The sequence below is a fragment of the Electrophorus electricus genome, chromosome 17 (assembly GCF_013358815.1).
Source record: "Electrophorus electricus isolate fEleEle1 chromosome 17, fEleEle1.pri, whole genome shotgun sequence".
Lineage (NCBI taxonomy): Eukaryota > Metazoa > Chordata > Actinopteri > Gymnotiformes > Gymnotidae > Electrophorus > Electrophorus electricus.
Window position 1 is genome coordinate 9,588,567 of NC_049551.1, and position 144,179 is coordinate 9,732,745.

At 39.5% G+C, this 144,179-nt stretch overlaps 1 protein-coding gene across 1 annotated transcript; it reads right to left on the reverse strand.

Moving 5' to 3' along the window:
• Positions 1-36,128: 36,128 nt before the first annotated feature.
• LOC113577616 (ephrin type-A receptor 5) lies at positions 36,129-88,115 on the reverse strand. The gene is made up of 17 exons (XM_027010368.2): positions 87,876-88,115; positions 84,662-84,726; positions 75,807-76,470; positions 62,107-62,262; positions 61,482-61,817; positions 54,111-54,235; positions 53,107-53,266; positions 52,334-52,436; positions 48,736-48,803; positions 47,909-48,034; positions 47,388-47,573; positions 46,725-46,786; positions 46,275-46,484; positions 45,300-45,449; positions 41,851-42,044; positions 40,591-40,746; positions 36,129-39,423 (listed from the first exon to the last, which is right to left on the reverse strand). The coding sequence occupies exons 1-17, from the start codon at positions 87,982-87,984 to the stop codon at positions 39,318-39,320; spliced, it is 2,976 nt and encodes a 991-aa protein (XP_026866169.2). The 5' UTR covers positions 87,985-88,115; the 3' UTR covers positions 36,129-39,317.
• Positions 88,116-144,179: the final 56,064 nt, after the last annotated feature.

Sequence of the window (144,179 nt, forward strand, 5' to 3'; positions counted from 1 at the left end):
AAAAGAAAGATTGTGTGTGTATAGATAATTTCCAGTTCTGTAGTCCAGGGACTCCCACAGGTGGAGAAAGGCCATAATGAGCTTGTTAGGTGGCGAGAGACAGAACACCATGACCCATATCCAGCAGCTTTTAAGGCCTGTGATGTCCATTGGAGACTTGCTCAAGGGCTGGTGCAAATGATCAAATAAGAGCCCTTGTCTCTTTATCATATATGCTGCATCCACTGCTGTGATCTATCATGTGGGCTCTCAACACTGCAAGCTCAAACGGATGTGGGAGGTCACTCACAATCTGTTACAGTGATGCAATAACAACATGAGCAGCCAAAGGCAAGTGTCGTTGCTCTCTTAAGTGGTGATGTTGAAACTGGCCACTGTGTGTGTGTTTCTATGTTTATTAAAATACATCTGCTTTGTCATAGCAGTAGAAGGCTGTTTGGAAAGTTATTCTTTAGCCTAGATTTTGTATTGCTCTGTATCTTATCTAAGTTAAGGCTGCCTGGACTGTGATTGGCACCTCACAGTGTGGTGGAATGCAGGCCATCACTGAAAGTGGACATGCTGCATGACCTTTTTGTTTTTCTTTCTTCAAAAGGTCTTTCAGAAAGCAAACTCCTGCTATGTCAGGGTTCCCACAGAAGCACTTGGCCACTCAATCCATCTCTATAACAGCTGTTGGTTATTGGGGTGGGGTGGTCAGTAATCACATTTTCACTGGGTGTTAGCAATGCCTCATCGTGGGTGTGTCCTTGAGGTCATGGGGAGCAGCAGTTGTCTTTGAAGCCAATCAGAACCGTCAGGATTACTGTCATGTCAGGTCACTAAGATTCCAAGGAATTTGGAGGCTAATGCCTTCCATATAGGAATGAGTAAACTGGAATGCCACAGCATCAACCGTGCTCTTGCTCTGATAGCATCTCTTCTTTTCAGAAGAGGAAGAGAAGAAAGAAGAGTCTTCAAAGTAGTGTTTTCAAAGGCTTCAGTGATCTGCTCCATATTACCTCAAATATTTATATGGTTTTGATCCACAAGCCAATTCAGGAGACAAGGAAACAGGTGCTGTACAGTCCTCCAATAAAATCTATCTGTCTGTCTGTGTGTCTATTGAGGTGTGTATTTTGGTATTTGAGCAGCTTCTGGTCATTGCTTTAAAATTAAAGTTTGAGACTAATGTGAAAACAGCCAGTACTGAATTTCTCAATACTCTCTCTGTCTTACATATGGAAAATCACTCAGCCTGCAATTCCAGGCCAAATCTTTCAGGTCTACCAGCTACTGAAAATGGAAAAGAACTGCTTCTTCTTTCAGGCAAGAAGAGTCTTTACAAATAACCTACCTTAACTCCAGTGTAGCTTGTTGCCAACTGTTTTTTAGAGTTAAAGGCAAAGAAAATTACCAAAGGACAAAAGAGTCAGAAGAAAATGTTCATCTATGGCTAAACCTGTGAATTGATTTGGCAATTGTTATTTATTTTATGTTGTAAGAGCAGGTTTTGATTTTCCTGTTTAGCCAACAGGAGATGGGGGGGGGGGGGGGTTATAATGAAAGGACAGAAAATTGACCCAGTGATCAAAAATACGTCTCAGAGTTAGCTGCTCCCCCCACCCCCCATGAGTGCAAATGGAAAAGCCATTATTTGAAAGAAAAAAGGCACCATTATTTAGAGATGAGTGCAGCTTGCCATAAGGAACCAATTAGATTCCTTTCTTTCCCAACCCCCTGTGTACCCCCACCTCTCTTAGCCACCCTGGAGAGTGTGAGTGGGCATACCATCAAACTCTAAGCACTGGTGTTCTCACATTATATTCTGATGAACTCCATATTGGAGCTCTTTCTGTGTGTCCTTTTAATAGATAAGTGGGTTCAGAATGTCTCTTGTCTTATCTAATTTTTATTAATAACAAAACTACAAACTAAACTTACTAAAATATAAAACTAACACGGAAAAGCTGTCCACATAAATGCATTTCTTATTGCTTTTGCTCATGTTTAATAGTCTATAGTTTTCAACTGGACAAAAATGATTAGGTGGAATAGAATGCTTTCTGGAATACAGTGATTGGTGGATGAGGCAATCATTTTTCTTGGGCATTAAATTTAGATAAATAACTTCTCCTTTATCTGTTTGTGGACACTACCCTGAAATCACAATAATGTATTGCAGGCCAGTTGTCATCTCAGCCTTTATTTATTTTTTAAAACTTTATGTATTTCTTTTCTACCTAATTTGACTGTTTCCACCACTACACCTTATATTTAATTTTAGGTCTGCCCCCTTAATCTTGTGCTGGTAGCAGTGTGAGATAGTGATGCCTGGCCACACTCTGACACTTGTAAAATCTCCTAAATCAAACTGCTACCAATCCACCAATGCATGCACACAATAGAGAATGCTCACATGACTGTACTCACAATACTGAGTCACAAGTGAATTACATGTCAGATGACCATTACTGACCTATCCTGCCAATTAGCGATGTGGCTAATTGCATTGTCCAAGAACAAAGGGCCTCAGGTGGCACAGCTGGAACTTCTTGGACAAGCCCAATGTTGCACAAGCTAACCCTACATGTAATGCAAAAGTCCTGGTTTTGACACACCACATTCCAGACACACTACATACACACATGCTTCTGCAAATAGTCATACTAGCGGCGCCTGATCAAAGCATGGCTAATTAGCAAAGGGTCCATGATTTGACCCAGCCTTTACATCCTGGAGTAGGACAAGAGGTTTGGCTTGAAGGAAATCTGCTTGCTCCTTGACCTACTCTGCTGAACTTTGTTTTTCTGTGACTTACATTTTAAGACACATAGTGAGTGAGCAACATGTATAAATATGAAAATAAGTGTTTCTGTATATGTGTGAATGTATATGCATGCATGTACATATTCTAGTAACATTTGGAGTAACATGCAAGCTCCTAATCTCTGGACATGTGCAACGCAGATGGCCAGGTACAAAGTACACCTTCTTTTGTAAAGTGAATATGGAGAAAGAGAGATGGAGAAAGATTGGCAAGGGAGGAGAGGCGTCTTATATGAGACCTAAATGTGTTCCTCATGGGCTTGAAGTGTCACAGGCTCAATTGCCTGATGGGATTGAAGTTAGCCAAAATGGTTGAGTGCCATTCTCATTTTGGCTTCTGGTTGCTTCTATCAATCACAAATCACTTTCAAAAATTACAGCCCTTGGTAACTGCACGTCATCCCACCCTTGTTCAAATGTCTGTGGTTAGCCTCATATGCTCACAGGCTAGCACACACACACCAGTTATAACTACACAGTGTGGGGATCTTAAAAATTCAGCACTATTAAGGGGATCAAAATGTAGTGCTCATTAAACTGTTAACATATATTAACATACAATTTTTGCTTCTACACTTTTGCTTTTAGCTTAGTAAATGTGATTTCATTATGTAATTACCTAATTGTATATCCTCAGTTATTTTGCCAGGCAACATTACCACAAAATGTAATGTGTGCGACCTTTAGCATAGGGTAAAAAAATTAATACTACCCTCCCACCCTCTCAATACCAGAGGTGGTAAATTATATAAAAGTAGTTGGGTGCTGGGTGGACAGTTTTATCTCTGAACAGCTGAAATACAGGCCAGCAAACTCACTGCAGAGTTGATCTACTGCTTGTGTGATCCCAGGAATGAGAAGCCTGATGTGCGACCTGTCTTCACGCTCCACCACAATGTGAAGCGGACATTGGGTGATATCTGGGTGATATCAGTTTCTCCTCATTAATTTGGCTCGGCTTCTAATTAAGACTTGTAGAATATCTCTTTCCCCCTACTATGTTTCAGAAGAGATGCTCTGTAATATATAAAACACAGATAAAAAATTAGAGATGGGGGGTTGGACAGTAGGACATATTATTTGGAGGGGAAGCAGGGATTAGGGGAGAGGGGTGTGTGTAGTGAAGGATCTGTCTATGACTGGGGACCTCAGATCCTGGGTGGGCTGCTGCATCTGCATTGTGGTACAAGGCAGAGTTAGCTTCTGATGCAGTCAACGCTTACGGAGGTAGAAGCCTTGTTTTCCTTGGCATATGCATGCATGTCCATATGCATGCATGTCCAACAGGGACTGTTACACCCAGTAACACAAGACACATGCACCCACACCCACACTAACACATACACAATTACTCTCAGACACTCACACACACTTAAAAATTCGTGATTTCTCCACTTTTCAATCTCAATTTGCCCCACTGCCCACTGACATTAATAGTCTACTACATGTCACTGACAATTTTCCCAAATCCCCAGAATTCCCTTAAGCACAGTTCTTCAAGCAAAGGCTTAATTCAATAGCTGGATATGAAGGCATTAGTCACCACAGTAACAACAGCATGAGCACTGAACCACTACTCTTTGCTGATCTGAAGAGAGTGAAGGGGGTTCATATATCTCTCTTGCAAAAAGGCTTGTTTGTTTTGTGACTCTTGGGAGATGGGGAAAGGGAAGGATACAACCAACCACCCATTGTGATGCAATGCTGACTAAGTTGGCTGCAGTCTACCCTGAGCTATAAAACCATTGCACATGTGTGAAGAGAGGTGTGGGGTGCATGAAGGGTGGGGGCTCAGAAGTTCAGAGGGGCAGGGTTCCAGCCGCTTTTGCAACCCATATGTGACTCTCCTTTAAATTTATTCCAGCATCACTACAGGAAGGTCCTCTTTTCTCTGCTGCGATCGGATGTCATGGATCTATAAAATCTTTAGTATTCTTTAGTATCTTTAGATTACTCATAACCACAAATAAAATGAAGATCTAAAGAAAAACAGAAGTGACTATCCTCCTGTGCCTGTTTGGCAATGAGAGAACGCACCGTGTGTTCGTTTGGAGGTCCGCAGGGCTGCAGGGCTCCAGTTCTGTCGGCCTTGTGTATGAGATGCGGTCATTATCTGTAGAACATCATCTCCCCCGCATTCCTCTATGTTCTCAGAGAGGAGGAACAGCTAGTGTCCCGCCGCACTTGGCTCTGTGGCATGCTCACTCCCCCTGTGTGCTAAGGTGTCCTGCGTTAACCTCTCTCAAATTCTGCAATTCTCTGTGATATAAATCTAGGGTGCATTGCTTGGTCCTGGTGGCCTTCACACTCCTAAGAAGGGCTGCAAGACTGATGATTTTCATCTTATTTGAGAATGCAAGTGCCCTTTCTGTTACTGCCCCTTGCTTTCTGTCAGTCACTCTGTTTAACTGTGTAACTCTCTTTTTTGCCCATCTCATACTTGGTCTGTCTCCACCCATCCACCCCCTCAACCTTCATGCACTTGCTTGTTTTCTCTGCTCCTGCTTTGACCAGCCTCAGTGACCCCTACCCACCCCCAACACCACCTCCACCCCCTGTCTGGCCAGTGGAGGGTATATTTGATTTATTGTGGAGATGCAAAGGGACTCAGCTCGTGGCTTCGAAGTCAGGACTGGCTGTGGGACCCTTGGCTTGCATGAGCTCCTCAAACACAAGCCAGACGAGAGCAAGAGAAAGGCTGCCCTTGTTGTGCTGCTGCAAGCTCAGGACTGAGATCGGGCTTTTAGCTTGAAATTGTGCTTTTGGCAGGCTGGGGTTTTTTAAAAGTCAGCACGTTCCACTGATGTGGACATCACAGGGATTAAATTAATCAGTGGGGTGAAAGTTAGGTTTAGAATGCTAAGGCTGAGGGCAGATACACAGAGGAATGTTTTTAAGTGAAGAAAGGGCTTCACAGAATGGTGCAAGTACTGTCATTTGTGTGTGTGTCTGGAACATTTTATTGAGATTTGCCTATTTCCAAATATTATCCAATATGCCAATATATGAAAAAAAAGATTTACTCCCTGAGATGTCATAAAGCCACTACTAAAGGTTTTGAATGCTTTTAAACCCACAGTGAAAGTATTTTAGGTAATCGTCAATTCCATTTGCAGTGTAGATCCAGCTCCACAATGTCTGTGGCTGTGCGAGGTGTCACAGGAGGCCATTATCAGATCCCCTCGACCCCAGGGTTGTTGTTTTGACATCAAAAGCCTCCCACTTAGCACCCACGCTCTAATAAGACACTGCTGTGTGTGTGAATGACTGAACCATCTGTGGCGTGTGTGTCACACTGGGAAGTTTTACAGGGACAAAGATCAATGAACAAGGCTCATTTTACTAAAAATCTGACCCCTGCACAGACCTATTCAACACAAATCAGTCTCTCTGCCTCTTTCTTTCTCTGTTGTTCTTTCTCTGACTAATGATGCATCGTTCCATTGTCAGGACATGTGATTAATGTTTATATCCTAAAGATTTTTTAAAATCCCTGCAGCTAATAATACTACTACAGAAAACAAACTACAAATCTATACAGGAAATCACAAGCAGATGCAATTGCTTATTGATATATGAAAAAGCTTGAAAATGTCTACATGCCATAAGAAGCATCCTATCTAAACCACTTTCTTGTCTTCAAGGCAAATAAATGTGAGAAATGCTTTTCCTTTTCATATTTCTTGCCAGAAGTAACAATATGCTCTATAGTCCATGTAGATAAAGAAGTAGAGTTGTTGTTTTTTTTGTTTTTTTTTGAAAGCAACTTCTGAAAGTACCTAATTCCTTTGTGACTTCATGGCATATTAAATGTGAATTCTAGAAGTTGTAAGGTTCTCAGCCAAAGAATCAGAATATGCTGTATGGATCTCGCTCTGTGTTCTCATAGAGAGCATTTCTCTACAGGAAGGTGAGCTGTCATTTCTAAAACTGACACAAGGCTGCTTCATGCCCAAGCACCTACAGCCAAGCACCCAACTGCCAAATATAATGCGGCGCGGAAAGAAACCCATAGACACCTTAGATGGAGCACAAAGACTCTGTAATTATAGCGGTGACTCAGTGCAGAGACGTGGAGATGACAGGACAGGCGCGCACAGGGCTGTGGCTGTCTCCCTTGGTTGTGCGTAGTGTTCCAAGCTCGCCTTCACACAGCTGGAAAGTCCTCCTTTTCCGCCACATGCATCAGCCAACACAGAACCTGGCACCATGTGGTCTGTGGAGGAGGCTGACTACAACCCTGTGACGGCTGCATTGTAGGCACTGATAACAGAAGCAGTCACTGATTTACATAGGTACATTTAAAACTGGCCAGGTCCTTTTGAGCTTTAGTGGATTGTGGCATATACAGAATGTTATTTAATGACTGCATATGACTGATAAAGCATATGGATGTTTAGTTTTTTGTCTTTCTTCCCAAGAGTCAGTAATAGCACACTCAGGTTATCTTGGTCCAACACAGTGTTTGAATGGGTTTATTACCTTCTTATTCAAGAGTGTTTTCCTTGCATCCATCTGCTATGCTGTTTGCTTTGTCCTTCACAACAGTGATTATTTGGTATCCTTCCTGGACAGTCTAGACTGTGCCAGTGTGCATTTTTTCTTCTTTCCTGATTCAGGATGTCAGTTTTTGACAAGAATCTAGGGGGTATGAGAAAAAACCTCTTTGGCTTATCAATTATTTTGACACTGCTCATGTATTTTAGGCACACATTCTTGACCAGCACACAGTGTAAAAAATAAGTGAAATATTAGGATCACTTTAATAAATTGGTAAAAGTATCTATTTTTGGACATTTTGTGTGTCTTCTACTGTAAACTCATTTTGACTGTTTGCTCTGTGGTGAAGAGACTATGCAGGAGAGGCTCTATCTGCTTACAGAGTCCTCACAAAGAGACTGGGTGACGTCAGGGTGTGTGTGAGTGTGTGAGTGTGTTTACCTCCTCTTCGCCTCTCATCCTCCCCAGATTCAAGTTCAAGTTTGGTTTATTTGTCACATACATAGTCATACACTATGTATGTGATTCTAGACATTGATTTCATTTCCAAAGCCCCAGTGTTTTCTCCCTTTCCCCATTATGCATCCTCCAGTGAGACCTCAGTAAATCCCTTTGACTTCACCCTCCTTCTCTGAGGGCTCCAGGCATCTGGAGTTCCTCTCAGAGACACAGCAAATACTTCAGGATGACGTGCAATGCACAAATGGCCACTGGAGTTAAAACATAAGCACCTTGATGATCTTCCCTCATTTGTGTTTGGCCTAAGTGAAGTGGGCATATCTCTCTCTTTTCAGGACACCTGCACGGCACATTCATACGATGTGATCACTGCAGACAGCTTTGTCCTTCCTCTTGTACTGTCTAAAACAAACTATGCTGCATCACTGTTCCTGAGCCAACATCTAAGCAACCTCAAGAACAAACCATATACTTGAAACAGCACACCATATAGCCAAGGACAACAAATGCCAGCAGTAAAGGGTGTGTGTGTGCATCTCTGTGTGTGTGTGTGTGTGTGTGTGTGTGTGTGTGTGTGTGTGTGTGTGTGTTTGTGTGTGTGTGTGTGTTTGTGTGTGTGGGTGTGTTTGAGTGTTTGTGTGTTTGTGTGTGTGTGTGTGTTCTTTCATGATGTCCAAGTCCCAGGCTTAGGGATTTAGCCTATTGTTGTCCAGTGGATCCCGACATTCTAATGGTTAGAACAATGGTTAGCTGCGTAATGAATACTAAAAAACTGTTGTGTCACTTATTTGTGCTTAAAATGGGTGAGAGGAGGTCTGCGAGCTACAGAGTGATTTGGTCGTTTTCCCTCATGTTTCCACAAAGAGGCCTGAGATGGTAAGTTTTTCAGCACTGAATTTAAAAATGCATTGTTTCATTGTTTCAAATTCAATGAGCCTACATAAAGAGCACATTGCAAACAAGACAAAGTTTCCACTATGGAAGTTAATCATCAACAAAATCCTACAAGGCATTAAAAGGTAATGCCTATTTTGTGGTTCCTTTTAACTTACATTTTACTTCAGTATTTTGTAGCACGAACTTCGATATATACTACTTAAGTGTTACGCAGGCCTGTAAACAAAATAGCACTTAGGAACAAAACTGTATACTGTACTACTATGATTCAGTGGATGAGGAACTCCTATTTTGTAGGAGTGGAGCTGAGCAGATCGTTGGGCAGGCTTTGACTGTGGAAAAAACACAAACCCTCAGTAAATCACCATCTGGAACTTCAAAGACGGAACTGCTGACCGCATCATTTTCAGACATATATCCTTTCTCTTCACCACTGTTTTCTATTATGTTTTTATGCTCTTGGTGTTGTTCATGCTTTGTCTACTCCAGTGTCTAATTGGGAAAGAAAGAATCTTTCTTAGCACTGCCCTTTTCTGTCTGAGAACTCGTCTGTGAAGCCAGTCACAGCAGGCTCGAGATGTAGGCTACATCTGGAAACAACTAGGAGACTAAATTCTTTTCCGTGCACAGGCTGTAGTGGGGGATGGGCAGCCAGGTAAAGAGTAGAAAAGAGCCCAGGAAAATGCAGGATACCGAAAATGAGTGGGCAGTGCACACGTAGCTGTTTTTGGATACAAAATAAGGAAAAAATATTAAAGCTAGTATTGCAGCAGTACCACTTTATCCCCCAAGCAATGTGCTGACATTTAAAATTACTGCTGCTTTTCACACCATTGGGACAGGAACCTAAATCACTAAGATGGGCATGAAACTGAGCTACTAATGATAATTACTGAAAATATGCCGAAGGAAGGAATGAAGCCTGCTAAGGTTTGGGGGATCTGAAATAAGAGTGCGATAGCAAAGATGGCTCTAAGAAAGACATTCTGCTTATGGGAAGAAGGGATTTTAGACAGTGTTCTCTTTTTTTCGCATTTCCTGTGGAAAAAGTGAGGTAATGTGACTCCTGTGTCTAACAAGTCTTTTGAATGCATCATTTCATCAAATGTGCTCTGGATTTGTACTGGTGGAGGAGTGTTTGGGCTGGATGGCTTTGTTCAGCCAGCTCTCTCATGCCACGACAAATCCTCCTCTTAGAGCAAGATAAACACTAAAGATTCTGTGTATGGTGGTTAGAGTGGGTTAATGCTATTAAAGCACTCATAAAAGCAATGGTTTGACCAAACCTCAGTGCAGAAAGTGGGCCTATTTTTGTTACTAGGAGATAAAGTGGGTTACAGATTCAGACACACATGCACACACACACACACACACACACACACACACACACACACACAAACAAAAACAAAAAAATGCCAGCTAGTTAACTGGACTGCATCTCAAATAACATTTAGTCTAGCTTACACAGTACAGTGAGAAATGCATAGCTCATCTCATGCTGTCCTAAGCCTTTTAGGGATGTTTCAAAGAACATAGGCCAGAGGTCAGGGTGGATTGTTGTTGTAGATTAAATGAGGCATCATTAAGCCACAACTCTCCAAGAAACATTTGAAAATGAAAGTGTAAATAATAGTAACAAGACCGTATAAAAAATCTAAACTTTCTTAGGTGGAAACATCAGGACCCTTAATGTATTTCAACTGGGTCATGGTACAAAATTAACTTGAAGACCCATAAAGAGACCCCTCTGAGAACTGACAAGGCACACATTTTGGTCTTTTGGTCTTTTGTTGGATAGGTTACTATCCAGTAAGAAAATCTGACAACCACCAAGGCATCCCATTTCTTTCCACACTGCAGGGTAATGCAGTTTACCAGAGTAGAGGTCTGTATCTGAGGTCTTTGCTATCCTTGTGACGAGCAATAACCTTGTGGTTTTGCACAAATTTGTTTGTCTGTTATCTAAATATAAGGCTCCACCAGCCCCACATTGCATTTTTAATATTCCCTCACCACTTTTGACTCACCACTAAGAAGTGTCAGGTGCATGTCTCACAAGAGGCTCAAAGGATTATATATTTTTGATGTATTAAGCACAATAATGTATTTTATTGCTGCAGGCATTGACACTTATAAACAGCTTTGTCTGCCATTGTTGTTGGGGGATTGAAAGGAAACTGCTTCAGATAACGTCATTTTCCAGGCATATTCTGGTGACATCACCACTTCTGTTGAGACTGTTTCTTTCTCCTCCAAGGGTGATCTAGCATAATTCACTTCAGCTAATAAACCTGCAGATCGGCCCTTAAAATGGCATCAGGGCATCACCTCCTGAAGGGAATACCATCACAATCAACTGTTGCATCCTTTGAGTCCATTAATGTCTTTGTTTTCTAGCCCAGGGAATTGGAACAAATTAATGCAAATTTTTCTATTTTGTTGTTAGTAGAGTACTCTTTTAGTGAGAGATGCAGTTTTACATAGAGCTCTGCCCAAGGGTTTGTGATGCAAGTACATGGCAATGTATGCAACCTGTACTGCAAACAAACAGGAACATCTAATTTAGAAGTGTTAAACCACAGGGCATTGCAAACCAAAATATTCTTAAGTTAGCCATGATGTCATGAATGCAGTTTCTTTCTCAGCTACAGTGTATGACTTACTAGAGTCAGAAAGGCCACTAACAGTGATGCTATAGACATCACGACTGATTCCAGCTGCCAAAAAATAAATACATTCAGTCCATATGGTATCATTGGTGAAATTTATGCTGTGGATACTGGGGACATGTCCCCAACACTTTTTAAAGAGTACTCTAAAAAGATTAGTGGTTCCTCTACAAGCTGTCTTTATTTCATTTATTCAATAATTTGATTAATAATATGCTTGTTTTATTCAATAAAGCTAAATGGAATGTTCCTCATTATAGAATCCGAAAATGTTCAAGTCATATATGTAGAATTAATATATTCCCTAGGTTTTTTATTTAAAAGTTATAAAAGTCATGGACATTAAACTGCATGTGTATGTATGTATACCACATCCATCCAGTTTGGGTGAGCTGATGGCTTTACTTTTAGCTTTGTTGCTGATTTTCTGTTGGTGAAAACAGGGTTGGTGGAAACAGAGGATATCTATTGGCTTGCTTGTAGCAGTTCATGCTCGTAGAAGTTCATGTTTACAAATCCTAATCAGCAAACATTTTTACTTTCAAAGTGGGCAAAGTGGAACATAATTAACAAAAATTACAGGAAGCTTAATCCTTAGTGCCACTCTATCATGTCAAAATAATCATTCTTGGATTATAATCCAATCCTGAACTACTTATTTTTACAAATGTAACTGATGGGAGAACAACGATCACTATTCACAGGCAACAAAGTAATTATTGCTGTCCTCACTGGGAACTACTTTTTGTGCACCACAAACTTCACTCTACTGCACAGATGAGAACCCTCACTTGTGTGAGCTTCCACAAGTAGGACCCTGTCCATCGGTCAGGCAATGTGTGAAAATGCCTCTAACTGCCTCAGACATCCAATGCTGTTTTTCCACTTTACTGCAAAAAAAAAAAGTATAGACTTATAAATGTTTTCCATTTGAGCATTTTCCCTCTTTGTTCTCCTTGCACAAGACTTTCTACTGTATGCCAATCAGTGTGGTAGGTGTGTTGTACGTCATTTACATGACCTTTGTTTCACATGGTGGGTTAATGCAAGCACTGCCAGGCAGTTGCCATGCTTAATACCTCCAATAAAAACAAGGTGCTGGTTTTTAATACCTGTTCCTTGCTTTGTTCTTGTAACGTCTAGAGCATGTGCAGAGATGGAGTTGCTCGGAGTAAGGCGAATACAGCTTTATTAGACAACAAGGGAATTCCACAGACGTAATCCAAAGTACTTGCCAGGGTCAAAATCCAGAAATCAACTCAACCAAGCAACAAAACAGACATGGAACATGCAAAGAGTGTAATCAAAAAGAAAATTCTGAAATCCAAACAACCAGGGAAACAGACACAATAAATGCTCAGAAACATAACCAAGTTGACATGACTTTGCAAGGACAAACTGAACACATGGGGCAGAGAGCAACAAGGACAAACAAGATACAGGTGATTACAATAACTGGTAGGTAATAGAACTAACTAAGGGGCGGAACCAAAAGAAACCAAAACAAGGTAACAGGAGGAAACCAAATCTAGGAAGTAAATAAACAGAGGCATTGTCATGGGATCCGCATTGCCAGGGAGGGGCGAACGTGAAAGAACCCCCCAAATGCATGGCTCCCAACGTGCAAAACAGAAAACTAGCAAAACCTAAGCAACAAGAAACTAGAGCAACCAAGACTAGATGTGTTCAGACACAGGAAACATGGTCAAAACAGGACGCTGAACCATGGAACGGAATATAGATTGCACAAATGACACCAGGACTGGAACAAAGACAGACATGGGTATTTGAACAGATACAGTCAATTGCGTAGAGACAAAAACAGAGGCAGACAATGGGACTGACATAGGTATACCAACAGGAACTGGGACTTGAATCACAACAGACATTAACAGGTGATGGGAAGAAAGAGTAGTCACAGGTGCTAACTTGGCAACCACAGACGGTACAGGAAACGTTGGGGTCTGAGAAGCCAATAAAGAGGCCTCATGGGTCATTGGCCAGCTGCAGGATGTGGCCTCAGGAGTCATGAGCGTCACAAGAGGCCCATGCGAAACAGCCAGTAGGGGCACAGGAGAGCCTCGAGGTGCTGCCATTGGGACTGGCCAGGTATGAGGCATGGGGACAGGCTGAGCGGCATCCACTATGATTGGAACAGGAACAGAAGCAGACTGAGTGACTTCTTCCATGCCAGGAACAGGAACATGCTGGCTGGCGTTCTTCATGCCAGGAGACTGACCGTTGCACTCTACGCCAGGGCCTGTAGCACAGGGCGCATCTGCAGATGGTGAAGCCCCTGTGCTGTATCTCAGGCCTCTAGTCCTCTCCACATGTTCCATGGGGCAGGCCTGCTTGGCCTGGAGGGCACATAGAGAGGGTACATAGAGTCCCCCACCAAAAAAAATACATGGAAACCTCCACCTTGGAGGTCAAGGTCTTGAGCTGAGGGACAGGATCAGGCTGTGACTCCCTTAGGGAGACAGAGGAAACCTCCAACAGTTGAACAGACTCAGGTTGGCTCTTAGATTTTTTCTTTTTCTTTTTAAGATTAGAATTAGGCTTAACATCTACGGTGTCTGGGGCTGGTAAGTTGAATGGAGGCTGGTAAGTCGATTCCACTGCAGATCATACTTCGCGAACCATTAGCCGTGATATAGCAAATCCAGCTCTCTCCCGACCCGGAAGTATTGCATTCATAGAGTCAGTCAAGCGTGTCGGCCAGTCTATGTGCTGCCAACCTCCACAGACGTGTTTGGGAAGCATGACAAAGTCAGACAGTTCCTTGATAAGGTCCTCAAAATTTCTAAGATGCATACTTATGTCTTGAATATGATAACAGCCGTCTCCAATTTCATTGAAGTTTTCTGTAACGTTTAGAGCACGTGCAGAGACGGAGTTGCCTGCCAGCTTTATTAAAGAACAAGGGAATTCCACAGATGTAGTCTAAAGTACTTGCCAGGGTCAAAATCCAGAAATCAGTCAACCAAAAAAACAAACAGACAGGGACTAGGCAAAGAGGGTAATCAAAAAATAAATAAATAAATAAAAATGCAGAAATACAAATTACCAGGGAATCAGAAACAATAATAACTGCTCAAAAACGTAACCAAGTTGACATGACTTCGTAAAGACAAACTGAACACAAAGACAAACTGGCTTATATACAGAGAGTAACAAGAACAAACAAGATACAATAACTGGTAGGTAATAGAACTAACTAGGGGGCGCAACCAAAATAAACCAAAACAAGGAAACAAGGGGGACAAACCTGACAGTTAGCAACCATATAAAACAAAACAGCAGGTGTACCTGCATTCTCTCTAACTGTCTGGAGAGGATATCACCAAGAATCCCCAATTTTATTTATACCAGACAAGCATGGCTTGAACTGTAGTGCTCAAACATTAGTGGATAACGTATTTTATGACAAATCTTATTTTTGTGATTATTTATGGTTATTTCTGTGGAAAACCTCAAAGGGCACATTTCCTGAATTCATAAAAGAATCCTGTGAGCAAGAGGAATCTTGCTGTTAGTCCAGTCCAGAAGCCGGATGGGGCCACAGCCAGTGTCATTCAACTCAGAAGGCCTAAAGGTTTTCCTTTTAGCTGGGCTGAAAAAAAGCACTACATTGTTGGTCTATATTTTGAGAGGAAGGGATGGATTTTTGGACCGCACCTTTGGCACCTAGAGTCAAGACCACACAGGTGCATTGGAAACTTGAGGGTTTAAAAACCCTCTCTGGAGCTATAGAGACAGCTCATGATTGAATAACCTCTTGACCACTCAGAGCAGTACTTAGGGACCACAGGTGAATTGGATTCTTTACAATTTCTTCTCTTTGCACATTAAATGGGTGTAGTGTTTCAACATGCTTGTTCTGACCATGGGTTAAATGATCAGCAGACGGTTTAAAAAGATTTTGCTTCATTTTCTTCATGAAACATTAAATCTTTTTGAATCCCTTCCAAATCCTAAAAGAGTTAAAAATAAAATGGAACACACAAAAGTTGGACCTTCTTGCTTATAGCTGTGTTTGATAAAGTGATGAACATGTGGAACATCATTGCACACACTGTGAATTTGCTGCCATTACAACACAATGCATGTCATCTCAAGTCACAGCAACAGTTTGTTTTTTTACGGGTAGAAGACATCTGCAACAAAACATGTGTAAACATCAGTACAGTGCTTACTGTATGTGGCTCTCAGTCAAGTTCAACTCAAAGTTTGTTCACATTATTTGTCATAAATTCGCAGTGAAATCGCAATCTGGTGAAAATGCAAGGGGAAAGTAAAGGCAAGAGGAAGCATGGTAATGATCTGCTGAGAAGCCGAGTTCCATTTTATCCTCCCCTGACAGTAGGAGTTCCCCTACATCTAAGGTTCATTTTCCATGAAGCTTCTCTCTTTGGCAGGAGAAGTCCACACTGGCTGTTTCCCCCCTGTGCATGGTGCCGTCAGTGGGGTAGAGAGAGAGGCCACGAGGGGTGTCGTCTGGCTTGAAGCTTTACTACTGAACTGGTTTAAATGGCTCCAAACAAGTTGGAGTCTTGTGGCTTTTAAATGATTAAGAGTAAACTTACTGTTTGTCAACATTTGCTGTGAAAGTCAACTGCATAAAGCTGTCTTTACACCCTGCTAGATATAAAAAATAAAAAGGTCTTGATGAACTTTCTGGGCTCTTTACTTTTTTGGAGGGAGGGGCTTTGAAGAAAAGTTTGGATGGAGGGTATGGGATTGAAGAGCAAACAATTTAGAATCACAGCAGCTTTAAATATGATACTTTCCTGATATTTACTTTTTAATTTTTGGTTTGACCGTGGGCCTTGTCTGCTTGTTACTGACTTTCAATCAGCATTCATCCTGCAACCTTCTGTTATGACACCCAATTTATTTGATGGAATTTGGTTCTTTTGATGTGGCTTTGATTGGGTTCTTTTAGGGCCATTAACAAACTATAAAAAAGTTATTTTCAATACATAAGTTAATATTTTGAAATTCAATGAATTCCCTCCTCATTTCATAACAAATGTCCTATTGATTTATCATTATTAATCTACCTAGGGGATAAGTGAGAGTGCATAATCAAATATCATAGAAATATATTGCACCATAATCCAAAAATATTGAGAGAGCTCTAGATGCTACTAAGAATTAAATTTAATACACTTCCAACATATACTGTAGTGCAGTATTTCATTGGATTTTTATATTCTTAGTCAAAATGTCTTATTCTGTGATGCCGATGATCAGTGAATGTGTTTATAGTGGTTATATGTTCTACTGCCTGTTTGCATTTTGTTTTGTTTTTTTCACTTAACAAAAAAATCCTCCAGATTTGTTAAGAAAGAGTTTATTCTACAAAACTTACTCCAGCTGAAAATTTAACAAACATGTGTTTTATACACATGCATGTTGGTTCTTATACAGGGAAGAGCAGGCAAGTCCTAATGACAAACGCAGCTGGAGGAGCAGGGCTCCTGCAGTCTTCACTGCAGGGTGGTAAGCGGCTGTTTGACATGTTTCCAATAAAGCAAAACAATTGGTTGCAGTGGAAAGAGCTTCTACTTTGAGGTAAAACCACATGTACCATTGCACCACATGCCAGCCTCACAGCGTCAAAGCACTCAAAGCATGTTAATCCTTTGCCTGGGAAGGTTCGCACAAGCTTTCCTGTTGCCCTTTAAAACACTTGTGATCCTTGTTTTGGTATTCTAAGTCTTAGCTTTTTCTGTAATTCTGTAATACAGCCAGATATTCTCCAGATAACTGCTGTGCCATGGTAAAGTTGCTTGTACAGGCACGATAGCAAAATCTGGATTGAGTCACATACTTTCCAACAACAAAAAGGCTTCATGAAACAAGCAAAGCAAAAACTTCAAAAGCAGGAGCTCAAAATACTTTATAAGAATACTGAACATGTGGGCACAAAGTAGGATTGTTCTATCCCTGGGTGTTAGCTTACTGGGCAGGAAGTGCATGTTAGGGTCACTTGGGAATGATGGTCTACAAGCCTGCCCACATCTGTTAAAATAAGAAAGAACTCAGACTTTGAGAGGAAGTCAAAGAAAGAAAAAATGTCTATTCACAGAGCAAGCTGTGTGTACACTGGCCTGATAGGCACTTTCCAAGAAAAAGGGAGAAAGACAATAACGAATGAATAAAGAGAATTAATTTCCACTGCTATCATGCTGAAGGTCATAAATATCTGATGTTTTGCAATTAAGATGGTTAAAGGTATGATAATTTGAGACAAATTCCCCATGACATTACATGGCCAATGCTAGCTAATTACATGGCTTTATGTGAATCAATACCTTGAATCATATTAATAAATTAATTAATTCATTTTCTAAACCGCTTAATCAAATTCATGGTCATAGGGATATTCATAAAAAATATTACTAATTTAATGAAAAATTATGTGCTTTTTGTTATCAGAATTTTTTTTTTAATTACATCAACAAAAATGGGGGAGGGAAGGGGGAAATGCAACAGACAAACGTTATGACAAACAAAGAATGGAAGAATTTTTCACCTTATTCCAGTTAAAATGGAATGTATTTGAGGTCGTTGCGTGTGTGTGTGTGTGTGTGTGTGTGTGTGTGTGTGTGTGTGTGTGTTTTAAGTGAACCCATGGAACTCCAGTTCAGGAGCTGGACAGAACTCAAACCTACCCAATGGAAGGACTTGCCTCAGATGGGAAAGATGTAGCATGTCTTGGTTGAGCATCCACCTCTTCTCCTGTGATGCTTAGGCTGAAACAGATGCTCCTAGCACGGCTCGCGTGCTCTGAGGAGGTCTCACCCGCTGAGTTGAGTTCAGTATTTATTGAGGCAGATGTGACACATGCATACAGAGGCCTGGTATGAAGTGAACTGCATCCATGTCTCACGAAGCTCATGAGGTCAGTGATTGCCAGTCGCTGCACTTATTATTTTTACATGAAACACTAAAAGCTGAAGATGGAGCAAAAATGGTGTAATAATAATGTTTTGCACACATATGCTTGATACATGAAATGACAATATGAAATATGTCTGGCCACTTACTTATGTAAAATTCTATGTAAACAAAAAAATCCCACACTTTCCTAAAGCTTATTAGTTTGATAAGAATAATTTACTAGGTGTTAAAGTGTGATACGTAAAGTGACACTTTGCTGTTCTTTTCCTAATGTTTTATGTTTTTCAGTCTTCTTTAAAAGGGTAAAAGCTAATAATGTCAAAAACATTTATTGTTATTATTATTATTATTATACAACCAAACTGTATACATTCCAAGGAAACAGTATGATAATGTATATGAACACTCATCCAAAGTTTTGAAGTTTTTGGGCTTTTGGGAAATCTCACCCTGAAAGAACCTTTATCCCACCAAAGTTGGGGTCTGAATCCACAATGGTGTGTTATCTGCCAAGTGTAGGATAAAATATGCCAAGTGTCAATCAGTTAAAGCTGCAGAATAATTCACCATTACTTTACACCTGCTCTTGTGGAATCCTAAGAGCTGAACATGACTTCCTCTCCAGCACAATCAGTTAGTCAGAGCCAGAACATGTGCCTATAGACTTCCCACGCCAAGGCAATGGTCTGTACATGCAATTTGGGTACAAAGAGTCAACAGGCAACCTTTTCCACAAGAGTGTAAAAAAGCAGAAATAAGGATCTATGGTGATACAGCGAAAGATATAAAAGAGTTCTACAAATGATATGTTTTCCAAAGTCTTTCTCCTCCCCAATTATTGTTTACAAGCTAATCCATCACTATTGGGTCTTTGAGTGCCACTGTAAATAAAACACCCGGTCTTACAACTGACTGCGACAACTGACAAAGTTAACTGTGAGAAGGTTCAAATAATAGATTTAACTGCACTGTTTTCAGTACTTGTAAGGGGAACCATATGAACAGACTAAACAGGAAACATAATAAGGACAAGATATGTGAACCACCAGATTACTGTGATGAGATGAACTAGAGGGCTGGAGCTGTGGACAAATCAGTTCATATAAAAACTATTTTTTCTTCAAGACAGTCTGCCTCAAGTAGAGTACACCAAGAGACCCCAACATACAATAATATGTTGTACACATACATACTCACACACTCTCCACTTTATCACAGCCATATTGTCTCACTGCTGCCGTCTGGCATATCGGCGACACCGCCAGGCATGCAAGCTGCATCTCAGGTCATCTGGGAAGACTGCGTGGCCTGATAGCTACCAGCTGCCCTTGCCGTAAGGAACCCGGATGTGTCAAAGAACATCCAGTCAGAAGTGACATCTGCTTTGCACGCAACTCCAGCTCTTGTTACCAGCACGGCACACCTACTTATCCCTAGCCTGAAAAAAAAGCCCACAAAGTGCAGAGAATCGTTTGGGTCCAAAGTCCATTAGCTGTTGCTCTTTCAGGATTTATACACATTGTAAATGAAGCTTCATGAGAGCATGCCTGAAGCAGCTGACTTTTGGAACAACCGCCATCTCAACACCCATGAAGAGACTCTGAACTGTAAAGCTGCCTTGGGGAGAGCCTCTGGAGTACTCTGCGTACTGTCCCTAAAGTCTTCACACCCCCATTTCATTAGCTGTTTCACAAGAAGTAAATGCTACTCTGCTTAATAACACAGTCTGTTTATGGCACAAGTAAATGCCATTCCCTTAAAAACAAGTTGAGGCAAAACTGTACTGAACAGTACATAAATAACCCTGCACTTCTACTCCTTTTTTTCCAGAACAGATTTGTGCATGATGGAATTGTGCTTAGGCTGTTTGCAGAATAATTTCCAAATTAAATGAACTGACTGTTTTGCAACAACTTTCAGCCTAATGTGCAATAACATTTGGTTTGGTCAAGCTAGTAAATAAGTCATGTTTGTTTACTGACCACAGTTGCAGCCTGTCAATGGGATATCTATTTGGTCTTTGTGTTATAAATGGCATGACCTTTTAATATTCACAGGACCTGTAAATAAGCAGCTCAGTGTTTCCTGTAGCCAGCACAGCTTTAAACAACGGTGAGACCTACAAGCTGTGGGACTGAGCCTTTGTGGGTTCCTGCCTTTTTTATTCCATCCTACGTGGCTGGATAATCACTTAACCAGGGGAGAGAAGGAAGGTATAGTGGATGACCTCTCTCGTGTGGCTGTGGTCACGTGGCTGTCCGAACAGAGCAGTGTATCAGTGCCCTGTGGTGTATCATGGCACATGTGCCTGAAAAAGGCATTTAATAGCAAAGTAAGTCAACATGCCAGATATAACTGTCTGCTAACAACTTCACACATGAAAAATAGAGCAACACAGGATTAGCTCTAAAACACTTCCTCATGGAACTCTTAATGTAAAGAAAAGAACGAGTAGGCTATGTTATCACAGGAAGCAGAACCCTGTAATACACATCATCATGAACAGTCTAAGTGACTACAGATTTTCAGCACGTGCATGCTCTCCATCATCTTCTGCTGTATAATGGAGCGGGACAGCCGAGGGTCACAGATCACGTGACACAAAGTTCACCATGTATTGGCTCTTGTGCTCCATCTAGTGGACTACAAAGTAGAACAGCGGCAACTGGATTTTATTTTATACCTTTCCTTCTCATTCTCATATTAATAGAAATGTACCAAATCAGACTCCAAAAAATCAATAGCTAATAAAATGTCTTAACTTGTTATTTCATGTTGCTAATCACCAATTCAGTTAACATTCTACAATCACTAACTGATATAACTGGCATTACAAATTAAAATAACAGCTCAACATTTTTTTTTAATTCATTGATAATTAACAATAGCTGTTCATTACAAAGCATCATATAAAGCAACTCCAACTGACTGAATTCCAGCTGCCTTAAATGAATATTCCAGTATTAACTCTAAACATGTTTTTTTTTTAAGTAGTTTTAAATGGTTTTAAGATGTTTGAGGTTTTTTTTCATATATAGTTTCATGTGTGGATGTGTGATTTTACAGTTACAGAGTTACAGACAGGGACAAAAAAACTACTGTAGACTTCCACAAGACATACTTCTAGAAATCATCTGAAACTCTTAAACAAACCATTTAACAAAAACACCCTGAAGCCACTTTAAACTACTCTGAATGCTGAATAAAATATGTTTTTTCTGAGATTTAAAGCTGAAGAATTTCTTTTACATTATCAGTGTGTGCATTTAAAATAGGAAAGCCAATAAATTGTAACACATACTCCAATAACCACCAGTTTCACAATATTAGAAAGTCTTAAATTAGTTTAAGATGTGGTGAGGGTCATTTTAAATGCATGAGAGTTGAATTAACTCACTTGCTTTATTCGAAGATGTTCCCTGTAACAGTGCTGGATCATAAACATATAAACATACAAATAGGAAGCAACACAGAAATGTCTGGAGACTTGGCAGATCTAAACACAACATATTTTAACTTCAAGTGAATGAGTGTTCATATCTTAATTCTCAACTGAGTGGTTTTTGTTTTCAGACTTGCTAAATACTTTTTTCACTCCTTTGAGGAATCTCTTTGTAAATGTACATGACTTGACACTGCAAATATACATGGGAATATGGTGACTCTTTAGGTATTAAATTGTTTTAATACCACCCAGGCTCATTAAAACCATTCACCGTATGCTGTGGGTGGCTTTTGGTGAGTGCAAATCCCAGTGATCTGGGGGTGGGGGTGAAGGGTTGTATGTGTTTTTGGCATCACTATTACCTGAAGAAGCAGTGAATATTTCTCAAAAATAAAAAAAGCTCCAATGCAACATATTTTGTTGCAGACATTTCTACTTATGATGAACTTTCAAAACTGGGGAGAAAATGAAGGTACACTATCCTAGTCATTGTTCAACCAAGCTCAGCCTCCATTTTTTTTACATTTGAAATAAATATTTAATTTTAATGGCTGTTCGTCTTATGACTGAGAGTGAAAGAGTAAAAGATTTGAACCACACTGACTCCACGGGTTGCTTATCATTTTGTGGCTATTCCCTTCAGCACTGGCCTGTCATCTATTAATTGGTTATGCATCGCCCTTTAACGCAAGCGCCGACTCGATTAAGTTGTTGCTCCACTTTAGCGCCACGAGACACAAGGAAAATTTTGAGGCGAGCAAGGCGAGAAGCGACGGTAAGTACGAGCTGAAAGGAGTGGTAGAAAGGGGGAAAGGAGCTCAGAGAGAGAAAGAATGATGATTTGAAGGTTATACGGTTCAACCCACAGCTTACACTTCCTAATTAAGTCAGCTGGGACTGCCAAGCTGAGCATATCCATTTTTTTCTAGGTCAGACAGAATGACGAAAGATTATTACTTTACGCCAAGATTCTTAACCAAATTCTAAATGTTTCATATCTGTGTGCCATCAATTTGGGCACTTTAAAGTGTATCCTTAGCAATTGTATTTCCCTGCTCAATGAGTGAGGCAGAAAGGTATTGGAATGTTGGATCTGACAAATTTCAAATCACTAACCACAGTGTAGTCAATCTGACAATGAGCATTATGACTCAGGGCATTTTCTGCTTTTGGCTGAGCTCCCCACTGCTCAGCCATGACACACCGTGGAAAGATTTTCTTTTTCCATGTTGTTTTACATTATTTTTTTTTTATTTTTGACTGTTCTGCATGTAAGATTTGAATGCTCCCCTACTTAGATGTCCTCTGAGACAATACTTTTTAGTACAATAAAGTTTGTTAAACCTGCCATGACTTGCATGACAGCTATATTCCCTTTCTGATATTCATAAAAAGTGAGGCAACACCTTTACTTACCTTACACCTATTCACTTTAAACTCATACTAAACCTTTGGTATATCACCAGGTAAATCATTCTGTACCTACTTACTGTCATACATATTCCACTATCAGCAGCCACATTTTAATCAACTTTGTTAAGCAGCAATCAAAACAAATATTACTATACAAAAAATAACAAATGAAAATAATTTTAAAAAACACCCCCTCTCCACACCACTGTTAATGTGTTACCTTTAAGTCTTTTTCTCAGTCATACAGGACTTCCAAAATGATGACTCCATGACTGACAGAATAAGATGCAGAAAGAGAAGCAAGAGTTTCATACAGAAGCAGCCCTGACAAGTATGGCAAACTCACCACTGTCAAGCACTTGTCCAGTAGGGGGTGGTATTAGCAGTGACCCTTAGATGGAAAAAAAAGAGAGAGAGTTGTGCGTGAGTGAAAGAGAGAGCATGCAAAAGAACAACCTATGTGCAGGAGACTAAGCAGTTTTAGTGGGGCACTGTGGTGTTTGTTTATGGCAGTGAAATGGAAGTGTAATTAAATGGATAAGTTACACCATGCTCTCATCACTATCGATCCAGCACTCCTTCCTGACTCCAGCCAGCAGGGGAATGGGGTTTAGGTTCCTTCCAAATCTGCAGCAGGTTTTTATGTATAATGGACACATCTAAAGCTGCTACATACAATCACAGCAGAGGGAGTGCCCTGCCAAGGAGTGGTGCAAGGAGTGGTGGGGGTGCCAGCCAAGGCATGAAAGACCACCCAAAATATTCTCCCCATATCAGCCCATCACTGCGTATTGGTGAACATTGCACAGATTTCATTAATAAAAGTTGCCAGGCCACTGTAATGGGCAGCAACATGTAATTTGAGAAATGCACAACCATGTTAAGAGGATAAAATCATTTATTATTTGTCTGATGGAGCTGGCAGGGGCTGTGGGTAGTTTAGAGGGCAAAGAAGGTAAATAGAGACATGCAAAACAATTTAGATTTCACTTTCACTTCCAGGACCAAGAGAAAGGCAATGATAATAGGAGCCAGATGTTAAATTATCTCTGCAAAATGGCCAGGCTGTTTTCCTATGGTCTTATTTATGGCTGTATATTTGGCGCCCAATTATAAACACATAAGCATTAAGAGCATTGTACATTTTTGGTAGCTAATATAACAGACAGCCTTCAGCCACAAACAAAAAGTTCACACTTAATTTGTACCTTGCTCCAAATTATATATATATATATAAAATTAAATAAATACTTAGTTTAATTGTCTTTTTACGTTAGCCCATTAATGTAACTCCACAGCCCTGTACACCTGCCCTATGGTATAGATTTACTAGGGCATGGAATGATCAACTTCTATTGATATTTCATTTACACAGAAAATTGAATGCTTTATGCATAGCTTTATTTAAATTAAAACGTATTTCCCAATATAAATTAATGTATTTCATGTTATCATGCCACAACTGTGTCAAAATGATGATTAAAATGTTATTCACCTAATATGCATTTGACTACAGCATGCTAAGTAGAACAGGTGACTTTTTTGAAACATGGTGCCTGAAGAACTCATTAGAATAGTTGCAGAGTAGCAGATGACTTGTAGGAGAGTGGTAATAGCGACTTCACGGTCACACTTGATCGCTGAACAAGTTGAAAGTTGAAAGAATCTCAGCCTTATCAGGCACTGACATAAGTATTGTTATTGCCAAATGGAGAGCCATAGCAGAACATCTCTGTGCCTCAACCTAGGGGAGTAGAGAGACTTGCCATACAAATTCTATCAGATGCTATGGAAGGATATCTCCTTTTTTCAGCTTGAAAATAAACAACATTGCAACTTTGTACAAATAGGTTGTACAGCATACCTCTGTAGAGTATATCTAAATCCATTCTTCAGCATACACATTATAGTGCTTGGACTGACTCCATACAAAGTTGTATACATCCAAAAATCCTAGACTAATACATAACAGTCTTGACCGATTAATATTTATGTCCCCAATTTGTCACCAACCCACATTCATTAATCTACACAGCTGAAACTTCAACCGTTTGCACAGAATGAAATGTGCACAATGAAATAATGACAACAGAACAAAGGTAATGGTTGATGTTCATATTTAACAGGATCATACAGTCATATTTTGAACGAATGAATGAATGAATGAACAAGCATACTGTTAGGTAATCACCTTTGGTACACACTTTTGGAAGTAATAAACTGCTCTGTGTTCTGAGAAATCTAGCTACTGCTTTCAAAAACTCTGCTTTCACGCAACTGTTAAGGCCTACTTAGTGCACTGAAAAGGTTAGGGAAAGTAACAAAAATCAAATTGATTTGTTTTCCTGATTTATATTTTTCATGTGAGTAAACCAAACATTTTTGCCTTTGCCATTCATATCAACAATCATTTAGCATCATTATACCTGCTTCATCAAAAATAATGTTTTATTTAAAACTCAGAATATAATATGGCACTTAAATGCACAAAATTATGTTTGGTTTTGACAGCTACTGCATGCAATTTAAGCAATAAAAATGTAGATTTTTCTAAAACAGAAACCAATTAGTGGTTAATTATAAAACACCTATCTTATATTCTCTTTTGAATACATTCTATTGCTCTTTAATAAAACAAAAGTATTTCTTAACTGATTATTCAATTAATCCATGGATTGATCAATAGATTGATACTCGATTACTAAAATAATCTATTACTGCAGACCTACATGGAGGTTCATTCATATTTTCCTGCTTATCTCATTCAAAGAATTAGCCTGTGTTGTCTCATATATATATATATATATATATATATATATATATATATATATATATATATATATATATATATATATATATATATATATAATGTGTGTGTCCGTGTGTGTGTGTGTGTGTGTGTGTGTGTGTGTGTGTGTGTGTGTGTGTGTGTGTCAGTCCCTTTGTCAGGCAAATTTCTAATTTATGCTGCATCAACAAGACATAACTCAGAAACTAGCTAACTAGTTCAGTTGTTTAAAAATTTCCTATAGCTAGCCAACTTGCTACTTGCAGCTAACTCACTCCTTCTAGCAAAATTTAACTTCTTCACCACTGTAGTGGAAATGACTGTCATTTGATAAGCCTCTAGTCAATCTGTTAATCAGTTTTGTTTGAGGGCTAAAATACCCTCTGATGTAGGCTCAATCATATACAATTAAATTTCTAAATGCTTGTTGGTTCAACTTTCATAGTTAGCAACTGATTTGGACCAATTAATTCTGTGCGCTCAATCATGATACCTTGTCATAAACCAACCAATCAGAATAGAGAAGATTAAATATTCATGAGCCCACAAAAAAGGGTTGTAAAAAAACAGCTTGTTTCATTCTAGGGCCAAATCATAGGGTTGTAAATGAACATGTAAAATTGTATCTGGCTTTTTTCGCCTTGACCAATGACCATCTATATAGACATCAGAGAATAATGTTAAAATGCTGAATAAATGCATTCCAGGGCACCTTTAATTTATAAAATAACCTTTAGATTTTAAATATCATGTATATTAGTTAAGTTTAGTTATCCTATGTGTACTGAGTCCAGCCTAGTCTCTGTATGGGTATAATTTCTGCTAATTAGTCTGCACATTCGTTAATGCTGAAATTATACCCCATAATACTTCAATAAATGTTCCTTTGACCTGATTTAGTAGAATCCTATCTTTTCCCCTGTATGATATTCTCATCTCCCCTCAGGTCATGAATATATCCTTAGACCAAGCATCGAACATAAGCATCCTCATTGCCCAGCCTCAGCCTTTTCTCATTTTGTTACCCTTCTTCTACATTCATGAGGTTGCATCCTGACCTGACAGCTATTGGCAGCACTCAGGATGCAAATGAGTTAGCCAATGTGTGATGGATGTGGACCTTGTGCTGCTGTAGTGTCACCTGCTGTAGGGCATGCTCCATAATATCTCACTATGGCCATTTCTGATGATAGTTCATATTTGTAGGCTATTCTTTGTCAGTTTTGTGTGTGCAGGACACAGACATATCTAATGTCATATCTATAACGATGTGTATCTAATATCATGCTGTAGTCTATGTTCTCTATATTTTTCCATTGTCTATTCTCATATACTTTTTTAAAACTAGGACAAGGGGAGTTTACCTCTTCACTGCAAATTAATAATGTAGAGTGTCCCCAGGATGTGCTCTGTTAAGTTGGTAAAGGACAGATTCTGTACTTTTTGTGTGTGACATGATGGGCCTCAGAAAAGTGAGCCTCATTTCAGTGATTCTGTATTGACTATTTACTATGTCTACAATGGAAGTTAATTTTCCACAAGTTTTAAAAGGTTCATTTCCTCACAAGTTCCATTCTCTCCTGAAATGGCAAAGTTTAATTTAAAGATACATATTTTAAGAAGCTATCCTTATTAATAGAATTTCAATGAATAACAAGTGGGCAACGTTAGTCTTTGTGGCATTAAAGTTAGTGTACTGTCTCCATCTTACCAACTTATGATCTTTGAATCATGATGCTGTGGGAAGCTGGTGATTCATGTCATGAGAAAGTGGACAGATGCTATCTCTTGAATGGAAATAGACTTCAACTAAAATGAAATGCAAATTCTGAAACATCTATCTTCTGTAGAAACTATTGCACAATCTATAATATTGTACATGCATAATGTACAAGACAATCATTATCTTAGACTAAGAATGTCATTTTAATTTAATTTTGCATTTAATTTCAGTTTTCCATTTATTGTTTCCATTTACTATTATTTGTTTTTGTGTACACTGTACAGTACTATCCAGTATTGCCAAAAGGAGAATGGGTTCCTTTTAAAGTCTGGTCCTCCCAAGGGTTTTTCAAAAATGCTAGAGGTGTTTTTTTTGTTGCTACTGATGCCTTTTGGCTTGCTCATTACGTGTCTAGATCTGGTGAGTCTAAAGCTGCTTTGAGACAATATATGTTGTTAAAATCCCGGTATAAATACATTTGAATTTTCAAATCAGATAACAAAGCCAATGGAACAATGTTAATATTTCCTTTTGTAGTCTTCATGTGATTCACTGACTCTCCTAGTTAAGATGATGTTAATATTATGTTGCTGTTTGAGATACAGTGACAAGGACTTCAGAAAGTTGACACTGCTGCTGTTTGTAAGGCATATTAAAAGTTCTGCTTGCTCTTCACATGCACAATTTGAAATGATCTGGATCTGCGGTGATCGAACTTAATAAAAAATTAATTGCATCAGTCTTTTTATTTTTGCCAGAGAAACAGTTCATTTACAGCTGGTCATTCCTCCACCGCTGAGGCCTCGTTCTGCTTCGCATGCCAATGATACACACACACACACACACACACACACACTCATACTTTCTCTCTTTCAGGCATTCTCACAACAACTCAGGAATAAATACTTCAGAAAAGTGCTTGACATTTGCCCAGCCTCGCCCTGGTGAGGAGCATCTCACGGCATTAACAATAGTAACAAGAGGAGAGGGGAGGGGAGGGTGGTGGTAGGGCCAAGCGATTTGGGGGTCAATACGACCCGTGCTCTGAGAATCCTGTGGAGACACCTCTCAATATAGTAAAGGCACCAGTGGGGAGTAGGGAGCTTAATGCCAAGCATAAGGTTGAAATACACAGCAGGAGGTGGCAGACGTGTGAGACATGAGCGAGGGGTGGAACATGCTAGTGGAGTACTGCCACAGCCATGTTAGCAGGTTATCCAGTGCTAGCAAGTGGAAAGTCACTTAAAGTGTGAATAAGTCCAAATATAGGATAAAAAAAAAACAGGACTTTTTAGATATATGTCAAAGGGGGGGTTTACAAGAGCAATACTTTCTTGTTGTAACACCTCCAGGTTTTGATCTTTGCAAAAAAAAATTAAAAATTGCCTATACTGTCATGTTCTATATTATGTAAAGCATTGATATAATCTCATACAAGGCTGCAGGAGTAAAAAAGGAATAATGGGAACCAGAACTTCCAGCAAGCACTCAGCAGCATCCACACAGCCTGCCAGGCCAAAGTCTTCTCCTCAGTTCAACTCCAGACGTCCAGCTGCCACTCTGCTAACCGTTTATCCCAATCTGACTCATCCTCCACCACACAGGCACCCTGGCTGGCCATGCAGGCCCAGCCGAGGCTCCAGGTGTTGGGCATACTGTAGAATCTGCCACTGCTTTGGCTGGAGGACTGTGTTTGATCCCCCGTGTGGCAGCAGATGGTGGAGCTTTTGTGCAGCGGTGGCTGTTATTAGCCATGACTCCCATCCATATGTTTGAATGGAAGGGCAGGTGGCCAGGGAGATTAATTTTTTAAGCAGATATGATATGACTCTATCTGCAGAAAGCACTCTTAGAATAGATTCTGTCAGGGTCTGTATGCCCTGTTTGACAGGTCTATTGGTAAAATCTTTGAGAACTTTCTATTGATCCTTAACTCAGGTTTTTTCTTTTTTCTTTTTTTTTTTTTTTTTTAATAGTGTCATTGTGAGCCCATGATTTCCTGTTCAGAGGGTGCTTCTTTAACTGTCCTTGAGCTGAGCTGAAGAGTTTGGCTGCAGGATCTGCACAGCCCCTTGACATTCCAGCACTGGCAGGTTCTTGCCTGCATATGTTATTGCTCTGTGTCCAAAAAAATACTGACATGTGTCACAGTCCTCTAGGTGTAATGGATGTATAGTACATTTACAACAGACTAAATGTGAGAACAAGCCAGGGAGAATAACACAATTCTGCCATCATTTATTTAGTGTTGATCTATGTTAAAGAAAATTAGTAGTAATAGTAATAGAAAGTAATTAATAATAATAATAATTATTAAAATATTAATATAAAATTAATAGTAATAATTATCATACAATGAATAAATTAATAGAATTATTCTAAAATGTAAATTCTTTTACCAGTTTTTTGAAGTTCAGATCATAAGATAAGAGTGCATTCTAAGTGCACTCCAAATATTCATTATAGTTATAGTTGCCAAATGTAAGTACATAAAGATGGATTCTGATTAACTGATTGCATGATTGGAATTTGCAAACAAAAAGGCTCTTTCATCTGTTATTTTTGAAAAGATGGATAGAATAAAGCTTTTTGAATTATTTTATTTTTGTCAGCAGTCATCAATAACTGCCTCTAATGGATGTGTGTGTGTGTGTGTGTGTGTGTGTGTGTGTGTGTGTGTGTGTGTGTGTGCATGTAGTTGTAGGGGAGCTGGTTTTGGAGGGGTAGGAGAATTGGTAATAGATCTGTCAAGAGCCTGATGGCAATTGCTGATTTCACTTTAGAAATTGACACTTTTGTCAACCGATTGTGGAGGCCCTCTGTCTGCAGAGCCAGGGCCCATAGGTCTGTGCCAAGCACTCTACACCCCACCCAACCAAACTCGCAGAGCCAAATTCTTCCAGAGACAGGTCTTCTCCTTTGATACCTGCCACTGCCCTGCCTACCCTAACCAGACAGCAAGGCAAAGCCATTTAGCATCAGAGACTCAGATGAAAATTGTTATAAAGAAGCAGCAAGAAAATTGGATGGACCACTCGAGTGCACACTTGAGTATAACTGCTGCCACTGTAAGATGAAAAGAACCAGAAAGACCTTTTAGAGGAAGTACAGGACGGAGCTGATCTGTCAGTGTGATGACAAAGTCGTCAGGAGGAGATCACAGTTCACATTCAGCTCCTATTTGTGTATGATACCTACGATGGAGTGTTGGTGTATTTGTCAGCAGCTATTTTTGTGTCTCAGGGTCACCATGCACTAATATTGAGCTTCTTAAATCTCTAACAGGACGCTGGCCACATAACATGGAAGCATTTTCACACTTGGGCATTTTGTCTGTGTGTGTGACTGCACGATACTTATTTTTCTATTTTGGGGATGCTTATTTAAAATGCATTAGCCTGTGAAAGGCATATAAAATATGCAACCATTGGACTTTTCACCTTTTTGGAATTTATGTATAAATCAAAGGGAAATTGAGTCTTTTATGGGGGAAAACTCATCCATGTTTCATGAGGTGCCAGAAGCAAGACCTAGATAATAGAATCCCTATAACAGGTGCTCCATGTTCCAGCGCAACTTCCCCCAGATTCCATTACATCGCACACTTTAATAGGCAAAGTACATTACCAAAGGCTTTATGTGTCACAGAGGAACCACTGAATGATCCACTAAGCATTTGTTTCAAAGTTTAAAGATCAACCTAGTTAGTGTCCTCAAAATTGCATAAGAACATTGTATAAGGAAAACGCTAAGCTAAACCTATTTATGAAGGGAATGAAAAGCTTTCCGCACTCCATATATTAATCTTTCCACACTGAGGAACTGGAAAGGGAATGTACTGAACCTAAAAGAGTTTGAGTGAAGACCCCAAAGCATTGCACAAAGGAGATTAAAAACAAAAAATACACCACCCCCCAAAACCCCATCAGCACTCATCTTAATAGCAGCTACTACTTTCGATAAAGTATCCCTTTACTGAATGTCCAGTGCAAATTAATCACAAAAAGGCTATTAGTCCTTTGATAGTGAAAATTTATGAGTTTGGTTGTGGTCATAATCAGAAATAAAAAAATTATTAGATCGGAATATTGTAACGCGGGGTGGCCCGAGTCCCGAAGGGCGAGGGGCAGGACGCAAAGGCTCCAGCGACGTGGACAGACATTTATTAATATATATATATGTTATATTTTTGTAATCTCATTATAAACAAATGTCAGAAGTCTTGTTGTTTTTATTCATTTGCTTAGCCATATAATTAAGAAAACAAACAAAAAAAATGTATAAATGTATTTTTGAATGACTTGATATTTAATTTATTTTGGCTCTTTTTAACATTAAAAGGGAACTGATGACTTCTAAGGATGTAATGTGATTGAGTTTTCCCAGCACAGTTACCCAAGGTTTTTGTGGCAGGTTTACTATTTGATGATCGATTATGGTCATTAGAGACTCTGCTGTAGAACTGAGCAAATACAAAGCGTGATGAAAGGTATCGGGCAGTAGCATACTCGCCACATTTCTCACTGTCACCCAATTTGAATTAGGTAGAAGTTCATAGATAAAGTGCTGACAAACAATCATAGAGAAAGTGTTTATTAAATGCCATGTCACATTCTTTGAAACTGAGATTTCAACTGCCTGCTGGAAATTTTAAATGTGAAAATTTGGAACTTTGAAGAAAAATGTTTTGATTGAGAGTGTTCTATGAAATCAGACTCTTGTTTGAATCTTGGCACAATGTAAATGTTCTTCTTCACAGTGGGTGCTGGCTTACCAAAACATGCATCAGTGACTAGTGATGGGTGGTTCATCCATTATAGAACTGGTGAATCTTTCATTGTTTCACAAATGAAACATCTCTATGCTGTTTTGTGGATTTCAAATCCATCTGAAAAATTGTGATAGGATCACACAGTCTGTTTCATTTTTAAATGTGTATTTCCTGAAAGGTAATCCATCATCAGACCAATGGAAGTATACTCTGTTAGTTAGTTTACACTCTACTTGCTAGCATGCATATTTTCATAAACAGTGTACATATATATGAGAGGAATGTAGCTGTTATATTGTATATGTATCATCATTCTTCTGAAATATGGTTTGCTTAAATAAAATGGTGAGGTCATACATGTACAGTCCTTATGCATGAGCTCATGATACAATGTCATCTGGACAAGATTCAGCTGAGCAGCCAATTTACCTCATGTCTTTATATACTTCATTGCGATCTTATCAAGAGTTCATAAGAACTACACTGACCAAGGCAGGTGTCAATAGATTCTCTACGAATGAAGTTGCAAGAAATGATACAGTGATTAAAGCCAGTATTGGTCCTAAACTTAACCATTCATACCTTTCCATACAAGTTGAGAAGTGGGATAGTTAAAGTCTTAAGCATTTGCAATAATGAGGTCATGTTGCTTTACTTAGCTGAATATAAAGGATCAGTTATGTTTCAACCTGCTTTTAGAACATCTAGACTGCAATTTTGGTCAAAATAGCATAATGTGGATTCATATGGCATGTAAGGCTTCTTTTTCCAGCCAGATATAGTCTAGTATTGAACTAAATTATATTTTTCAAACTAACACACTTTTTTTGTTTTTTTAAATCCAAGAATATTTACATCATTATTGATTGAACCATGGGATCATGAACATTTTAGTGACTACACAGTCTCTCCATATTCAACAGGGTTAAATTTTTCATTACCAAAATGGTCTATTAAAATCTTTTTTTTATTAATACACTAGATTGTAAACAAAACAACAACAGTGTTCCTCTGCTGGATTGTTTTATACACTGCATTATTTGTGCTCCAGCACATTGGCTATGAAATAAAATAACTATTAAATTAAAATGTATAATGCTTTAAGGTTTGCTTATACTGATATTAATAATAATAATAAAAATAATAATAATAATAATAATGCTTTGTCCTCAACAGTGTCCTTATATTTACTGTCCAAACTTGATTTAGGCTTGAGGCTTTTAATAGCCTACACTCCTAGGTACCTCAAATTAATGACATGCAATTGAAAACCAATTAGGTAACCATCATAAATCATTCAGTGCTTGGAAATATGGATTACAGTAGTACACTTCTTTTTTTATCGCATATTAAAGCATAAATGTGATTCATCGTTGACGAATATCGCATTTTGTATGTCGCTGATTACTGTGGAAAGCACTCCCTTGTCGAGAACGCAACTAGATGACAGAGCGGCCATGAGCAGGGGTGGGTCTTGAACGGTCCCCGTGCTCATCAGCATAATGAGGATGATCACTTCTGAACAGCGCTGTGCCTCGCTGCCACCAGTACACCTCTCCCGCACCTCTCCCCTTCAGTCCAATCCTACTGCAGTCAACCGCCCACAAGCCCCAAGGAAGCACAAAAAGCTGGAGGAGTCTTACTTCAGAGTGAGTGTTATGTCATATGAACAATAACAATTTTATAAGCTATAGGGTTTTTCCTTGAACAGGGATTCAATTTCAATAGACAGGGTGGAGGATTGTCTTGGGGAAAAAAAAACCTAGATTAAGTTGTCTAATGTACAGCTGTGTGCCTACATGCATAAATATACTTAAGATCTAACTTTGTAATTCAGTACAGCAGACAAGAAAGAGTCAACATTTTTACGTAGAGTCTAGCATTATGAGTTGTAGACCTACATATTTTTAAGGAGAGACAAGCAACACTAGCTCTACCTACAGACATGACAGTGCTCATTAGAAAGAAATAATAGCAAGCCGTACATGCAATGGCCATTATTAATATGCCTTTGCTTTGGGATGTCACAGGTTAACTACTATTTCATTTCACCTTGAACAACCTCCAGAAAAACATACCTAATAATATTGTCAGCTCCCCTGCTGACAATAGCAATTTAGTGCTCCCACAGCTAGAGTGGAGCTAGCAAGGCTTCAAACCACAAGAGACATTGAAACACTTCTTCTGAAGGGACAAATACAGTGACCCTTGGCCTGACTGTGATCATTCACTCATGCTCGCACATACCCTCACACACACACACACACACACACACACACACACACACATTTCTTGTCTGCACACACATCAGTCAGAGATTGTCTGTAGCCCGTTGTGATGAATTAGTTGGAATCTCTGGCACAACAACATCTGGCCGATCCTAAGATGGGGGCAGAATTATTGGGATCAGACGCAGCAGCAGAGATCAATACAGAGACATAAGCAGGGTGAATGATGGGGGACATAAGCAGCTACCCTATAGCCAAGGAGCAGATAATTGCACTAGCCACGTAGCTTTGGAGAGGTGTTATCTATGTAGTCATATTAGTGTTTGGCGCACAAAGGGGCTACATGATAATTGGTTGGAAGAGATAAAGAGATATCATGGATAGGGCCATGTTGGCGCAATGGATGGTGACCTCACTGAATCTCTACAGGTTACACAATACTGATGTCTGGATGTGAAGGAAAACTGAAAAGTGAACAGGGAATATGAAATAAATTGTTGAGGTTTATTTTGGAAGCTCCCATTGATATTGCAACTGGGCATAACTGTAAACAATGACTTGAAATTAAAATTACTCTGTGTCAACCTTTTCCCTAGTCCACAGTATACAAATAAACTACAAAGCTAATTAAATGAGTTGCTAAGAAAGAACTGAAAAATAAGAAATGAGCTAAAATGTATGTAATACATTGCCAGTCATTTTCATTACAAAAATATGCAATCAACCCCCACTCTGGCTAGAGTAGGAGACTCTGATGAAGGTCATTCATAATGATTAAAATCGAAATGATTTGTAAATGACTCATGGGACTAATAGTCCAGTGGCACCTTCATACAAGGAAATTGCATTACCAGTCAATGACACTGCCGTGGGAGTTGCACCTCCACCACGGCTTCCACCGCCCTTTCCTGCCTCAAGCAATGGGCCTTCAACAGCACAATCAAGCAAGGCACAGGAAAAGCACTAGCTGATAAATGATACAGAAGGGGGTATTATTGCTGATATGGAATTTTGGGCCATTTTGGTATATATTGTGCCTCAGACTTTGAAAGCACCGATTGATAATTAACACCCAAAGCGATGTTTAAAAGGGCAATTTCCCAGGAGAATGCAAAGGGTTAAATGAAATTTTGGACCATAACAAACAACTGCGATTGTTGGGAAAATATATGGGCCACACCATTAACATATATAGTAGCTGTGCTGCTTTTAAGCCTGTGTGTATGGAGAGAGGGTCAGAGGCTGGTGCAGGTGAGCATGCTGAAGAAGTTAGTGTCCAAATACCCGTTTTCACTTTAAATGATTCAGGTACTATTTTGCACCGTCTGACCCTGTAAAGTACAAAGAGAAATTCAAATATTCTCTGTTTAGCTTTACTCCATCTGGAACAAACTTGGAAAATACATAATTATATTAAAATGTGTATTTTCACTCTCACAGAATTCAGCGAAATGAAGATTTTCTTTCCAATTTATTAGAAAAAAATATAAAATTTTATATATTACACTACAAAAGACATTTACACAAACAAAGCACACTTACAGTAAAAGGGAGTAGGCAATCTTCACAACAGCTATTTTTCTGTGCTTTTAACTTTTTTTCTTATTGGAACAAGGATGATCCTATCATATTCATTAAAGTTGTGGTTTATGAGATTCAAAACCATATTTATGCTCAGAAAATGCTTTTTACCACACTACACCTCAACACCATGCATACAGGTGTGCATTAAGAGTGGTTTCATGGTATGTGTTCCATGTCAAGGAAGATCTGCAAACTGTGTATCTGCTGTGTATACACTTCAGCGCTTCCTAGTGAAGTCCCAGGAGACCTGACATATTTTTTTAAGACCTACTTTTTTGTTGGTTTGAGCCCTGGCCTTCACCTGATTCAGCATATCAGGATTAATGATCAGCTGATAGGAGGAATTTGGTTGGCTTGGTCCTAAAAAGGGGATACTAAAAAGGCCTAACTGTCTGCACTTAAAAGCAATCATAAAAAGATCAACTCTGTTCCTCTTATGCTGTAATTAAATTCTGCATTGATATTGCATTAGTAATATCCCCTGCTGTAAACAGTGATAACTTATTGACAAATATGCAATTTAGTGCAATCTGTACTGCCTATGATATTCTAAAATCTTGTTTATGCTCATTTTTAAATGTAAGAGAATCCTTTAACTAGTGCACTGTTAATGCCTAGAGTAAGTGTATGCCTGAAGCCCTCTGCTATGAATCATATGCTGCTTACCTGAATTCACAAACCAGCTCTGAAGCAAAGTTATTCAAACTTTAAAACATTAGTTGAGCATGATAAAGGCTAATAAGAAAACATTTTGTTCTTGTAAGAGCTATTGTTGAGTGTGTATAAGTGGGAGTGTATGTGTAAGGTGCATGTTTAATTTTCATAGGACTAATTATTTCTGTAGTGCTCTTGAAGCAAAAATGTCTGCTTTTCTTTCAGGAATGCAAATTGCAAAGCTAAAATAATTCTAAAAGTGCATGTGTCAGTTTTCTATTTTTATTGTGCTATGACTATGATTCCTAATTAGAACTATGTTAATGTTAAATTTGTGAACGAAAAATGGTCTAAGTTTTTATTCAAATTAAAATTCACTTGTTTAAACTGAAATGTCCACAATTTGTCCTTGGCCCATTTGATAAAACAAATTGGCAACAATTGGTTGAAATGAACACATATTTGTAAAAATACCATTTAAAATCTCAAAAAACATTCAGCAGAAAACAGATGTTGCTGTTTCACAACAGGACGCTCAATACAAATAAATTAAGCGTCATCACACAAGTTGGCTAAGGTGTTCATAACAGAAAAAACGGTAAAGACAATATCAAACGTCACTAACAGCTTCATAGTGGTTTCATTGTGTTCTTCACTTCCATCTTAATTATGAAGCATATTGTTACAGCATGTAAATGAGTAATCAACAATTAGACTGTGCAGGCAAGCACCATGTGTAATTACAAGTAACCTATGCTGCATGTGAACACATGATGATACAATGTAGGTATCAGCTTGCATGATTCAAAAACAAGTAATGTATCACAAGGTATTGGGTATAAGGTGCAACTTGGACAAAAACAGTAATAATTCTGGTTTTCTTTTTGGCATGCTGGATGTAAGTATATACTGTAAGTTTTTTCTAGTTTTAGCATTTTGTCATTACTTGTGTTAACTGATGGTAACCCAATATATCATTTGCTTAGTAAATGGTTTATAGTTATTAAAATGTACATTTATATTTATAGGCTGCACAGTCATTTGACCCCAGAAGACTTCACTGGTTTGATTAGCTGTATTAGCTGTTTCAGAAACCTGAGCTGCACACACGCTGCTCAGAGATGTGTCGGTCAGTACTAGTTTTGAAATCTTTACATTTACTCTGTGAATATATTATCTTTAGAAAAATCAATTTTCAATTAAAAACTCTGATTGTTCAATGTCAGACTTGTAAATATGATCTACTAATTAAAAATATTTAATTGAAACTTATGGTATGTCTGTGTGGTTTTACCAGGATGAAATACTTAAATCAGGACAGGCCATTGCAAAGTACTCTTCAGGTATTTCCACATTCAGGGAGATTTTATTCTATAAGCTACTGAGATCTAATGTTGTAAAATTGATGACTGCACAAAGTTGTGCCCTCGAGCCCTTGACTAAAAATATATATGCCAGGTAACCTTTTGGGTAAAATTAAATAAATAAGAAACTAAAAGTATCAACATAGCACAAAGTCACTTTTAGAATTCACACATCAGGTACAGTAAAACGATCAGCTGTAACTGATGAGTTATTGAAAAACATTTGAAGCATTGAATATTAATGAACTGTACAAAATATGTAAGCCCATCTTTTTACTAATGTTTTACAGCTATGTACTCCAGCTAAGAATATGAACATGGATGAATTTTCCCTTTACATTATCTAACTATACACTATTTACAAAGACAATTTTAATGGCTGAAATCAAATACAGTCTAGTCCTTGAAGTGTAATACTTTATATGTATTTTCCCGGGCTTTAGACACATATGTTGTACAAAAGGAAAATCTGTACATATGTATTCATTGCTTTAAAAAAAAAAAAAAAATCCTAAAACCTAAAAATAAACAACAAATCCTCACAAAATTATAAAACAAACAAATAAAAAGGCCAAAACGAATAAAAAACAAAAACAAAAAACCCAAATAAACAAAAAGAGCTTGACATCTAATATTGCTTTGTAATACACAGCCGCTTCTTCCTTCAATTGATATGGTTTAAATCTTACTGCATGCCCTAAGGTTTGAGTGATCCTGTGTGGAATGACATCTGTCAGTGTAAGACTGTAGGTTCTGCATTCTGGAGGTAATTGTATTGTTGCATGAGGTTTTGAAAAAGCACTGTACAATCAGTTCTGGGACTCCTGACACCTGGTCAATGGTCCTACCTGGAGAAGCGCCACATCCCCACTCCCCAGGCCCCCAAAATGTTTCACTTCTACCACATCCAACTTGGCCTGTGAAATACCAAAACTGTCCATGTCTGTGAGAACTCCTTGTCCTGTCAGTGAGTTCCTGCCATTTCCTTACCCATGAATATCAAATAATTCCCCCTTAAATAGTTCAATAGTTCCATACAATAAATAAGAGTCCATGGTAAAAAGTGCTAGGCTACTACTGTAGGCTGGGACGTCTGAGGGCAGCTTTAGACAGGTATGGTGGCATTCATCATCTGGACTCGCATCTCTTGGATGCTACTGAGGATCTTTTTCTGGTGCCCAGCCAGAGTGACTCCAACCCTCCTCAGATCACTGTAAAAGAAGCCAGGCAATAAGATAATTACTCATCTAGAGGGGGTATCAAAACATCAATTGGCATTAAAGAATGGTGTAAACCACAAATACCTTATTATTTTACCTAAATACAATTTTGTAAAAAAAAAAATCTGAAATGCACATTTATATTTAAGATAAGAATTCAGTGTATTTAATTTACATATTTACTCCAGTACATATAAAGGTTAAATATTTTCTTTTTTACATCATTACTACATTTACTACTTTTACTTTATTTACTACTACATTTTCTTTAAAAAAAACTGTAATGGTAACTAATTTACAAATGAATGAAGTAGACCTAAGAACTGAAGACCCATATGAAGTTCCTCTGTCCTTATTAGTTCTTATTCCCTACTCACTTTCACCAGACATGGAAACTTTATGACTGTATTTGAAAAAAAAAAAAAAAATTATGATGGGAGAAAACATTGGTTGCACTTAAAACACACCAAAAAATACCTGGTTAGATTATTAGAATAATGCCATTTTTTGCTTCTCCCTTTGGCACTTCATCATTTTTCAAAGCAGATCCTTTTTTTAACAAACCTTTACAGAAATACCTTTGCTGGGTATTTATGACAACACTGGTATTAATATTTTAAAGGTTCATAGTAGAAATGACCAATTAAGGATTTAGGAATAGATTTCTGTTTAAATACTCAAGTATGCTTGTGTGGATTTTAGTGGCAAAGTTTCGATGAACATGAAAAATATGGAATAAGCATTTTCATATTTGGTAGATTCACTTGCATGACAAAGAAAAGAAACAAACATGCCCTTAACTTGGGTTTATCCTACTGGATATGTGTAAATATATTTACATTTAACCTGGTATTTCTAGTGAAGACATTTCTAGTGATGTCATTTTTTATAAACAAAATCTGTAATTTCAATTATCTGTCTTAAATACACAAAAAACAGGCCAATGAGTACAAGTGGGTCAAGATTCTAAAACCTAGTGTTAAGCTAATCAAAACAAAATTGTAGCACAATTAAGATCTTAATTTTTAATGTTCTTATGTTTGCCATTAGTGCATGGCAAACAATACCCACAGCCCATTGCAAGTGATGGTGGGATGATGGTGGTGGTAGGTGGGTGGGGTGGGGGGTGGGGGCTTTGGTAGTGGTGTTGGGACTTACTCCAAGGTCATTTGAGAGACTACATCCTGTGAAGTGTATCCCCTTTCCATGAAAAGCTCGGTGTATCGACCCATTTTTATGGCATCTAACCATTCCCCTACAGAGCTGAACGAACAGAATTCTGTGCTGCCATGCTCCACTAATAAATTGGACACCCTGTGGGAAAGACAAATGGACCGTTGAACAAATGGATGCATAAATCTAACATTAGAGTGCTACATGGACTTTACAGTCAAGATGAAGACAGGTCTGAGTTCAACTTTCTGTGCTTGTATGGAGGCAACAAAATATGCAGATTGACAACAACAAAAAAAGGTTGTACAGCTGTGTTTCTAGAACAGAAGTCCGAGTAAAACATTACTTTCTGCTGTCCCCAATATGGAGTAAGCCTACTTTTGGACAAAAATTAAGTGGTGCATCACAACTGGAAAATCTTTTTAGACTAGTCTTTTTAGACTAGATTTAATCTGGGTTTGAACAAGCTTGTTCTAATTTATATCATAGTACTACTCAACTACAATTTTATAATAAAACAAAAACAGAACTGTAGAGTTAATCGTGCTACTATACGAATTTTCTGTAGAATTTATTATTCTATAATTTTATGATAGAGGTATGAATTTAGTTATTCACAAATAAAATTAATTAATTAATTAATTAATTAATAAAATAAATATAATTATTGACAATTTAACTAGACATTTAATATAACCAAAACAGGCATAAACCACAATTACAGGATATTATGTAACAGCCACAAAACAAATTTCCTCATTCCAAATAAATGTATTATTAAATGTATCCATAATTCCATAACACACAGATAATAGATTATTGCAGGTTTCAAAAAATACAGAGCGAGTTACACTACAGAAAATATATTTGATACCATGTAATCACTATAATTAGAAGGCATTTGTACGCTGTCACTTTTGCTTAACTCAATATTAAATCATGAAATACCACAGTTTATTTGTTTCAAGTATCATTAAATCTTGATTTTCTGTGACAGCCATGTAACAAGGGCTGTTAACACTGGGTTATCGCTGGTTCACAGACATGAGACAATTTCTTTGTTCCACAGCCCGGGATGATAAAATGCCATAAATAACAAGTGTTAACATTTACTTCAAAAGGAGTTAGACTTATAAACAAAACAGACATAGTGGAGAAAGGGAGAGAATGACAATTGATGAAAGCAAAGAAAAACACAGTATATTACCAAAGTAACTAACAAAGCGATGACTAACATTCTCCTACCTGTTGGACGGGTTGACCACGCTTTTCAGACTACTCGGGTTACGGATAAGCTTGTCCAGTAAGCTTACAATCTCATCAAACTTGGGGCGGCTGTTCCTGTCCTTCTGCCAGCAGTCCATCATAAGGTGGTATAGGGCTGTAGGACAGTCCATGGGTCCTGGCAGCCGATAGCTCTCCTCGACAGCCTTTATCACCTAACAACCACACAGATATGTACATACACAGATATGTACATACACAGTATATTACACACATATTGAAAGTATCTATTATACAATGCGTAAATTGTGGCCATAAGAGGATGCATAAACAGTCAGCATAAATGCTCAGCTAGGCCATGGCTGTCAAACGATGCATTATTGGTATTAAGGAGTTGTAATGTTTGCACACACACAGAAGAGGATCCAATTGATAGAGGTTTTATTTTAGCAAACAAACTAATTTGTGGAACCAGACAGGGAATCGTGGTCGGGTCGGTCCGGGGCCTAAACACGGGGTAGCATCCGGGAGGTATCCAAGGGTCAGACAGGAGTCGAGGTCTAGAAAGCAGGCAGGAGTCAATAACCGGGAAAATACTCAGGATAAGGAAACGCTCGGTACGCCGCATAGGTTAAGCAATACATCACGATGTGTACACGGGGAAGGGGATCTTATAAAGGGGGTTGGTAATGAGGGGAATGGTAATCAGGTGTGTGCTAGAATTCTGGTGAGTCAGATCGGGGGTGTGTGAGAGTGGATGTGGCTGTGTGGGGCTGAGGGTTGTTCCTGGGGTTTGTAACAGGAGTCCAATATTCTATTCCAAGGAAACACTGCATCACCAATGCATCAACAAGACCCATCTGAATTACTGACACAAGGCATACTGGGTTAATGGATTCATGCTGTTTACACCAAATTTGCCCCATCATCCACAGAGTTTGAAATTAATCAGACCAGGCAACATTTCTGTACTCTTCAACTTTTCAGATCAGTTAGCCTGTACCCACTGTAGTCTTGACTTATTGCTGTAGGATGGCAGGAGTGCACCTTGGTCTTTTGCAGTTCTAGGCCATCTGCCTTAAGGTTCAACATTTAATACGTTGAGATGCTTTTCTGCTTACTGCAGCTGTAAACAGCAGTTATCTGAGTTACCGCAGCTATCCTGTCAGCTTGATGCAGTGTGGCCATTCTCCTCTAACCCCTCACCTAAACAAGGCGTTGCCAGTAGAACTACCACTCACTGGATGTTTTTTTTCACACCATTGTGTGTGAAACTCAAGAGAATGTTGAGTAATAATACTACAGGTAAAAATGTGGAGAACATGCAGACCACGGTAATGAGTTAATGCAAAAAGACCCGGGATGTAAGTGACAGTTTCACTAGTTAAATTTGTGAAGTAGATTAGAATATACTAGATTAGAGTGGATTATTTCGTTGCATTAATCCACAAAGATTTTTGGTCAATAAACATAACCAGTGTAGCAGCCCTTGGTTAGCATATTGCATGTTTTTTAAGGTTCAGGAGAGTGCTGGGAGGTAGGATTTGACTGCTGCACTGGGCGAGATGCCGACCTCTCATCTCTCTTTCTCTCCTGCCCTCAGCCACGAACAAACCCCCCATCCCTCACTCCCACACCACAACAGAGAAACTCAACACAAGAGCAGCTCAGAAACCAATCCCCAACGGCAAAGTCTTGAAGAGAGAGAGGAAAAGGAGAGAGCAAGAGCAAGTGAGCAAGTGAGCAAAGACAGGGAGAGAAAAAAAAGAGTGGAAGAGAGCGGGATCTGAGGCAGCACTCATGAAGGCATTAAATAAAACATCAAATAACTTTCTCTTTCCCAAGAGTTTGTGAAACAGATTAATGATGGTGGAAAGAGGGGGATCTGAGGCTTGAATGAAGCTGTCACTGGCAGGCTATGAGGCAGGGGAAAAGGTCAGCTCTGCTTGATAACAACATGACTGGAAATTGCAGCTCCTTCAGGGACATACTGAGAAAACTTTGGCATTGTATCCTCTTTTTCAACGGCACTCATACACACACACACACTCGCTCACCCGTCACTGCTCCCACCGACATATGACATGAGCACTCACATGGCAGAAGATGAAGGAGAAAGAGACAGTGTAGAATCCCACGACATCCAGTTCAGATTTAATGATATGGCACAATATGTACAAAGAAAAATCACTGGCAGTAAAAATGAAAATCTGTAAAATGAATACTGACAAAGAAGTGGGTCCTGTGAACTGCTCCGCATCTCAGCCGTAGTTAATGCTGTAGGTTAATATAGAGTGGCGTTTGTGCAAATCAGACTTCTGCTGCCTACAGATTTGGGGAAAAAAAAACCTCACACTGCATCTTCCTCAGCAAAGTTCACAAAGTTCGGTAAAGTGAAAACTCCAGATTCTCACTCTGTGCTTGCAGCAAGTTCCCTGTGTCCCTGATTCCACTGTTCAGTTGTGCAACCTTTGACTTGCCCACTGAAGGCTCAACTAGCGAATGCCCCACAACCTCCCCACCCCCCTCACACACTCACACTCTACTGCTCTTGGTGTGATCCCATCCCCATGGAATGTGTTCAATCACATCATCTTAGCCCCAGATCTGCCCCTGTTCCCATCAGTTTATGAACTGCTATGTGCATGGTTCCCCATCTCTTAGCCTCTTGGTGGCAAACTACATTGGTACATACCATTCACGCCCCAAATTTGAAATGGCCAAGGGAGGCAATTACAGCATTGCTGTGGAAAGAACAACTGGAAGCTGGTCTCACCCAAAGTTCATACTCACTAAATTCATTCATAAAACATATCCCAAAATGAAGATGAACTTTGTGAAAAATATTTCAGAAATGTCTACCTAAAAAACTAACTGATTTATATAACTGATGTACTATCTCTAATCTATAATCTATATTTTGTATTGGTGTTTAAAATGTGGCATCATATATTGTAAATATTGAAGCTAAATTCCTTTCATTTTGAATAAAACGTGGTAGACTATTTTGTGACTAAAAATGATATTGTAATTAAGATTCTGTTACAAAAATACAGCACTTTGGGATGAAACAGTGAAGTGGAGTTGTGTTAAAATGTGCTGGTCCACCATTACATATTTTAATTAGTGTTGTAATGAATTCCTGAAGCAAATCAATAATCATTTACATCCAGAGTATATGAATATTTAAAGCATTGCAGCAAGATACATAGAACACTACAGTACAGGATGATTATTAAACAGCAATGAAAATGCCATTTAATATGTTCAGTTACAGAAGAAATTCAGCAACGTGAGTTATCGGAAGATGAAAATTCTCTGAATTTGTAATACGTCACTAAAGAACTCAAGTAATAACCTGCTGCTAATGACATTTCATGCTTGTGTTTTAGTTCCCTTCCTTATTCACTTGATAAATTGTGTGTTTGTGACAGATTTATAGAATTAGAACAGTGAAATGGTAAACTTACATCTTGATTGCTCATCTCCCAGTAAGGTCTTTCGCCATATGACATCACCTCCCACATGACGATGCCATAGCTCCACACGTCACTGGCTGAGGTGAACTTCCTGTAAGCAATGGCCTCCGGGGCTGTCCACCTGATGGGAATCTTCCCTCCCTGAGTGGCACACATCAGATCAAATTTCATCAGAAATATTTCCTGTCAAAGCACAATTATGGGCACTTATCACTCCACATTCACAGCTGGGGAGGAGAGAAAGGTGTTGGGTGTGCAGTCATGGCAGCATGAGGAATGCAGCACTTGGACGTTGCCATGTTCTGCCTGCTAATTGGCTGTCCTGGAGCTGCCACTCTACAACTTTGGCAGAACCTCTCACATGCTATTAGCCAAGCACATCTCAATTCACTGTGTCTTAGACAGTTCACACACCGCAACACATAGCAACATAGGCACACACACACACACACACACACACACACACACACTACTGTGACATGCCAAGGTGGAAATGATGAAAAGGGAAATTATAATGAGCCAGCACCACTTAGAGCAGCCAGCACTGAGTTAATAATTATCCTGCTTCCAAAGTCAGCGTCACTTGGCTCCATGTTTATTAATAGCTAATTTAATCTGGAGCCTAAAGGCCTCCTGTAGACCTGAGCCCCAATCAGTGCAGGCCCAGCAGAAGAAAATGCACACCTAATAGTATTATGACTACCCCCTATTTGTTGTAATGAGCTCAAAGAGATGGTGACATTCAGTTCAATATATAGCAGGAATGCATCAGAAAGGTATAAAGAAAAAGAGAGAGAGAGAGAGGGAATGAGAGACTTTTGAACGTGAGAGAAAGAGAAAGTGAACAGTAGCCAGCGACAGGCTACCAGCTGCACAGACAGGGGAGAAGGTTGAGCACTGACACAGATGGATCTGGAGTGCTGGTTAATGGCTTGGGGGTCAGGAGGTCAGTGGGTCGGCACATACGCGTGTGGTGTAGACTGCCTCTGGGTCATCCTCCAGCACTCGCGACAGGCCAAAGTCGGACACCTTACACACCAGGTTGCTGTTGACCAGGATGTTGCGAGCGGCCAGATCGCGGTGCACGTAGCCCATGTCGGAGAGGTAACGCATGCCTGAGGCGATGCCCCGCAACATGCCCACCAGCTGGATCACTGTGAACTGCCCGTCGTTCCTCTGTGGGACGAGCCAGCCGAGCAGGCACCAGGTGGGACACAGTTTAGTAAAGCAGACTAATGAAAAAGGTAGCATGTTGACATTTCCTTTTCATTTTACAGTTAAGACTGAGACACAAACAACTTCATAGCCCACCTATCTTGACCACAGGTTTCAAGAGACAATGCTGAGAAATGTTGCCCTGTTTTACCTAGTACTTGTGGTGAAACAACTGAAATACCAACGGAAGCAAAGACGCACCTTTAAGAAGGTGTCGAGAGAGCCGTTCTCCATGTACTCAGTTATGATCATCACTGGTTTGCCTTGAGGGACAGTAAACCAACCACATTACTTTCAAGCTTTCACCCTTCTGAGAGAGAGCTCGACAGAAAGGCTGATGGACTTCTAGAAAAAAAATGCAGCACTAGCATAAATCTGGGACACTTCACTGAGTCAAAAACTAATTATTATAATACTTTCATGAAACTTTTCTAGATGCAGAGGACCACTGGTGTATTAGCATTGTCTTTCCAGAAGTACTGGCACCTTTGGCCTGTTTCAGTAAGAAAGGTTGTAAAAAAATATTTTTCACTCATCACCTTAATCATATATACCACAATATGAGAGAAGCCTAACCTTTCAGTAAGGTAAAATATTTAAAGAACAAACTTTCAAAAACACACCTGTATTCGCAGCCCTGAATGCAATACTTTGTGCACTTTACCTTTAGTAAGGTAAAAGCATTGTAATTAACGAAGGGTTAGATTTATCTAATATCTCAGTGTGAGATCAAGCTACAACAGATAGTTTTCTCATAGCTCATCTTTAATATGGGTGCTGATCATTCTAGGTGCAGGGTTCTGGAGCTGTGAACTGTCTGTGTGCTGCCCATATGCTCGTGGAAGTGTCGTGCCGCACGCTCACTCTTAGTGACCACGCCTTCCAGATGGATGATGTTGGGGTGATCGAACTGGCCCATGATGCTAGCCTCAGCCAGGAAGTCTCTGCGCTGTTTTTCCGTGTAGCCTGCTTTCAGGGTTTTGATGGCCACGGGGATCTCTCTCTTCCCTGGCAACTTGAGCGGGCCACTGCATACCTCGCCAAACTCACCTGCTCATTGCCAGACATTGATGCAGTCAGCCATCCAAAGCAGGGAGGAGATGGAGACAGAAAAAGTGGGAGGAAGAGAGAGAGATGCCAAGACAATGTATCTACATCAGTGTATGATGTATAACAAGCTGGCTAGAGACTATAGGTATAGATATAGTCTATATCTTTTTGCATGTCTATACCATAGCATACATACATTTATAAAGAGTTTTTTTAAGTTATATATCAGCCCTATCAGAACAGCACTGCATTTCACAGGGGGGTGCAGAACATTCCATCTGAAGCCTAACTGAAATGAATTTCCACAAGCTTTTCAGGGGCTGGAGCTCACTGACCAGCTCCTATCACACGCTCTATTGTGATGCAGGAGACATCAATCTCCTTGGCAAACTCGTGGACAGCTTGGTTGGGATCTTCATAGGTGTGAGGATCAATATATGTACGCACCCCTGGGAATTTAACTGTGAGGACAGATAGAGAGAAAAGAGAGAGGTAAGAATAAGAGTTGGAATCTCATTCATGCTATTTAGTAGCTTCGTAACTTATATATGAAGACATTGTTAGTGGGTTAGTTGGGGGACTGGTGCCTAAGGTGATTTCCTTCCTTTTAAACCAACATAGAGGAAATAATGGGCACATTGTCTAAGATTTAAAGGTCTCTGTACATTTATGTAGAATGGGAATAATATGTAATGTCTTTTATGGCCTCTAGTTCCTATGCCCTATACCTTCTTTAAGCTATTATGGAAAGAGGAGGCAGTTGCCTGATCTGTCCTGTTTTATCCCTGAAGAATCATTCTGATTCAGAATCAGCATGGTGACATCAGAGACCTTGATGCAGGATTACTTTACCCTTTCTTCACATGAAGTTGTGTGGTGTGAGTGAGGGAGATGGGCTGTCAAAACTATGTACTGTTCAAGGAAAGCTCTCATTGCATCACTTTACGGTGGTGCTATGTGACAAACAACATGGATATCGCCCCACTGAACTCTGCATGAACCCAAAAGTGCCCATCCTATCTGTTTCTCTGTGTGACATGCACCCATGTGTACACGTGTATGTGTGTGTGTGCGTGTATGTGTGTGTGCATGCAAATACATGAGTGTGTGTGCAGTGAGTGTGTGCACATGTGTCTGTGTGTGTGTGCATGCGGTGACGTACTGTGGCCATTGTGGAAATGCATCTTCTCTTCCTCGGGATCCTGCTTTGCTTTGCTGTAGCCGCAGTGCCTGGCAGTGGAAAGAACAGTCGTAGCTGGCACTGGTGGATGTGTCAAACCCTGGCTCTGTTCCACAGCCCCTGGTCATACACTCTAAGCAGGCTCAGGATCCTCTCCTCTCTTTCCCTTCCTATCTCCCTCTTTTTGGGTTTTCTCCCTGCCCCCTTTATGCATTCTTGTTTTTACAGTTTGTTTGTTTGTTTGTATTGGGGGGGGGGGGGGGGCATTGCACAGAGCTTCTAACTGTATCTGCCCTGGTATGTAAAAGGAGGCTAGTCAGCAGATAGGCAGACCAACAGACAGACTGGTAATGGCTTTATCTGGCACAGGCCATTTCTATGTGTATGTGTGTTTGTGGCTTTGGGAAGTAAACATGCAACACTTGGACATGCTGACAGTAGACAGCACCTGAGGCAGCACTATGACAACACAGTGATGGCTCAGGATTTGAGGACCTGAATTACACATCGCATCCACTTCTAAACTGACTCACCAATTGCACAGCAAACTGATTGATATTATTTCTAAATAGCAAACACTGTGTAAAATATCAACAACATATTACATTTATCTAACAGACATGAAATGTTTAGGCATTAGTATTTCAGCCTCCCAAGGGTGAAGCATATGAGTATATCAGACTCCGGCAGAGATATTTCTTGCATAACAAGCCATTTCCCAAGCGCTTGAAACAGGGTCTTTTCCCACTCCTTTTTGGGCTGGACAGAAGAGTGCAGTGCTGTTGATTATTCCCTCGCGGGTATTTTGGGCAGACATTGACGAGAGAGAGTGTGTACGTGCCCGCGTGCCTGCGCGCGCATGTGTGTGTGTGTGTGTATGTATGTGTGCAATGTTGCAGGATTCAGCTGCATAGCTCCAGCCTAAGGGAAAAGAACACGGTGTATTGGGTTGACTGAGTAGTGCATGCAGCCTGCTTCCCACCCGAACCCCTTCCATTCACCAGGTCTAATTGGACCCCCACCTTACTGCTGCACCTGTGAGATCACGTGTGCCTTATCTTTAGTGTGAACAAAATTTTGCTTAACACACTGCGCTGGTCAAACTGGCATAGTGTATAGGATGTGACAGAATGTCACAGTTTGATCTGTGTTAATGTATCTGGAGACTCTGTCTCACTGCTTCATGCTCATTTTATAGACTCGCAGAATTTCTGTGAATGTAAACAGAGGCATGCAGAGGACCAGAGAGAGAAAGACAGAGAGAGAACAAGTGAGAGAGAAAGAGAGAGCAGGAGATGCTGAATCTCTAACTATGCAGTAAAGTGTGGCATCAGTATTCCAGGGCCAGCTAGACTGAATGTGTGCTCCGTGATCAGTACAGAGACTGGGTCTGTCTGATTCAAATGCCTCATACAGCCTACCACACTCTCTGGCTGCTGACTCTGTCTGGCGCTAATGCCCTGCACAACCTGCTGCAGTGGCATTGCCACCGGAGCTTTGCAGTTCATTCACAAGGACCACTGACCCCATGAGGCCACAAAGGCTATTAACAACTCTGACAGCATGGCGCATGGCACTGGCTTTCCCAGCCATCCCCAGGATGTTAGAGGTCAGCAGAGGGCCAAGGCTGGGGTCAGAGCAGTCCACTGATACACTGTTAGGAGTAATTGCTTCGGAGCATCTCGTCCTTGAGGCACCCACTTAAACAGTCATGGCCACGTCTCACATGGCAGCGGGGAGGGCTCCTTTGATATTCCTGTCATATGCCTGTGGGGTTCGCTGGCCCTCCCCTGGAGCCTGGTGTAAATCTCACAGAGGACTTGACAGTGTCAAGTTAAGGAAAGTGGCAGTTCAAGGGCGAAGGGCAAAAAAAAAAAAAGAAAAATCAGAGACCATGGTGCCTGGTACGTCTGGAGAGAGACAAGAAGTCCTCCATCCACACTCAATTTCCAGGTCATTGAGAACAAGCAGCAGAGAACAATCCCTTTAGATAGAAAATGGAATTATAATGGCGTTCTGTTGTCATGATCTTTTCTGTGATGGAATATTTGTTCGCTTTGAACAGCTCCTGTAGAACTGTCATCAAAAAAATTCATGCATAATCTGAATGACTCCTAGGCTGGCTACTTAAGGATATGGATCTCTTATACAAAGATAATACAAAATACAGGATGATTTTCATACATTTCCCTCTACTGCTGAGCAGCCTGTCACTTGTCATGCTCATGGCAGCAAGCACTTCTTCTTTTGCTTCCCATGAGTTTGCGGGAGCGCCTATGAATGCATCGCGGCTGAGTTGCAAAGTGGGGCAGGATTGGAGAAACAAGATATTGTCACAGACTCCTCTTCCCATTTTGCCATTGTCGTTGCAATCGGAGGCATGAATCTCACCAGACAGCACAAACCAAAGAGGTTCACGTGCCTTTCCCACCAGGGCGCTGCAGCTAATGAGGAGAAGCAGGGATGTGGACAGGACAACAACTCCCACGTGGTATTAAGCTGTATTGATTTCTGTGTAGGAATCCACTGCCACAAATTGTTTTACTCCATTTAAATATATGTGGTGGCTTTAAGTAGCACAGTCTGTGCTAATTATAGGAGTTACACTACGCAAAGCCCATCTAGGCCCCGAAAGTATGTCATCTACATAATAACATTACTACATTACTCCCTAGGTGGAATAGTATAGCACATGCTTGTTTGTGGTTGCTTCTACATTTATATGATGGCTAACAGCAAAATAAAGAAAGTTATTAATTGTTAGTAGAAGTAGTAGTAGTAGTAGTAGTAGTAGTAATAATGATAATAATAATATAAGTGAACAGATTCTAACTTAGGTTTTCTTGGTTGAAATATTCTTCATCAGCACCTCATTTCTTTATTTCTTTTTTCTTTTATCATTTGCTATTCTCACTGCGTTCATGCAGAATGCAGAATTCAAATGCTGAAACACATTTACGCAAATGTTTACAATGCATATACATTACAATCCCATTTACTGCATATATGCAGAAAATATAATTGAGTCTTCATTTATGTAAAAATCAATGATCTGGCATTGCTCCAATGTCAAATTGTTATTATTTACATTTATATAGTGCCTTTCGCAGGCTCAAGGATGCTTTACAGACATAGATCACCTTTTATAAACACTCACACACCAATGAGAAGAAGCAGCCAATTTGGCACAGTATACTCTATTAGAAACCACAGTCCCCTGGGGGACTGCAACAGGTGCAGAGGATGGGGAGGAGGAGGAGGTTAAGACCCAGACAGAACACCAACCATCACTGGACATACATGCAATATCCAGTCAACCTAACCTCCATGTTTTTGGGCTGTAGGAGGAAACTGACACAGACATATAGAGAACATGGAAATTCCACCCAGAAAGGGACTCAAACCCAAGACCCAAGCACTGAGAGGCAAATGTGCTAAGCACCAAGACACCATGCTGCCCAAATAAACTCACAGCAATGTATGATGAAATGGAAACCCAGTTAGCAGGTTTCACCAGAAATGACCCAACGTCTCAGCCTGAAGGCCTGACCATTGAAGGTGGAAAAAGAGCAGCACTCACCTGCCACTGAGCAGGAAACCAGTGACCAGCGCTAACAGGATGATGCCCACAGTCACTGCCACGGCGATGACGGGCACCTGACCTTGCTCTCTGGAGGCTGACACTGTTGAGGTAGGAGGAGCATGAAACTGAACAAGGAGACCCTGCAGGACAATGCTCGATGATGGCTTCGACAATGCTCGATGATGTATTTCTAACCACCTTTCACACAAATGAGATTTAAAAGGGGAATTATTATTCAAATTTTATTTTAGGGGTGTCCTAGAATAGATTTACATGCTTCAGTGTTCCAGAAACTTTACTTTTTGCATGCTATACATCGTGTGTGAAACGCTCTAATAGAGCGCGTATGTCTTTAAGCCACCACTCTCAAGCAGCCTAGTCTGCTCTGATTAGCTAAACTTGCTGGTAGGCAGGCAATAAGATTTTTGCAATCTTGATACAAAGTAAAGGGGCTGGAATTCTAATGAGGCATTTCAGGCAGCTGAGAAAAGTGGAATCTGTGTACAAACTCCCCTTGAGTTTTGTACCGCTGAAGACCAATTACATGCACAAAAAACTATATAACACACTAATGAAAATGGCAAAAAGCTGGAAAAGAATAATAAGTATTGTTTAGGTTATGTATGACTGCAATAATCATTTAGCCTTTTTTTTTCTAGTTTCCATATAACCAGGACTAATACCCATTTTGTTAACTGTGTGAAAACTACCAGTGGCAGATTCGAATGTGACTGAATGTGCCTTTGGTATTTGTAGGTCTTCGAACTTACGGTAAGGGCTGGTATCGAACTCAAAGCGGCGACTGAAACTGCCATAGCCTGCAGAGGTGCGTGCTCTGATCTGAAAGACATAGGCTGAGGATGGCTTCAGCCCATCTGCCACAATCTCTGTCTCCTTTGACTTGATGATGGTATAACTAGTCTCCTGATCCTTTAGAGCACAAGGCAAAAGAAAACACATCAATAGAAACTGTTACCACAGGTAAAAAAAAAAAAAAAAAAAAAAAAAAAAAAAAAAAAAAAAAAAAAAAAGTGACAGACAGATGCAGAATCATAGTCAAGGAAAGGAGAAAAACACAACAAAAGGCCCAACGCCCAACGTGTTTTTCTGTGTGTGAGTGAGTGTGTATGTGTGGGTATGTGTGTAGGAAGGCACAGGTGAGGATCACTTTCCCACTGCTCAAATGTGCAGCAAGAGGCCTGTGTTGGAAGGACTCCCTCCATTAAGGAAGAGGGCTCTTTTCTTTTTTTAAAGTGCCTGATATCAGTATTTCCCAGCTTGGGCTGGCGCACTGAGGTCACAGGACTGGCTACTTTCAGTGTGATTCTCCCTTAATAGGGCCTGTACAGTGGGGCGGGCAAAAGCAGGGGCCGGAGGAGCAGCTTGAGACTGGCAGCACAGTGCCGGGGTCAGTTTCAGCCTTTTTGTGCACTCTGTAGCCAAAGGGGAGACTTGTCTCTGGTGCCTGCCTGAGCCTTCCTGCCTGTCACATCAACGCACTAAGCACTTGCTTGTAGCACACTTAATTTAGTCCCTTCCCTCAACTCGCTTGATACATTAAACTTGCAGAAAATTTTAGTTTTGGAAAGTGCCAAACTCTACTATGCTCTACTCTTTGTGCATGGACACAGATATCCAGAGTCTCGCCTGTGAAAATATATGAAATTATAATTGATTATAAGAAAATATCAATTTTTCAAATGTAAATTCCAGTACGTATTAAAGCAGAAATTGTACAGCATAGCTGCCCATGTGCAAACACTCCTCACATCACCTTTTCAAAATACTTGATCTCATACTCCAGGATGATGCCGTTGGGGCGGTCTGGTTGTTGCCAGGACAAGGAGATGCTGTTTTTCGCTGTTTTCCCTTTCTTCACCACTGTGATCGGAGATGGCGCTGAACGTGGGAAAAAAAAGTTTTGTTCACACTTCATGCTGAATTAACAAAAATAAAATGTGCATGACACAATAAAAAAAGTGTGAGGCGAAACCGTGGCTGTTCTGCATATCTGATGTGCATTTCACTTAGAAATGAGTAATGCGTCTAATGAGCTTTACTTAATTAAAATGATGCTTAGGTCTAATACTGTCAGATACAGCTGATTGTGTGTGGTCATTGTGTTTGCTTCATGCTTTCTCAAGGAAAGCAAGCTTTTCAAGCTGAGGAGGAAAGACATTCAGGGTGATTTGACATATTTTTATCATGTCTGTTTTATGAGAAATGAAAGCAGTGGCTTTGACAGTTTACAATTTACACACTCCATTTGCCACCTATAAAAAAAAACAACAACAGCAGCTGGTAATAATCTCTTTGATTTTACAGAGTCCTTATTCCCGTCTGTATCATCTCTACAAGCATGACATTATGTTCTTGCACATCAATATTAGTGCCCATCATGTGTATAGTGACCATAGCATAATGAAAGCACTGTCTGTCTAATCTTACCTAGGGTAATCTTACCTACCTTATGAGCTCACTGTGTTTAGCCATTCCAGTGCAAATACATGGTGTTGACACTAGCATTACATTCTAGAGAGAAATATCTAGATTTTCAACACATACACAGCCTTAACTGTTGGGGAATATTTATACATAACACTATGACATTTATATTTTATAATTTTATACTAGGAATGTTACACAATGCAAAAGGCCTTGGAATCCATTACAATCCAATACATACACACTAGTGAATCCTTTACATTGTGTAAACTGCTATAACTGTAGTGTACAGGCTGATACTCCAATTATGACATATCAACTATATGCTGTGCATGCCTGATTTAAACTCTTCAGTAAATATCTGCAGAAACTTTACTGCTCTTGCTGCACTCCCATGCCTTGTCCTCTCCAACATGGTGGGGTGCCATCCGTCTGCATGTGAACTACAGAAATCTGATGCTGCTCTGTATTCAGGAATGGAAGTATCAGACTGTGACCACGAGATAAAGAATATTTGGGCATGCACAAATGATCCCTGAGGTGTCGATACAGTAACCCTGTTGCTACCACATGGCGTTTACAGCACAAAACGGTTCAGTGATAGAGGAGCAAAGAAAAATTTGCCCCACCCATCCTCCACCCCAAAACAAAGGGTAACTGTATCCTTCCATGTGCCCAGAGAAAACTATAATCATTCCTATCTTAAAAGCCTGAAACCAAATACTTTGCAACCCGATCTGCAGGCAGGCAGGAAAAGAGCTCCTTTGTCAGGGGTGGCTAGGCCACTTAAACGGTCTGGCAGCCTGTTAAATGTTTGACTTTCAGTCAAACAGGAGACGTGGCTCCTCTGAGTTATTGATTCTCAATAAGCCTTAAGGCCAGCCTGGGGAATTCTGATCTATATTTGCGATGACAGACAACGAAAACATCCAACCGAACAGCAGAACTGGGTGGTGAGTGTCTTAGTGTGCTTCAAAAAAGAGAAAAAAAAATACAAAATGAAAGCATATAGAAATTAGTACCAATGTAAAATTGTGTTAGAATGCCCCTGCAAATTCTGAATATTTGTGATAATTTAGGATTAACCATAAAATGGTATTTTATAATCTGGTGTTAACAGAAAAATCCTGTTTGACACAGTACCTTTAATGGAGGAAAATTTGCATATTCATTATCTTAGATTTCTTATCATTAACAATTAAGAACTTTAATTTTGGTGGGCAGAAATGAGCTATGTATAGTACAACTGAACTCTCTCTACATGCACTGTGGATGTCTCTCGGACTTCATTAGCAGATGAACACCTCCATACAAGAGGAAGAGTGGCAGAGGAAGTGTGATGATGGTTTTCGGATTAATGGCTTTGAAGGGGAAGTGTTGCCAAACTCCCATGTGTGAGCACACCAACACTGCAACTTCACCTGCAAGGGAGCCGCTAACGGCAAACAGCGCGGAAAGTCACTGCTTCTGCACCAAGATGTGCTAACGCGCCTATTTTCAGCATTACGCATCATGCGTTAGCAGTGCAAGCTGCTCAGATTAATCACTCTTTTCAAACATGCCTAAAGCTAAGTGTGAGGAATACAGAGAGCCTGCACTTGGCAGTGTGTTAGCAGTGCAGCAACAACTCCAGGCAACAGTGAGTTTTCTTTCTTTCAGACGAATCTTACACTTGAATGTAATTTAACTAAAGTTAGTGTGCTGGGCTGTGCTGCTTCAGTCTAGTAAGAAAAGGTCATTGCTTCCAGGCCGACCCTCTCGGAGAGCCGGATGCGAGGCTCTCAGCAGGCTGCGTGTTTGTAAACAAGAGTGGCGAGGGGAGTCCCGCTGAGAGGCAAGATGAAAAACCTCTGGCAGACACATGCAGGCCACCGGCCAAAACCCATGGCTGAGATATGGCTCCAGCCAACAGGCACCCAGGCTGGCCAAGGCCCTGCTCGGAGAATGCTGGCCTCCTGCACAACCTCACAGCCCTGCATGTAGAACAATGGCCTCTTGCACAACCTTATAGCCATGTATGTAGAACACTGGCCTCCTGTACAACCTCACAGTCTAGCATGGAGAACTCTAGCCTCCTGCACAACCTCACAGTCCTGCATGAGAAACGCACCTCTCAGTCCCTGCCAAAACTCCATACACTATAGGACAGGACAGAGAACACAAAATAGAAGAAGATACAAGAGATGCAATGTTAGAAGTACAAAACCATCTAATATACATAGCAAAATAAATACAAAATACAACATCAGTGAGGTCCGATAGATAGCAAAGTGTTAATCGCAAAGCCTACAGCACCATGCCTTGCATGTCAGGTGGCTCTTATCATTGTATAAAACTATAAAACTATTAAGATTAGAGTGGCAGAACAAATGCTAATAACTGACTTATTCAGTGAGTGATTGGTTCCCCATCTGTACAGCGCCTGCAACTCCTGTCTAAGGAGGCAATAACTGAGAGGCCTGCACTGGTGACGGATGGGGCAAAACACATGCCAAAACTGACTCGCTCAGAATAATTAAGAATATTGAGTGTGGCAAGTCTTTCTAGACTGATATGTCAATTACTTGCTGTGAATGGGCAAATATTAAAAGCTAACAGAACAGTTCTGCAAATGCCACCACTTTATGTGCCTGTCGACATTCATCAGGGAAATATGAACACACTTCAGAGCCAAAGTGAAAAACGAAGCACTAATCACTTGCACCTGCATGCTATTCAGTTTGTTTCAAAATCTAAATCACTTGACAGTGTGGGAAATCAGCAAGCATTTGATCAATTGATGCAAACTGCCCTAGTTATGAAAATCTCACATTCTTAAAAACAGGATGAGGTGGGGTAGGCATTCTTTACATCTTCTTTGCGGAGCAGCCTTCGAGGCCTATGGTTAGCATAGCAGCGTGATGCTAATTCCGCACACAAGCTGTGCTGGCTGAGTTGGAGCTGTGTGGCAGGCTGTCCTGGGCTCCAAAATCATCATTTCACTTGTCACCATTAATAGTGTTTTAGGGAGTCTAATACTTCTGTTGAGCTGAGAGCATCTTAATGAGCCAGGCAGATGTTGAAGGAGACTCTTTGGGGGAAAACGCTGTACCTACATTGTCACAACGAAATGAATTAGCACCTTGAGATTGTTTTTTTTTTGTGTGTGTGTGTGTGTGTGTGTGTGTGTGTGTGTGTGTGTGTGTGTGTATAATAAAGTGCATCGGTGGCGCTTTCTTTGACAGAGACACATTGGTGAGGAAATAAGTGCAAATATTATGTTAAATATTTCACCCTAAATTAGACTGCGGCAGTCACTCAGAGGTTGTGCGAAAGGCCTGAGAGTTTAGGGTAATGGATTATGCTAAGGGGAAAGGGGAAATAAATTGTATGATTTTGCTGGCACCTGTGCCACCTGTGCTGGCAGTGGAGGAGGTCTATGGTACACATGGTATGGAACATGGCTTACTGCTCCACAAGCACGCGAACATTCATCCAACATCAGAATGTTTCAATAAGGTGGGATGAGATGTATAACAGGGTTTGTTTTGGTAGCTGTCCTAAACTTCCATTTCCTTTGATATGAAGGTGAAATAAAATTAGATAACACAAAAAATAAAATAAATTATGTGCACATACTATGAGGAAGGTAATGAAAAAAGTGCTGTTTTTGTGTAATGGCATTCACAAAATGAAGCGACATGTTGCAAATCCCAGTATTTCAGTGCTTAACACTTTCGCTGAGCAAAGGTGCTGCACATTCCCAGGCTGACTGGGTCTTACGACATGAACCAGACACTGTGCTCCTCCTAAAGCCTCCCAGTTCACATGAAACAGTACTCAACTTAATGCATCGACCCAAGCAGATTATCCTGGCCACAGTTGAGTGGTGGGGAGAGCGAGCGCTCAGTATTCTGAATCAGTCTCCTCTTGGCTGATGCAAAATCCCTTATTCCAAGGCTGTCTTATCGCAGCAATGCTGCTGCACTCACGGCGACGGGCTTTGTGCCCACTGTGAGCATGGCAACAGGCTCCTCCTCTGCCATCTCAGGACAATCACAAGTAATTACAGGCCCCAGCTCGGATAAGCAGATTACACTTCGGTATCCAGGAGGGTCATCGTTACCTTTATGAAAAGTCAAAGGCAGCAACTTCTACGAGTCAAGCATGCGGGACGAATATGAGTGTGTGCACTTGAATATGTATTTCGGGTAAAACAAATTAATCAGGCAGGTGGGGAACAAAGACGAGCTGCAGATCAACATTAATTAGTTCCAGTGATAAACTGCGTGGCCGTATGGAGGCTCCAGGGCTCTCTCGCTTAGTCCTGGTAAAGGCAAAAATCAGCAATTCTTGGATAACTATCAGCTTTGCTCTTAACAAGCCACTGCAACAACAGTGTTATAATAAACACCATAGTAATGAAAGTTATGAACATCCATGCTGACTCTGGATATTACACGCTTTGTCCCTGCGGACTAGTGCACTTTCTCCCAGCAGTCTCCCTAAACTGCATTTTAAGCTTTTAGGGAAAAAGGGGCCTGCAGACAGAGGCCGTCTTTCACTACTATATTTCAACCCAGTCTAACTCCTATTTGTGATATAGTCATGATATAATGTATGTTGTGGCATAGTCACATATCTTTGTTATGTTGCGCAACAGTGTCATGAGTTTTCATTAATTAACATACACATCCCTGTATCAGTGCTTTCCCCATGTTATGTAACAGCAACATGACACACTTACTCATTTTTATGTGACAGTATGACAAAGAATAGCATTGTCTATGCACATGTTTCAGGAAAATGAAGATAATTTAACAATTTTTTCATTCAGTAGACTAACACATCTAATATAAAAGCTAGAGAAATTAGCCTTTTTGTTATCTCCCTTTGGACTCAATCCAGTAATCCAGTAGGCAGGTCAGAATACTGGTATGTGACAGGGAAACACATTTTTATAGTTAGTGTTAGCTAAAGTAGGACACCTATAATGGGAATTGCTTAGTGAAAGTAATAAAATCTCTTTTGTATTGGAGTGACAAGCTATGATATACAAATCATATCATGCCTTTCTCATCACTCACAATGTTATGTGAGTGATGTAAAAATATACAGTCCCACCAACTTAAGTTTGTCCATCCATATATTCTTTGGAAACCTAGATTGTTTTTATTTGCTAAACGAACCTAAAATATATACATTACCATGGTTACCTTGGATGCTACAAATTCCAATCCCACATGTTCTGTCTTGAAAAAAAAAATCACCAAACCAAAATCTTGCTGGAACATGCCACTGTGCTTCTATGCTTAATTTTAGCCAAGCAATTTCATGTAGTTGTACTCCATTACATATATATACACTATATATAAGTACAAAAATTAGACTAGTAATACTAGTCTACCTCACTGAAGCAGGCTTTTGACCTGAAAAAATATAGTCACTTCTCTAGACAAATCTATTTATGGGTCCTTGTGTGGAATCATATTGCATACAGACCTCATTCAGCAATATTCTAAACTTTTATCCCTTTAAAAAAAAAAAGGTACCTTTGGAAAACAGTCGGGGAAAAACACACAAAACAGAGAGATACATTTATTTAAAGTATTAAAGTATTAAGCAGGTATTTTCCACAAAAGGCCAGTATGGTTTCCAGTTTTCACTCCACACATGCAGAAACACATCTGATACTGACTTCAATCAGTTGGTTTCAGTCTGTAATCAATTGATTAGTTATGTGAGGTGTGCTCCTGCTTGGTTGGAAAAAAAAATCTGTACACACCAGCCCTCTGTGGATATGAATGGTGACCCCCTGGACTAAAGAAAGGAGATGCTTAAATGTATTTCAAGGTATATGATATCCAAATGCAAAGTATATTAAATATGGTTTTAACACATTTACACTTATGATGCATGTACCATGTTTGCAGGCTTGACCCTCTGTATGATTTTGACTGGTAGATGTTGTTCTTTACCAGACCCACTGCCATAGCAGGAAAAAAAGCAAAGATAAACTGGGCCTTAGGGAGACAGCATACACTGAGTTTCGAGGCCCTAGGTCACATGGTCGGCTTTCAGTGTTGTTTTCCACTGGCCATAATAGGCTGCACATATTTGAATTGGAAGGTCAAAGCAACACTCCAGGGATCTGCAGATCAGCCATGCCACCTAGGGGCCCCAACCTTGGCACGCATAAACCAGGCTTTAGGGAGAGGGTGTATGCTGAGTTTGGAGGCCCTAGGTTGCACGGTTGACTGGGACACACTAATTTACATGACCATATCATTAAGAGAGTGAGACAGTGTTGGATATTTATTCTTAACCTAAAGGTAGTATTACAAATATGGTATAAAAGATGCAGGTTTTCTCTAGATAAGAGAAAAAAGTTAAATGTTTTAATTACCAGTTGAACCTTTCAAAGGCTGGTGATTTTGGCTGTGTGGGAGGTCCTATCACAGAAAATCCAGTTGTTATCAACAGATTTTTAGTACAGGATAAGAGAGCCTGCTAAAAGAGGCTAGGAAAGCCAACCATTCCAAAAGTCTCTAAGATACCAGCCCAAAAATGTCACTCCCAAGATAACTGATACTACCTGTCAGAACTGTGAGCATGGCCTGACTGCAAGGTGTATTTGCCTCTAACAGGGCATACATAAATGAGGCAAATGGAATGGGGCCAATGGATGCCATCAGTGAAACACCTGGGAGGCCACACTCACCCGCCTGGTTTGTCGTCACATTCAAGGACACGTACTGGCGCAGCGGCTTGGCGAGCTCAGATACACCATTCACTGCCTCCACCTCAAAGGTGTAGTTGGTGTGGGCCAGCAGGTCCACCACCATGACGGAGGCATTGCACAGACCCGTGCGCTGGGGCAGGTAGCGGACGTGTCCACCGCAGGGCTCATGGTGGGCCAGGTCGGCGCCAGCCTTCCTGCACACCACACTGTAGGTCACATCCTTGCGGCCACCAGTCTCCTCGGGTGGGGCCCATTCCAGGAACACACTCGTCTCATTCACATTGGAGATGGCGTTCCGTGGGGATGAAGGTGGCTCTGCAGGGTGGAACACATAGAGCTGAAAATCATGCTCACAGATTTGCTCCGTAATGTACCAGTTGTGTCAGTGACTGTACCGTTAGCATTCTGATGCTACAGATTATCTCACCACATTTTTAATATCACATTCTCTTAAGATGCATTATCAGGTCATATCATCATATCTGATGCTCACAATCCCCCAATCACTTAGGCAACAGAGCTTTACAATTGTTTCTGCCCTCATAATTCATGACTCCTAATTTGAATCTAAAAATGCACTCTAAATTTAGCATTGAATGATTACTTGTGCAGGCCATGTTGGTTGGGTCCGTGTCCTTCCTGTAGTAACCCTGCTCACACTGACAGGAGGTGGAAGCCTCGGTTCTGGTAAAGCTGTGTGGAGGACACTTACTACATGCTCTGGTCTGCAGAGCAGATCTGTAGAATCCTGGATTACAGACTGCAGATAAAAAAACAGCACAAGACAGAAATGATTACATTATGCGACTGATCAATGGCTTTGTACCGCTTATTTAGATTTGATGAGAAACATTGGGTGTGAAAGTCAAACATTCATCAGCTTCATTAAAAAGAGCAGGTGCAGATATCTATGGTGCTTTGATGGTTAAAATGTGCAGCGATCATTAATACTCTATGATGTGTTCAACATCAGCAACATTTTTAAGTCAAATTAAGCCTTTGATGTATTTATAATTTCATTCATGCTTTCTAACATAGATCTGAAGCATGAGTAATTAATATATTTGGCAATACATTTCCCTGACTCAATTCAACTTTCTATGAAAACTCAATTGCAAACACTGAGGCACATAGGAGCAAATGATACACACTCAATGCATTATGCAGAAGATTTTAGGTACAGCTCAGCAACCCCTCAGCAACCCACCAATATTCACAGGATGTGGATGAGGAAAATAATGGGATTAAAAATGTTTCAGGGACAGTGGAGACAAACAAGTCTGTACATCCTATGCTTATGTTTAAATGGCTTGCATGGTAGACAGCATGACACTGTCATAATGGTAGTCCAAAGTGCAGACCAAGACATTAACTAATGCGTTGAGTTGCATTAAGAGGTAGATGACAGAAGTGCTTCAGCAAGAATACCAATACCCGGCAGCAATAAAATAAAAAACAATTTACATATCCATCCATCCATCCATATTCATGTATGTAACACCCTGTTATTTCCAGATTATTCACAGATTATTCATGTATAGTTTTGGATGCTGTACATTCAATGGTCACCTAGTAGGCTCTCTGAGTTTTTTATCAGTGTCTGCCATCTCTTCATCTGCTCCCCCCCCGCAAAGAAAAATAAACTGATGCCCATAAAATGGCCTCATCGCTGTCTCTTCTGCATGACTTATATCTGTCATTTGCAGGACACTCCTGGGTGCCAGAGCAATGGCCTCCAGATGAGATTTGCACTGCTGAAGCCTCCTGGTTAAAGCTTTAAATAGATCACACTTCACCCTGAAGGCCCATTGGCAGCGTTTAGGCTAGCTTATACATACCAAGCTTAAACGGCTTACTTACTCTATTAGAGCATGGCAACAGCAGCAATGCACATGCTCTCTGTAATAAAACCAAAAAATAACAAACAGAAAAACAAGTGAAGTCTACTATTCTCTGAGATGAAGTACACTCACATAATTGTAAATAAATTTAATTACTTTGAATGGAAAGGGAGCTTTCATTGAAATGGCACTTTAAATTTGAGCTATCTTGAACCTGACATGGCATTTTGAACTGGGCTTACAAAATATGTCAAAGTATGGATTTTTAGCAAAGTTAAATATTGTTGCTAGATTTCTCACTATATATGTAACTTAGCTGGCCAGAGACACTCCAGTGAAACCAGCTGTGACTTTTGTGTAACAAGCTAATCCTCTCATAAAAGGGTTTCAATAGCAGTCAACGCAGCACATAATTCTTGTGCTTGCATGGCATCTGCAGACTCATGTGGCAAGCAATGCAGAATCAAGTGTTACAGTTCTAGCTTCAAGCTTTAGGATTAGTAAGTTTTTAAGTTTCACTTGTAAAAGGAACAATTCATCCAGGTGCATGTACATTTTAGTGACAGAACAGTGGAAAATGTTTCAAACATGAATCTTACAAAAACATTCCTGCCATGAAAATCCCTCTTCCAATGTGGTTCCAGAGCTGTAGTTGAAAATAAGGATCCACTTCAAAATTACAGCGCGTTCACAGTGACCTTGCAATTGCTATTAAGCTACCGCCCACTGTGAAAATGACAAAGGCTGATTTAAATGTCAGACCTGGAACAGTCTCTTGATAATGGAGCAGCAGTTTATCTGAATGGTTCTTAAATACCATGCCCCTCACAGCAGTAAGGATTCTGCATGAGCTACTGAATGAGCATGCATGTGTTGTGTGGAACAGTATTGATGAAAGATGGACACTTTACGGATATTAGATAATATGCGTACAGAATACCAGTGCTGAACAGAAACAGCACCTTAAAATAATTTCAATCAAATAATTTCCCTTGGTAATGATACCAGTATTGTACTTGGAAAAAAGGTTCTTTAAAATTCTTGCCATTTTCCCTGCTTAGAGTATGGGGATGTAGACCCTCAGTAGAAACACAGTAGAAACTCAATGTGAAGTCTTTTATGTCTAAGTTCTATGGACCATATTTTAGAGCTGTGCACAGACTGCTTGATGTCTAAGACTACGGTGTGCTCTCGCACGCCACTATTTCCAGCAATTTGTCATTTGACCATAATATATTGCCTGAGGAAGCAAAGGATTACAGATAGAGAGCCCGACATGGCCAAATGCATTTTTCCACACTTCAGTCAAGCCCCAGCCTGAAGAACAGGCAGCATTATGATATAAAAGCAAATCTTAATAGAAACAACATGAGGTCCGAGATGAGGCTGGAGATGGTCTACAGTAATGGTCCTTGTACAAGGCTGTGATTCGATTACACCAGCGCCTGGTGTGAAATGAGGATTTCCCCCATGTTCTACTTTGCTACATATACACAGCACTCAGAGGATTGGATTATTCTTCACTAGTTTATCTACCTAATGAAGTTAAGAGATTACTACCTCTCTTCCTAAAAACATCTTTAACTTGATTCCCACCAATGAATAATGGTGACTGAAAAAGAGCAAAGAAATGTATATGCATATTTCATGAAATGGCTTTCCATTGGAAGAATGCTTCCTTCAAAATTAGAATATGAAATATTGTGTTTTATATCCAAAGGTCTTTCCAGTTATTATTCAAATCTTGAAAGGGGAGTGAGAAAAGATTTGATAATATATTTTTCCCCCACAAATACCCCCCTAACACCCCACCCCACGCAAATCATTCAGCACAGAGATGAGAGGCAGTGTCCGCAAGGTCAAAGAAAGAGGCACTAACCGATTCACCTTGACAGAACCTTGGTCCCTTGTCATGCAACATTAGGCTTGGGAAATATATACTGAGCTCTTGTCTCACCATGCTTACAGCCAGGTAGGTAGCTGTTATCCCTGTTTACTTTTGCTTCCCCATGGACAATTTCAGCATTTTAATAGCTAATCTGTCTGACTGATTTTTAAGCAGGAAATTTCATCACAGCAGTATCATTTGCTTTGTGCATGTAAAACTAAACAAGATGCACAGAATATAAACTGGGGGCTGGTATTCACAGATAAACACTAAGAAAAAATGTGATTGTCTTACAAAGAAAAAAAAAAGTATTTCTCATTGGTCACCAACATTTTTTAAAGATCACTTTTGATCTTTTAGATCTTTAACTTTGTTTGACTGAACTGAACTTATCAGAATATAAGCATCTATGAACATCAGATACATCATTGAGCTGTTGGTGCTCCCACTTTTGAGCAACATTACAGTCTTGACATAGGCTATCACACAAATAGTTTTGTCCATGTTGAATAAAAGCTCTTTGTCCCACTCCAGGTGAAAAGTCAGACGCTTGTGCGCGCTTATTATTGTTTCCTCAACAATTTTTCTGTCATATTTGAAGGGAGAAACAGAAAAGCATGGTAATTGTTATAACCCTACTTAACTTGCTAGCTTACTAATAAGCACTGATGCAGAGGGACACTGTGGTAAATGTGGTAACTAAAACAGTCATATTGTCACAATTAGTCCCTCCCATCTTCCACGTTCAGTGTGTTCCCGGTCTTGTGTATTTTAGTTCCACGCCATAGTTTTATTTTCTCCGACCCTCATTTGATTGTTTACACCAGTCCCCCATTTCTACCTTGTTAAGTTCATGTATTTAAACCATGTCGTGTTCCCTGATCTCTTTGCTGTTCATTGCATGTTTATACGAATGGCTGTGTTTCTTTGTATTCCGTGCCTTTGTGTTTATCCTAGCCTTTGTTATAGCCTGCTTCCCCTGTTTGCCTTCTTGTGTTTTGTTTGTTTAATCATTTGTCTCTGTGTTGGTTCTATGAATCTGGACTGCTACAATGACTACAACGATTTTGGATTCGCCCATAATACATATCGCTCTTCTCCGCACATGCATCCGCCTCCTAACCGCTCAACGTTACATATATTTACACATAGTAAATTAAAAACTGTTTATTATGGAGATATAAAATGAAATGCTATTAATCTTAAGTGAAATATGTCTTCAAACTAATGGACACTACATCAGGAACATGCTGTGCACTCCTAAAACCTAAACTGGCTGAATGAGAGGGAAGCTTACAAATGGCTGGGAACCTATTGAAGCTTATGAACATTGCAGTGTTTGTGATGAACATCTGAACATTCCAATAGATTCAATAAAGAACATGTTCATCAAACCATTCAGTATGCATACTGAAAGGTTCTTAAAGAGATGCAGGTATCTCATACAGTGCTCCTTCCATGTTGTCCTTCAAACTGACTTTGCAAGAGGTTCTTGAAAAAACTAAGATTTTACCCTACACACTCCCACACATTCACAAATGCATGTACAAGTGCACGCGTGCACACACACACACACACTTTTCATCAGCTGCTCAGCTTCTCACCTCTCCCCAGTCCAGCCTTTACAGCCTTTTCATTTTTCACTTCCACTGTTCTCCTCAATGTGAGACACACACACAAACACACACACACACACACACACACACACACACACACTCACTCTCTCCATCTCTCTCTCTCTCTCACACACACAGACACACACACACACACACACACACACAGACACACACACAGACACACACACACACAGATGGGTGATAACTCAATATCCACCCTCTTCCTCTCCAAAAGCAGACAGTCACAGCACATTTGTGTTTGCTGTCCTCTTTCTCATACTGTTTGGCTGTTTTGAATTTCACTGGGAGGTTTTGAATTATAACATCATTGATAGAGTAGTAGGAAATGTGATTTTTCTCCTCTGCCATTATTTTTTCCAGTGGAAGGCTGTTTTTTGTGTGTTAATTTTCCTTGCACAATACAGGCGGCATCTAATATTGCTAGGCACAGCTCAATGTTCTGCACAGATATGCACTGTTAAAATAGACTAGGACCAGCCCTGAACGCCCCAACCAGCCTTCCTGATCCTCCATGGTCTCTTCCTGTCTTCCAGAGCCCCCCAAACCCCAGCCTGTAGAAATGCTTCCATAATATCTACCCAACCTCTAGAAAACCTCAATCTCCATACAATCTGTAAATCTTTCTGCAGCATACAGTACATGCTCACAACCTCCACATAACCTCTCCATGAGCTCCATGACTTCCTCACATCCTCCACCCAACCTCCAGCTAAACTCCCCACAATCTCCACATGACTTCCTCACAACCTCCATGGAGCCTCTCCCCAATACCTGCTACGCCTCCCCATGACCTTCACATAATCTGTGCACAACCTCCACAAGACCTCTACTCCATCCCCACACCACCTCCAAAGACCTCTCTTTGAAGCCTGACACATCTCCTCAGGCCCCAAACAGATCCAGACAATTCGAGTCTTATTCACCAGTGCCTCTGAGTGCGTGTGTGTGGAGGGATCATGCGTGAAATCACAGCTCGCTCCGGTATCCTGAAACCTGATTCGCTTTGCTGCGCTTGACTGAGACGGCTGGCTGAGGATGCGGTGCTGAACCCTCCCCTACCCCTCCCCCTGCTAGCCGTGTCATGATGTCTCTCCAATGTCACAGAGGAGGGCAAGCTCTTAATGCACTGCAGGAAGGCGAACGGCTAATTAATATGCAGCACACAGCAGTGGGCCGGCAATTAAAGAACCGGGGAGACGCTTAATATGCATTCCCCAAATAGAGGACAGTTTGGGATGGCACATAAAGCTTTGTGTTTACTAAAAAGAGCTTCAAACATGCTTTGATTGTAGGGATGTCTAATAATTGAAACCATAAGATCCCGACAGAAAGTGAAGCACAGCAGGTTAAAGAAAACCAATCAGTGTGAAATAGAGTTTCCAATAAAAGAGTCAAGTAAATGGTCTGATAAATCAATTGGTTGCTAATTAGAAGTGGAAGCTGTTTGAATAACACTTGCTAAAAAGTATGGGGGGGGGGGGTGCAAATTGCCTGTTTACCGGTGATTTTCAATGAATGTATAAATAAAGCTGTAATAAATAAACCATACTTTATGAGAAATTCCAATACTGGAATGGACAAAAATACTATGTTGTGATTTTTATACTACACATTTATAAAATATATTTATAATATTGCAAAATATTAAAACATTGGTGAAGCCTTGATGTGACAAGCAAGATCGGCATTTCTTTGATGAAACTGGTCATGCTTTTTGGATCATGTGGATGCTTTGATCCATTAAAACACCAACTGATCTGGAGTGCCTGTGAATGGTCAGGATGCTAGCGAAGTGATTTGTTAGATGGCTCATTTGCATATTGCAGCCCTTCTGCCATATCAGAAGCCAGTGCAGAGATAATGATGCATTATGCAGACCTAATTACTAAAAAAGGAAAGCATTTAGTCTGTTTCTTTTTTACAAGAATACCACATGTAGACATGCAGACAAAAATATATTTTTGTAATAGTACAATGATTATGTTTAGGGCCAAAGAAAATGTGCTATTCCCATGTTTAACTTCCCATGAGCAAACTGGCCCAAGAATGAAAGCACACATATGACAATACGCCAACAGGTGATTGGCAGTCTCAAGTGTTGGTCTTTGGGCATTGCCATTGTTGAAGGTGGAATTATTTATTTTCCTTGTTTGAATAGCAGGGTTGTTTGAATTGTTTGAATAGCAGGGTGGGTTGGACCTGTAAATTTGCTATCTGAATTCCATTATATTAGTAACATGTAGTTGGAAATCTGCTAATACCAAGCACATGAACTCTGACACAGCCTTACTGCTTACAGTAGCTAATGCCCAGATGCTTGTTAATATTTATATTTTTCTAGTGTTTAACTTTTTTAAACCTGGTTATGAATAGGCAAAAATAAGGGAACAATTACTAAAGCATACTGCCGTATAACATTTTTTCAGGTCAGTGGTATTTTCTTTTACTGTCTATGAACGTTCCATCTTTCAGATCTTGCCCTAACAATCTAATACATATCACTCCATAGTCAAGATTCCCAAAGTATCACTGTCCAGGCCACTGACTCCTCTGACCATCAAATTAACCTTAGACTACAACACGATATAATGTGAGGTTAATGTGCAAGTCGATGATTTTAGATTTGGCATTTTAATAAGATGTGGTGCAGTTCTGTTCAGCAATATATGATCGATATAATCAATGTGTCATGGTATGGCCCCTCCTCCCAAACGTCTCCCTGTGTATGTGTGTGTGTGTGTGTGTGTGTGTGTATGTGCGCGGACACGCATGTGTTCATTCGTCCGTATGGCCACGCCCTCCCTGTGTTTCACAACTGCTTCTCATTGTGTGTTGTTAATGTGTGAGTATATAAGTGTTTTGTTTAAATGTGAATATTGTGTGTTTAATCCTGCGATAGCCTAGGCGCTATCTTGTCTTTTCGTTGCACATCATATGGCTCCTCTTTGCATCCTGCCAAGCCTGCTCGCATCACACAATGCACTCACTAAACATATTCTACATTTCTAATTCATATTATTATTATTATTATTATTATTAATAATAATAACTCATGCTGGCAGTGAACAACAATAATACAAAGAATTATGTGACAATTTTGACTTTAATATTATGGCTTGTAGCACGCTAAAAAAGCAAAGGCTGGACAGGATGTTAAAAAGTTACACAATCAGTAAGTTTTTACCCATTGTGTAGATCTGTAAGTCCTATGGAAAATATTTTTATAACCATTTGAATTTGATAAAAAGCTAAAGTTGTAGGTAAAATCATAGTCTAATACTGGCCAAATAACTGACTACACTGCATATTTCTCTCACTTGTTTGATACAAGCAATGACTGAGAAATAATTAATATGTTACTACAACATGCTCAGTGGTAATACTCAGTTATGATTGATTGAAATTTTTAGATCTTTTATCTTTGACCACAACACAATGTCACAAACCCTAGGGTTGGGGCAACAGACGAAGCCACCATTCATCGACGATGCTGGTAATGTATTGCCAGCATCATGACGCCTTCAAACAAACATCATTTATCAATCATTTCCCCTTTTTATGTAATGTTATTTTAGTTTCATTTTGATTTTATACAACCTTTTACATTAAAACACTAAAGGCTCTTTATTTAAACTCTTACTTTATTAATGTAGGCTTTATTAAAAAATATAATAAGGTAGACTTTATTAAAAAAATAACACTTACATAATGTATTATATTGTTGTTTTTGTTTTAAATTTAAATATATTGCCTAATAACAGAAGAAAAACTTCAGTGACCACTTTATTTTAATATAGTGGACTTTGAACAATGTTATACCAGGTTTGAGTGATTTTTACAAAAAACATGTCACATATAGGGTTTTTCATTGCAAGAGTTCAATGAATTAAGAGTAATTAATTAATTAATTGAACTGTTATTATAAAAGTGTATGTAAAAATGTATAGCACCTTTATAAGACTATCACCAACCCTGCCTCCCACAGCCCTGCCCTGTGATTTCATCTATCACGTTTTCCTATAGACATCGTCATATACCAATTAGATATATGATATTTAATTATCTATATAACCATCTAATACTAAGAAATACTTTAGTTAACTGTCAACCGTTTCATGATATTCACCAATAATAAATATGTTGGATTAACATAATCACATTGTAGCCTTTAGGATCAGTAATCCAGTCCATACTGATTACTGTTGCAACCCAATTTAATCAGACGTTATGGAAGCAATTGCACTTGCAAATGTAAATGATCAGTACTACACGATAAAAGATATGAACAAACTGTGATTTATTGGTATGACTATTACACTTACATTCATTGAACCCGGACTATGACTTTTAGGAACCTAGAATAGGCTTCTTTTTGCTTATATTGGTCCCATGGTGGAATACAATATCAATTAGAAGAGGATACGATCCTCTTTAAGCCTTGCTTCCTCTCAAGGTTTCTTCCTCATGCTCTTAGAGAGTTTTTCCTTGCCACAGCCGCCTTTAGCTTGCTCACTGGGGGCTAGAACACTGTAAAGTTGCTTTGTGACAATGGCTTGTATAAAGAGCGATATATAAATAAATTTGGTTTGTCTTATAACCTTCCATAATTCTCTGAAGTGAAATTGAGAGAGAAATTTATGACTTAAAATTATATACAAATACAATAATAAAGATTTAAAAGAAATAGACTTTTGTCAAAACAAAACCCTGAGATGTGAAAAAGAAATGCCTGCCCAGCAGATATTAACAACCAGCTAACTGAGCATCATGCCGCAGTATCTCGGGTTTCAAAGCCCTTTGATCAGGCTCACCTCTTCTTGTTACCACTGAACTGCATCTCAAAAATGCACTAAGTGAAGAAGAGCGTGAATCATTGCCCCACATACAGAGGCGTTAACAACATTCAGCCTGCAGAGCTATGAGATGCAGAAGCTTTTGGGCCATTTCTGTGAAGGCGCATCACAGAAGAAGCCATGGTCGAGCACATTTAGAGCGTGCCTGCGGAAAGACTGGGGCACAGACTTAATCAGCATGCAGTTAGAGTCAGCCTTACATAATATGCAGCACAAAAACACAACGAACTCGAACTTGTACAGATTCACACTTGTGAGCCAGTGCCTGTTTTTGCTATTTTGTTTTTTTTTGTACAGAGCAGGCGAGGCTATGTTGGGCTTCTTTCTGCTGGCTGTGGCAAGAGGCTGGGGTGTTGGGGTGTCAGGTTGGGATTGTCTTTTCTGGGCGTTCCTCTGGATCCAGCATTCCCCTTTAAGACCTACACCTCCGCACTGCAGTCTCTGGCGCTGCTGGGAACATCGACACACCATGCGGTTAGGGTATACGAGGAGCGCTTACAGATGACCTCACAGCATCCTGCACCAGGGCCACGATTGGATCAGCCCACTGTGAAACTGCCTAACAGAGACTAGAGCAGCATACGCTTCACATTTGCTGTGAAGAAAAAAAAAAACCAGACTGACACAATAGCTTGTCATTCTGTTAAATTTCTTGATTATACTCATTGTGCTTAGCATCATGATGAGGTTGGTTTTGAGACCTGCTCTGCATTGCTTCATCTTCAATTAGAATGACTGAGTGGTTTTATCTCATGTTGTGTCGGGACTGTCTGGCTCAAAATAAAGCAAGACGCCATCCTCCCCCATGCCTCGGGGTGGGGGTGCTTCCTGACATCTCTGTGGCATCTCCCTTTAGCAGCTGCAAGCATGGAGAGAGAAACTAGATCAAGTTTGACATTTGCTCCCCTAACAAGTGACAGCAATGAAAATAGTGGTGATCACGAGACATCTAGCTCTTTCAGGAGAAGCTTGCCAAGGAACCCCACCCCCATGAAGCCCCCAGGGGTTCAGGTTCCACTCCATCCAGTTCACCTAGCGTTGCTGCTTGGCTCCGGAGCACGCAGGCGTGCAAGAGCCAGCAGGCTAGCCATTAGATCTGTTCATCGCATTTTGTCAGCAGGGGCTGGCATTTTTACCTGCTGCAAATAACATTCTAGCTGTTTAGTCATGTAATCTGCCAACTGCTACAGTGTTAAAGTTGCATTAAGCAGCAGTTTATGGATTTCGGCATATTCCTAGGTTGTCTTTGGTGATCACATGGCCATCCATACAGCAGAAGCGTATGAGTCCAGTGTGTTAATGTGCTTAGAGGACTGACTGTTCTATGTACAGAGTCATCAAAATATAATGTAGGTTTTAATTTACAGCATCTCAGGGCAGTGTCAAGATTTGTTTCTCAATAAACAGAAGGTCAACCACATACCCTTAGAAAGGCCCTTACAAAAAGAGTTTGGCCACTAAGAAGAAATATGCACTATATTTCTCAAAGGATGGATAAAGGCATGTTTGGTCAGAGTGAATTCTTTGCCAGGAAACATCAGCCATACCATAACCCAAATCCGACAATTAATCAATGGCCAGACCATACAACTAGCATCTGCCATTCTATTTATCGGAGGCTGAGCAGAAGTCAGAATTTACAGTTTACTTCAGCATGGAATTAAATGTCATCATACTCCTATGTGAATTCACACAATTTACGCTATCACCACCACCACCATCATGATCATCTCATCATCTCCTCTCCCAATCATACTAAAAATTGTCCTTGTTCAAGCAACATGTAATGTATGCATTGTGGATGCTTCCCTGAAGAGCACCAAAGTCCTGTCCCTGCAGCTCCTTGAATTCTGGAATTGTACTTACATTCTTTTTTGTAACTGCTCCCAACAGCTCTGTGAATAAGAAGATGCACCATGCACACACCTTCTGCTTGTTGGTGTCAGTAGCATGCAGGGCCATGGCAGTCTCCTGCCGCACACCCTCCAAACAGGAGGCCGTCGCACACACAACGCCACTAAACGCATTATTAATGCATTGCTGCCTTGTCTGCAGGCAAACTGGGCAACCGCGTCAAAACCCCAGCTTCCACGGCCAGGCCAACAGGCGTCCCTTAGGACAGCTCAATGGAAATTAATTCACACAGAAATATCACACTGCGGTGTGAGGAAGAGAGAAGAGAGAGAGAGAGAAAAAAAACTCTTATCGCAAAGCGCCAACTAGGGAGCCAGACAAAAGGAGCAATCTGTGGTAAAAAAAAATGGAGAGCAGCAGGAAAAGGAGGGTCCGTGTCGCGCACAGGACCCATCGCCCTCCTCCACTGCTGGAGCGTATCCCTCTCTCCTCTCCTCTGCTCTACCATCCTCTCTATCCCTCAGTCCCAGCCATCATTATAGCCTCCAGCTTCCAGGGGGGTTGGGAGAGAGAGTGGGTGATCACCAGTCTGACTCTTAGGAAAGAGAGAAGCACCTGATGTAGCACTGGAGAATAAATAAATTAATGATTAAGAGCATGAGAGTGAGAGTGAGAGAGACAGAGAGAGAAAAAGAGCAGGAAAGGCAATGAGAGAGAAAGACAGAGAAAGAAAGAGTGTATATCTGTGCAGCAGACTGAAGTCAATTGCTGGGGTTCTGTCATCGCACAGTGAGCAGTCAGCACTGATAATCTATGAGTTAAGGACATTAAGGACACTCCTGAATTATGGTGGTTGATCAAACTCCAGCCTGGGGAGACAGAATAGGGATTGGAAGGGGATCAGGAACCAGCAGCGAGAACTACTGGATTTACTGCTGGGTGGCTCCTCAAATTATCACTCCCTTTGTTGGCTCAGTCCTTGTCTAAAGACAAAACAGTGCTACACAGCCTCAGTAGTATCTAAGGAAGGAGGAAGAAGAGAAGAAACATGTTCATGCTGTGAAAACCCCACTTTTGTCCTCCTGCAATGTGACTAGCTTGAATAGGGGGAAATGTAAAAATTTCATATCTCCGAATGTCAAATACTGGGAAGAGGTCTCTGGTTGCCATAGAAACCGTAAGGAGCATGTACTGTATTTATCAGCTCCAGACGCACACGCGGGAAAACCAAGTTGGGTTTCTGCTATGTGAAGTGTCTGTGAAAATAAGAGATGTTGGAAATTCACATGGGAGTCTCACTCCAAACAGAGCACAGAGCAGCAAAACAAGGTTAGAGGGGTTGATGAAATCATCAGAACGATGACATCTCAATCAGTTATGGTAGTTCCTCTCGACAAGAAATGTGGGGTTGTTCTGTCAACAGGGAGGTCAATGAGGATGCATGCTTCCATTTCAGTAAAACCCAAAACTACAGTGTATAATGTTTTGCATACAGCAGGAGCTGCCGAAAATAGTGTGGCAGAACCCCAACACATGGGATGATGATGATTTCAAAACAGTCTGATGCAAACATCTTTGCTCAAACTGGCTAGGGGGGGAGGCAGGAACAGAGTAAGCGATTCTAAAAATAATGACTCAAAACTGAGGCAAAACTTTCCCCATCAGCCTTAAAAAATAATACAGCCCAGACCAGTACTCCCACCACTCCGCACAGCAACACTGCCGCTGCCTATTGTTTGACACAATAGCGAACGTTGCGTAAAACAAAGCTTGCCCATTGTATTGTCCACACGCAATGATTCATCACAAGAGTCATCACACCCGCCCCCAGCTGTTAGGTAGTCCACCCCCACACACACCCAAAAAACAAACACAAACACCCCAATCTCAACAATGCCTGCAACCACGGAGACACCACACAAAGAGGTTCTAATCTGTGCTCCAACCCTTGCAATATTCACAACGCAAGTCCTTTCCAATGACCTATATAAATCTTTTTTTGTTTTAGTGACCTATATAAATTGGATGAAAAAGGACTAAAGCGGTGTTATGGCATGAGAGCAAGCTGAATGTCACCGTGCTCTACGGCCACGGCAAGGGTATGCAGATACTCATCAGTGTCCGTGACATTTGTAGGCGAGGTTCAAGGAGATATGCCAACCACACAGTGATGCCCCCATTCCCCATTCGCCCCTGGCTGAATTTGCATAACAATGAAGATGTTCACCAACCTTGACAGGACCCGTTAACTTCCTCATGGCCCGCCTTACACATGCACCTCCCAATGGGCACCAGCCACTCCCCTTCTGCGCTGCAGTGCATTCTGGGTGGCTCCTCAGCCACCGAGTTGTTGACGCAGGTCCCCGGCACCTCCAGGAGCTGCGAGGAATCCGATCCAGTTATAGTATCCGGGAAGAAGGCCAAGTTCTTCACCACGTGGGGGCATTTCTTGTAGAAGACGCGAACGGACACAAGAGCAATACAGGCACCCAGGTCTTGGAAGGCCAGGTAGAAGCCTTTCTTTGTGAGCGGCCCCACATCCCTCACTTCCGTGTTCAGCTTCATGACCCTGTCTCCAAGATCAAGCTCCGTGAAGCTCTCATCTGCTGCGATGGTGTCAATTTTAGTATATTGGCTCTCACGGATGTTCCTGTTGTCCTCGTCATTGGACTCATAGTAGAACACGTTGAAAGTCTCCTTGCAGGTGCCCAGGCCGCCAGGCAGGCTATTGCAGTCCCTCAGAGTGAACTTGAGCTCCACAAACACCCTCTGGGCACCTTCGTTTAGGATCCAGTTGGTCTGCAGCCAGTTGTTCTGGTTGTGTTCCATCACCCTGCACACCTGATAGGTGTGAATTGGGGCATAGTTTTCATCTACCTCTCCAATTTCTTCCCACTGAAAAACAGATAAACAAACAAACAAACAAACAAACAAACATCATAACTGGTGCTTGTGTTGCAAATACTTAATTTTTTTTTTTTTTTTTTATACAAAGCTAGTTTAGTTATAGTTTAATTAATCTCTTAAATTCGAGGCTTATTACCCATTTTATATTCTTAAGATATATTATTCAGTAACCACTGCTAATTAATCAGACACTAACATGAAAGATGGAATAAAACTAAATGACATACAGTTCATAAACAATTATGTCAGGAACTACTACATGAATGATGGTTTAGGTAAAAAGAGCAATATGATTTAAAAAAAATAAAATAAAATAAAATAAAATCAAATCAAATCACAGTATATTATTTACTGGTCTACCACGACAATCACTGCAGACAAAAGAACTATTCATTTTTTCATTTTTTAGTTATTTTTTGTTTAGCTCTATCGCTATGACAATCCACTAGGTAGCAAAAAGATTAGATAGCAATATGCTACCTGTAATCCAGGAGACCAGGAGGTCTTAACCATTTAACAAAGACAGAGCTCAAAATGTTCCCTAAGAGCCCAAGCAGTTCTCCACGTTCTTCAGTGGTACAATCAAAGACCCCCTGCGATCCTCCTAAAGCACCCCATTAGCTTGGGTGTTCTCGCAGCACCAGCACCACTGTAGCACTGAGTGCCTTTCTTCATGCACTACTACTTCTGCCTCTCGCGACCCAGAGGCTGAGAGTTCCAGCTCAGGGGGCACCCACAGGTTTAGTTGAGAGCACAGCCTGCATGTCAGACAGGGGTGGGGAGCAGGGACGTTCTTAACAGTCTCTGGCTCTGCCAAGCTGGGCCCTTACATCATAACTGAGCTAATTGCTGTGGGCAGTGTGGGGAGGTGTTAATGGAGCTGCAAGTAAGGAGCAGTGCAGAGGGCTCTGAACTTTTCATGTTGACAGCACTGTGTCATCACAACCAAAAAAAATTCAAACAAACAAAAACCCACATCCAATACCCTGACTCCTGGGGATTTGGAAAGTACCTCAACAGAGTGAATCACACAACACCCTGCCTCGCAGACCACCCTGACTATCCTGATTCAGCCCACAGGAACAGCTGTCAGAAGTGGAAAACCAAAGCAGCTGCATTATTGCCTATATATGCATGCTGATCATTTATGTTTCAATACAATATGCTTTCAGTGCAGTGTCACAATAACAAGGGAGCAAAATACTATATATACACATAATTTCTGAGTAGGTTGTGGACCGTACCAGTTGTTTAATGATCATCATTGTAAAAAGATGTAATGTGCCATACCACCTTTACCTGTAATGGGAAATTGTATTTAAATAATAAGAAAAAAAACTTCAAGCCTCCAAATGCATCTTCTAAAATGACATCTTAATGTCAGCTTTTATACACAACACTACCTATTTTTCATAGATGCGCGGACATGAGCTGTATGAGCCATTATCCTTGTTATAGTTTAACCACATTTCCCTCTGTCAAGATTTACCATGAATGTGGTTTAGAAAACACATTAGTAGCACCCTACTGTCCCCACCGCCCCCCCCACTCCGCCCTCTACAACACCACCCCGCCCACCCTCTCTCCATAATCAGACCCTGTTCACGACAAATTTCCATTTCATTCCAGACGGCCAAATGTCCACATTACTGGGTTTGAAGCTCACCCAACCATAAATGATTATATTCCTCTAATAAACACAGGAGTCCTCTCAGGTGGCCCGGCTGGGATACATTAACGTGTGGAGTACAAGGGGGCTTGTGTGTGTGTGTGTGTGTGTGTGGTGTGTGTGTGTGTGAGTGTGTGAGATGGGGGGCACACTTATAAAAATCTCAGTGAACCACAGCAAATGGAATCCTTTCATATTTCTATAATGCTCCAGTCAGCCTGGCCATGTGCAGACAGGTCAGCAGACGAACCAGATAATGAGCACCTCCTCCCTCTACCCCTCCCCTGCCCCAACCTTTTTAGAGAGTTAAGACTAATTAAAAATGATGAACTATAACAATACTGTTTTTTAATACACAAACAAGATGGCTATAAAAGGTAATGGTTAATGACAAGTGTTCATAACATACATAAGGACACCATTATTAAATTTCTATTTTTTATTATTAACTGAATTTTTGCAGTTGACTGGCATTTATACATATGTAAGTATGTGTCCTAACTTGATCAAATTGTTTTATTAACTGCAGCTCTGCCCTTTCAAAGTGTTTTTACTGTCTCCTGTCCTCAGTTCAAATTGTCTAATATAAAGTCATTTTCATTTAAATATTTAAGCATATAAAACCAGTATGCCTAAATAATATAAATGGTACACATTTGGGGACTCTGCACTAAACAAACCAAAGAAAGGCTGCTCTTCCCTGAGGCTTCACCCCCGACCTTGTCCACCCTCTCACGCGTAAAAATGGAAAAAGCAGTGACTGAATTAGAAGTCTAGTCTGGACTGGATGAACCAGTGACCTTGGCCCAGTGCTGCATGCGAGGGGCCAAATCCTATTACTGTTAGCCGCACAGGGGTAGGAACAGGTCGGGTCTGGCTTTAACTCTCTCTTCAACGCTGTCAGCTGCACGCTGGGGTGTACAGCAGAAGAAACACTGCCTCTCGGCTGTGATACGCTCTTCTTGATCTAATTTACTGCAGTAACTACATTACATGACATTTGATGATGTCGTATCAATGCGACACTGGTAAAGAATTACAGCGCAGGTCATTTTAACATCTGTGGCTGGAATACAAGGCAACTTCAGTATTTTGAGCAAAGCAAGTAAAATCAGCATAGTGTCTGATCATAAAACACTCCTAGAGTAGTTTCACATGGGAATTCCTATTACTTAGTGGAGGTGTCAACCACAGAGGCACAGCAGCACTTCAGGTACAATTTAAGAAATGTCTCTGAACCATCACCATCACCCCTTTCAGTTTCATCCCGAGCTGAGGTCCTGATCTCCGCTCTAGTGAGTCCCCCGCTGAGGCGCTCTCTCCCCCTGCCTCCAGATCCCTAACCTCTGCTGGTTTACCCTGCTTATTTGCAACAGCTTTTCACCCTGTGAAAAATGTCAATTCTCCCAGTGTGAGCTCGTGTGTGCCCAAAGCACAAATTTATCCACACACTTCAAACTTGGCTGTTGTGGTCCCCCTGTCCCCCTCACCACAGCGGCACCATGCAGAGAGAGAGAGAGAGAGGAGTGGGAGAGGGACAGAGTGAGAGAGAAACTGGGAGAGAAAAAAAGAGGGATAAAGTGCAAGGGAGGGAGAGGGAGAGAGAACACTCAAGCCTCGACCCACTGACTTTGATCTAATAACCGGTCATTACCTCCAATTTTCCAATAGCCATTAGTCAGACACCTAGCTAACCCCTGTCATTAAGGTGTACAAAAAGGGGGGGATACACAGAAATAATGAGGAAAGCTTAAAATTGACTCCCTGTGGTTACACTATCCAAAAATTAAGTGTATGTATGTGTGTTTGTTTCCAAGAGGGTTGATGCCTTGGCATGGAGAAGATCCTCTATCGATGGTCACATAAATGTCTTTTCCCCTTTGGTTATCCTGGAAAAAAAAGAAACAGTGTCTGAAGCCAGAGGTGCCCTGGGCCAGCACAAAACCCGGATTTAGCTGGACTGTAAATCACTTGGTCGATTGGGCAAAGCTGGGCTCAGTCCAACGCTCTGACAGCGCTTACAGAGGCACCACGCAGGTGCTGAAAACAAACCATTTCAACAGGACACTGCTGTTCTAAGATTTATCTCTCAATAAACACAGCTGAATGTGGACAGACAATCGACTTCAAAATGTGCAGACGTACAACAGAGCCAAACTGTCTCTCAACAGCTGCTAGGCTATACACTCAATTGACCCAATTATACCAGAGCCACTGTACTCATGCACAGTCAACCAAAGAGGATTACAGTCAACAGCACTGTGTATGATCGAGTTAAATGTGCATTCTCTAGTAAATTGACAGGGTTTTCCCCCAGTGAGTTCCAGACCAGGGCATATGTCATTGCCCTGCAGGGAAAAAGATAAATGTTCTGAAACATGCGCAGAAAATTAATTGTTTTATTTTTAAACAAACAGATGTAGAATAATTTGACCTCCATTCATTCCTGTACAAAATGTTAGTAGTTTTGTTATATTCTATTTATCATTTTAAAAAAAATCTCACACAGCATGCTCTAGGATCTGCATAACAAAGCTGTTTTTGTGTTCCACACTAATTGTGTTGGTGTAGTGACATATCACATGCCATACCATTTACACCTCTACCACCTGCTGGTCAATGTGCTGATGTAATGGTAAATTTACTTAATTTAAGAGGACACACTTCTTGTCAAGTTAACAATTGTCAAGTTGTTGTCACCAATATGTTGAGTATAGCCTGAATAGAATGAGAGACATGGATGAAGAATTGTAAAAATGTAAGTTTCTCCATGATTAGTTTATCAGTTGCAATGAGAGCAAGAGGGCAGCGATAAATTGAGTGATCAAACTAATGACTTATTTTTCAAGCCAGCACCAGGTGATGGAGAAAGCAGATGAGCCTTTATATTGTTTGTGTTTCAATTGCTAAAGCTTGTGTTAAACAAATGTGTTTAATGAACATACTATGCTGATGACTGATGATGATCTTCCATTCAAACAAATACAAGCATTCTGAAGATCTCTTGATGTTAGGAAAACTGAAAACAGCTCACTGGTTTAGAATCGATCTCACCTGCTAGGGCTCTGTCTGTTTTGTTACAAATTTAAATATGCTTTTGGGTCGATACATTTGGACTACTGTAACACGCAATTTCCTGGTCTAGCAAAGAACTCTCTCTTCATTGCAGAGTGCAAAACGCTGTGACATGAGAACAAGGTTGCATGTGTCACCTTTTCTCACACAGCTGCACTGGTTACTTGAATCTTTCCAAATTGATTTTACCATATTCTAAATGACTTCAAATGCCTTTATGGTCTCATCCCACTGCATCTCAATTCATTGTTTGGCATTGTCCTGCAAGAGCTCTCAGATCTACCAGCAGCAACACGCTGCTCATACCTGCTACGAGACTAAAGATCTGCCAAGCAGCCTTTTCACACACTGCCCCTAACCTGTGGAATTCTCTTAGTGGCTTCAGGGCTCTTGGCACATTCTGTACACTCTGCACAGAATTATGACCATATCATCATTTTTATTCATATTTTCCCAACTCCAAGTCTTTCAGAGAGATGTGGCACTCTTAAAATTGCTAGGATATTGTGAAATCACAGAACCATCAAACATTTTGTTGCAAATAGTCAACAGGGTCACAAGAAACGTGTTGGAAAAAAAATGATGCAAATTAACTGCCAAAGATTTGAGAAGAATCAAGCATAAAAAGTGACCAGGAACCCATTATCCTCCAGTGCTGTCATATTCCAGAACTGCTACCTACCTGGAGTACCCAGAAGTACAAGGTGTTCATTACTCTAAGACATGGTCAAGGTTAGGAAGGCTGAAACCTGACCACCACTGAACAAGACACATAAGGTTAAACGTCAAGACTGGGCCAAGAACTATCTGAAGACTTTTCAAAGGTTTTATGGACTGATCAGACGAGAGTGCTTCTTGATGGACCAGAGGGATGGGCTCATAAGCTCAATCAGTAACGGCCACAGAGCTCCACTTTGACTCAGACGCCTGCAAGGTGGAGGTGGGGTACTGCTATGGGCTGGTATTATTGAAGATGAGCTAGTTGGACCTTTTTGGGTTGATGATGGGCTCAATAACTCCCAAACCTACTGCCAGAAAGACACTTTCTTCAGGCAGTGGTACAGGAAAAAGACTGCATCTTTCAAGAAGACCATGATTTTTATGCAGGACAATGCTCCATCGCATGCATTGAAGTACTCCACTGCGTGGCTAGCCAGTAAAGGCCTTATAGATGAGAAAATAATGACATGGCCCCCTTGCTCACCTGACCTAAATCTGCTGAACAGTGTCTGGGAGGCTGTGGTTACTGCTGCACAAAAAGTTGATCGTTAACAGATTAAGAAACTGACAGACTCCATGAATGGCAGGCTTATGACTGTTATTGAAAAGAAGGTTGGCTATATTGGTCACTGTTTTTCTTAAATGTATAAATTGTTTATTTGTAAATTCTGAGTTTGAGTTTGTTTATAATTCTCACTTTAAGATGAAAATAAACAAATTTCCATTTTTCATTTAGTCGCATAATAATTCTTCACACTAATAGTTGCCCTATAATTAAGCACACAGATATTCAAAACCTCACTTTTACTTCTTTAAATATTCAGTTTTGAGGTTTATTATTATTATTAATAATAACAACAACAATAATAATAAAAATAAATAATATTAATGTATTAATATTAGTTTATTATTAATATTATTATTGTTGCTCTTATTATTATTATTATTATTATTATTATTATTATTATTAATAATAATAATAATAATAATAATAACAATAATAATACGTTCTTACTATTGTTTTTATTGATTTCAGTTGGTCAGTTGCTTAACATTAGACATTAAATGTTAAAATGTCATGAAATGGACATAAACAAAGTACAGCGTATTTGAAAAAAAAAAAAAGCGTGTGCTTGTTTTAGTTCAACTGTGCAGCAAATCTGACCGCTTCTGCTTACCACGCACCCATTCAAAAACAGAATTTCATGCACTTTCATCACCTCATCCATTAAATCACCACTTACAGCACAATCTTGTTTTTGGCTAAAGCCCTCCATGCTGCTGCCGTGTGTTGTCAACAGGCAATAAAGAACCAAGACCACATGGATTCGCCTCAGCTGTAGCTGAGAGTGACGTGAGAAACTGCCTGAACCTTGCTTGCCATAGATATATGCCTCCCCATATGTGTCGTGAGCCTTATATCATGCAAGAATGTTTATATTCCCATGTGAAGGGGTGATGTTCATCTCCACAGCAGGTGTGCCAGGGGCTTTAAAGGTTCATTGTTTGCAGAAGGGGCTGGGGTGTGTGGTGTGCATTGGGGACATGGCAAGGGTGGTCAGGTGCAGGTGCACACAATGCACTGCCTCTCCCTCCACTTGCCTCCACCCAGGCAATCCATTACCAAAGGAAATCTGAATTGAGCTGTGACAGGGAGGTGTCGGCAACGGTAGCGGTAGCCTACACAAGTGCTCAACAAAGGGCATGGGTAGACCCTGGGGCCCCAGGTATGACTACGGAGAGAGCAGGCCGCAAGCAGAGGCATGATGGGGGGTGTCGACAAACACTCACACAACAGACTTGATCCTAAACATAGACGTGAGTCTAAACACAGGGCAGGCACCTTTCCGCTACAATACACAAACATGGACAGTCTAACAAAGCAGCTTCCTTTTTTTCTTTGCAGCCTGTGTGCAGATAGAAGAAACACATACACACAAGCGCTCACACGTCCACACACACTGTCCTTTGACAGATGGCCCCATACATAATCATATTCAATGCTTTGTTAATGAACTGTACCAACATACTGGGATATACTTGATGGCATCATGATCAGATGGTGTGATGATGATGACGTCCTTTGTTTTGCTGTGATTTAAAGTTTGTCTGTGACTCACCAACTACAAGACAGAGCTGAAAATGGCATCTCTTTTTGTTCTGTAGCTTTATATAGCTTTAGTTTTGCTAGCACCGTGTCAGACAAAAGCCAGACACTCAGCATCCTAACAGCATGTTTGTTCTACATCACCAAACTATGTATCATATCAACTCATATAGTTTTATATAGTTTTCAGCTCAATACAGTTGCTACTGTGTTACTGGAAAAAAAAAAAAAACCCTACATATTCTACACAGGAAAAACAGTGTTAAATTAACAATTTCAGTGTTTGTATAGCTGGGGTTCAACCATCTGCTGTGTGTGGACCTGTCTGAAGGGCAGTTATAACAATTTAATAGTACCTCATCATTCAACACTGATTACATTCAGACATGAAATTAGAACAGAGTTTAGAGGTAGTGTCCCTTTAAGAACAATAAAGCTCTCTCTCGCTCTCGCTCTCTCTCTCTCTCTGACGTGTGCTTGTTCTATTATTTTTCACTTTGAATCTGTCTTTGCCTCACTCAAGGGAATTGGGAGACCTTGAGATGTTATCCTCAGCCCAGTCTTAATGCAGTGCTCAGCGAGAGCTGGTGAGAGAGTGTGCAACTCACCCCGTTCTTCGGGTAGGCTATCCATCCTAGGTCACCCATTACAGAGCGCGAGTCCAGCAAGTTCACTGCAAGAGAGCAGCACATAGGGAAAAATTGTTTATGAGGCTGCAAGGCTTCAGAACACAGCAAACATTTGGTTCTACATGACACCTAGTGCACCTACTACAGATCATCATTTCTTAAGTTTGTGCCAGATACATCATCCAAATGAAACATGCATGTTGTTGGGGAAAATGTTCTGAGAAAATTGTTAAACATCTGGGCTATATATTAAAATAAAAAAAGATAAAAAGAATAACATGCAGTCTTCATGGTACAGGAACTGAAGTTTAATTATTTGCTTGGGTCAACAACTTTTTTGTTGTTCATTTATTATGAATTATGTTTTTAAACCCAACGTGATACATACACATGTACAATACACTCTAAAAGATAAGCCACATAAGACTGTCACTTGCAGTTCACCTGTGAATTTAGAAGAAAATTCTATTTTAGCCACCATGGTTTCTTCCAGCTGGAGAATGACTAGAGCTACTGCTAATTAGATGATCTCTGGACGACCTCCGATTGTCATTAAATTAAGCTTTAATCAGAGGTTATGCAGCTGCACCATTTAGCAGGTGTGGAACCATTTACTGGCATCGGCATGCAGCATTAGAAGCAGCATCTCAGTGAAAACACCCAGCAGATATTGGACAAGCACAGTGATGGTGAAGGGAAGGATACACTTAGCATATGGTCAATAGGGTGAAGGCAGAAAAAATAACTCCAATACTTCAAACACTTGGAATACATGAGCAAAATTACAATCATAAAACACAGCAACCATAAGCATGACATAAAATATATGAGGAGGTCCCTATAATGGCAGTTTTTTTTTTTAAATAGCACATTCATTAAAAAAAAAAAAAAAAAAAAAAAAAAAAAAAAGTATGTTGTGCTTCATTGAGTAATGGTTCACTGGGTATTATAGCACCACTTAAAAGCATTAAGACATTCTCTATGCTTAAAGTTCACTAAGTGAGTTTTGAACATATCCCACTAGAATGACAGTTATTGGTGTACTTGTTCTATTTAAAATGAAACATGTCCTGAGGAGAATCACATAGCTCTAATTAGGACAAAAAGCACAAGTGTAGAGTACTCATCTAGATCATGCAAGGGAGGTTGTGTCCATCCTACGGCAAATACAAAGAAAAAAAACGACAGTCCGATATGCAGCTCTTGACATTGTTTTACCTTTAAATGAATGATAATCAGATACTAGTGTGTGACAGGGTAATCTGCAGGGGACAAAGAGGAATGGAGGCAATCATGCCTCCACACATGACAAAACAATTTGCTGGCAAAGAAAGAAAGAAAGAAAGAAAAACAAACAAACAATGTTCTGTGGTCTAGAGACAAAGTAGACATAATAATTGAAAAGAAAAAAGAATTCAAACAGCCAGGAAAAAAACTGTGCACACTGCAAAGGAATGTATCAGGTTAAAAGGTCCAAATGCAAATGCACAATTGCGATCATCTCCCTATCAAGGCTGCATGGAGTGCTTCGTTGCTCCCATTCACATCAGCATGGCAGAGTGGAGCAGAAGGTCACTGCTCTCCAAATCAGGGAGTTTGTTAAAATTCCGCCTGGGATAAAGCCATTGTGACTTTCGAGAGGCCGTTATCCTCCCTCATCTGCCATGCTATTGTGTGTGCTGATGGAGGCACCCAGCCATCCTGTGCCCTGCCTCGCTCCGTGTTTCATTGTGCCATCGTCAGCGCACAATCAATCATGCCCTCCACATACCTGTCACGCACCATCCATATGCCAGCTCCAACCGCTCATTTGAATATTTACATATTCTATAAGAGGACATGAAAGCACTCTGACTACATGACAAATTGGCATACATCAATTATAACTGAGAACTTCTTGACATGTTCCAAGGCAAGAGATTGTGTAACACAGCTCAGAAAAGTGCACTCTTTTTGTATAGGCTTCTGTGAAATTAAAGGCATTTGTAAACACTGTACTTCACCACAAGCGCTCTTATGCAAAGCTGAAGGACTGGGAGCACACAAGTCAGTTATATAGGTGTGTAATGCAGAAAGTGTTACAGAGATGCCAGTGTGTGTCACATGCTGACAGAAATGCGTCTTTGAGAGAGAATGTCTTATCCTCTTCGCCTTTGTCTCATTCCTCACTTGTACTTGATTCTGTCTATTCTTCATACATAAAGTCAGCTATTTTTGAAGGAAAATGTTGCTGACTATATTTTGTACTATATACTGCACAAATATTAGTGAAATATTGGCATATCAAAAATTAGGGTACCTTATTTCTTATGCATTATTTCAAATCCAAAAAGCAAATTTTAAAAAGTGATTTTAAATTAGTTATAATAACTGATATCAAAACAGCAACATGAGAAAGGAGTTTTACTGCTTCAGACAGTTTCATATACATTTTTTTTATTTTTCATGAAAACGAATTGTTTTAGTCTTTAGTTAATTAAGCTTGTGCATAAATGACCGTGGGAACACATTCTAAACGTTTAAAGTAAATCACTATGAACGAGAACGCGAGACAGCGCGCAACATATTATAGGATAATGCCGTTAGTTGTTCATATAGAATGAACGGGAGACCAAAAAGAACAATTCTTTCTCTGCGCCTCTGTCTAGTCGATTACGAGAGAACAACGTTCGCTCGCAGTTAATTTGAAGGCACCTTTCCATACGGACTTAGAGGTTCAGAACACGTGGTGACATAAGAACTTTTCCCCCTTGACAGTGTTGTGCATAATCTTAGGTTAGTTGGTGTTGTGGTGTTTTCTTTCATCGTAGAAAACCTATAGTGGGGAGGTAACTGGTGAATCTGGACCGTCTAGTTTAGCACGCGCGTCAAATGATCTCTGGCGAACAGTGAACAGTTTACAAAGAAGATATGACAGGAGAATCGCTATATCAAGCATTATTTCCACACTTACTGAAATACGGGGTGGGAGGTGATGTTCCCATAACACTGTCACCAACACCAATTTAAAATATAAAGCATCCGCTTTGAGTAATACATTCATGCCCACAAAACCTAAATAACAGACATCGCGTTTTTGACAACTACTGTAGGCTAATATGCCTGCTCTCGCAAGCCGTTAAGCTTCAAACGACTTTATACCTGACTTTATATCATATCCTAAAATACAGCGAAGCCTAAATGCATTTCTTACCTTCGTTACTAGGAATGCATAGCGTTTCCAACACTGCGAGGCTTAAGAAGAAAATCCATACTTTTAAGGAAAGCCGTTTGAAATAACTCCACCGTGCATACATACTCATCACTGAAAATATAATTCAAATTCGGGGCGAAATGAATGTGCTGAAATTTAGGCTCAGTACTAAATCCTTCCCACGGAAGGTATCGGAGACAATAGCGTCATTGACAATAATTAGAAGAAAATAAATACGCATTTGAATGCTGTGTCTTGGAAAACTAGTGGAACCTTGTTTGAAGCTACCGAGCTGTCGGACGCCGCCAGCCCACAGCAGGCGGGGGCGGAGTAAAACGGGGAGCGCACTTCAATACGCACGCATAAGTCATTGTCAGCATGTCTGACATGCTCAAAAGGTAATTCAATTTAAGTTGCTGTTTTGAATTAAAATACACGATTACACACTTTTTAATACTACAAAATGGTTCTAACAGTTCAAAACATAACGTGAAACAATGGGATCGAAGCTGTTAGTACCTAAGCATCCGCCAGGTGTTTACAATCTTAACCAAGTTAATCAAACATTTGTGCAGAAATTACCTTACGGCTTTTATCCCCAACCTTCTAAATTAAAGTAAGATAGCCTATAAGACGATATGTTACTAAAAATTAACCGTTCATTCTGTCACTTGGAATCATTTATCATTTATCGATTAACATTATAATGTTTTAAGTTTATAGTGCTTTATTCACAATAGTAATATAACTGAGTCAGAAACATTTCCCCTTTTTAGGTGGTTTGCAAATGTGGTCGGACTCTGCAGCTGACCAATACCGCTCCGAATCTTTCATCTGAGTGATAACGGTACATATTCCCGTGCCTTGTCCTCTCCACACCTCCCACGCTTTTCAAAGCTTGCGCTCGTTCACCAGACGCTAGAAGAGGAACGCGTCAGCCAGCGAAAATCGACTCTTTCTATTTGAATTTGTAAGATCGAAAGTGACAAGCTAAAGATCAGAGCAGTGGCTTTGTCCGCAGACATCAACAGAGATGATAGAGGGAAGAGTGGGCTTTAAAAAATTAAAAATTATTCTAGCATCTGTGAATGCTATGAAGTTTGGGAAATCTTGGCATTTAACTCTGAAATTCGTTGAACCAATTAAAGGAAAATGATGTGCTCAAACTGAAAATAACTACAGCCATGCTTACATATTGCATATGAAACAAGCTATAACAGTCCTTTACTTTTATCAGTACTAGACAAGACACACTATGACCTAAACTTGCTTTTATGTAACCTATTCAGAGAAACTGTAAGGTACATGTTCCTTCACAGGTCATTCCAGGCCAGGTCTATAGAGATTCAGAGAATATTAGTCATATCTCAACAGTCATAGACTGAAGCATATTAAACAGATGGACAGCATTTGTCACAGTCCATGGCCCAAGACCGAATCCCATCAGATCCCAAACCAGCAGGTTACATGTCACCTTGGGCTGAGGGTGGCACCTACAGCTGTGCTATCACTACTGATACATGACTAAACACATTCAAACAGAGAAGCCCTGGTCAGAAGAGAAACAAAAAACTCTGAAACAAACAGATTAATCTGTGTGAAAAAAATGTAAAAAATTATATATATGCTATGTATAGCACCACCACCAGGTTGCTACTGCTGTTTCCCTGAGCTATATCTATCTATCTATCTATCTATCTATCTATCTATCTATCTATCTATCTATCTATCTATCTATCTATCTATCTATCTAGATAGATAGATAGATAGATAGATAGATAGCAGTGAAGTACACAAACAAAGCATCTCTTACTACAGTACACTGTATATATATATATATATATATATATATATATATATATATATATATATATATATATATATATATATAGTGCTACATAATTTACCTATTTTTTTATGTGTTCGCGAACATCCTACTATCTATTTGACTCTTTTTGCATAATTTGTTTGTTTTAAAAGTTTCAGGTAAAATAAATGCTCTTAAAGCCCATCTAAAAGAATTAGTAGAGTTAGCAGATTCATCAGATTCATTTTTAGCACTGGAATATTAGAGCTGTCCCAACAAGAAGCCACAGGACATTAATTAAAAGGTTATCTCCCTTGCAGGAATGTGGAGCTGTTTCAGTAATTCCTTGTAAAAAAAAAATTTCAATTTATTTATTTTATTATTTTTTGCATAAACATCAAACAAATTGTAGCGATTGGTCAGTGGCCATTGCTGGATTTTTCTTCTTCACAAAGAGCCTGAGTGTTGCAGTACTTAATAGCACTGACTGATGTCATCATTGTTGTTCTTCTATTCAGCCAGGAATACAAGAACAGTCTTAGTAAGTCCATCATCAGAGATGGTATCTTGGTTTGGTGAAATTTTTTAACTTCATTTGCAGATTTTAGAGTAAAAGGATGCAAGTGTTAATAGTAAATATGATTAAATTGCTATTGAAGTAGAACAGTGTAATAAAAATGTGTTGCACTTATTACTCAACAAATCATATTTGTTTAGAGCTAGGTGAGTTAGACTACTAAAACATTTGTTGCAGTGTAGCCTATATTTTAAGGTCCTTCTCCCAGCTAGTGGAAGCTGAGGTAACACAGTGAAATGCTCACATATGGTGATTATGTGACCTGCATTGAATATGCTGCCAGTAAGAGGCCAGGACTGCTATGTCCTCTCAGTTCAGGTGTCTGCTATTCCCAGCTTTGTGAGAAAGCAGCTCCATCTGCAGACTATTAAACCAGATACCAGTGTCCAGAACTCATTCAAATTTTTAGCCATGATTAACTAGTATGCAGTTGTTTTTATTATATCATATAAGTTCTACACTGCCCAATTTGCCAAAAAATCCCTTCTGCTGATTGAATCATTCTGTAGGATTTACCATGCAGCTTCTAAAATATACTGCTAATATATAGGCATATGCATGTAGATACATTCAACTAGTAACTAGAAACTGCTGGCACTAATGTGCATATTTACTAGAGTAGTAAAACTGCACTGTTTATTTGCAATGGTAATGAGTCATTACATTGTTTCACATTTGCACAGTGTGCATACTTCCCATTTCCCTCTCTCAATTAAGTCAATCCATCAAGTGCCACTTGAAAAAGTCATTAGTTATGGATGTCTCTAGACATTAACGTACAGGTATTCCCCATTCAATTGGCAGATAAGAGTGCTGGCACCTGACTGTTGCTGCCACATTGTGCTAAAGGAGGTCAAATCTTCTTAGATGTGGGCAGGGTGTGACATGGGCAATGTGTTATATGTATGATTCTTTGTGGCTGGGGTTCATGTACCGCTGTCCCTGTGTTACTGCTATACTGATGCTCTGGTCAGTCCTTTGTTACATGTTGGGAGGTGGTGCTAATTGCTATGTTTGGCCTGCAAGGAGAAATCACTCTGCTTCCCCAGTGTGAATCTACCTCGAGCTGTTCACCTTAGCATTCACTCACTTCATATATGTGTGTGGCCGACGGGAAGAGACAGCTTGAAGATAGACAGGCATGGGTAAGTGGAGGACAAGTAATGAGAGAATGCTGGCTCTTCTCTTCACTCTTATTTTGTAATCCCCTGGTTACTTCTTGATTGCTGTGGTGGTCATGCTGGTTTCCCATGCAGACCATGCTGTGTTCTGTTCTTCAGCCCTAGGGCATTCACTACCCTGATATGGCCCCTCATGTCTTTGAGCACCGGGCATGGATGCAGCCAGCAACCAGCTGTCATGAAAGTGTACTGACACAAGCACTGGTCTGACTGGCCAGTCCCAGCATTGATATAGAAATAACAGGGTATGCTCATGCTGTAATCTTTTAATGACTTTCTAAGATTTGGATGCAAATGGCAATTTTGTCTTGCTATAAATGTATTGCCACATGAGTGTTTGTAAAAATGGATGTACATTAGAAATGCTTAGGGTTGGTTATTAGGATGCATGTCAGGGAATTTCTGCATCTTTTTCCTTTAATACATTTAGAGCATTTAGCTGATGCTTTTATCCAATGTGACTTACAATTCTGACTGAACACAACTTGAGCAATTGAGGGTTAAGGGCCTTGCTCAGGCCAAACAGCAGCAACTTGGTGGTAGTAGGGGCTTGAACCTTCTGATTACAAGTCTAGTACCTTAACTTTTTTTTTCTGTGCATTTACTCCTTGCTGAGAGACTGTAGCCTTGTTTAAAGATTGAATACAAAATACAAATGCAGATTGTATTTGGCAAATCGGCATGTGTAACAATGGCTCATTTGATGAACATGTGCATCTTAGCTTAGAGTGCTTTGAGGCTCCTGCTGTGGCAAAATGGTTGCAATAAGACAATACGAGGTTGTAATTACAGAGATGTTTTAATTACCCCATCAATCTGAGAACAAGTAAGTTAATACTACTTATGAATGGATTTCCTAAATAGACTTCAGTTATATTTAAATGCACCCAATTAACACGGTGAAAATTCTTTCAATGTGAAAATTTCAGAATGGCACCACATACCAGAATCTGATGCAATATACAGTAAGCGTCATTTCATTCTAGGTGAGTAGTAGCATTGAGCCACGGATTTCAGCAGGTGTTAATTTATGGTTGCTCAGAGTGTATTCTCTTGATGGCTGCAGTCAAACTCAGCACCTGGGTGATCTGCAAAAGGCAAGCATAACCTTCAACCATAAAGCCTGGCATCTGTGTCAGAACATGGATTGCATAGTTAAAGAGGGCCCCACACAAGACATGAGAAATAGCATCATTTTAGAAACATAAAAAAAAAAAAATGGTGGAACCCATACACATATATGCCATTCAGCTTATGATTTCTACACAAAATATACTTTGCTCTTTATAACCTGAAGCTTGATAAACAGAATGCACTGTATATTAATATTGTCTCAGCCTAATTGGCCATTTTTACAACACCAGTAGACAAAGTAGCAGAGCTAGGCAGGGGGGAAGGGCAATTAAAACTTCAAAGGGACAAAAGAAAAAGTGTGACAAGAAAAAGTCATACTCTTCTATCTGACAAGCCTGCCATATCTGTTTAAGACTTTGCCTAAAACAGCTTTGTTATATATTTCTCCCAATGAGGCAGCTCATTGCTGTGAGCACATATGAAGCGGAAGGGAAATGCAGACAATGTCTCCCAGTTTCTAACAATGCCCATCCTCATTTCCATAATCCCTCTCAACCTAGAGTGAGAGAGAGAGAGAGAGAGAGAGAGAGAGAGAGAGAGAGAGAGAGAGAGAGAGAGACAGAGACAGACACACAGACAGAGACAGACAGATAGACAGACAGAGAGTGAAGGAAAATGGAGCTGGTGGTTACATGCATGTACAGAGTTAGTTGGCCGTGTCCTCCCTGACAGCTTTATTAAATGCAAAAGCCCCAGTTGCTGCACGCTGGACAAGATTTGCCATTTGGACTAGTGCAGAGCTGGATGAGGGTGATGGCAGCTGACCCCGCAGAACATGAACAGGATCAAAGACACCAGCAGCCACGTGACCACCCAGATACACTCAGAACTGATTAAAGTAGTGCAGAGGGGTTAGGATACTTGAAATCCAGTCACAAAAAAACCACTTGCACATCAACATTTGAGGCTAAAATGAGTGTTCCATAGATGCAGGATTATAAAATAGTTCTAACAAAGTTTAATTTTACTTGACTGTTTGGTAAATTTTGATGGGCATTTTGTTGCCAACCAAGTCGAAAACTAATGTAAAAAGGACAATGTGAACCTGCAAGAAAGCTCATGATATCTAACCCATCCATGGTCATTACAAAATAAATTGTTGTTATTTTTGGTCATTTTGCATGATGGATTTTTCTGCTAATTTAGGCTTTTGTATTTACACTGATCCAAGATCAGAATCTTTTACTATAAGATCGGTCTGTATTAAATAACCTCAGACCTCTTTTGCAAACTCCCATATTCAAATGCTGGTTTAGGCAGATTCCCCCATTATGTTCAGAGCCTTACAAAGATATACCTTTCCAAAAAGCTCTGCAGTCATCAATGTTCTCTAATCAGCTGTTCATTTGACCATGCTGGTACCACCCCCTACCATTTCATGTTATTAGGTTGAACTTATTGTTTATTATTGCTGTTATATGTTCTCAGGCATGTCCTTAACTTTGCATAATTCTTTAGCTTCAAGCTAGAGTGTGATCTGTGATTATTTGGTGAAGGGGAGTTTACCTTTCTGCCTTCAAGCATCCATTACCTCATCACATGTCAGTTTTAAAAAGCAATGTTGAATATTCTTTTTCAAGGGCTTCTTGTCCTCTAAAGTTTCTTGTCCTCTAAAGTTTGGGAGGTAACCTTGAACCCATCCTCTCTATGGGAGATAAAATATAGAGAACCACTGAATCTTCATATAAACCACCTTCGCATACTCATATTCTCATAGTATCAAGTAACCAGGGACAAAATAATGATGAAAGCTCTTCACTCTCTTTGTCATGTATGTTTATCCATTTGAGGCCCATAATTAGTTTATGATCATACAAGGCAAATTATCACCACACTCTTATACCATCAGACTGTCTAAGTGCTGGCCAATATGAAGATGATGGCTATCAGCTTGTGACTAACAACACTAACAGTAACTTGATCATAATAATCAGTGTTCTTTCCCAGGTCCTTCACAATGTTCTGTGGGTATGGCAAGTGCTTCCATAGGATATTGTGCTATACTCAACTATTGCACTACAGCATTAAAATGTCTTGCCAACAAGTCACTTTTAATTGCATTAATGGCAGATGATGACAGGAAGTTAAACATCCCATCAATGGAGCAATACATTGGTATTTCCCACTCACTTTAGTCAAGCAATAGCAGAATTCAGTCTTTCTCCAAATCCTGCAGGATAGAATAGGATTTGCTCTGCATCTTATGGTTGAGTCTGGGAGGGCAATTCCAAAAAGCATGGAAGGCTTAAGATCAACTTAATAGTTACTGTTGACTAACTTGTGGTTACTAAAATGCCAGCAACATTCATAGATGAGCAGAAGTGTGAAGTTTGATTTCTAAGTGTTTATAATGAAATGTTTTACATACAGAAGACCAGATGGACCTTGAAAGATGTCCAGACATGCTACGAATAGATCAAACCATGAACTAGAGTGGAGAATAAACTTGCAGACTCCTGTTTATTCCCAACATACAAACAAATTTATCTTTTGTGTTTTCCACATGTGAAACTTGCCTCTAGCTAAGCTCACTGCTGGTGCCACTTCTTATGGGCTCAGAGCCCCTGGGAGCCCCAGCAGGTCTGCTGCTATGTAAGCCGTGTGTGTGTGTGTGTGTGTGTGTGTGTGTGTGTGAAACTGTGTTTCTGAGGGAGGGGTAAGAGAAAAAGGGAGGGAGAAAGATAGAGATACTTCACTGTTCCTCTGCTGTAGACATCGAAGGTCACACTGTCATTCTGATCATTGAGCCCCCTGTGCACTTCTGTTGAGCCAATAATTTTAACCACTGTTTAAAAAGAGAGGTTCTCACCTTTTCTGACTGTATGTTGAATAATTGTGTGCATTATTCCTTACACATCACATACATAATTGATGTTTATATTATAACTTGTATACCATGATTATGGATGACTCATAATATATTATATGGCCAAACGTTTAGGGGCATAAAATCAATCTCTAATCTCTACTGATAAACACTAAGAGTAGAATTTTAAAATGTTGCACTGGTATAGGATGCTACCTTTGCTATAAATCTGTTCATTACATTTCTGCCCGGCTAAATCTGCCTTGGTTAATTGTAAGTGCTATATTTTGAAATGGAAGTGTCTAGAAGCAACAGCAACTCAGTCATGAAGCAGTACATCACAGAAAAACACACAGGAGGGACACAGCGTGCTAAAGCATGTAGTGCGTAACAATTGCCTGTTCTTTGTTGTATCATTCACGACAAGAGTTCCAAGCTGCTTCTGGAATAAACATCAGCACAAGAACTGTGCATTGGGAGCTTCGTGAACTGGGATTACATGGTTTCACCAGTTTGGTGTAGGAACTCCAGTGGCTTGCACAGAGCCTTGACCTCAACCCTACTGAACACACCTTTGGGATGCATTGGAACATTAATTGTGAGACCAAATGTGACCTCATAAATACTCTTATGACAGAAAGAGCATAAAATCCCACATACACACACAAAAAAACTAAAAGCCTTCCCAGAAGAGTAGAGAATGTTCTAGCCAAAAACGAGAGGCTAACATCATAATAAAGCCTATAGATTTTGAATAGAATGTCTGACAAGCTCCTATATGAGTGTTGGACAGGAGTCCACATATTTATATCCACAGAATATACCTTTATATTAAAGAAGTCAAAAATAAAGTTGAACATAGGTCTTGATTCCCATAATAGCTTTAATAATCAATAGAATATCTTCAGGGGCTCATTGACTCATATCTGATTGGTTATGTATGCCACACACACACCAGAAAAAGGCTTGAATGGCAACAGAAAATCCCACCAAGGCTCTCTGATTAGAGGATTTTCGGGAAATCTCTGTTTTCAAATGTGATCAAACAGAAAAGGGAGTGTTGGGTCCAGTTCGGGAATAGGTCTAGAACAGGTGATGATCCTAACACTAGCTACATCCATGGCCATTCATGTGTAGAGTAGGATAAAGCAAGCTTTCTCTAGAGAGGAGGACAGTGATGAAGTGATGGACTTCCTATTGTATCCTGGACTAACCGTGTAGCACAAGCAATCACCTTCTCCATTAATTCCTGCCCAAGGCTTCAGTGCCCTGTCAGATAGCTAGCTGTTGATCATACATAACGTGAGCCACTGTAGTATGTCACTGTCAAAACTGGGCAGGCAATTATTTTACCCCCTTTCCCCCTATCACAAGATACACATTCTGACAAGTTTCCTTTTTTCAAACCATTATGCAGTATAGTTATAGTTATAGCAATTGGTTATTATAATTCAGACCACAGGGTGTGCCACAACATTTACATGCCCCCTGTAACCGTCATGAAATAAACTCTGGGATGTCAAATGACTGATTTATTTATTTTTTGTAAAGCAGCTTGTGTCATAGCCTCCCAGTCTGGAGACCCAGAGAGGACATTAAAATGTTTGTCCCTGCCATGGTCTTCTTCTCTCTTCCACATTTTTTAATTAACAACCTTTCCGTGACACACAGCTCCATGGGCTTACCCTGAACTGCACAACCAGATGGTTTCTGACACTTGTTAAAGCCTGAAGACATAATTTCCTCCCTCTCTCTCACTCACTCACAGACATGCGAACACACACACACCTTACACACATATACACACCACACGCACACACACACACACACACACACACACACACACACACACACACACCCTACATACACATACACACACCACACACCACACACACATACGTGCTGCTGAACTCTCCCAAGAATCGTTTCTTGTAGCACATTGTGAGCTGTTACCTTCCAGTACACGCTCTGCCCTTGAGCTAAAGACACAGCGTGTAAAACTGCTGGCTGAACACTTATTTAGCACTGGAGATGTCTTCATTTCCCAGTAGAAAGATTTCTCTTCTCCACTCTGCCTGCACTGAAAATTTAGGCCACCATGAAACCTAAAGACCAGCTAGCTCAGTCCCTTTATGTCAACCAGAAAGTTCCTAATTCAGATGTCTACTAATTCAGATTCTCTGTCAGATTTTCCTTCCCCGCCACTTGTCTATTAATGTCTGAGTTTCCGGCGATTTCCATATACTAGCTAGTCGCGCTGGCTCTAGCCTATATGTGTCCTACTTTTCACAGCAGAGCATGAATAATGTGCAGCTAGTCTCATAAAAGAATCATCTACACCAATGAATTATTGATCCGGCAGAGAACTGTAAGTACAGGTTACAAAGCATGTTTACCCACACAAAGTTAATCGCGGTGCTTTATTAATCAATGCTAGCTAAAAAAAAATGTATGTTTTATAATCCCCTCTTATAATCTCCTCTTTCAAGCAAACTGAGGCATCAGACGCATGACATTAAATGCCACGCTCTACATTCCAACAAATGTTCCCACGTTTGTTAAGTAGGCTGTGCTACACTTAACCTTCTCTCTCGGTACGATGACGCTGTGAGATCCCAGCACTGCTCTCCTACATGCTAAACAGTTAGAGATAGCCAACCATGATAAGGTTGGTTAACAGTGAATTCTGCTACAATGCACATAGCCTTTCTTTGCGGCCTGGAGATCTGAGATGGAAATCCATGAGATTGTCAAAAAGATAACGAGAAGAGAATAAATTGATCTCAAAGTAGATTTTTATCATTGCGAGTAACATCTTAATAACGTTAACCGCACAGAATGCAAATTTAATGCAAATGACTGGAGCCGATTGAAAATGCCCTACAGTTATAAATGGAATGGATGGAGATAGCATTGTATTATTTATTTTAGAAGGAGCGACAGAAGCCCACGAAACAGACATGGAGGGGAGGGGAGTGGTCGTTATCATTGTCAGAGGCTATATTCATAATCTTGCAGGATAACTCTTCAGGTCTTCATTGTTAAACTACCTTGGACTGCTCTACATTCATACATACATAAAGTTTTATTGCCAGTACTCAACTCCAAATTATATTGATGCCTTCCTATTGCACTGGAGACAAAATCAGGTATTCAGGTATTGAAAAGGGAGTCATTCTTTTCTTCCTGGCATGTAGATAAAAGCCAGTGACAGTGGGTGTCAGAAGAAAGTACTTTGATGTGAGACACAGCACACTTCATCCAGGTGACAGCCGGTGACAAAATCTGCCACTCCTAGCAAACTGACAAGTGACAGTGTGTCTGAACTCACAAGAAGCCATCATATTACTGGGAGAAATATGATGGGATCAGAAAAGATCAATACTGCTGGTGAAGTAACCATACTATTGCTAGAAACTAGTAGCAGTAGTCAAATCAAGTCATATTTATGTATACATTGCTTTTTACATCACACGTTGTCACAAAGCTGTTTTACAAATGTATGGGTCCAGATCCCTAATGAGCAAGCCAGGAGCAACAGTGGCAAGAGTTAACTACCTAGGAGGGGACTAGGAAGAAAGCTTGAGAGGACCATAATTCAAGAAGGTACCTATTCTCCGTTAGTTGGCCTATCTAGTACCAGTCCATACCCTGTTATGTAATTTTTATTAGCCTCTTCATTGTAGACTAGGAACCTCAATTACTCCAGTAGGTCTTGGGTGGAGTCTCAGTTACTCCAGAGAGTGAGTCGGTTGTTTCTGAGATGGCAGCATTGGTGCATCCACTGGTGAAACTGGATCATTTTTGAGATGCTTTGTCACCAATGAACATGACTGGACCAATGTTAGCATCATATCTGCAGCAGCATAATAAGTAGACAAAAAGACATAGGTTAGATTTGTAAAGATGAACACCACATGAACAGTCCATATACAGTACACATGCAAGCGATTAGCATTTAGCTCTGGCAGGTTTATTTATAGCAACATAATTAAAAGGGAGGGTCTGAGGGTGACCAGAGTCCTGAGGGCTCTCTGAGACATTGCATTCCATCTGAATCATCCTCACAAACTTGAATGCATAAAGTGGCTGGGTGACATCATCAACATCTCGGATTATCACAAGACTCACTTTTTTTTTTTCAGAATGTTGGACAATGATTTTTAAAAACTATCTATACTCTGTCTCAAAGCTTGAGTCGCTGTATGTCCTGTATATGTCAGAGTCAAAGTAACAATAATCCAGTGACTGCATTAAATTACAACCAATACCTTCATTAAGCCATTAATATTCCTCTTTACGCTGATGAAGGCCACTTTGAGGTAGGTGACCCACCAAAGAATAAATGACCAACCATGTATCTATGTTTTAATGTGTATGGTGGCCGGGGGGGGGGGGGGGGGGGGGGGGTAGTATCACTGCAATTTTAGTGTTTTAGTGTGCTCATTTTCCTGCTTAAAAAAAAATTATGCAGTGGGACCTCAGAACCAGTACAGAGAGCATTTCTAATTGCTCCCATAGCACTGCTAATATATAGTACAACAAACAAATAACAAATAAACAATGGAACATTGATAAGCTAGGGATGGACTTTCTCTGTATAATAAGCATGTTGGCTTCCTTTGTGATTGTATCCAAAACGGTGTGCTAAAGAAGAACCCTAAGGACCGATTTAAGCACTTGTATATGTATAGTTATGCAGCCATATCTGACCTCACTAAGGCCTCCTGCAACCCACTTGCACCAAAGGATTTATGATGATTATTATGAGCAAGGGCAGTCTCATTGATTTTTCTACAACCAAAGTCTGAAGACAAGTTACAACAATGAACTCCGCTCCACTTTGTATATAAGCAGACTACCCTTTAGTAATCTGCTACTTAAAGGAAAGTATCACCTATAATTAGATGTTCATATTTACATTGTTACTAATATGATGTGTAAAATGTTGAATGCAATGTTGAATGCATTGTTAAGATACATTCCTGTGTTAGGCCAGCCAATTGTATATAAAAGTAGATCTAATTTTATTTCAATCCTGGAAATATGTGATCTCTTTCTCACAAAGTACTAAATGTTGAAATTCAAAAAGCATTTTTTCACTATATTAATGGCTGAAAATTGTAGCAATGTTTAGGTGACATTTTCCTTTGCTTTGGGTTATATTCCCTTTGACTAACCAGTGTACAGGAGATAGACTTCATTGTAGCCCTTAAAGCTAGTTCTGTCTTTCACAGACTTAAAAGTAGAATTGCTAACTGGAAACTGATCTAAGGTCTTTTGGATATAATATGTAATGGATTACATTGGTGAAGGGCTGAGATAAAGTAGGCCTATTGGATAGTTTCCCTTTTGTGTCTTCTTTCATATCAAAACTAATTGCCTAAATGCAGCATTTAAATTTTGGTAGAAGTCAGTTGGATTGTTCATTTCCAACATCACTGTGTGTGTGAACAGAGTCCAGTGGCACTGTGTGTGTCTGTGCCCCCTGCCTACTGGGAAGCAGTGTGTGTGGTGTCAGGGTCAGTGTAGTTACGGTTTATGCCATGCTAGCCTGAATAGCTGAATAGAGCACTGCCTACTTGCTTCCTCTCTCTCTTTTCACCCTCTGCACCATCTGCCTAGGGCACTTGACTGACAGTGCTAGCCAGAGGGAGGCAATTGTGGCTGCTGTTGAAGGAGAGGGGTGGTGGGGGTAGGGTGATTGGTTGACAGCGAGCAAACTGGATGTGACGATCAAGCAAATAGACCCCCACTCCACCTATTATCCACGGTGCCTGGATGGAGGGGAAATTGGTCGCTAACTCTAGCATCTGAGCCATATCCAAACACTGAGTCCCTCTTTGGAATAGTAGCTCTGCTATACCAAGTGGCTCAACAGTGGCACAATTACAATGGAGAGGTGTTGAGTGGAACACAAGATGGGTATAAGGTAGGTAAAAAGGAGCCAGGTGATTATTTCACCAAAGAAAGAGAAGTATCGAGCACTGCAGTGTGTTTTTATGTGTAATTGTTGTGGGTTGTGTTTGGAAACACAAGTGCTTTTCCACTTTTGCTTTGAGTGGCCACTGCCTGGAGGACTTGTTCAATTGAAAGAATTAACCAGTGAACTACCTTCCACATTCAGTAGCTGAAACACCAGGCAATAAATATATACTTAGTTTTTTTTATACATTTTTTTAATGTATTATGAAAGTATTATGAAAAATAATGAACAAAGTGAAATAGTGATCATACTACTTCACTTAAGTCCAAATAAGTGACCAATAGCAAATAGAAAATATGCCTTGCATTTTTTATTCTTATGCAGACTTCAATGCATAAAACAATCTGGTGTGAATATTGCTAAACTTCTCTTCAGCTATAACCCATCTCCAAAGCAAAGCTTATCGTATGTTGGCCCTAGTAGCTGCGACAGGTGACAGAATAACATCTGACAAACACTGACACAGAGGAACATAGCACCTGACATTTATCACAAACATACAGCACACAGCACACAGGATACTAATCCATATTCAGTGTTATGATTTTCACTGAACATGAGATGTTAGATTATAATAAGCACACACAGACACACACACACACACACACACACACAAGCCCTGCCTGTTAAATGTTCTTTGAGGACTACAAGTCACAACCAAATTAAACTTCCACCAACAACATTTCAATCAGCATATAACTGTGCTGGTATTCAAAACCAATAAATACCTAAACATTTTACATGCTGCTTGGCCAAAACACCCTAAGTAAAAGAGTAAAAATAATCATTTTAGATCTTTGTTTAGATCTGAAACAGAATTTTTGATATATAGCTTGTTAAAATCTAGTTTTATTTTGATGTGCTTCACCATAGTGAGGTACTCAAATAACTATGCTTATTTCCATTTTAGTGACATTTTTTATGATGTTTTATTTAAAAGGAACATTAATAATGTTCTTCACAGCCAGTCTCTTTTACTTGTTTTAATAAAACCATGAAATCATGGTAGATATTTTCAACATGGAGATGTAGAGGGGGAATACCAACTGTATCCTCTACTGTCCAACTTTGAATGTGGTAATGCTTTTGACATGAGTAAAATTAGAATAGACATGGAATTCCGAAAAGCATTAATAATCCCAAATGTGGATATAATATCCAGAGAAAGATAAATTAATCATTGCAATTTTTTTCTTTTGTTAACTGAATGTTTCCATTTCAGTAGGAATGAAGAGAGAGACTGGTCCTATGCAAGCACATGTTCATTGTTGCATAAATGTTACATGTTGAGTGATCCTCTCTACAGTTTATAAACATATACATAACAATTGTATTACTTATTAACCACACATTGCACATGTACTAGTATAAATTATATGTAGAGTGTATAATTTAAAACATTTTATTTTGTTTTTATTGCATAAACAACATTATTAATAAAATTGTAAAATATTGCTTTCCTTTTTATATACAGAATACTATATTTACTTCTCCATTATAATGATGTGTCTGTCTGAGCATTGTGTGATCAACCCAGAAACGTAACTCCTCTAAATGTAGGCACAGTGTTCTCATAAAGTTCAGCATTATTAAAAAATAACTGCCTGATTCCCAGATTTGTTTTGATGTGTTGTTTAAATTATATAGCAATTACAAACAACAACAATAATAAACTTATTTATTATTCATTTATTTATTATACAAATAAAATAAAATGCTGTACTCCAGAAGGCATATTTTGAAACATATTTTAGTTTTAATTATTACAACAAAAATTACTACAATAAATATACCCAGTTTTTCCCTTTTAGTAGGTTCACATTAGTCAGATATGTTGTATTTCATTCAGGAGTAAGACTCAAAACAGAAGCATATAAAAGGTTACCGTAAATAGTGATAATAATCATACACAGCCAGCAGAATCCTAATGTGATGCGGGCGTTCTATAGTCAGCATTTCCTTTTCTTACCTTATCTGGACTTCATCTAAAATCATCCTAACCAACTTGCTCCCTGATTCTTTTGATAGTATTAAATATTTCAACTGGGACCTAATTAACATTTTAAGTATGATCTTCCAATCCTCATTCCACTATAAAGAGCTAGACTTAGTGCCTTTGTTTGACATAAATGACCATGGTGACTATATTAATATAATTATATTATTATTACGACTATTATCATCGTTGTTGTTGCCGTCAGTGGCAGTGATAGCATTGTAATTGTCGCTGTAGCTGGTGTTATGTCTACCCAATTTTTAACAAAATGAGTTATAGAGGATTCTAACAGTGACTTTCTTAAATATTAAACAAATACTGAGACTTCCTGAAAATTCCTCCCAACGCTCAAGGCTCCAAATTCAAAAACCAGCAACCTTAAGAACAACCTTTAAGGTCCTTAAATGGTTTGGTCATGTTTTATTATTTGCAAAGATAAAAGTCTACAACCAGAAAATCCAGTGCTTAAGTTGTAGGAATGTGGACAGAAATTATCATAGGTGTCAAAAAACAAAACAAAACAAAACATTTGAATAATATGCCCTTAATATGTTATATTTGATATTTCCCAGTTCACTTCCATCTTTACTCAAAGTGCAGCATTAGGTAGTCTAGAGAAACAGTATAGGAGTTCCTTTTTAATGCTTCCCTCAGTTCTATTTTGAGTGCACTGAGGGTTAATAAAAGATTACCTAGCTCTACTGAGGTAGACATCTCTCTCTCACTCTCTCTTGCGCTCTCTCAGTCTTGCTTACTTTCTATGCCATGCCATGTCTACAGCCAAAGTGTGTTTTCATTGCCATGCTTCTCCAACAGAAATCTAGAATTGTACCAACAATCCATTCAGGTTACAGCTACTGCCCTTTCCCCCTTCAGCAGAAGTGACAGGCTCGCCTGGCCATGTGAGCCCAGCTAGAAGAGGGTTATCGTGCCTCATTAAAAAAACATGCAGTTCAGTTGAATCAGCTACAGTGTGGCTTGCCAGGGACATGGCTTGATGTTTAATTCTGTCAGCAGTGAAGCCACTTTTGCCTGAGGTAACTTCGCTGGAAGACATGTTTGCATGCAAACCTTCACTTAGAGCTGGCCTAAGTGCCAGGGCGGATGCAGGTGCGGGGGTAAACTTTGAGGCAGAGGTAGGGCTCACTGCAGGAGTCTGCAGAGCTCCAGCCAGTCACAATGTTTTATTAAGTGTGTGCCTGAGAGAAGGCCCAGGAGAGCGAATGCATCTCCTTGTCTGTTTTGGTTGACAGAATGGTCCCCGATCATGGAAGGATAAAAACATGAAAAAATAAGCTAATAGAGATCGGCCTTGAAGTCTTCCTGGGAGCTGTGCGGGGTGGACATGTAGGATTGTCTCCCTCCACACATGCACACACAAGCGCACACGAACGCACACTCAGCCCATGCACTAGTGCAGTTTTTAAGGAAGTGCATGGAAGTTCCATGGGGAGCAAAGCTCTTTCTGCAGATATAATGAGAGACCAAAGGTGCATGCCAACCATTACAAATTCCTTCAAAGCACTGTAAAGGAGCACGACTTACCATTTACAGTGTTGGACTCTGCACACTCAGATTTATGCTAATGGTAAAAAAAAAAAAGAGAGAAAAAAAAAAAACTACTTGGATTTTTAATTTTATGCCTTACTTATATTTAAAAGCCAAATAGGCCACTGAATATCCTGTAGAAATATTACAAAGTGTACATTAAATGCATTTTTGCCTTTAGCTTCTGTGAGAGAGCCATAATTTCTGAAGTAACATGGTATCCTCTACATATGTTATGACATTGTTTTTTGCTGATCTGTCAAGACCTTATCCGGTGCTCAAGGGAAGACTGCTGGTTGCGAGTGTGTAACTAAAGATGATTAAATTAAATTTGATCTCTTCAGCTGGATGTCCATGTTTTTAAATGCAGTGTAATTATAGTCCTGCTGGTGAAAAAAAAGGTGATCTGCTTCTCTCAGCAGTCCTGCAAAGCTGTTGTCAGCTGGAACTGCGTTTTGTTCAAATCTGTTTGGGTGAAATTCATCTATATTAACATAATTATGTGTAGACAACATGTTGAATTAACTGAGGGGCAGCAAAAATGTTGACACAGATCACTATGCATTATCAAAATTATTCTTAAAAAGCCAATGTTATGTGTGGAAACAGTTTATTAATAAATCACACTTGGGCACTATAGAAGTGCAACAACTGGACTAGCTCAATGAAGAAGGGGGAGGTAAAATGCTGTAGTGTTCATTTGACACCATGAGGGCCTTCACACCTGACTTCACACCTGTGACACTTTTATTCATTAATCTCTCTCTCTCTGTCTCTCTCTATCTCTCGTATCCACTTTGCCTTTTATGTTTTCCCATCACATCTGGCCAAATTCTAAATCCCTACTTTTGCAGTTGCCTTTCATAAATCCACACTGACTATCCTGCCACCTCTCTGTCAATCTAGAACTATCAAGCATCTTTCAGCGCATCAGCCAGCGCTCATTACAAAAAGGTTACCCAATCAGCTTTTCCAGCCAGCGCCTGTGGTGCTTCTCATTATATGTCGCTGTCATAAATCTTGCCCGATGGACCTCCCCAGTAATGATTTTTGTCAAGACGTGCCAACAGCTGGCGAAACAGGTTACTGAGGGAAAAGGTTTTGCAGGTCAGAAGGATTGGAGTGGGAGGTTGGAATGGAGGGGAGGGCAACACACATCAAAATGGCACACCGCCCTCTTCCATAAAACTGGGGCCACGATTTCCTTCAAAATGGCAGCAGTCATTATTCTCAATTGCATATTAATCTGAACCCAGAGGGGGTGTTTTGTGTCCCTCATGTCTTTTAGGCAAGATTCTCAGGGGCCATTAATCAGTGCAGGCTGGGCTTTGTCTGCCCTGTGCTCTCCCCTGATGGCTTGATGCTATGACACGAATGGATGAGGCGTGAAGAAGAGGCCTTTGGTAAAGTAAAGGCTTGACACCTCGTTATTCAGAGCAGAAAGGCACTGGGACGCAAGCATACCATCCGGCTCCTCTGCCATTTCACACCCCCACCCCCACAACACCACCACCACCATGCACATTGTTGTTGTTTCCGTGGATACTTTACATATTAGTCCAAACTGAGCACACTGGCTGTTACATTTTTAAATCTATTTTAAACGCATGTCGTTCCTTTCTCTACAAAGGCTGTCTTGAGCACAAAACAAAGACCATATTATATATATATATATATATATATATATATATATATATATATATATATATATGGTCTTTGTTTTGTATATATATATTTTTGTTTTGTATATATATATATATATATATATATATATATATATATATATATATATATATATATATATATATTACAAAGGTCAGAAGAAATGGTCTGTAGGTGTAGTCAAACTAGATACTAACTACACTTGACAGTTAGGCTGTAGATGGATACACCTGCAATTTTACATTATTGTAAAATAAAAATAATAATATACAATATATAATATTTATTTTGCATTTGGAATCCTATACTTGGTACAGATACCAACATTTCAGTATGAATGAGATGAAGGTCAGTGTCAAGGTAGCCAGTCAGGGGTAGAGAGAGCCTGTCTGAAACATAAAATGATCAAGGTTAGGCCATTTATCAGGAGCCAACCATGAAGAGCCTACTTTTTTACAGAGCAACCAGCACTCATTAGACACAAAATGCCCAATGCTTTGACATGAGTCTGATTGATTTCCATGGAGAAAATCCAATGCATACTTCAGATTCTTTAGTGGTAACTAAATTAGGCAGACTATTGGTGGGATTGATAGCCAACATCTGTACCAAAGCCCACTAGAGTCTAACAGCAACCAGTCACAGGTCATGCACTATAAAGCCCATGAATTTTTATCCTATTGGTCCCTTCCTGCTATGGGCTCTCTCTCCTGCTCGGGAAGTAGCTTGGCTAGCCAGAGCCACTGCACTGGAACAGCAGCAAATGAGTTCTGCTCTATGTTCTATAGTACAGCAGGACATCAGATCAATTATTTCATGCCATTTCACATACTTGCAGCAATACACACTCTGAAACGTTTTATAAAATTGCCAGTTCTGATTCACTTTTTTTCCTGGATGAGGTATTTTTGTTTGTGGTTATGGAGGTGCCAGTGGGTAATCAGCCTTCAGCATCAAATCAAACAGCCCCAGGTCCACCCCACCCTATTTTCATAAATTATTGAATTGCTGCATTGACTGCACTTCCCGTACTGAGCTTGTGACACAGGTTGACCTTTCAGGAATGCACTTAGCTACACTTGGCAGAAGGAGATATGGAGATCGTATTCTCCCACTTTAAGTGCAAACTTTGATACAGAAGGCAGGGCTAATACATTTTTTATTAACTGCTGTTCAATTAGTGTGTAATCAAGCTAGAGGCTTGCTTTCCAAATCAACAAGGCACGTTTTCCAAATGTCATTGCGACTGTCAGAGGGACAGAGTTAAAAGTTCCCGAGAGAGGTGCTGGATAATATGAATGCATTTTGCAAGTACGTCCTCTTTTAATTAGAGAAGGAAGTCAACCCTCGGCCACATGTTTTGCTTTTAGAAGAAGACTCTGACTTTGAGAGTAAATGACATTCAGAGTTTTAAAAGGTAGTTCCGAACTAATCAAATACATAGCCATGGCTGTATGGTGCAGTTATGCAAAGAGCTCTTTAAGTTGAAATATAGCATGATAGTACATATGATAATTTAATAGAAGTGGCTTATCAAGCATTGATTATCAAAAGTATTCATATTAAAAACATTTTCAGAAATCCACATGTAGGTTGAATTGGCAAGATATTTTTAAAGCTCTAACTACCCTACGTTTTTACATAATCCCTTGGGAACTGAGAAACTCTTTGAAAAATTGCATCTGTGCGTATTGTGCATACTCTTGATCTTGTAGGGACCAAGCTGAGCCAACAAACAAGAACTTTCTGAAGATGATGCAAATTCATCTAGAAAGTCATTGTTTCTGATAACAGATGATGTATGTGTTCATATCATTTCCCATAATCCTATGAGCAGCATCCTTTTACTTTATCTCCATGTTTAATTTTTTTCTTTGGAGTCAGGCAACAGCAAGGATTTTGATTCATACTTCTCCAAGACACATCAGTGCTCTTGTTTTGTCTGAAACACACAAAACTGTCTGTTATGCCATCTGGGATTTTTTTCTCTTTTGTCTTTTCTCTCTCTCGTTCCCTCTCTCCCTCCCTCACATTTCCTTGAACCACTGTGAATCCTCATTGAATCTTAGAGCTGTAAGCATTAAAAAGAAACGAAAATCTAGAAAAAAAACATTGATCAGTATTCAAAACATAAAACAGCTTCCAGCCAATTGTCTGTGATCCATAACTTTGGACTGATGTTAAAGAGAGAAAATGTGCAAAAAGTGTAGCTATGGGAATCCTGAGGTACATCAAAGAGTCTTGAGTGGTCACAGTGAAATAAATGGATTTGAAAGGTCAAATTACTATGGCCGCTTGTAGACAGCATCTTTAATGAATCAATCTCATTAGCTAAATAGGCCAATTTAAGTTCTGCTCAGAAATTAGCCATTTGTTTTGTCTTAAAACTATAAGAAGCCAATATGTTCCAGATTTTTATCACTGCAATGTAATCCAAACTAATAGCACACTTTTGTCCTGCATAGTCACACTGTAAAGGACAGCCTAAATAGTCTCAGTGTTTACAATAAAACACATTGCTATCCATCTTGCTACAATGTCTTCACAACAGTTTTGAGTGTGAGGCCAATGGTACGTCTGAAAAGTCCAATCATAAACAATTAGCTGAGCTAAGTGATACATTGTTAATGAAAGTAATTTGATGTTTTAAAGTGATATATGGTGATTCAGCAAAGACCATTACATGGAAAATAAATGTAAAAACTTTGCATGCAGCTCCATTAATTAGTCTCAGTTACATCTGGTTCCCTGCTGGATTGATTCAGTTTGTTTTGATGATACTGTGCAGCGATTGCTCTGGCGTCCAGTCATCTAGATGGATGTGGCTGATTCATTTCACACCCCAGAGACAGCAGTCAGAATGCAGATGACACTCCTGCTGCCTACTTCTCACCGAGAGCCAGATGTGACGAGGTCAGAGGCAGCCTTGTGTGCTGACTGCAGGGGTTAATGATGACTGATGCGCAATAGTTTAAGCAGCATTTTAGCCTGTCATGTCCCCCACACCACCACACACATGCAATTATGCTCAACATGCTAATAGCAGTGATCATTTAGGATGGAGAAGCCTATAATTCCTGCTTTTGGTGGTCTAAGAAGAAGGATGGCAAAGATCTGCTAATATTTCAGCTCAGTGATTCCTGGCTGAAAGTGCAAATGAGGGGAAATCAAGCAGCGCGACACATTATTAACATACATTTGCCTTGCCTGACTGCAGTGCCAGCATGTCTGTCTGGGGGCAATTAGAACACTTAACGCTTGATATTCCAGACCAAAACCCTTCATTCGCTGATCTCTTAATATACCAGGTTATTTTGCTGATGTCCTGTCTCATTTTCGAATTGTGAATTTTATGGATGAACTCATTTCTAGCTTCTAACAGGAGCATGCAATGGGAATATTTTATTACATTCTCTATCACCCCACATGAACTGAAAATATCCCACAATGCAATATTCTGTATGTATTTAATAATCTGTGTGCAATGAATGACTATCTGCTTTTGCCAGCACAAGTCCCACACAGCACTGAGTTTTAAAATGTTTGCTTATTAATATATATATAAAACATATAATGTCAAATACATTTGCAAATGAGAATGCCTTTTCTACAAAATTAAACTCTTTGCACACAATTTCAACATCTAGAATCATTAAGCACATATCAAACTCAACTGCACATTTTTAATGCTCACCCAACAAGCACACACATTTACCATCAGCTTTCAAACATAGACTTTGTTTGCAAAGATCTGTTCATACAGCACTAGAAAAGCCCTGCTAATTACCCAGGAACATCAGTGCCAAAGGAGGCAAAGGAGGAGGAGGTCTGTGGAAAGTAAAAGGCAAAAAGTCATTCTTTCTTCTACCTGCTTTAGATCACTGAAGTCCAATAAATCCCTAATTAATTCACTCTACTGCCTCCACTGGGTCGACTGATGGGTCTCCTTGAAAGGTGATGGGCAGGGCACACTGCACTGACAGGTCCCTGTCCCTGTCAGTAAGCTGTCTTAAGCGTCTGTCTCCAGCCTCTTGTTGCCCAAAGACAGTGGGTTGTCACTTCAGATTTAGAGCAGAGCAAAACCATTATCTGTGAGGTGGAATATGGCCAGCACTTGATCTATAATGGAAACCAAGCCAATGGTTTGCATGGCTCATGTTTAAGATCTTTGTGTGCTGTGTTTCCTGTCAGAAGAGAAACAATTTTAACATTAAAGTGTGATCATGATTTTGCTGTTGCACAAATGCAACACAACTAATTCAAACAAAGGTTACAACTGATGTGGCAAAAGGTAGGGTTGGCTTTTTGGCACATTTCTATGGCTTTTATTTTTAAAAAGTGAATCCTTTTCTATTTGGTAAACAAGTCTCAAGACCAGACTGTAAGGTATCAGTATTTATACAATGCAGCTCTCTCTCAAAACCTTGCTGCATTTATGTTCTTTGCATTTATGACTTTAAGGTTTGTGCCTTTCATAATTCTTTGATGTTTCTTGTCCTGACTTGTAGTAAGATTGTTAGCTTGGGGAGGTAAAACACCAAATGCAAAAACAAAATAAAAAACACCCTGCCTGATTTTATGACCCTCAAAGATCATTATTTGTGTGTGTGTGAATGTTACAGTTTCACACACAATTTCCAGTGACTACAAAAATACACACAAGGAGGCATATGGAGCTAAACTTGCTCAACATAACACCATCCTTTAGCCATGAACCCAGCTCATATTAACTTTTTCCATGCTGCTTCTGTTTAGGAAGCTGTAAATACCACACAAATGGCCCTAAAGTCCTCTCTTCTGAAGGAAATGGAGACCACCATATAACATATGAAGCCATCTTATTCGTTGCCATGTGGTTATTTGTTCCTGACTGTAATACAATATCATCATGTTAGTGGCAATAAAGTGGCACAGAATAGGATCAACAGATTTTTAACAAGGCATTAAGGGGGCCTATGGGGACTTTTCACACAGAAGTCCATTACTTAGCCACTGGGTCATATATCTTTGCCTGCAGATGACTTTCCCTTTTAAGTGTCACCTGACACCATTGCTGCCACTGGCTTGGACCTTTGCTTTTTACCTTTGGTTAGATGTTGAAAGCTATAGTATTCTAAAGTTCACTGGAATACATCTTACTTAATGTGGCATATCTTATAGAACACAGACTATTAATGAACTGAAAAATATGCAATGAATCTATTTTCTTAATTTAAAGGGGGAAAACATTCTATTTTGTTCATTTTTGACTAATCCTCCACATGGCTATTCTATTGGATAACTTAATTAAGATCCTTAGTAAATTTCTGAAAACCACAGTTTGGGCCGTAGTTCAGAAAAAAAAAAAAAAATCATTTTAACGGGCCGGTCTAGTTAGCTATTACTCTAGGCTCTAAAATGCTTCTGCACTCAGCACTGTAACGTGCCAACAGCACTAATGACACCATGGTGAGGTGCTTTCAGAGCCATCTCTCAGCTGTTCGCAGCCCTCCTACAGTGATGGGGAGAGTGCAGATCTTGTCATCAATTTTCACACTGACTCATAATGGAGACTAGGCACAAGGAATCGCCCTGTCATTAGTGAGGGTTGGACAAAATGTCATGTTCCATATTGCTATTTTCACTGTTGTCATGCGAAACCTAAAACTCCTTAATATGGCCTTTCACCAGGTAATGAAAATAGCAGTTTGCTAAAAAATACTAAAGCAAGATTTTTATAGGTTTGATTCAGATTCGAATATCAAATGACAATAAACCTTGCATTTTCTGAGAGCACCTGAAATTCTCCTATGGGTGTAACTTAAATGGTGACATTAAGCTATCTTATCTGCAGGGCTTCCAGGCTCCAGGCTGCAGTAAGTTTGAGAAGTACTCTTCACAATTGCCTGAGGAGCAGACAGACTGAGTTCGAGCTCCAGGCCATAACAAAGCCATCCAGTCCCACTGTCTTGTTTGCCAAATTAGAATATATCGCACTTAAAATTCCACTACATTATGGAATGTTTGACTTTATTCCATTATTTCAATGGACCATTTTACAAACAGACTATGGAAACATTATTTGTCCTTCTTTAAGATAAAAGACAGTTAATTACTTTCATTAATTAAGTTCATCCTTGAGAATTTTTCCCTCTCTTTGTTGTTAATGTCCCAGTAGGAACATCACTTCTTTGAGAAAGTTTCAACATCATGCACCATGCTTAAGTCATGTTCATAGTTACTTCTGAAGAGAGGGCTGGATCATGGGCAACTCTTTGATACTACAGTATAGATTTAGTTTACAGTATAGATGCAGATTCTCTGCATACAACTGGTCAGTGACAATGCATCAAATATCAATATATTTTCATAACTTTCATAATATTCATTGCAAGGAATGAAGACTTTAATAAAGCACTATTTTAGGATACATTTCTTTAGTGTGTGTCGAGTCTTTGTTTGTCTCAGATAATAAGGTCATGATGTGAACACGCAAAGAGCTGCATGTACTCCAGAATGGATGTGCTGAGTATGCCATTCAACGCCACTGTTCTGTTGAGAGTCTTGTCATGCATTCTTTCATTCAGCAGACGTCTATGTACAACCTGCTGAGCTAAACAGTTCTGTTGAGGTTTCACCTAAACTTTGCAAATATTTATGTCTTTTTCCCCTTTGTGTATAGGTGCAGATTTTATGCAAACGTGATGTTTACCCTCTGATTTGACTTGGGTTTTGCTTTCCAGGCCTGCGTTAAACGCACTAAACAAATCTTTTCAAGTTTGTCATAGACAGACAATGAATGCAAAAAGCCAAATATTGAAAGAGGAGCCAATGTGTCAGAGGAGCTAGCCCAACCAAAGCCTGCCACAGTAGGGATCCATCGTGCTCCCCCAAAAGAGGGAATTTTTGTCATTATTGCCTCACTGACATGAAAAGAATACGCAAATCAGTGTCTGACAGACTCTGAATGGAGGATGTGATTCTGGCATTGTGCATAGGCTCCCCTCAGCAGCAGTGGCAGAAAAAGAAAAAAATGTGAAGCAGTGTTGAAATAGAGCCACGTTCTTGTTTAAATGATTGTTTGACTTTCCCATGGTCCCCAAGCTCTCTTCCCTCTAATGAAGAGAGACATTGTGACAGGCTACAGAGGCACTGGGACTCCCAGACCTCAGGCTGCAGACGCCTGGCTAAATTTAGCCCTATTCATCCAGCTGTCTCCACAGGTGGAGGTGGCTCCTGGAGGGCTCCACACAGCAGGTCATGCCAGTTTGAAACAGGAATAACCCTAAACATTCCACACATGCCAAAAATCATGCCTGACTGTGACTGGAACATTAGACGCGTGGGCATTCAGTTTTTTATTTAATGTCTTCTCTGGATAGACATGCATCTGCTTAAAAATCTGTTCAGCACTATAATCTGTAATTATTTACAACTATCTAAGCTGCATTATATCTTATTTACTGATGTCATGTTGTACTGATCTGTGGAGTAAGATAAAATTGTTATTCACAGAGGCTGAACTACCTAAGAATGAAGCAGTGGAACTTTGTGATTCATTTGACTATGTCTCCATCTACCTGTGACTCAAAAGAACTGTGTTTAACGTCTAGTATATCACACATTTAAGGGTTTAGCCCAAATATTGGATTTCTAATTAAATGTTGTCTCCATGTTATATAGGTTAAGGACTATTTGATTTTGTAATGTTGATTTTTATTTTTACAGGCTTAAACCCATGATATTCAAAATTGCTGCCAAGTTATACTAGCATAAAGAAGAAAAAAAAAAGGTCTGAATGTATTAACCAAGGAAACATACATTACATGCCAAAAGAATTGCTCAGCACAGCAAGTTTGTATGTATGCAATGCATTCAACAACTGTATCAATCCTGCAACCTACTGACATTACAGTCTTCCCTTCATTTCCATTCAAGTTGCTTTTGCCCAGAAACAAGCAATTATTTAAAAACTGATACAAAGATGTTCAAGGTGATGTTGTATATTTGTGTCCTGTGTCTCAACTTAGACACTACATAAACCTATACAAATTATTAACCAAAATAATTTTTATATTCTTTAAAAGAGTTATATTCTATAAACCATATAACACTGTTATATTTCTTATGGTGCACCTTCCAGAGTCTGCCACTGCTGCTGATAACACAAGATGAAACAACTTCTGAGTAAATGTTTTGAGTCTACATCTTTTGCATTCTGGCTGTAGAACTGGTTGGCTAGGACAAGTGTAAATCCTAAAACAATTAAATGAGCTCCAGTGATACATGATCACAGCCAAAATGGGGCTCATTCAACATTTGCAAATGACTACCAATGATCTTATAATGAATATTAAATGGGAATTCTGTAAATAGGTATTACAATGATTTTGCATAAAATGAACTATGAAAGTCTCCATGAAAGTTTACAGTATGCCATTTCTTTAACATGTATTTGTTTTATTTTATTTGTTTTGAGTTTCCTAATTCATTGCTGCTATAGCATCAACTAGCAATGCAAACAGATATTCCATTAATGCAGTGTCCTTTAGTATTAAAATGCCTCGCTACCGGAAATGACAATTCCTTAATTCTGATGGGTCAAAGGTGTTCAACAAACTGATCAGCAAGCCTTTTCTTGGTTTCTCTAATATAAACCTGATTACATCTCTTACAAGTAATACAGCAGAAAACTCCTGCAGTGATGCATGAAGGAAGGGGTGATGATCCTTTTGTGCCAGTTATTTTAGTGGCTGTGTTAATAAATTTACATGAAGCACATATAGAGTGGTTGCAGGCTACAGTACCACAACCATTATTTGAATTATCATTCATCTCACTCTTGATATGCATGTCTTTTATGTTTTTGTAAAAGGAAGCTAAATGAAGATACAAATGAAGCTAAAATAAATTTAAGAACAAGATGACAATGATAAAACAATTTGTAGGGAATACAAAATACCTCAAACATACAATACTATAATAACACTAATAAAACTCAGCTATCAGTAAGTTAATAATAATAATAATAATAATAATAATAATAATAATAAAAGATAATTAAAAGATGTTTCATTTTAACACTGAATTGCAGCCCATTACAGAATGTGAATACTGATGAATACTAACCAAAGAAGTACTGCAGGTGCTATTTTGCCAAACTCCTTTGAAATTGGTACATTTAGCACCAGCCAGTCTTTTGATAGGGTCAGTTGAGATAATTCTAAATATAAAGACAGTGTAGGATGTATAAAGTGTATAAAGTGTAGGATGATAACTTCTGCAATAAAGATTTAAAAAGGAAACCCAATTAATCATATGTTCTTATGTACAGTCAGGACCAACCCTCTTTGGACTTATGGTTCAACATGTTTGATGTTTTTTACTTGTTACAAAATATAATGCACAAATATAATGCATAATGAATAATGTGTTCAGTATCAGTGAAGCTGCATTTATATGTGAAAAAGAGAATGTCCACATTCCTTCAATTCTATGTTTTTATTTATCAGGTCTTCATCAACTTCTATAAACAAATAACCTCTTTTGGCAAAACATTATAATATATTTATTTTATTTATTTTTTTATTTTATTTTATTTTTTTTCCCCACAAAGTAACAAAACATACTGGTAGCAGTTGGTAAATTTCAGTTTCAGCCTAACTAAATCTGCAGGACAGATAACTTCACATTTGTCTCAAGAATATTCTGGTATAAGGTGGAGTGCATTGTTGTCTTAATAACTACAAGTTTGACCAAGTCCTGTGGCTGCAAAATAAGTCCCAATCACCGCACTTTCAATTCAATGCATGACAGGTGTTTGTGGTGATACGTCGGGTTTGGTCAACACAAAACATAGCATGATGCCATTTCCTTGGTCTCATCTGTGCAAAGGATATTGTTCCAGAACTTTTGTGGTTCATTTAGATTCAATTTTGCAAACCTACATGCTGCCATTTTCTTTATGAATGGTGGGTTTTCTTAGTTGCTCTTTGACAAAAGTCATACTTGTTCAGTCTTTTTCTAATTGTGCTGTCTTGAACATGAACATTTAATGTGCTTGCAGATGCCTGTAGGCAAACCCCTGAGTGCTCCACAAGACCAAACCCTCAAAAAGATTTGATTTTATAAAGGCAGTCTCACTTCTTGATAATTAACTGAGCTTGTGCATTTGATTACCAACAATTGGCTGGGTAATTAGTCTGTAATGTTATTTCTGTATGTTGGTTCACCTTTTGGAAATAAATTACTACATTTTGAAATCTGATGTGTTTTTTGTTGTCGCTTAAGGTTATTTGTTTGTTAATAGAAGTTGATGAGCACCACAAAATATCTATAAATGATAAAAGAGTACCTTTTTTCCCATGATTACAAATGATGGCCATAATCAAGGACTGTTAAAAAAGCTGCATGTACATGGTTTATTATATTAATAAACTATTTCTATTAAATGATTCTATTACTAAACAGATTCTATTATCTTTTTTTTTCTCCTCATTAAACTGTGTTCTAACAGACATTTCTGTGGGACCTGGAAAACAGCATATACATTGTCTTCTTTCAATTTGTTTTACAACCTTATTAATATATTATGTAATCAAAAGCCCCCCAATAACAGAACAGAAGAACAACAATAACAACTGTGACTGTTTATTCTCAAACAAGAAACACACTGATATGAATGAACACAGATTTTATCAAATATAAAGGATGTCTGCAGAGCAGTTACGAGAAGGGTATATGTCACTGGGGTAAGCATGCTATGGCCTTAATGTGTGCTGATCTTTGTAAGCTGCCCACTGTTAGGCATTTAAAGCAATAGTGCTGAATTTCATCCATTCACAACATGTTTGATTGCAGACTAACAGAGATCCAAGTCTTAAAAGTCATGAGAGTGTTATATGACTACCTTTCTTCTAAAGTCCTCCAAAATTTAAGTATCATATATTGAGACCATAAATGGAATGCCTCACCAGTCAAAAATGTACTTGTAAGTACCAAATCACATGTTTCAAATGACAGCAATGGAAGAGTTATTAGGGTAAAGTGCATTTCAAGCTATTTCTTCTCACTTTATTGCCATGTTCATAACAGCTCTTGGGCAGCTAGTTTGACTTAAGACAGATTAGAGCCATATCTATTTAAATATAATTGGAGCTATCTGTCTTAGAGATCCTGCCCAACATATAGACATTGTCATTTACCATCGCTGTGTGGTACCACAAGTGTGTGGTAGCCAAATCAGCTATGGTTGGTAAAATATTAATTTTATTGTATTAATGATCACATCATAAACAAATATGCAGCTCTTCATAAGCAATCATTTGGGAAAATTCCTGAGCCCTGTTTTAGCAAGAAAATACCTTTTATTATTTTTTTTTAGGATATAACAAAGTAGATTTGGTGACAGTAACTTCCAGTTATGGTCTGACCCTATAATCATCTCCATGTTCATTACTTCAGACCAGTCCATGAAACTGTAATATACAGATTAGTTCTTCAGTGGAGCTTTCAATATAGTTCTCATTATAACACAAATATAATCACTACCAGTCCCAAACATATGAGGTCAAAATATCACTATAAATAAGTTTATTAAGAAATTAAAATAGGGAAATGACTTTAAATGAAAAGTAATTTAATAATCTCCAGCTTGATCATCAAAAATGTTCGGACCCTCTTTGTTGCTCTATGCATTGTGAAGGACCACGCAAACAATTTCACTCTACGTCCACAGACACTTTTCATTGAGACCACAAGATGGCGACATGGTCATTAGAATATTTTTTTCTATTATTTACATACAGTATAATGAATTCCTATCCATCATACAGTATCCATCATTTCATGATGCTATAAATATCACAATATTCGTTTTGTATGAACGGCATGATATTTAACTGACAGAAAGAGCAATCAAAGGCTGTTTGAAAAATGAGAGACCTTGTCACACTATATTAGATATTCCATAAGATATTCCACAATGTTAAGCAACAGTAAATTACATAGGATACTTAATTCTGTTTAAACTCACAAACCTGCAGGGCCTTTTAAAATCTGCCCAACTTCACCACCCACTGCTACCTCTTTTTTAATAAATCCACTTGCATTAAAAAATGAATAGGGCTTGTGGAATCTTTGCTAATGTACTCCATTTCTTCAAACATGGGACCATAGAATTCAGTCAGAAAGTGTTCTTAGCCATCAGAAGGTTAGGGGTGAAACTGAGCTTCAGAGAAAGCCCTTAATCTTATCAGCAAAATAGCAGAAAAGTGAATCCATACCTATTGTTAGAACTTGGTGCAATAGGATGTATTCATTCTTAAGACTAAATTTAGTACTTAGAATTATCATAATCAGAAAATAATCATCTATGAGGATGGAAAATTGATTAGGACCAAAATCTATACATAATAATCAAGACTCACTTTTGAAAGCTTGAAATGTAATTCTGATTTGATTAAACATTAAACCTAAACGGTCAGAATGAATTTGAAAGGTAAATGTGAGTGAAAAATCATCCTGGTGTCACTATCCTTCAAGCAATATCTAATAATACAATTGTCAATTTACCACAAAATTTCATGGAAGACAAATATTTAAGAGTAAATATTTAGACAGCTTTTTGTCAACACTTGGGAGAAATGTGAAAACCCAAAGAACACCACTTACATTTTAGTGTTCTGTTGGCCCGGATAGCTTTTGCATTTTTCCAAATGTCAGCACTATTGTTTAGAACATTTATTTTTCCACAGGCTCAATAACAAAGTGACCTGCAGCAGAGTCTTGGTGAACTGTATATTTTCAGTTATTAAAGTAGTTGCACTGTATGTCGCATTTTAATTCCAACAACTGTATCAAATGCATGTTTGTCTAAGCAGTGTCACATTTTATTTCCAACAACTGTATCAAATGCATGTTTGTCTAAGCAGTTCCACTGTGACCTACAATTACATTTGCTTGGGATAAATAAATATTTATCCCAAGCATCTAATAGTCATGTCCGTAGAAAATAAATAAAGAAATGAATGAATAAATATATAAACAGACATTTTTTCACTGTTGTTTTTTAGAAGTTAGTAATTATTAGGACATATGTAACTGAATATTAACATTGGAATATCAGCTTGATAGCTTCAAATGTAATATAAAATACATTTAATTTGAATCCAAATAATGAAATAATTGCCTTTTTGAGGTTTAATAGAACTGTAAATGACCATAAAATGCTATGAAATCTAAATAAATATAATAAGATAAGAAGATTCATATGAGATGGTTTCAGTGTGTGGTCAGAGTTCTTATGCTAGAAAATTGTTCTGCTGTTTTCAATAGAGTATACAGTTATACTGGGGCAGTGGTAGCTCAGTGGTTAAGGTACTTGACTTGTAATCAGAAGGTTGCTGGTTCCCTCAAGTTGTACTTAGTCATAATTGTAAGTTGCTTTGGATAAAAGTGTCAGCAAAATTCTGTAAATTATATTTCTGGCATATTAGCACAATTTGTTTTGGAATCACTAGGTTTTCTCTCTCCCCATTTGTTTCTCTACTTCACGCTGAGGTTGATCATATATGTGTCCGTGTGTGTGTGTATGTGTGTGTGTGTGTGTGTGTGTGTGTGTGTGTGTGTGTGTGTGTGTGTGTGTGTGTGTGTGTGTGTGTGTGTGAGTGGGTGCATGTGTATTCCACCTCAATGCAATCTTAAATCATCCTGAGACATGAAGGGATGAATGCTGAGGTTTATGACCTATGCTAAAACCTGCCTCAGCATGCAGAGTGGTTTGTATATCTGCACTGCCAGTCACAACATTTATCATAACAAGAATGATTTGCAAGGATCAACACTGTGGTTTAAGAGTGCTCAGGGACAACAGACAGCGCTTCTCTTCCTTGGGACAACATGAAAGTGCTGAGTGGTCGCCTGTGGAATGACTGGAGCCAAGGGCTGCCTTTAAGACATAACTTTACATGCAAGTCTATTCTTGAGCTACACAAAAGGAAGTGCCCAGAGTCAGGGCTGGAACATCTGCCTGATGCACAGTATCTATATGGTGCAGCTGTTTCCCTTGAAAAAGATTATCGTTAGTGCTTTCACATTCAAATGCAACTTAGAATTGCAACTTAAATACTATATGTTCAATGTACTTCAACAGACTTTTTAATGAATAACGTCTTATGTTTGTATTTACAACAACTCTTGTGCAGCAACTAAATCTATATTTGGCTTCTATTCAACTAAAGAATTATTCTAAACAATGCTGTTTTATACCGAATTAAATGAATAACACTAACAGAAACAGACTTCAGATCTAAGTACATACAGAAGCAAAGTGGAAACTCTTAGTAACAACACAACACTGTTTTACAAAACCTACAGCATTCAGAGGGAGAACCAATTTGGGTTTATAGTGTATTGATCCCTGGCAACAAGAATAATATGAAATCAAATATCCACAGATCAGTAAGCACATCCCAATGCCAATAAATTATCCTGAGATGGGCAGAGCTCTTTGGCGAAGTTCAGTATAGAGCTGGAATGTGTGTTTACCTTCAGCATTCATTTCGTATGATTTGCCTTCATGGTTATTGATTTTCAGTATGGAACATTTTATATTTTCTAGTCTCTGTTCAATATTTGTATGAATACATTCACTTCTGCCTTAGAATGGGAGAAAAATACAAGCATTTGCTTATAAATTTCTATTTATTTTCTCATTCTCTATTACAGAACTCTGCTAAGGTTTATTTTATTAACACTAATACACTTTCTCTGAAAAGATTCACAGTTCAAAGGACAATGACATTTATGTCTTCACCGTTGTAGAACAGTGTAGTAATCCTTTTACAGCTCTGTTAAAAATGCTAATCAAACATAAACTGAGAAATGGGGTAGTTTATTCTGCATGATAACATACTGCATATTAAGTGCAGACTTGGCAAAAACACTATAAACAGGTTCCAGAACTTCCACAGAATTTAAATGTCATTCTGGGCTACTGTTTTCCATTGAGATAAAGAAAATGGCTGAGTCCTGCATTATGCCACTTGTCAATGAAATAGATTTGTCATTTCATAAGCACACCCACAGGTAACTACCTCTGATGGCATACAATAAATCCTTTGATGTTTACAATGTACAAATTAATCAGACCTTAATGGGATTCAAATACCAAAGCACTGAAATATATTTCAAATTCATATGGTGGCTGGAGATAACACCATAATGGAAAACAATGTCTTTGGTTGTCATTGATACTTTCACACTGAATTTCATCAGGAAAGTGAAGGTGAACAACTGTATTTTTATCATATTCATGTTCACCATAAATAAGAGAAACAGGACAACACAAAACAGAAAGCTAATAACTGGAATTATGTCAAACCAATTTAGCATCTGATAAGGATTATTCAACCAATTGCTTTCCGGAACGTTAAAAAGGAAACATTATGCCACTTCCGTGGGTAGGTTAAATAATGCATATTTATCTCCCATACCTTATAGTGCCATTTGGATTTAAAAATTGTCCCTACGCTTAATATACCCTAGTAAAATCAAGTATGGTCATGGTCTCGGTAAGCCACATTAGTGGTTAATTATGTACAGTTATGTGTGTCACGGTATGGCCCCTCCCTCCCTCAAACATCTGTGTGTGTGTTTGTGTTATCATGCATGTATAAGTCTCGTATCTTATTGTTGAGGTTGTTGGTATTTGACCCAGTTAGGCTGTATGTTAAAATGTGTATGTTACATGTGCAATAAAATGTATGTTTATGTTCAATGTGCCTCATCCCCGCATCCTGCTTAACCCTCCAGCGTTACAAAAACACCGACCTACAACGGCTGCTTCGTAAAGGCAAAAAGAAGGGAAAGAAGGGAAGTCAACACCCTCCCACAGCCTGTGCAGCAAAGCCTCCCATGTTCTTTGGCACCCTCCTGACTCCAGGTGCAGGTTCAGGTGAGCGTGGTCCATGTTCGGAAGCAGGGGAGTCATACGGAACCATGTCTGGTGACCGGGACTGGTATAACGATTTCCAGTCCTTGGAGTCAGACTCCGTGGACTCTTACTATCCAGTGGAAAGACCTTCCCTCATCCTGGCCTAGCTCCAAGGATCCACAAGGAGGGAGGAACCCACTGAACAATTTTGCGGGGGCCCTGTGTATGGTCCGGGGTCGGACTCTCTAGAGTCCTACGGAGACCAGCCGGACCATGAGAACCGACACTTGGAGGTGGACTCCGCTGGGTCCTACGACCCCTGTCTGAATGATTATGGGGGCTACGCTGATTATGGAGAGAAAGGAGAGTGTAGCGACGTCAGTGTATGGTCGGACATGGGGTCTGATCGTGAGGAGGACACTCCAATGGAGGTGGAAGAGGACCCTCATAGGGATCTTCCCTCCCACAGCGACGCAAAAAGCTCCGAGAATGATGAGCCTCCAGCACCCAAAGCGCCACCTAAGGCTCCACCCAGGGCATACCGCCCCGGAGCAAGCAAGCTGCCCCGGGTGGCTAGCAGGGAGTCATCGTCATCAGAGGCGGACACTCCTCCGTCTAAGGTGAAAAGCCCCAGAGCGCATGTGCCTACACCTAAGCCTCGTGGAGGCAAAAAGGCAGCGGCAACAGTGCCTGTACAAGAACCGGGCAATACAGCTGGTGCGCTTCCCAACGCGCATGCGCCAAAACCAGGACAGCCGCCGCTACCCAAGCCAGTGAAGAACAGTCCTCCCCAGGCTGGTCGGTTTCTGACCCAGTCCATGTCTTGGGGACTGGCTGGCGTTCCTTCCCCCTCCTCTGGACTGTTTCATGTGTGTGATGTTGTTCATGTGCCTGTCCCCATCAGCATCCCTATTATACTGAATGTATCGGTCACGTTGTTCCCCTTTGTGTCTGTGCCCGTCCCCGTTAGCTTGTCCGTCCCTGTGACTGTCATCATTATGGTCCCTGTCCTTCCCCCCACTGCCCTGCTCACACTGGCCTGTGTCAGGTTGTCTGGTCCTTTTGCCTCGCCGTTTGGCGTTGGTCTTGGGCCCCCAGCCCGATAGGCCGACACGCCGGGAGTCATGCCCTTGGGGGGGGGGGGGGGGGGGTTCTGTCACAGTACAGCCCCTCCACCTCCAAACATCTGTGTGTGTGTGTGTGTGTGTGTGTGTGTGTGTGTGTGTGTGTGTGTGTGTGTGTGTGTGTCTGTATTGCCACGCCCTCTCGTGTCATTCACTTGATCCTTGTTGTTTGTAATTGTCATGCATGTATATAAGTCTCGTGTCTTATCGTTGTTGAGGTTGTCTGTGTTTGGCCCAATTAGTCTGTATGTTAAAACGTGTATGTTACATGTGCAATAAAACGTGCGTTTATGTTCAATGTGCCTCATCCCTGCATCCTGCTTAACCCTCCAATGTGTAGAGGTGGATTTAATGGTTTTAACTCTCACTCATTAAAAGCCCCAGGAATTCTTCAGCTTCAGTTTTCAGCCCTCAGTCTCATGATATTGAATAAAGTTGCTACATAACCACAAAAAGCATTTCCAGTCTCAAAAAACAACTCAAGGTTTAATTTTGCAATTATTCTCATGAGGTGTTGTTAGACTTTACTTGAAACTTAAGAGTTTTAGATTTGCATTCTCACTATCAAAAACACTAAGAGTTAGGCTTTTGGGAAATAAAAGGCATGGTGGTGCAGTAATATTCAAAAATCACTTAAAGGGGAACAATAATAATACAAAATGTTCTGCATTATATCACTCTGCACCATAATTCTGGGATCAAACTATTGGATTATACCTAAATACCTCACTACTAAATCCTTTCATTGTGTTAATTTCCTGATATGGTATTATAGAGCAAAGTAATATTTAATGAGCAGTGAACTGCTCGGTCATTTCCCCTGAGATGCTTCTAGGTCAACAGAGATCTCATAGGAGTGATGGCAAATGATGGCCAACAGTAACTGGATTCTAAGCAATGCTCAGAGTTATCCTTACTGAGAGAGGCAAAAAGGGGAATAAAGAAAAAGAGACACAAGGCTTGGGGAGGTAGAAGAGACACTGCGTATTTGTGAAGATAAGAAGATTGCAAAGACTCTCTGGAGCATTCTCTCACTCTCTGGGAAAGTTAAATGCCAGAAGCAGCCAACTGTTGGTGGTGTGGCTGGTGTCATAAAATCTTCTGATTGTAAGTCAGTAGAAATATGTTACACAATACTCCTTTGTCAAAATAATATCTCTGTGCAGAGCAATCCAGCACTTTGCTGGGTGATATTAATTACTCAGGGAAGTGTCATTTGGTAATTACCAAAGAGATCTTAAAGAGATTTGGGCCGGAGTACCATAAATGAACTGCTTTTGGTAAATGAATCCTTACATTCAATACTATCTTTCACACATGGCTATCCGTATTAATGAGCTATGCATGTACTGGCCGCAGCACTCCAGAACCATGCATTTAGTGTATATAAAATAATAGAGTATCTAGAACTCAGTATTCCCCTTCAGCATTATTGTAGAGCAGCACAAATGAGTGTTTGAGGTTCCTTAACATTGTTATTAAAAAAATTATAAAATAAATGACTACGGTATGCAGCATTTTTAAACAGTCTGTTTTGCTGTTTGCTTGGTTGTTGGGGTCTAGTTAAGCTACTGTGTAAACTTTATACATGATCTCTGAGGTCAACAAAAAGTACTGTGTCTATACTGAGGTCAACAAAAAGTACCCTGTTAACTTGTGGAGAAGCCAGACACCAAAGACACACATCATCAACGTACCAGCCAGGTTTGTTACTAATCAGGTAATCAATGTTGCATTGCTCTGTCAGGCACTGTGACATCATATGCTTAAAACTATTAGCGGTTATGTTCCATTATATAATACCAGTCCAAAAAGAAAGCAATAAAATAAGTTACTGTTGTTATTTTTTGCACTCATATGAAATAGTGTGTTTCATAGTGCTTGGTTCTAAGAACTGCTAGTTTTCAAAAGGTACATCTATTTATTCCTTTTATCAGTCTTACTGAAGTAAATCAGTTGATTCATTGACTTGACAGTTTACAAAGCCAAATATAAATCTCAGTAAATGGCGCTTAACCTCTGCACTGCACAAGAATAAGGCCAGTGTAAACCCAGAGCTACAGCAGGGAGAGGTCTAAATCAGATGAAGAATTATGCGAATTCTGCCCGAGCTGCTAGCAACATCCCCTCAGCCTTCTCTGCCAGCTCTTTGTGCATTTCAAAGCCACATTCTCCTGGCAATTATCCCATTAGAATGAATCAGATTTCTGAATGTCACCAACCTGTAAACAGGTGGGAAAAGGGGAGCCTTCTAATGGACTGTGGAAATTGTCATTATGAATTGCTGCTCTTTCAGCCACCAGCAGTCACTGGAGAGAGCATGTGTCATCCTTGGCTTAACAAACAGCTGTTCCACAATTCCACCAACTAGCATGACCTGAGGGGAGACGGTTAGATCATTGCTTATGTTTATAACAATGGCAGGTATTTTACTTCCTGTCCTTATCCATGTAAGTCAAAAATAAGGCGTGAGACAATGAGGTTTGACTGAAAATACATAAAGCAAGGAATTTTGCATTTGGCATAATTAGGACTCCAGCTGCCAAGATGACTGAATATGCTACAATCTTTTCTGGGAACTTTGTAGAGGTGTGAACTGTAGTTTATTACACATATTGAAAATGATGCAAAACATTTAAGTGACAGCTCTTACTATGATTAATGGTTTAACTCGTGTAACTGATTGTAGGCTAATTAATAAATTGCTTGTTCTTGATCTGAGTATGATGTTAATATATTTTAAACATTCTCTGATTCATTTCAAAGTGGAAAACTGAATACTGTATTTGTTATATAGCTGAACACAATACACATCCTTTTAGATAATTAACTAAAAACCGTGTTTCATTTATAAACACGTATGAAATACAGCAGATACATGTAGTCTTTGTAAATCACATGTGGCTTTGTTTTCTTTGTCATTCCATGGGTGTGGTGGGCCGGCTGGGGATGATCCTTATGCCTGCTGGATGGAGCCACAGGTATGTGTGCAGCCAGGGCTCACAGGGCTCAACTGGGGCTGCAGCAGTGCTACAGAGCATAACATTCCCAACAAAAACCACCGCCGTGCAAAAAACATTTATGTTAAGAATCAGGCTATCAGAGAGGAATAGCAACTGAAAACAATAATACGGGAAAATGTAAGCCACTTAGTACATAGCATACTGTGTCAAGAGACCAGCCAAAGACTAATTATGAACAAAATATGGATGAGAATCTATTCATAATGATGATAGTATTGCTGCGGGTTTTCCAACAGAAAGTGAAGATTGAAATGCAAACAGATTGTGCGATTATTGTTCAGGATCAAGAACTGTTTGTCAAGCTGATGTCAAGACTGCTTACGAGGTTGTGGAAATGACCCTGCTCAATTAGATGCAAGCACCTGTGCCCCTTAACAGACTGAATGGGCTTCACTGCAATTCTCTTATTGCTCAGTTTCTAAAATACACACATTAAATTAATTGACACATAATCAAACAGCATTGCTGAATCCTCCTAATGATCCCTGATGTGTGAAGAAATGTCATCTCAGTGCTTAATCATTAAGAGGAGATTTGCAGAGGGCTTCTTAAAGCCCATTAATCTTAAATGTTAAAGTAGAGAGAAGTAAACACTGAAGACAAACACTGTCTGATTGTGTTTGTGTGTGTGTGTGTGTGTGTGTGTGTGTGTGTGTGTGTGTGTGTGTGTGTGTGTGTGTGTGTTTATTTGATTTACCTAACTGATTGGGCACATATTTGTTTTTGTCTCAAGAGTACACTGTGGACCTTTCTAACATGGAAGATCAACAAGCTCCAGACAGGTTTAATTCCATTTTTGTAAAAAATGCAAGAACTAAAAAAATCATGAATCAAATAGGTTTTAAAGTCTGGACAAAGGCAGATGGCTCAAGCTATATGCTGTCATATTTCTTCATGACAAGCTAAATATGTTGTTTCATCTCTGGTGACTGGTGAATTCAAGATGGCTTGCTTACTCAAAATTATAGGGCTACATACACAACATAAATCTGACTACCCTATTTTCCCAACACTATCTTTACTATTTGTCATTTTATGTTGTCTGAAAATAACCATGGCCAACTGAGCCCATAATAAAAGTGACCATTCTTCTGCACAATTTAACCAATTCACTTCACAGTGGGTTGCTCATGATAAATAATGCAATGTTAGCTAGGACATTCCAATGCCAAGGTAAGCTAAGCTGATACTTATATTGATATTTTCCAGAAATCTAATGCAATTAACAAAGAACAAATTTGTGCATAATTCTCCATTCAAGAACATTGTGATTAACAGCATTGTCCAGTTTACTTCAGAACGGTTTAAAAATTAAGATAAACATCCAATTCAACAATATTTACTAGGAGCAGAAGATACCTGGCACTATTTCAAGATGTTAAAATGTTAATTTCAAAGAGATGTACTGACTAAAAAAAAGGAAAAATCTTTTTTTTTCTGTGTTTAGTGCTCTCCAGAAGCTTGAAGGCATTACTTAAACAGATATTACAGAAGTATCCGTTTACTCAAGCAACATCATTTTCATCAAAGTCAATAAGACGAGTATGCTGTTACACTGATTACTGGAGCCCATTTTTAGAGTTTAGACAATATCATAATATTATATAGGAAGAACCTGGAGTATAAAATTCATTTTAAAATGTTCTCTAATGTATGCACATAAAAAACTTATACACATGTCAGTGCACATGTATCTAGTCAGATAATTAGATGGTGTAGTGATTTTCTGATGATCCATTTGTTTCCATGCATAACTGTCTCTCTGAACCTCTGACAATTTTACAAATTAGGCTGAAATCTCTAGCTAGCCTGTCACAATTCCATAGAGCATAATTACATTCCTTTCAAGAGGCTTTTATTTTAAGTATTCATTTTCAAGTATCCCTGTAGAGCTTTGTCAATAAGACATTTTATTGACTCAGACTCAGTAACTGGCCTTAATAATATCAGCATTCTTCCTTAACCATTTAAAGTCTTTAAGCAGGTTGTAGTACAGTTGAATGGTTCTAAGGTCAACCTAAAGAGATAAGCAATCAGTCTATGCGCTCACAGGAGTAAATCTATATACCAGTGATAACTTAAAACAGCTCCTGTGGTCTAACCAGCTCTGCGAAGGTGGATGAAAGTTGATAGGTTGCTTGTTTTGTCCATGTAAAACAGTTAAATCTCTGTGTAAAGTAATAATGCTACAATAATAATGATATGAAAAAATACCACTGTGATTATGTTCAAGTTCTGCAGTGGCCTGATAGTCTGCAGAATCAAGTGACATTTCATGATCTAATTGTATAATGATTTATAACATTTTCATCCCTCAGTTTTAGAGCAGACAGCATATAGGATGTGTCTGAGAAAGCTAATATGCTAATAATGTGATGTATTAATATCATTACAAACCCTGCAATATAAGTGATAAAACAGACTAGTTTCACCTATGCTTAGTGAAATATTTCACTCATTTCATCCTCCAAGGGATTCAGCCCTATCTGAGCATCAGTCCTGTTGAGCTAATGTCCAAATACAAAACAAAAGAGGTAATTGCAAAAACTCCAGCATCACATTCATGATGTCATTAACCCACTAACTTCACTGTTAGCACCCGATGAGAGACAAATCCTCATTAGATTAGTACTGCTATCAAAATGCCTTCTCCTAACATTAATGTGTACATCTGTGTTAGTATTTATTAAAATAGTAGATATATGTGTACACAATATAAAAATGCATCACAGGATACTCCCCCCCCATGAGTCCCGTGGTACGGCCTGCCGCGTGCAGGGCGTGATGGCAAGCACCTGCACGGGGTTTAACGTTGAGTGTTTGTCTATCTAAATCTTCGTCAGTGCGTGCCTTGGTCATTGTTGATGCTCAAGTTCAAGTTCAAGTTCAAGTTCAAGTTTGGTTTATTTGTCACATACATAGTCATACACAGTACAACACGCAGTGAAATGGTGGAGAGTGCTCTGTCCAAACTGAGGAAGAGAACCAGGGGTGCATAGAGAAAAATATATATATACAGATAAATATATATTCTATGTATGTACAAAAATATATTAACAATGTATGTACAATATATGTATATTATGATTATATACACAATGTACAATGTATATGGTTGAGTATATATGTACATGCTAATGTAGATGTTGATGTAATTTGCTTATGTCACGTTGATGTTTATATAGTCTCCGTTGTTAGTGTTTAACTGTTTGTGTTCGTGTTCAATGTCGTCACTATGTGTGAGTACCACCATTGTCATTTGTGTTTAATGCCAGTAAATGTTTCACCACATCAAGGGAGTCTGTGCATCCTGCTCCGCACCCTGCGGCACTCACAAAATGTAACCAATAACAACTGAACTGGTTTCATATGTGTTACTCAGAGAACTGACAGCTTGAGCTCGTATTAATTGGGAACTCAAAAGCGCAGGAACACAATTACTTTAAAAGCCTCTGGATTAGGACTTTTCATGTTCTGTGGAATGGATCACTGTCAGTCCCTGAAAGTAGTCGCATGGTTTGCGAGCTATGATGTGTCAACACAGACATATCTCAGATTTACAATCAGGCACATACAAGCTCAGTTAATAACCAAACTCCCATCTATCTGGCACATGGGGAAATCCCACATTTACTACAAGTCACAACCATTGTCAGACACATAAATGAAACTGTGGTTGACTTTCAAACCGATGGGGATGGCTTTAAGAGAAAATCTGGGGCTGCAACGTTTTCAGTGTATGACCCAGCCAAATTTCACACTGAAGCATTTCCACCAGTGTCCCAATGCACCTATCACAGATGTCAGCACAAAGCTCCCTTGGGTCTCTATTTATGTTCCCAAGAATAACCAGGCCCATAAGAAACAATTGCAACCTTTTTTGGTACACTGCCAACAAACTGTTTTAAAGGCACATTACAGTTGCAAATGGCCAGCTGTCTCTGGGCTGGGTGGATGAAAAGGCCAGAGTTAATCTTTTCAGGCTCCTGCCTTCTGTTTGCCCTCTTCCTGCAGCACCATGGTGCAACCTGATCTGTGCTGCAGGCCAAGCTCTTTATTCTGCTACTTTGCTGATTGCTAATGCACTCCTCAAGTGCTGCTATTTTCCATGGTCCATATATCAAATGCCAGCCCCAGCACGGAGCAGATGTATTGCACTCTCTTGAGTGGGCCACTTCACAGAGTACTCAACACTAGTTGTTATGATGGAGTAAGCCATATATATGTGAATGTCTTTTTACATATTTAAATTTCATTTAAGTCATGCAAGTGCCATTATCATGTCCTCAAAGTACTAAGTGATATAGAGACATGTAATGATATTAAACTTTACTAAGTTTTAGACTTCCCTTTTTTAAGTTACTGTTTTTAGAAATGTCATCAGTTTCCTATGGGTTTTTCTAGTCACATAAATTTTATTCTCAAAAAAATAAATAAATAAATAAATAAAAATTCCAGCAGCAACGAAAGTCAAACATTAAAGTCTAGAACACATTTACCATTTACATGGTTCACAATAACCGCAACCTCTAGAGTTTAGAACAAAAGTGAAATAAGGGCCAGTGCCAAAGTGCTTTGGATGGAAGTGTGAGCAATTACAGTTAAGCAGTTCTGCAAAGAGAGCAGCAACTCAGGCATGTCAGATTGGCCGGATCAGCCATCACTTTAATCAGCAACCACATGCTTCCATGCTCTCTGACTCTAAGCTAAGACATGACCTCACTATGACTCCAGTTCAGATGTCAGTTATAAGAGGTGTCACACTATAGAAGGAATACTCATTTTTAAGTCATAGACCATTATTGTTTAGGCAACCTGATGGTCACACCCTTGTCCTAGACTTCTGAGGGTATTAGCTGGTAATAGTAATAGAGGTAATAGGGGGTATTAGTGGTAATAGTGCAGCCTGCTATAAACCATATGACCCTTTCAGAAAAGGAAGACACCCATAAGCCTAAAATGAAGTGTTCTGTGTTCCTTTAAAACGTTTCTGTGCAATTTTTGTTTTGTTTTTTTCACAGTACTGCTATTATAATCCATTTTTCATAATGCAATAAATGATTAAACCATATGTTTCTTTTAAATAGTAATACCATATACCATATATCTATGAAATATGTCTTTTAAGAAATTTCTTTCAAGATATTTTTCAAATATCACTGCTTTATTCTTAAGTAATATAAGATAAATCAGAAGCCTTCTGGTTTGTGCCTCTGTGTTCATTAACCATGTTACTACTTTATGAACAGGGCAGGGAGACAGCTGGAACACTCATAACAGGTCGAGCATAGAAGTGGTTTGGCTCTCTGCTGGGGCCTAAGGGACCTTGCATACTCAGTAACAATAATGTAAACATTTGGCCATTTCACAAGTGTCTGAAAGGTTTAGTACACAAATCAAAATAGGCCCAAACAAACAGCAACGTACTGTAGAATTATTGACATTCAACTCAGTTATTCTGGGGATAAGGGTATTACAGAGCCCAGATTGTAAGTGCAGAAAGATCACATTTTATTTAGCACTAACTTCTGATTCTCTTGAATCAGAATGATGGGTGTTGCTCTAATGGTGTTAAATTAAACCAGGGTCAGTGATGTAAGCAAGACTTTCTGATAAAAAGTTTTATACCTTCACAAAGCAGAAATATCATAATTTTTAGAGAGATACATGTCTTCAGTATTTTTATCCTAAATCTTCACTGATAGTTGTATGCCTGTCTTTAAATACTCTTGCTCAACACATGCTATGCATTTCAATTATCAACTGCTATCGTGTAGTTGTGAATGTGAATACATTTCTAAATGTGTCATTTTTTTCAAACCTTTGCTTTTTCAAACCTTTGCTAAATGAAATGTGATCTTTCTGCACTTACAATCTGGGCTCTGTAATACCCTTATCCCCAGAATAACTGAGTTGAATGTCAATAATTCCACAGTACGTTGCTGTTTGTTTGGGCCTATTTTGATTGGTGTACTAAACCTTTCAGACACTTGTGACACAATAGCCTGCATGCTATGCTCGTGTTGAAGTCTCAAAATAAACATATGTGTTTGTCCTAAGAACTCATCCCCTTAGCCTCCTTGTCACAAGTACTTTATTACTGTACCCTGATTTTGATTCATGATGCCCTTAGTTATATCTTGCAGAACTTCAAATCCTTGGAGAGGGAGTCGTTTAATTATGTGCTTTAGAATACTTTTAGGAAAGTTTGGGAAAAAAAACTGCAGGGTCAGGCAAGGGTTTGTGGGAGTCCAATTCTAGTGATAATTGTAATTGCAAAGAGCCTCTCATGAGGAGAAACTTATTAGCTTGAATGACAGATAAAACCTGAAGATGTATTCCATCATGTTTTCAACATATCTTACATGTGCTTTCCCAATTGTCAGCCTTAATATGATTTATGGCTTAGATTGAGCATCATTTCACAAGTACACACAGAAGAAAAATGTATACTGGTACAAGAGGCAGAGAGTATACTGAATAAACAATTTATTCACTGAAAGTTAAATAAGTCGTCGATTAAATTTGATTTATTAATCTGTCCATAATAATATCATACAGTTTTGACAGGATCTCTTCAGTATCCTAAAAAGACCTATTTAGCTCTGGTTAGATTTAATATATCATACTAAAAATGTTATACATAAATGTGATTATGATAAAGCATGGTGGACATGCTGTCCCTCAGGATGAGCCCTGTTTATGGTTGTCCCATAATTGTTTTATTGATTTTTCTTTAAGTAAGAAGGCCTCATTACCATACCATTCCACCTGGGAAAAGCAATGTCCCTACTGCTTTGCATCTCCAGCAGGTAACCTGTACCAGGCTACAGAGCATCTCAGGCATGGGTCATGCCACTTCGCCCACTGCAAAATTCACTTCCAATCTAGCCAGCACAGGGAGAAATTTGGCTTGGGTTATATTCCATCAGATAAATAATAAATACAAGGCCTTTCACCTTAAAATAAAGACAAATTAACAACTATTTAAATCTGTGAATTTGGGCATCCAAGTTTAACTCAAACTTCTAATCATCAATTCAATTACCATCAAAAAGATAAATGTTTGCTGAATTTGTAAACAGGCAATTAATGAGCAAACAGCTAAATAAATCACATACAGTAAAAGGAACCAAGAGAAAGTGTGAAAGCTGTCTAGTGGAGAAAAACTGGGGGTGAATGCTGACCCATCCAGGCTTGACTGACAAAATTACCTATGTAACCTATGTATGATTACTTTCTCATAACACACAAAATATATATATGTTATTTTGCTGCATATATTTATATGTATATAATTTACACATATATTAATTATATGCACTTAGTTGTAGAGGTGTACAGAGTAGCCTAAAACCTTATTCATGTAAAAATTATTGTTACGTGTATAAATAATAACTACAGTATCCATAAAAATCAAATCTCAAATAAAACTTTAGTAGAAATACAAAAGTAGGAGCTCAAAAAGGGTTTAAGTTTGTTGAGCTCTGGCCTTCTCTTTTTGGATCCTTTTGGTCTAAAATAAAGTTCTGAAACTCCAAAATGAGAGGTACAAGAAGTAAAGCAGAACCAGAGTTGAGCCACACAGCAGAATGAAATGTTACCCCAAAAGGGAATTAGAGACTAAATATTAAAGACTAAATGGACTAAATTGACAGATTATTTCCTCATTAATGAGTGAAAGTTTCATTGTTAAATTGAGGACTCAGAAATTCTGATAAGACTGAGATAGCAATAGCAACTTCCAAGCAAATAGCTGCAATGCATAAATTACATATTTTATTAAAATATCGCAGTCAAATATACATTAGCTAGCCAGACATTTTGCCCAATAACTACTTTAAAATAGTTTTTAGCAGTGCTCCTGACAATACTTGCTCTCACAGATTCATTGTCATGGGGAAGGATTTTGTTTGATTGATTGGATAGTTAGTTTGCAGATTGTTTGTTTTTAATGCCATGCTCTAGGCAAAGACCCCCTGTTGCTGTCTTTCAGCCTCCTCATTATTCAAAGGCATCCACTGTTCAACCTCTGAGACTGCTGTTTAGGCACTTTGAAGTCTCAGCACAGCGCTGGCAGACTTATGATAATTAATGTCACATCTGTGCCACTTGGGTGCCTGGGCTGACATGAAGATCATGATATATACAGCCCACATAGCCAGAGCCTGCCTCTGGTGCTTTCGTATTGAGAGGAGCAGCTAGAGAAGGCTATTCTGCAGAGGCAGGAACTCAAAGCTGTTATTGTTCCCATAAACCATTGACCTAAGACCTGCAAATTCTTTATGATGTCATTATGTGTTAATAGAGTATGTTGTGAAATCCTCACAATGCATCATCCTTCTGTTTTGAACTATGGACTTTATTTTGCTTCTGCCTCATCTAATGTTGGTTGAATCCTTGTCTAATCTCCTAATGGAAGAGTGTTAGACATTTGGCAGGAGTAGGCATTTTAACGTTTTTTTTCTGATGTGAGTATTTTATTCCAACAAGCAATTATTCATGTTAATTGTGAAGTTTATAGTTCTTTTTTTACAACCTTAGGATTTCTTGAGTGTTTCTAGCAGTACACTATACAAACATTACAGTATCACAACAAAATATTAATTCCTGCAGGAAGGCAAAGTTGTTTTATTCATCAAGTTTTAAGTTGGCACCATGACAAGCCACTATAAGTAAACTCTGCATGGAGACAAGGAAAGATTAACAGCCCTGTGATCAATAGAAAGGCCTTTGGCATAAATTACAATATAATGAATCAAGGCTCTGCTAACCACTCAAGGACTCAGGCATGTTGGTCAGCTCTGTACACTATATGCATTTTACAATGTGAACAATGTTAAACTTAATGCTTCATAAAAATATTAGCATATAAAAAATATTCAAAATTGAAATATCAGCAATTCCTATTTTTTAGTGGTTTGGACAAATCTGCATTTAGCACCATTTCTCCTACCTCCACCCATCCCCTAATTCTGAAATTGTGAACCTACAGTGGGGAAAGTTTGGAAAGTTTTGCTGCTTTAGTCATGCCCTAATCAAGTTTATAAGCAGAGTAAGATTAATATCACTAATTCTTAGAACATATGAAATAAATTTTCAGAATAAATAGATTTGACACTCATGATCTCACATGGGGTTGTGTTTGATTTTTTTCCCCAGGGTAAAAGACAGAATAAAAAGAATTGCTGAGCAGAACGATTATGGATGGCATCGTGATTAGGTAAGTCACAACCAGAATGACCAAGTTGAAAGATATGCTGAGAGGGCATGTTCCCTTTGCTTTGCTAAGCTTTTGTGTGGGGAGATTGATTAGAGTGTAAACCTGAACATGCAGGTTTGCTATTTGTGTAAGCCTCTTTCATAAGTTTCATCTTTCTGTATAACTTGTGTTATATACAGATCCACTGGTTACGTCTCTGTGCAGGTATGTGTAAATGTGTGCATATCACAGCTTTTAGGTGCTCTAGATAAACCAGAACAAACCTCTTACAAAGATAAACCAGAACAAAAACTGCAAGACCAGATGGAATTTCCATTGCCAGTATTAACAATGTTGAAACCATTCTCCATCCTACATTATACTGCATCATAAACTGATGACATCATGAAGTGGTGTCATAATGTTAAAGCATGTTAAAGCATGTAGAATGCACCACAAGCACACAAACCTTGTGTGGACTCATGAATAATTAAAATTTGAGGTTGGAGCTATATAAAAGCTTATAATAATTATACACAAAGCCACATTTCAAATCACACAAAAAGCCATTAATGGCGCAAGGTAAAACACAGCAGAAAATGTCATTGTTATTCGCCAGTATCTTTTGTTGGGCATTACACGGGCATTTTGCATACAACACATGTGGCCAATAATTGTCAAACAAATAAAGCTTAATTGTTTATTTTATCAAATGCTGATGAGTCCCATGCTGACATTATGTGCAGAGCCAAAATGACTGATTCCTTAGTAAGTGAGAGATCGAAACAAAGAAGAGAGAGATAAAGACATCCGGAATAGAATATACATTTTAATGGTGACTGTACAGGTATGATGGTCAAAGAAGCATTCACTATAATGCATGTGTTTCACCTGTGTCAGTATGTGTGGTTATCTAAAGTTGAGACCCACTTGTGTGTAGGCCTACTGTAAAATCACCTGTTGTTAACAATATATATTAATTACTTTCACCTTGATGTTCTGTTTTCATTTTTCCCCCTTCTACTTATCCCATTTAACCTGTTATTTATTCATTCACAGATTCTCTTACAACCTGTAGGCTGTAACTGAATAGGTGAGTGAATAAATAATGGGTTAGGTGGGGTGAAATGGATAAGTTAAAGTTTCACTGCCACATACTAGATACCTTTCTGATTTCAGTACCACATACAAAAGCAGCCAAACTGAAAATAACAGATTCAGTTTCTTTTCTGCTGTTCATACTACCAACTAAATGACAAATCTATGATTGGATTTGGGCCACATTTAGCTGCTGTGTGAATGTAACATTACCATCTCTCACTAGCCCCTCGTTACCTTGCCTGTATGACAGGTAGGTCATTTATAAATGCAGGGCTGTAAGACTATAGAAATCTTGTGTGATCTGTTCTGAGAAACAGTCATTATTTTCAACAACCAAGTTCCATATTTAATTATTGTTTGTGCCTGTTTGTAGCTTGGCCAAATGTTAAGAATAGGAATATTAAAGTACAACCTTCACAACAATCATGTGGAAAATCCGAACCATGACTTGAACGTAATACATTATGTCATATCAATTAATGATTATCAGGTACCCTTAGCCCTCATGGGCTTTCATATTTCTGGTTTAATTGTGTGCACAGACGACAGACACATTGAGTATCAGAAAGGAACCAGATGTGGTATAAAACAGGAAGAGCTGTGTAATGATTTCTGCTGAAAGCCTTGAGCTATGCCATTACCTGCACCCATGGATCAATGAACCACAAGCATCAGTAAAGTAAATTGCCCAGCTTGGATTTCTCAAATTCTTCCTTACATTTCTACAGCCTTACACGACACCATGTCCTGCCATGTCCCAGTCCTGCATGAATATGTAAGTGCAAACACATACTTAATATGGTTCTCTGAAACATGGCTGCACACAAAATGGGGGAGAAACGTGTATGGAAATGCATCTTTTCTCTCATAATTTTCTTCAAATTTTAATTTCAATTTTAACAAATAGGGATACAACATGACAAAAATAGGTCATCTTTTTCAAGTGTCTAGCAAATAAATAGGACACCTTCCCATCTGAGTGTGACTCAACTCCAAGCAAGCATGTCCAACATTAGTATTAAGCACCAGTGTGAGAGTCAGGAGATAAAGGCCCTGCAGGAATCACTGGAACTTCAGATATAAGACAATTCAGAGTGAGATCTGATGCTCCCTGACTGAAAATTGCAGGTTTTGCCCAAACACTAATCAGCTGAAGCTTATTTAGCATGCTTCTGTCATTGTGGATGTGCCTTGATCGCTAATGGTTGATAAATACAAGGGGAAGGTCCCTTAAAAGCCTAGAGGTCAGTTCTACTGTAATCTGTTTAATTGCTTCTGTTGTTAATTGCACATTGACAATACATCGGGTGTGGAGACTAGCTGATGGAATTGTAATGATTATTTTGTCCTGCTGGGAAAAATGCACTGAATTTACATTTGAATTGTAGGTGATGGTTACACACAAATTGTTTGCCTCAGCAACTAATTTGTGTTATTTTAACAACTATAAATTCATACATAAAATTATAAACTGAACACATTTTAGTGTGTTGTATTCCCCCTTTTCAAGCCATTTCCCATGCCTTGTTAACTCATTTATTATTAAATCAGACACCTTTGCCTTATTTTATGAGTAATTTATGTTATATTAAAATAAATATTTTTTTTAATCTTTAAAAAATTGTAAAAAAAAAAAACTTAAAATGAAACACTTGCAATACCTTACTCTGCTGCCAAAGACATCTGTGGCATTCTTTAACCATCAGGTTATTGGCTCCAGCCAGTTAGCAGTAGCTGGAATTGGTGAAATTGGGGGTAAGGTTATAAATGGGCAATGGGTCATGGAGGTAAAGTAATTATCTCAGGCACACATGCTGAATGTTGATTTACAGCCACCAGGGTTGATAAAAGAAAAATAATAACATCCAGCTGGTCTTGTCTGGGCTTGAAAGTGAGAGATCCCCTCCACAGGTCAGGCCACACATCAGCCATATCGTCTGACAAGTTAATCTCAGTAGACAGGAGAGGCTGGTTTTAAAGGGAGATGGGCTCATTCACTGACAGCCTTGAAAGTGTTCTTCGATTTTGTTTCTAGCTTACAAATACTTCAGAGGGATACTCAGATCTATGTAGCTTGTGGTCAGAACAGAAGAAGAGGTGCAAGACTCCCTAGTGCAACAGTGTGAGAGTCACCAATGAGATAAAGTGACCTCTTTGGCTGGCAATCTATCAATTACTTATGCATGCAAGCTATCAATGACTTATGTAAGTGAGAAACCAGATCATAATTATTGTCTTGAATGAGAACATGAATGGAACAGAAACTTTGAATATCTCCAGAGTATCATATTTCCTTTCACCCCAATTAAATAATGATAAATATGTGAAAAGAATTCTAAATGTGCCCCTTCCCTGCCCCACCCCTTGCATATCTTGGTGCTTTGAAATGTACAGTGAATATTCATACATTTAACTGAGCTACATAATAATTCTACTGCACTACATATAAGTGTAGAATGAATCCCAAGGACACAGGCCAATTTGACATGTTAATTCAAATATTTTCTGTAGGTTCCCTGTGTGTCCTAGTTATCATTCAGCAAGTACAGCTAACCATTGCCTGCTGTTTGTTTGCAAGACAGAAATATAATGCTGTCAGCTATCTATACAGTGCCATCCATCAAAGGATAGCTTGCTGTCGCCAGGGACACTGAGATACTTGGACTAGCTGTGTTGAATTTGAAGAGGCTTAAGTCAATGCTCAGAGAGAAGGAAGTTCAGCACCCATTTCACTGCAGTTAATCTAAACTCCCCAAGATGGTCCTCCTTCATGGTGATCTACTCTTTCTCTCTATGGTCCACACTGAAAAAAGGAACAGGCACTATTGAATATCCTAGTCCACATTATATGTTCATTTTAAAGTAATGAATGAATATTTGAACTTAGTTGAAACATTACAAATGTATATGGCACTGTTAAAGCAAACTGTTCATGGGGAACCAATGACCAATGAGTAGAGTAGATCCAGTTGATTTTCTTTTCAGTGCATTTGATAGTAAAAAAAATGCAAATGGCAATGTTAAAGGAATTTGGGGTGTCTGTTTTACTGGTGGCAATATTGGGACTGGGGAACCTGGTTGTGATTCAGGTGAAGGCCATAAATTTAATCCCAGAGGATGCCTGCTCCCAGTGTGCCCAAACTGGACAAGGGAACCTGATTCTGCAGTTTGTTTCATTATTGTAGGTTTCACTAGACACAAATCTCAGTGAAATCCAATAATTAAATATTATGAACATATAAGGAAAAAGATTAATGTTAAATTCCAATTTGATCTTTATTTAAAATTCCAGCAGAAATGTTTTAAGAAATGAAATTACTGTGCCAACTTGGTGTAAAACCGCTTGACAATAGGCAATCGACTGATGTAGCTGGGAAATGTCTGGGAAACACCATCAAACCAAAGAAGAACTGAACCATTTACCCTCATGGCCTGCTGAGCAGAGTATGGTTTTTATCTTCCCCCAAAGCCTTGTGATGGAAACAACTCACAGACAGGCCTGTATGTTTAACAATGTCAGGAGTCCAAATGGCTATCACCCAACAGGTAGCACAGTGGGAGATCTCCAGAGTACTCACCAGCTTACCACACACAGCCACCATGTGTGCAGACAATCAATATTGCCCTGTATCGCAAAGGGCTTTTTAAATCACAAAGAAACATTAGCAAAATTGCACTGTAACAGTAGAGTGGATTATTTGGCAAAACCAATTAAATTGATCTAGTTTTGATATAGAGCAGCAGCAGCACTATGTGTTAAAGGTATCCAGGAGGGGCCTATACTGTGTCTGACATGCATGGAGAGGGTTAATTTTCACTGTATATTTTGAAAAAGAATTTGTTAGGGCACAACCAAGAGTGCATTTATTTATAGCTAACAAATTTCTTATTCATATGTATGAGCTAATCTAATATATAAAGACAGTAATGTAATGCAAGTCCAATTCAGCTTCAAAGCATAGATACAAATGTTACATCTGGTGTGAACCTAAATTATTGTACAGCACATTTTAAAGTTGCTGTTGAGCAACATTGGCCATATGTTTTGGCAAGAAGACTAAAATTGTTTTATTGAAGGATATGAATATTAAATTAATTATAGCACTATGGACAATGAAAAATACAAAGAGTTGAGCTCACCAGTAGACAGCTAGCAAGGGCCATAAGCAATTTTTCCAAAGCAGGACCTTTCAGCACAAAATAATTCGTATATGACCGATAGAATGATGATACACAAAGTTATCTAATCACTGTACTATGTCTCATTTAGAGTTGAAAACCCTGCTCAGCTCAAAGAGATCAACCAGTTTGGCAGAAATATTCTCACAATTAAGCTCAGTGATTAGGCTGTTCCAAGCCTGACTGGGAAGAGCACCAGATGCTGCAGGGAAAATGATCCATGGGCATGGTACTGTCTACAGTAACAATGCTTCCATGAACCATGTTCAAATAAGCAACCATTCCTGAGATCACTACACCTTCTTGTTATGTCTGTGAGTGTGTGTGTGTGTGTGTGTGTGTGTGTGTGTGTGTTTCCTTTCACTAGGTGTATATCACATTCCAGATTCAGTGCCAGGTTTCCTCACCCTTTCTGATCTTGACTCTGCTCTTCCAGCCAGCTGGCCACTCCTATATAAAGGCACCTCCTGGAAGCAGATGAGAGAGGGAGGCAGTTAGGCAGTTGTTGGTGGTGGCTATTGCAGCAATTGGTTTTGGCTTGTGTTCGCAATTGTATAATTTGTGTATATGACCTTGTTTTCCCATTTGGACCTCAATCTTTAGCTTCATCCCTTCTGCTTAGGTAGCTGTGGTATATATTGTATAAATAGTGTAAATATTGTTTTGTGTACTTTGGTATTGGATACTGGTAGTAGGAAGTGGCTGCAATTTTAGTTGGGTGTGGGTTTTTGCCTCTGTTTATGTGTCACGTAGTTAGGGTAGTCTTTTTTATGTTTCTTTTTTGTTAGGATTATTTAGTGTGTTTGTTTATTGTTTTGGCTCAGGTCACTTCCCAGTTGCACCAGTTGAAACACTTGCGCCAATGTGTTTATTTGTTTGTAAATAATAACCTCTGTATTATACAACAATAAACAAAATAAAGAGACTGCCATTTGTGCTTGTCACGGGACGCTCCCCCACCACAATTCCCGCGGCTAAGGACGGACTTCCTAGCAGAAGGTGCATAGGCACTCCCTGTACTGCCGCTCGGATCCCAGGATATTGGGGAGAGAACTGCAAGCGGTGTCTGTGTCCACTCCTGAGGTGGAGGGGAACACCCCCGGAAATTTTTTGAGGGGGCCTGAGGCTATCGAGCTTCAGCCGAGGAGGATGGATGTGCCCCACAACGACCGGAAAGAGGGCGGTTGGGTGGAGCTGTCGGGATCTCAGGAAGGTAGGGCTAAAGCCCAAGCCCCTTCCCACCAGCGAGACTGGAGGGGTCCGCCCAAAGCTTCAGAAGCAAATCGCCTCTGGGGTGCTCCCAGAGTGGCTGGGAGAAGGAGGACCATTTGGGGGAGGAGCACAGCCGTAACCGGGGAAGAAGTGCACCCTCACGTATCGTCGAGGCCGGGGACATGTTTACAATGCCTCCGCTGACAGCAGGCATTGCACCACAGCGCCTGAAGTGTTTTTGTGAGGGCGCTTCTGTTTGTGTATATGTGCGCCTTTTGTGTGTGTCTAGGCGCAGCGTTACAAGGAGCGTACCGGACTGCCCCGAGATGGGCAGAGACTCTGCCATCCTCCCTCCATTTAAAAGGTCTCCTGGGCTTGCGGTTCCTAGCCCGCCTCATGTAGGGTGGGCACCAGGCAAAGCCATATTGTCTGTGTATGTCTACATACAGTCCTCAGTCCTGGAGAGGATGCGTCGGGAGCTGCACCCCTTGGGAGGGGGTTCTGTCGTGGGATGCTTCCCCCCCCCCCGCCCCCCCCTTGAGCCTTTACATCATGACCATAGTAAATCACATGTCCTAACAGTGAAACTACACTGGTGGGTAGAGATGAATGATTCTATAGTGCAAACAAAACCATTTGGTATGTGTTTAGGTAGGTAGTATAAAGCACTGTTTTTGTGTTTAGTTGGTAATGAAAGTTTATCAGCTGCTCCCAGTGGTACACATTACAATTAGCTGACCCAATTCAACAGTTCTTTAAATATTAGTGGTGATTTTATTCATATATATATATATATATATATATATATATATATATATATATATATATATATATATATATATAATAACTGTTGCTTATCTCCTCATCATGAAACATTTCAGTAATGAGTAGTACAAAAGGAAACATGACTGATTGGTTGAGTTTCTTCATTTCCTGAAACCCCAGTGTGATTTTTGATAAGAGGAATACATTAGTTACCACTCTTGATTTTAAATGAACAAGGACTGAATCCTTGTGTATGGCCATTGCAAAATTGTTTTAATGAGGTGATTTGGCAGCCCTTATTTAGACACAATTGCTCAGTCTATTTGATGCTAGTTCGAAACTAAACACTATGGGGGAATTGCCTGACAAAAAAAAACAAAACAACTTTAAATCTTATAACATAATTCCACCATCCTTGAACATCCTTGATTGAAAACTTCCTGATGTCCAAGCTGGATTCCGCAAGGGCAGAGAGACCCGTTACCACATCACAAATCTGAGATGGATCATGGAAAGGGCAAGGGAGTACCAAGGGAGTACCAAGGGAGTACCAGAAGAACCTCTACTTGTGCTTCATTGACTACTTCATTGGCTTTTAACTGCATCGAGCATGACAAGCTTTGGGCAGCGCTGAGAAAGGTAGGAGTGCTGACGCAACTGATCAAGTTGATTAAGTTACTCTACGATGATCAAGAAGCAACAATGCAAACCAGGTATAGGACACAGATTGGTTCAAGATGAAAAGGGGCACAAGATGTCATGTTTTGATAATAACACATGAAACACACTGCTAAAGGTGTGTAAGCAAGCTGTGAAAAGCTGACACCTATGACTGAGTCATTCAGATGTCAGACCAGCTGTTCTAAGTGACTCACATAGATGTCAGTCCAACTGTACTAGGTCATGATTGTCCTAGGGCCATAATTAGTCATCACCATAACTCCGCTCTTGGTTCACACTGTGACATTAATGTTTGTTAGTGCTAAACCAGAATGAGCGAAAATGTAGAAACAATATAGCAACTGAAAGGATCATAAAAATGAATATGGTGATTGAAGTCTAGTGTTATATGAGTTACTGCAAAGTAA

Coding starts and splice junctions, on each gene's coding strand:
- LOC113577616 (XM_027010368.2), bottom strand. CDS start 87,984: ATGAGTATGTATGCACGGTGGAGTTATTTCAAACGGCTTTCCTTAAAA. Junction 62,263..75,806: donor AGTTAACGGGTCCTGTCAAG/GTTGGTGAACAT, acceptor TTTTATCTGCAG/TCTGTAATCCAGGATTCTAC. Junction 48,035..48,735: donor GCATTTCCACAATGGCCACA/GTACGTCACCGC, acceptor CTGTCCTCACAG/TTAAATTCCCAGGGGTGCGT.